At 47.8% G+C, this 141,022-nt stretch overlaps 5 protein-coding genes, 2 non-coding genes and 3 pseudogenes across 15 annotated transcripts; 4 read left to right on the top strand and 6 right to left on the bottom strand.

The window, feature by feature from the left end:
- The first annotated feature begins 11,078 nt into the window (after positions 1–11,078).
- LOC130036718 (60S ribosomal protein L5-like) lies at positions 11,079–12,077 on the top strand (annotated as a pseudogene).
- An 8,701-nt stretch (positions 12,078–20,778) lies between these two features.
- LOC130036795 (U6 spliceosomal RNA) lies at positions 20,779–20,885 on the top strand. Its single transcript, XR_008794457.1, has one exon. It is a non-coding gene; the product is annotated as a U6 spliceosomal RNA (small nuclear RNA).
- Positions 20,886–34,453: 13,568 nt separating this feature from the next.
- TFE3 (transcription factor binding to IGHM enhancer 3) lies at positions 34,454–47,296 on the bottom strand. 5 transcript variants are annotated; one of them, XM_056128672.1, is made up of 11 exons: positions 46,895–47,295; positions 44,649–44,762; positions 43,064–43,367; positions 42,273–42,518; positions 41,886–41,990; positions 39,469–39,586; positions 38,909–38,980; positions 38,300–38,356; positions 38,064–38,139; positions 36,904–37,051; positions 34,454–36,293 (listed from the first exon to the last, which is right to left on the bottom strand). In XM_056128672.1, exons 1-11 carry the CDS (start codon positions 47,008–47,010, stop codon positions 35,853–35,855), a joined length of 1,797 nt encoding a protein of 598 aa, XP_055984647.1. In that variant the 5' UTR covers positions 47,011–47,295; the 3' UTR covers positions 34,454–35,852. The 5 variants fall into 5 exon arrangements, with proteins under 5 accessions (XP_055984647.1, XP_055984651.1, XP_055984649.1 ...); XM_056128676.1 differs by having other exon boundaries at positions 43,064–43,302; positions 46,895–46,921; XM_056128674.1 differs by lacking the exon at positions 41,886–41,990 and having other exon boundaries at positions 46,895–47,296.
- A 3,585-nt stretch (positions 47,297–50,881) lies between these two features.
- On the bottom strand, positions 50,882–51,235 carry LOC130036761 (V-type proton ATPase subunit G 1-like; annotated as a pseudogene).
- A 12,721-nt stretch (positions 51,236–63,956) lies between these two features.
- LOC130036784 (U6 spliceosomal RNA) lies at positions 63,957–64,064 on the bottom strand. The gene has a single exon (XR_008794451.1). It is a non-coding gene; the product is annotated as a U6 spliceosomal RNA (small nuclear RNA).
- A 12,274-nt stretch (positions 64,065–76,338) lies between these two features.
- CCDC120 (coiled-coil domain containing 120) lies at positions 76,339–88,896 on the top strand. 3 transcript variants are annotated; one of them, XM_056128628.1, is made up of 11 exons: positions 76,339–76,372; positions 79,830–79,929; positions 80,065–80,155; positions 80,274–80,407; positions 81,856–81,996; positions 82,500–82,794; positions 83,104–83,166; positions 83,403–83,577; positions 83,687–83,785; positions 86,403–87,332; positions 87,758–88,896. In XM_056128628.1, exons 3-11 carry the CDS (start codon positions 80,107–80,109, stop codon positions 87,870–87,872), a joined length of 2,001 nt encoding a protein of 666 aa, XP_055984603.1. In that variant the 5' UTR covers positions 76,339–76,372; positions 79,830–79,929; positions 80,065–80,106; the 3' UTR covers positions 87,873–88,896. The 3 variants fall into 3 exon arrangements, with proteins under 3 accessions (XP_055984603.1, XP_055984604.1, XP_055984602.1); XM_056128629.1 differs by lacking the exon at positions 76,339–76,372 and adding an exon at positions 76,810–76,935 and having other exon boundaries at positions 79,830–79,872; XM_056128627.1 differs by lacking the exon at positions 76,339–76,372 and adding an exon at positions 76,811–76,935.
- Positions 88,897–89,632: 736 nt separating this feature from the next.
- On the bottom strand, positions 89,633–92,711 carry PRAF2 (PRA1 domain family member 2). The gene is made up of 3 exons (XM_056128622.1): positions 92,424–92,711; positions 90,819–91,036; positions 89,633–90,447 (listed from the first exon to the last, which is right to left on the bottom strand). Exons 1-3 carry the CDS (start codon positions 92,600–92,602, stop codon positions 90,308–90,310), a joined length of 537 nt encoding a protein of 178 aa, XP_055984597.1. The 5' UTR covers positions 92,603–92,711; the 3' UTR covers positions 89,633–90,307.
- A 326-nt stretch (positions 92,712–93,037) lies between these two features.
- On the bottom strand, positions 93,038–98,353 carry WDR45 (WD repeat domain 45). Of its 3 annotated transcripts, none has more exons than XM_056128599.1 (11): positions 98,174–98,353; positions 96,781–96,852; positions 96,583–96,657; positions 96,391–96,495; positions 95,272–95,380; positions 95,045–95,139; positions 94,621–94,700; positions 94,298–94,506; positions 94,110–94,211; positions 93,882–94,027; positions 93,038–93,659 (listed from the first exon to the last, which is right to left on the bottom strand). In XM_056128599.1, the coding sequence occupies exons 2-11, from the start codon at positions 96,833–96,835 to the stop codon at positions 93,550–93,552; spliced, it is 1,086 nt and encodes a 361-aa protein (XP_055984574.1). In that variant the 5' UTR covers positions 96,836–96,852; positions 98,174–98,353; the 3' UTR covers positions 93,038–93,549. The 3 variants fall into 3 exon arrangements, with proteins under 3 accessions (XP_055984574.1, XP_055984573.1, XP_055984575.1); XM_056128598.1 differs by having other exon boundaries at positions 98,061–98,189; XM_056128600.1 differs by having other exon boundaries at positions 93,042–93,659; positions 95,272–95,377; positions 98,061–98,189.
- An 18,529-nt stretch (positions 98,354–116,882) lies between these two features.
- On the bottom strand, positions 116,883–133,151 carry GPKOW (G-patch domain and KOW motifs). The gene is made up of 12 exons (XM_056128649.1): positions 133,068–133,151; positions 128,436–128,955; positions 127,084–127,238; positions 126,866–126,990; positions 124,823–124,932; positions 123,712–123,925; positions 123,222–123,351; positions 122,314–122,416; positions 121,993–122,119; positions 121,834–121,903; positions 118,752–118,837; positions 116,883–118,263 (listed from the first exon to the last, which is right to left on the bottom strand). Exons 2-12 carry the CDS (start codon positions 128,609–128,611, stop codon positions 118,129–118,131), a joined length of 1,431 nt encoding a protein of 476 aa, XP_055984624.1. The 5' UTR covers positions 128,612–128,955; positions 133,068–133,151; the 3' UTR covers positions 116,883–118,128.
- An 86-nt stretch (positions 133,152–133,237) lies between these two features.
- On the top strand, positions 133,238–133,695 carry LOC130036749 (peptidyl-prolyl cis-trans isomerase FKBP11-like; annotated as a pseudogene).
- Positions 133,696–141,022: the final 7,327 nt, after the last annotated feature.

Here is a 141,022-nt window from a genome sequence, read left to right as displayed (position 1 = left end):
AGATAATACTTTTTGTTTGTTTGGGGACCAGCCACATCCATTAGTGCTCAGAGATTACTTCTGGCTCTACACTCAGGGATCACTCATAGCAGGATTCAGCAGACTTTAGGAAGTGCCTGGTATCAAACCAAAGTTGGCCACATGCAACACAAACATCCTACCTGCTATACTATCTCTCTGGCCCCAGTGCACAGGTCTTGCATGCAGTATGATCTCTAGCATGACATGGTCCCCCAACTATCAATATTACCAGGTGCAACCCTGCAGACCAGAAGACTACTGGGGTGGCCTAGCTAATTCCTAGAACTGCAGAATCCAAGTGTCTCACATCTTTGGGCCTTCTCATTGATTATGCACCCGTTGGTTGGCTGAGACTTGCTGAGAAGGGCCTGGGCTTCCTCAGCACTGCTGGGGAGACTCCCCTCAAATTCACATGAATGCAAACAGATTCAAAGAAATTAATGAGGGACATGTACACTCCATTCTGGAGATCCCCATATCCCAGCACAGGATGAGGAATGGTTCTATCTTGGCTTTATGGGACTGTCTCTCTCCTCCCATTCTAGTTCCTTAACAAAATGATTGCTACCACAAATACATGGAGGACAATGTAAACTCTCGCAAAAGAATATCAACTAATAAATATAATCCTATTCAGTTTGACTTCATTGATTGTGAAGCTCTGTAAGTAGAATACATAGTTGGGTTTAAAATCTCCCATCTTGGGGCAGGAGAGATAGGACAGTAGGTAAGGCCATTGCCTTGCATGCCCAGCCAGGTTCAATTCCTAGCAGCCTCTATGGTCCCATGAACCTTACCATGGGTGATCTCTGAACACAGATCCCTGGCTCAGGAGTAAGCCCTGAGCATAGCCAGATGTGGATCAACAACCCCTTCAAATAAATTAAATAAAATCTACCATCTTGGAGAAGCAGATATAGAGACAGTACAAGGTTTAAAGAACTTGCCTTGCATATCACTAACCCACATTGGATCTCAGGCACTACATATGGTCCCCAGAGCCTGCCAGGAGTGATTTCTGAGCACATAGACAAGAGTAAGCCCTGAGCACTGCTGGATGTGTCCATCATCCTTACCCACTCCACCCCAACCAAAGCATCTACCATCTTGAACTGGTACATAAACCCATACAGGGGTTATGGATCCTTGCACATTCGGTCCCCTGAGCAGTAACATATATGGTCCTAAAATAAGACAAAAATATTAAAATAATACCAGAGAAATAATAGAGCAGAAGGGTACTTGCTTTGCATGTGGCCTACCTGGGTTTGATCCCCAACACTCCATGTGGTCCCCTGAGCTCCACAAGGTGTGACCCCTGAATTCAAAGTCAGGAGTAAGTACAGTCAAGTGTGACCCAAAGAAAACATGGAAAAATAAAATAAAACCGACTGTCATAGGGATGGTGTGATGGCTCAAATGGCTGGAGTACTTGTTTTGCACATAATTTCCCTGGTACAAAATGGTCCCCCAGCACCTCTAAGAGCATCCCTCAGTGTCACTTCCTGAAAAATACATCAAGTTCTATAGGCCCAGGACTCCTCTGTACCAATAATGGCTCTAAATCTCCAACAGAGTCCCACCATCCTTGCTGGGTCAGTTTGGCGCTGAATCTTGGAGTCCATACACCATCTGCCTATTGGTCTCTGAATAGCCTCTCTCCTCCCTAGAGTTGAGAGCAATTTTCCCTTCTCCCTGGGTCTGTGATAGCTCTTACGCTGGCCACTGAAAGCAGCTGAACTCCTGGCACATCCTGCATGACCATGGCTTGTTCCCTAACACAGTTCTGGTGGTGAGAAGTCCAGGGACGCATCATAAGACTGGATCTGGAGAAAATCAATCTGGAGCCCGTCATGTGCATGGGCATTTGATGTGTGCATGAAGTCAGCCTCTGCAACCTGGACAACTTCCTGGGCATGTCAAGCAGCTACACTGAGACTGGATCCTATGAGGGACAAAGTGGCCTAGCCAGACCCCAAGGGGATGTCATGTCTCCAAGTAACATTGGCAGGACGAACAGATCACGTGGATTGGGGGCAAGAAGGGAGGATATCAGGCCATCTGCTTTCCCCTGTCCCTCATTGACTAAGTTCTTACTGAGGAGCAGACTGGGCAAGTACTACTTCAAGTAGAATCCAAGGCCCTGTAAATTATTGCGGGAAATATTCCCTTTAACAATAACCCCAAGGTTGGGATAGTTCCCAGGGCAAAACAGTTTTGGTCTTTTAGAAATTGATGGCAAACAAAAATGTGATGTGCTCAGGGAAGTATAGAATAGGTAATAGGATCAGCAAAAATGCATCCGTAAAAGAATAGTATAGGGTCTTTTAAATGCAGGGTCAACATAGGCAAGAATAGAATAGAAAATTGTCATGTCCTGGCTCTGCACTCAGGAATTAGTCCTGGAAGTGCTCAGGGGGCCATATGGGATGCCAAGGATCAAACTCTGGTTGGGCATAAGCAAGGCAAGTGTTCTATCCACCGTAGTATCACTCCAGCCCAGGAAATTGTCAGGCCTTTATACTTTAAGGATGCTTCTGTTTATCCTAGAATGGGTGACTGGGTGAAGAAATTATGGTATTTATACACAATGAAATACTACTTCGCTATAAGAAAAGATGAAGTCGTGCAATTTGCTGCTACATGAATAGAACTTGGAGGATTTCATGCTGGGGGAAATTAGTCAGAAGGAGAGGAGCGATAGTACAGCAGGTAGGGTGTTTGCCTTGCTGACCCGGCTGACCCAGGTTTGAGCCCTGGAGTCCCATATGGTCAACTGAGCACTGCCAGGAGTAATTCCTGAGTGCAAAACCAGGAATAAACCATGAGCATTGCCAGGTATGGCCCAAAAGCCAAAAAAAGGAGAGGAACAGGCACAGAATGATCTCTTTTATTGGTGGGATATAAAGAAACATAGTAATGGAACAAGGGAGCAGCAACAAATGGCCAAAGGCAACAGAACCTGAAAGCTGATCTATAGAACTGAGCTTACCAAGTGGGGAGAAAACATATGAGAGTTGAGGAGGGGAGCAATGGGACAATGGTAGAGGGAAGTGGACACTCTGATGGAGTGCGTGGAATTCTAGCATTGCATGAAAACCAATCTTAGTGAATCAAATAAAATAAAATTTATAAGTTATCCCAGTGCTTCATGCACTATTTGAACAAAAATGCTATGCCAAGCTCCAAAGTGTGATTCTATAGATATTTCCAGAAGGAAAATCATTTACAGCAGAGGTGAAACCCATTTTTGAGAGACCTTGTTTTACTGGCCAGACCACAGGAACACACAAGAAGTCCAGCCTTCCCACAGCACCAGGCATGCTATGACTCGTTGGTATTTTGGTGCTCAGGAATGAGTAGAAACTATCAATAACATATATCAATAACATTCAGAAATTAAATTAGAAAATCTAAATATAGGGGCCAGGGAGATAGATAGTACAACAGGTAAAGTCTTTGTCTTGCAAACAAGGGACTGACCCGACTTTGATCCTTGGCATCCCATATGGTTCCCTGTGTCCTGCCAGAAGTGATTCCTGAGAACAGAGCCAGAATCAAACTCTGAACACAGTCAAGAGTGACCAAAAAAAGCAAAAACCAAATCTGGGACTGTTGAGATAGCACAGCAGGGAAGGCACTTATCTTGCACATGACTGACCTGGGTTTGATCTTCAGCATCACATACAGTAGCTGGAGCACTGCCAGGAGTGATCACTAAATGTAGAGCCAGGAGTAACCTGGGAACACTGCCCAATATGGCAAAAAAAAAAAAACAAACAGATTTCCCTTACTAAAGACTGTACTTGAAAGGACACCAATCTTTTGCATTTTAGCAATCATTCCAGAATTTTCTCTGGAATGATTCAGGTTCAAAGATGGCCTCAGTTATTGAAACTTCATCTTAATGCTGCATCTTTCATGTCCCTTCCTGCAGATGGTCCTTGATTTTTTTTTGCCAAGACTCCATAAATCTTCAGATACTGTCTTTTCCAGTTATATTCATTTGCTAACTCCAGAAATACCTGCAGGTAATCTAACTGGTCTGCAGTTGAACTGAGATTACTAACACTGGCTATCCAAAACAAGAGGCTGGAAGCATGGCAAGAAAATAAATCTTACTTGCGTTTTATCTATGATGTCAGATTTGAAAAGAGAAGGTTTAAGAAGGAGAAAAATGATGCTGCATGCTGCAGAGAGCCATCAATGAAGCTTTAACAGCAGGAAACAAATTCTTGTCATGAACAATTTCCAGATGTTCATTATCCAGGGCTTTTAGGGGGTTTCTGGAGAATTATCACAACCTAATAACATTACTACCTCTAGAATCAGCTTCTGTAATAGTCATGAGCTAGTGAGATCTGTTAAATGGATTTCCTGCCTCTGATCCATTTTGTTGAAAACAACTTTTTGGAGGGCTGGAGACAGAGTACACCCAGTAGGACACTTACTTTGCGTGTACCTGACCCGGGTTCAATCCCTGATATCACATATGGTCCCACAAGCACTATCAGGGATGGTTTTTGAGTGTAGAGCCAGGAGCAACCCCTGAGCATCGCTGGGTATTATGATCCCCAAAACCGAAATCAAAAGAACAAAAGTTTTTGAAAAGAGAATTATACAAAATGATCTCATATGTGAAATTTAAAGATACACAACAAGGTAGCAACAAAGGGTCAAAAGCAACACAAGGAGGTTATAGAGATACTACAGTGGGCAAGGTTCTTGTCTTGTATACAGAAGATCCAGGTTCAATCCAGAGCATCCCATGTTGTGATCCCCCAAACTGCCAGGTATGATCTCTGAACACAGAAACAGAAGTAAGCCTTGAACACCGCTGGGTGTGTGGCTCCCAAAGAAAACCAAAACCAACCATCCAACAAAAAACAAAGGCAACACAATAAGAGAAATGATTCATACAACTTAGTTGGTGGGGGTGGAGGTTGAGAAGGAGGTATGTTGGGCTCGTTGGAGAAGGTAGGTGGGTACATTGGTGATGGGTGTGGTGTTGGAATTATGTGCATGAGAAACCATCAGCTGTATTGCAAATCACAGAATCTCAATCAATTTAATCAAGAAAACAGGGCCAGAGTGATAGTATAGTGAGTAGGGCAGTTTCCTTGCACACAGCACCCCCAGCTTTGATCCCCAGCATCCCAGATGGTCCCCCAAGCTCACCAGAAGTATTCTTGAGCTCAAAGCCTGGAGTGGCCCAATTATGGGTGTGGCCCCAAAACAAAAATTTAAAGTTAAAAAATAAATTAAAAAGAAAGAAAACATAATTTATTCTTTTTATTTTGGATAGTACCCTCCTGTATGGCATGAAACAAAACAAAAAAAAAAACAGAACTTTCTGATCAAAGATAACACCATGTATTCTCTTATTTCACTTTATACTCAACTTAAATCTCTAGAGGTTAAAATGATTTTATTGTTTCTTGAGGGGGGTCGTATTTGGGGGCCACACCCAGTGGTGCTCAGAGATCACTCCTGGCGGAAGACATGTTTTGCCACAGATCGAACCCTAACCCACGTTGGCTGCATACAAATAAAGCATCTTAACACTTGGACAATCACTGCTACCCTGAACTGGACTTCAATTTCAAATCACATGGGGGAATAATCTACCCAGTTGGTTAAAGTCCACACCCTCTGACAATGGCTTTGAAAGACCTGGGTCTCCTTATGTACAGTAAAGATGGTTGCCTCTTGGGGTGGGTAGAAATGATAGTACAGTGAGCAAAGCACTTGCCTTCCACCTGGCTGACCCAGGTTCAATCCCTGGCATCCCATATGGTCCTTCAAGCCTGCTAGGGACCATAAGTCTTAGGCTCTGTACTAGCTCTCTGGCCCTGGTGCTGTATTTTCAAAAGAAAATGAAATAAACAAGACCTGTAGCACTGTAGCACTGTCCTCCCGTTGTTCATTGATTTGCTTGAGTGGGCAGCAGTAACATCTCCATTGTGGGACTTGTTGTTACTATGTTTGGCATATCTAATACGCCATGGGGAGCTTGCCAGGCTCTGCCGTGCGGGCGGGATACTCTTGGTAGCTTGCCCGGCTCTCCATAAGGGACGGAGGAATCAAACACGGGTTGGCCACGTGCAAGGCAAACGTCCTACCCACTGTGCTATTGCTCCAGCCCTAAACAAGAGCAAATTCTGAAAATATGTGTCCTACGTATGTTGGATAACATTGGTTTGTCCTTTCCATCTTGCCACAGGAGCTTAGGTTTATTGGGTTACTCTCATCACAGTGCTCCCATTCCTCTGTGTTTATTTGTAACTTCTTTTTTGTGCTCTGTGGACTTGTAAATATTGTTTTTCTCTTCTCCTTAAGTCCTTTGCATAGTTAATTCAGAGTGGAGAGAGCCCAGGCTGTGAGATGGAGCTCCGAGAGATGAGCGGGAGAGACAGAAGGAGATGGGAATGAGGGGCAGTGAGACTAGAACGGAGAGCTTAGTGAGATCAGAACAGGCACATAGGGAGAATGGAATAAATGGCTACTGATCACCAACCAGTCTGGCTCTCATTTCCTCCTTCGGCCCATGGTTTTGGCCATCCCGAGTGGGGAATTGGCGGGAGTCCACCAAACGCAGGCGGCAAGAGAGAGCTGGGAGTTCCCTAGCCACTTGGAGACTACACAACCATAATTGGAACTCTTTTTATTTTTGGCTTTTTTGGGCCATAATCAGGGGTGCTTGGGGATTACTCCTGACTCTGCACTCAGGAATTACTCCTGGCAGTGCTCAGGGGACCAGAGTATAAGGCAAATACCCTACCTACAGTACTATTGCTCTGGTCCCCTTAAACTCTTTATTAGAAGAATTTTATGCTAACCCCTTTAAAATGTATGCTTTAATTATTTGGGTTTTTTGGGGGTGTCCATTCTTGTCAGTGCTCAGGGGTTACTCCTGGCCCTGTGCTTGGAAGGACCAGCTGACAGTCTTGTACGCCAAGCATAATACACTTCAACCTGTTAAATTATTTCTGCAACCATGTTGTAATTTTAAAATTTTAACAGCTTTATCGCGATGTTATTCACTATACCACGCTTATGTAAAGCATGCAATTCAGGAAGTGGAGAGATCGTATAGTACTGGGGTTAAGGCACTTGTCTTGCATGCTACCAACCAGGTTCAACAACCAACAGAAGTGAGTTCCAAGCAGACACCCAGGATTTAGCCCCTGAGCACCTCCGGGTGTGACTCCAAAACCAAATAGAATAAAATAAGGTAAACAAAATAAAGTGTATGATTCAGTGTTTATTTGGTATATTTAGATAGTTGTGCAACCATCACCACAACTGGAGGATTTTTTTGTCTGCCTACAAGAAACTTCCTGTGTCCATTTACAAGCACTCCCCATTCTTCTCCAACTCTATTTTTTTGTGGGCCACATCCCGTGATATTCAGGAGTTACTCCTGGATCTGTGCTCAGGAATTACTTCTGGCAGTGCTCAGAGACTCTCCAACTCTAGAGAGTTGATACTTTCCCATCTATTTCTACGGAGTCATCTACTCTGCATTTAAGTCATAAAAATGGAATCACACAACATTAATCTTGTTTGGCTAGCTTCTTTCACTTGACATGTTTCCAAGGGTCAATCCTGTGGTAGAATGTATTTGTACTTCATTCCTTTTTATGAGTGGATAACACCGCTTTTTTATAGTTGGGTCACATTTTACTTACTTATCTATCTTGGAAAGTTTTTGTTCTTGAGTTTTTGTTTTTAGTTTTTCTTGGTTTTTTTTTGGGGGGGGGCAGGGGATCCACACCCAGTGGCACACAGAGCTTACTCCTGCTCTGCACTCCTGGCAGTGCTCTGAGAACCATATGGGGTTCTGGGGATCGAATCTGGGTCAACCAAAAGCTAGGCAAACACCATACCTACTGTAAAATCTCTCTGGGCCAAGACTTTAATTTTTATACCTCATTAAATTTTTTTGGAGGGGAGTCTTCTCCCAGATGTCCTCAGGGTTTACTCCTGGCTCTGTACTCAGGGATTAATCCTGGTGGGGTTCATGGGGCAATCTGTAGTACTGGGAATTGAACCCAGGTCAACTGTGTGCAGGGCAAATGCCATAACCTCTGTACTATTGTTCTAGCCCCAAATTTTTATATCTTATTTTAATTGTGAAGATAGAATATAATTTTCTTAATTTTTCTGCTATGTACTTTTCCCATAATAAATGATATTGTCAATTGGTCATATATCTTCTATTTATGTGCTATCTACTTTTTTCCCTATTTCTTTTATTTAGCTTCTATTTTAGAAAAGGATCAGGTTTGGGGCCATACAGTGGGTAGGGTGCAAACCTTTCATGCAGTCCTTCAGGGTTCAATCCCTGGCACCACATAAATTCCCCTGAGCCCATCGGGAGTGATTCCTGAGCACAGAACCAGGGATAACCTTTAGTACTGCTAGATGTGGCCCAAAAACAAAAAGAAAAGAAAAAGAAAAAAAAGGAAAAGCAGCGGATTAAAAGTGGAGTTTATCCATGGTGGTGGAAAATGGGCACTGGTGGAGGGATGGGTATCTAATCATTGTATAATCAAACCCAAGCACAAAAAATTGTCAATCTACAACTGTACCTCATGGTGTTTCACTAATAAAAAAAATTTTTTAAAAAGTGGAGTTAAGTTGTAAATATTTGATGCTGTTGTATTACTATAAAATGAATGCTTGGAGGAAAAACAGGAATTCTTTTAAAGAAATGCACCAGTCACCATGAATCATGCTGGAGCGATAGCACAAGCGGGTAGGGCATTTGCCTTGCATGCGGCCGACCAGGGTTCGATTCCTCCATCCCTCTTGGAGAGCCCAGCAAGCTACCGAGAGTATCCTGCCCACACCGCAGAGCCTGGCAAGCTCCCCGTGGCATGTTGATATGCCAAAAACAGTAACAAGTTTCACAATGGAGATGTTACTGGTGCTCACTTGAGCAAATTGATGAACAACGGGAGGACAATTCTACAGTGCTACACCATGAATCAAGTAGTCTCTGAATTAAAAAAAGATTTGGGGGCCATACCTGACAGTGCTCAGGGCTCAGATTTACCTCTGTGCTCAAGAGATCACTCCTGGCAGTGCTTGGGTACTGGGAATGAATTCCAGGTTGGCTGCATGCAAGGCAGTACCTTACCAGTTATACTATCTCTAGGGCCCCAGAATTAAAAAAAAATAACAGGCTGGAGAGATAGCACAGCGGGTAGGGCGTTTGCCTTGCATACGGCCGACCCGGGTTCGATTCCCAGCATTCCATATGGTCCCCTAAGCACCACCAGGAGTAACTCTTGAGTGTATCGCCAGGTGTGACCCAAAAAGCAAAAAAAATTAAATAAATGAAAAAAATAACAAAAACTATCTTTTAAAAATCTTTGATCATTCGGTAAAATATACTGTATAAAATCTTTATCTCATCCTTAGTTAAGTTCAGGTTCATTGAAAATCATTTTTGTTTTTACAAAAATCTGGCAGTCAAAATACAGGATTAAATGTGTTTCAAAAAGTATCATATTGGGGCTGGAGAGACTGTACAATGGGTAGAGTGTTTGCCTTGCATGCGGCTGACCTAGATTCTATCCCCAACATCCCATATGGTCCCCTGAGCCCTGACAGGAGTGATGCCTGCGCACAAAGTCAGGAGGAAGTCCTGAGCACTGCTGGATGTGACCTCCAAACAAACAACAAACAAACAAACAAACAAACAAATAAGGCATCATCTAATCTCTTGGCAATTTTATTTTGTTTTGTTTTGTTTTGTTTGGGAGCCACACCCAGGGCTTACTACTGGCTCTGCACTCAGGAATTACTCCTGGTTGGCTCCAGGGACTATATGGGGTGCTGGGAATCAAACCCAGGTTAGCTGTGTGCAAGGCCAAAGCCCTACCTTCTGTACTTTTGCTCTGGCCTCTTAAACTCAGGTTATTAGTTACTGAAATTTCTAACATGCTCCTTTCTTAATTTTTCTCTTGGAATTCAAAGAAGATTCTTGGGCTAACTAAACTTGATAAGTTAATTCTGGTCTCATTTCAATGTAAGAAATTTGATCATTTTGCTGCAGCAGTATACCCGAAACATGGAAATAGCCTAAAGTGTCCATTGATGGATGAATGGCTAAAAATGGTAAGGTATTAATATATCCAACAGAGCATTATTTCATGATGAAAATGAAGGAAATCCTGTTCTTTACAACCCAGATGGACCTTGAGGGTATTATGCAAAGTGAAATACATTAGAGAGAGAAGACAAACACTATAAGATCTCATTCATATGTGGAAGTTAAAAAAAGCTGAACTCAGAGAAACAAAACAAGGGACTAGACAGTATTGAACGATGACAAACTCTTGGCCTTGAACTACCAAATAGAGATTATCAAGAGGTGGGGGAGGTGGTGGGAGAGAATGAAGAGACAGACTAGGAGTGATACACAAACAGGGGAGTGGAGGGTGTCCATTGCCAATCAGATTGACACCTTTGACTTCCACAGGGAATGAGAGAAACACATAAGGACACAGACAAACACACATGAAATATTCAAGCATTAGAGTTGCCTGGGTGATCTCACAGGCTAGTCATTTATGCCATATAATATCGCTCCCCCACCCCCAGAGTTCCCAACATTGTTTTAAGTTGACAGAGACATTAAGGACAGTTAGTAAGTACATTGATATTCAATAGGTAAATAAAGATCAGAGGCTGGCTGGAGTATTTCAAAAGGCGAATCAGCTGGCATCTAAATGATCCTGCACTGTTTATACAGTTCTATTCTGGATGCACAATGCACGATGCACAAAGAGTTGGCAAACTCTTTGCATTCTAAGACCTAAGGACTTTTTCCTAGGGGCATACTCCATTTTTGAGTTTGTTGTTGTTGGTAGGGGAACGAATTCCCACAGAAGGTGTGGGGTGCTTTGAAGGGTGGTAGTTGAAGGTGCAGTATCTTTGTGCTTCAAACCATAACCCAGTTTTCCTCCCAACCTAACCTCCCACACACAAGGACTGCTTAGCCTGTAAGTCAGTGTCAAGCAGCAGACTGCAGCCTCTTCTGCATTATGGGGATTGTAAAAGTTGTACCAAGAATAAGACATACTTCAAGAGACACTAAGTGAAATTTAGAAGATGGCAAGAAGGCAAGACTGATTACTATGCTCAGTAACATTTGGTAATCTAGGATAAAAATAAATACAGCACACAAAAACATAGAATGATAGTCCATGTCACCAACAGATACATTATTTGCCAGATTTTTTATTCTCATATAGAAGGAGATATGATAGTTTGTGCAACAGATGCTCATGAACTTCCAAAGTATGGTGTGAAGGTTGGCCTGACAAATTATGCTGTAGCTTATTGTATTGGCCTGCTGCTAGACCACAAGCTTCTTAATTGATTTGGCATGGACAAGATATATCAAGGCCAAGTGGAAATCACTGGAAGTGAATATCATATGGAAAGCATTGATGGACAACCTGTGTTTCGCCTGCAATTTGGATGCAGGACTTTCCAGAACTGTTACTGGAAACAAAGTTTTGTGGGCCCAGAAAAGATTCACGAATGGGGCTTGTCTATTCCTCACTGTATCAAATGATTTCCAGGTTATAAATAAAAAATAAGGAAGTTAACACTAGAATATATTGGAAACACATTATGAGACAGGACATTGCAGACTATATATGTTATCTAATGGAAGATGCATATGAGGAGCAGTTTTCTCAATATATAAAGAGCTACAAAGAAAAACAAAAAAGAAAAAAAGAAAAGAAAGAAATAAAAAAAACAAGAAAAGAAAAAGAAAAAAAGGAAGAAAAAAAAGAAAAAGGAGAAAAAAGTAAAGAAAAAAGAGCAACATAACTTCAGACATGATGGAGGAGATGTAGAAGAAAGTTTGTATGGCTATATGGGACAAGCCTGTCTATGAGAATTGTCAGAGAGAATTTCAGAAGAAGAGCTGGAACCATCCCAAAATGTCTCTTGTCCAGAAGAAAGATTGGGTAGCCCGGAAGAAAGCAAGTTTTATTTCAGAACTCAGGAGCAGGCTTGATCACACTTGATCACTTGACTTCCCGTTAATCATCGATTTGCTCGAGCAGGTATCAGTAATGTCTCCATTCGTCCCTGTCGCGTGCTAGTGTAGCCCAATGGCGTCTCTTTGTTCTAGGAACACGAAGAGCCTCAAACCGATTGTTCAGGGTCTTGACGAAGAAGTCTGACCATCTGGTAGGTGGGCGGCCACGCGGTCCTTTGACATTCCGTGAAATCCATTTGGTAACGGCTCTAGTCCAGCGGTCATCTCCAAATCTCATTACGTGTCCAGCCCATCTGATTTTCGACGCCTTGGCAAACGAGACAGCGCCCCTGATTCTTGACCATCGATGGAGGTCGGAACTCCAGATTCTTTCTCTCATTTGAGTGAAACGTGATACTCCAAACATAGCTTTTTGGATTCCTCTTTGGGCGACCCGAATAGAGTTCTCATCCTGTTTTCGTAGGGCCCAGGTCTCTGAGGCATATGTAAATGCAGGAAGAACAGTGGAATTGAAGAGATGTGCCCAGAGCCAGAGGTTCTTCGTCCTCTTAGCTATTTCTTCGACGCTTTTGAAGACGTTCCAAGCTGCTCTCTTCCTCCTGCACAACTCAGGTGCCAGGTCATTCATCATGTTGACTTCTCAACCTAAGTACACATAACTGTTGCAATCGGAGATGATCGTTCCATTGAGAGTGAATGGAACGTCAGGAACAAGACTGTTTCTCATAAATATTGTCTTCGTGAGATTCAGCTGGAGTCCGACCTTTCCACACTCACAGTCGAAGTCGGCCAGCATTTGTGCCACTTGACTAATGTTTGGTGTTATTAAAACGATGTCATCAGCAAAGCGGAGGTGGTGTAGATGCCGACCGTCTATATTCACTCCCATTCCTTCCCATTCCAGTCGTCGCATGATGTTCTCGAGGGTGGCACTGAAGAGTTTCAGTGAAATGGTATCATCCTGCTGAACCCCTCTCTTGACATTGATGATCACTTCTTTGTAAAATGGTGAGATCCTGGTAGTGAATCCATAATACAACTCATGGAGGATCCTGATGTATTGAGTATGAATACCCTGATTGGCTAGGGCTTCGATGACTGCTTCCTTCTCAACAGAATCAAAGGCCTTCTTTAGATCAATGAACGTTAGACAGAGCAACATCTTGAACTCCTGAGAAACCTCAATGAGCTTGGTTATCGTGTGGATATGGTTAATGGTGCTGAATCCTTTGTGGAACCTGGCTTGCTCGCATGGTTGTCCTTCATCTAGTGTTCTGTCAATCCTATTCAGGATGACTCGAGTGAACAGCTTGTAGATGACAAACAATAGGAAGATCAGGCGATAGTTGCCAATGTCGTGGGTGTCTCCCTTCTTGAACGGTAGTACGGTCCTGCTGGTTTTCCACTGGGACGGAACCTTGCATTCAGACAGGTAGCATGTGAAGAGCCGAGCCAGTGTATTGATGAGTACTGACGGCAGGTTCTTCAGGTGTTCAGGTCTGACCTTGTCTGGGCCGGGTGCTGTTTGCTTCTTTACCCACGAAATGGCATGTCAGATTTCGGAAGGGAGAACGTTGGGAACGACATATCCATCCTGCAGAATTTGGTATGTGGGCAGGTGGATGTGGCTATCAAAGAGATCTGAATAGAAATCATGGATAATATTCTCCATTAACCTTCTGGAAGATATGATAGACCGATCAGGATGTTGGAGGGCAGTCATCTTGGTCTTGTAGTTGGCGAAGGACAGGCGGGCGTTATGAATGCTTTTCCCGGCTTCTGCCACATCTACCAGCACTGCTGCTCTTCTCTCTTTGAGGTCTTCCTTTATCGCATCTCTGCACTGCTTTGTGAACTCGGACATTCGCTTGCGGTTGCCTGAGGCATGTGCCAAACGACGTTGGTGAATAAGCTCAAGAGTTTTTGAAGACAAGCGTTTTTTTGTGGCTATCTCTCTCTTGGCGTTCCTCGCACAATCATCGCACAATCATGGAGGTGCTGGACCAGTTGATCATATTCCTTGTCAATGTTGTCAATGACGGCATCTTCCCATGTTACAGCAATAGTGCCAAAGAGCTCCCAGTTGGTGGTCATTCTGGGAGTTATCTTCTTAAACTTTGCAGCCCTTTCTCCCATGGTTTGAACCATGGGAACACCTACAAGGGCAATTTGAGGCTGCCCCAAAAGTCTCTATCCCTCTCGGAGAGCCTGGCAAGCTACAGAGAGTATTCTGCCTGCATGGCAGAGCCTGGCAACCTATCCGTGGCATATTCAATATGCTAAAACCAGTAAATACAATGGGTCTCATTCCCCTGACCCTGAAGGAGTCACCAATAAGGCAGCGTTGAAAAGGATGTGGAAGGAGAGGCTGATGAAAGCTCAAGGCCAAACTAGACTGCCAAAACAAAGAAAGACAAAAATGATTGTCTGTACTTTCAATGCATGTATGCTGGCATCAGATGCATCCATCAAGGACCTGATGATACAAGCACGAAAGATCAAGTACGACATCATTGGTCTGACCGAGACAAGAAGGCATCAATCACATCATGCCGTTTTCGACACTGGAGAAGAACTGTTCCTCGGAACATGCGACAAAAGAGGCGTCGAAGGCATAGGTGTCCTTGTCAACATGAACTTGGCCATGAGCATAGATTCATTCGAATGCCTAACAACCCGAATCCGATGATTACACTTGAATAGATGTGGCACACTGCCGGCAGTTTCTATCTTTGTTGTCTACGCACCAACATCCAATTATGATGAAGGAGAAATTGAGAAATTCTACATGGAGCTGGAGAAGTTCTATAAAGAAGAACACAACTTCTACAAGATCATTTTCGGTGATTTTAATGCCAAGATAGGACCAAGAAGATCAGCCAAAGAACTCCACATTGGGACCCATGGCCAAGAATGGAACAAACAGGGTGAGAGACTGTCTGAGTTCATCATGTCGACCAAGACCATCTATGGTAACTCACAGTTCCAGAAGGCCGAATCTAAACGATGGACATGGGAGTCTCCCGCTGGACGGTTCCACAACGAAATTGACCACATCATATTCAATCAACGGTTTTGCCTGACCGATGTCACTGTTGTCCCAAAATTCCAAATGGGATTGGACCACTGTCTCCTTCGTGCAAAACTCTACTTGACAGGAGCAGGTTACTGAGAGCTAAAATCAAAGCATAATTTTAATGGAGATTTTTCAAAGACCTCTTAGCCAAGCAGTGAAAAATACCCATAAACCACAATGCTAACACTTGGAACTGTGTGACCTGAACTACACTAATTAAATTTTAAAATTTAATTCAAAGCAAAAACTGAACTCTTAGAAATGAATAGTAGAATGCTGGTTCCCTGGGAGTAGAGGCAGAAGATGGGAGGAGAAGGAGGTATTCAACAGAGTGTATGAACTGCCAAATTATAAGCAGAATATCTTCAAGATACCTCATGGACAGTGAGAACCGTTCACCATACAATATTGCTTATTTGAAAGTTATTGAGAATATATCTAAACGTTCTCATCACAAGATAAAATGTTATTACTCTACATTCACTTCTGGTGGGAATGTAAACTGGTACAGTATTTTTAGAAAAATATATAGACATTCCTTAAAAATCAAGGAATTGGGCTTCTATTTGACCCAACAACCCAACTTCTTGGAATATACCCCAAGGGCTAAAAACAAAATGGCGAAAAGACTGTGTTTCTTTTTTTTATTAGTGAAACACCATGAAGTACAGTTGTAGACTTACACACTTTCGTGCTTGAGTTTCAGCTTTACAATGATCAAGTACCCATCCCTCCACCAGTGCCTATTCTCCACCACCAATGAACCCAGTAGCCCTCCCACCCCCACCCCACCCCACTCCTGCCCCACCTCTGTGGCAGGAAATTCCCTTTTGTTCCCTCTCTCTCTTTTCTTTAGAGTGTTGAGGTTTGCAATTAGAGGTATTGAGTGGCCATCGTGTTTGGTCTATAAGGACTGTGTTTCTTGAAGCATTACCCATAATAGTCAAAATCTGGAAACAACTCAAATGTTTGAATTGACTGGATAAAGAAACTATGGCACATATTCACAATGGAATATTACTCTGCCATAAGAAAGGATAAAGTTATGCAGTTTACTACTACATAGAGAGACCTGGAAAGTATCATGCTGAGTGAAGTTAGTCAGAGGAAGAGAAACCACACAGTATGGTCTCATATGTGGTATATAAGGAAACATAATGGGGGAATAATAAATGCCCATAGACAATAGAGATAAAGATCATGAGATATGGTATTCAGTAGGAATCATGCCCCCTAAGGGAGCTGGAGCGATAGCACAGCGGGTAGGGCGTCTGCCTTGCACGCAGCCAACATGGCCGACCCGAGTTCGATTCCTCCGCCCCTCTCCGAGAGCCCGGCAAGCTACCGAGAGTATTCGATATGCCAGACACAGTAACAACAAAGTCTCCAATGGAGATGTTACTGGGCCCCGCTCGAGCAAGGAAGCTGGAGGATGGGATAGGGAGGGGGCAACAACTATGATGAAGGAAAGATAAACAGGGAGGAGGAGGTGGTGCTGAAAGTTGGTCAAGTGGTATATATGAAATCCTCTCACCAACAATTTAAGTGGAAAAACATATGTATTAAAAATTACCCCTTCATTTGTGAGATATAAAAAAATAATATGAGAATAATACCCGAAGACATTAGAAATGAGGGCCAAGAGGATTGGTCCATCGTAGGAAGCTTGCCACAAGTGAGGGCAGGAGTGCAGAGAAGGGACCACTATGAAAATTATAGTGGGAAATGATCTTTCTGGATAAGAGCTGTGTGCTGAGAGGAGGAAAATACACATACAAAATAAGGTTTCAGTAACAGTATTGCAAACCCAGTGCCTAAAAGGAGAAAAAGGAGTGAAGGAACAGGAATTGGAATATTATGATAAAACCCAAACATGAATAACTAAGTGTCTCGGGGTGATTCAATTAAAGAAAAGAAAAGAAAAAAGAAACAAATAACAAACTCAGGGGCTAGAACGATAGCACAATGGGTAGGGCATTTGCCTTGCATGCAGCCAACCCAGGTTCGATTCCCCGCATCCCATATGGTCCCCTGAGCACCGCCAGCGATAATTCCTGAGTGCAGACCCAGGAGTAACCCCTGTGCATCGCCGGGTGTGACCCAAAATGAAAAAAAAAATCACAAACTCAAGTGTCTCCTTTAGAGGCAGACTGGTGTGTAGGAGGCAAGTGGCCAGAGTGGGAAAAGTTAGTGGAAATAAAGTGGACACCAGTGAAGGAATTGGTGTTGAAACAATGTAAACATGTTGAAACAATCATAAATAACTTTGTAATCTCACTGTGACTAAAAATTTTTTTCAAAAACAAGTTATCACTCCTTGTGGTGATATATGTTAATTAGGCTTATTGTGGTCAGAATTTCACAACATATAAAAATGTCCATAATTATGCTGTCCACCCAAAATAATATAACTTTCTGTGTCAGCTATAGCTCAACTAAAACTGAAAGCTTCTCATATGGTATTAGTATCAATCCCATTTTCTATTCATACATTTTCTTCTGAGAAATTGATAGAGATGCTTTGATTTAAAGGGGGGTGGTCTTGAGGATTGAACTCGGGACCTCATCTATGGGAGGTATGTGCTTTATGACTGACCTGTATCCCCTGGCCCACTCAATTTCTTTATTTTATTTTTATTTTTATTTACTTATTTATTTTTCAATGAATCAAGTAACAAACTCAGGGGCTAGAGCGATAGCACAACGGGTAGGGCATTTGCTATCGCTCTAGCCCCTGAGCTAGATTTCTGAGGCATGAGATACAGTTACAGTCTTACAAACTTTCATGCTTAGGTTTTAGTCATACAATGATCAAGTACCCATCGCTCCACCAGTGCCCACTTTCCACTACCAATGTTCCCAGTATCCCTCCCACTACCATCACCACCATCCTCCGCCTCAGGCGTATTTCCTTTCACTGTCTCCTTTTGGGTGTTATGGTTTTCGATACAGGTGGCCATCATGTTTAGTATATATAGACTACTTTCAGCACACATCTCCCATCCCAAGCGAGCCCTCCAAGCATCCTTTATTTGGTGGTCACTTCTCTATCTGAGCTGCCTTTTCTCCAGGCATGTGAGGTCAGCTTCCAAGCCGTGGAACAATCATCTTGGTCCTTATCTCTACTATCCTTGGGTGTTAGTCTCCCATTATGTTACTTTATATTCCACAAATGAATGCAGTCCTTCTATGTCTGTCCCTCTCTTTCTGACTCATTTCATTTAGCATGATTCTCTCCATGTTCATCCACTGTAGCACTGTAGCACTGTAGCACTGCCCTCCCGTTGTTCATCGATTCGCTTAAGCGGGTACCAGTAACGTCTCACAACAAATTGTGAGTCTGTTTTTGACATATCGAATACGTCATGGGTAGCTTGCCAGACTTTGCCATGCTGGCTAGATACTATCAGTAGCTTGCCGGGCTCTCCAAGAGGGGCAGAAGAATCGAACTCAGATCAGTCACGTGCAAGGCAAACACCCTACCCGCGGTTCTATCACTCCAGCCCATGCTCATCCAATTATATGCAAACTTCATGACTTTTTCTTTTCTAACAGCTCCATAGTATATCTTTTCTAACAGCTGCATAGTATTCCATTGTGTAGCTGTACCAAGGTTTCTTTAACCTGTCATCTGTTCTCGGGCACTCGGGTTTTTTCCATAGTCTGGCTATTGCAAACAGTGCTGCAATAAACATACAAGTGCAGATGTCATTTTTACTATACCTTTTTGCCTCTCCTGGATATATTCCCAGAAGTGGTATTGCTCGGTCAAATGGGAGCTCAATTTCTAATTTTTTGAGAAACGTTCATACTGTTTTCCAAAAGGGCTGAACCAGTTGGCATTCCCACCAGCAGTGAAGTAGAGTCCCTTTCTCCCCACATTCACGCCAACACCGGTTGCTTTTGTTCTTTTGGATGTGTGCCAGTCTCTGTGGTGTGAGATGATATTCCATTGTTGTTTTGATCTGCATGTCCCTGATGATTAGTGATGAAGAGCATTTTTTATGTGCCTTTTGGCCATTCGAATTTCTTCTTTGAGAATAATTTCTGTTCATTTCATCACCCCATTTTTTATGGGATTGGATGTTTTCTTGGAGAGTTCAACCAGTGCCTTGTATATCCTTAATATTAACCCCTTATCAGATGGGTATTGGGTGAATATACTTTCCCATTCTGTAGACTGTCTTTGTATTCTTGTCACTGTTTTTTTTTTTTTTTGAGGTACAGAAGTGTCTTACTTTAAGATAGTCCCATTTGTTTATCTCTGTTGCCACTTGCTTGGTCAGTGGCATGTCATCTTTGAAGATACCTTTAGCTTCAATGTAGTGGAGGGTTTTGCTGACCTTTCTTTCAGTGTACCTGATGGATTCTGGTCTGATGTTGAGGTCTTTGATCCATTTTGATCTGACTTTTGTGCGCGGTGCTATGTAGAGGTCTGAGCCCATTTTTTTGCATGTAGCTCTCCAGTTTAGCCAGCACCATTTGTTAAAGAGGCTTTCCTTACTCCACTTCCCATTTCTTGCTCTCTTATCAAAGACTAGATGATCATATATTTGAGGGTGTGTGTAAGGATATTCAAACCTGTTCCACTGGTCTGCAGCTCTGACTTTATTTCAATACCATGATGTTTTAATTATTACTGCTTTTTAGTAGAGTTTGAGGTTGAGGAAGATGATGTCTCCCATCTTTTCCCCAAGAATTGCTTTAGCTATTCGTGGGGGTTTGTTGTTCTATATGAATTTCAGGAGTGTTTGATCAATTTCTTTGAAGAATTTTATGGGTATCCTTATAGGGATCACATTGAACCTGTATAATGCTTTGGGGAGTATTACCATTTTGACAATGTTAATTCTCTCAATCCATGAATAGGGGATATGATTCCATTTCCTCATGTCCTCTTTTATTTTTTGAAGTAGAGTTTTGTAGTTTCCTTTGTACAGGTCCTTTACCTCCTTAGTTAAGCTGATTATGAGGTACTTGATTTTCTGAGGCATGATTATGAACAGGATTGCTTCTTTCATGTCACTTTCTTCTCTCATTATTTGCATATAGGAAAGCCATGGACTTTTGGGTATTGATTTTATAGCCTGTGGCTTTACTATGCAAGTCTATTTTTTCTAGGATCTTCTTGGTAGAGGCTTTAGGGTTTTCTAAATATAGTATCATATCATCTGCAAATAGTGAGAGCTTGATTTCTTCCTTTCCTACCTGGATGCCCTTAACATCTTTTTCTTGCCTAACCGCTATTGCAAGTACTTCCAGTACTATATTGAATAGAAGTGTTGAGAATGTGGCCCACTCCATTTCTAAAAGTCACTTTAAATATTCCTTCAGTCTTTTTATTACATTATTATTTTCCTTTCTTTTTCACTGAGTAAAATTCTACCATATGAATATCCAGATTAAATTTGACTTTAATATAAGAAACAGCATTATGGGACTGGAAAGATAGTACATGATCTTCAATGCTTACTTTGCACTAAGTCAACCTATATTTGATCTCTGGTACCACATACAGACCCCCAAGCACTGCCAGGAGTGATCCCTGAGCCCAGAGCCAGCAATAAACCCTGAGAACTTCTGGGTATGGCTCCAAAACAAAAAACAAAACAGAAAAGGTAGCATTATGAGATACATAAAAAAAGAAACAGTGCTCGCTTCGGCAGCACATACACTAAAATTGGAACAATACAGAGAAGATTAGCATGACCCCTGTACAAGGATGACACACAAATTCGTGAATTGTTCCATATTTTTGTATAATTGAAACACAAGCACAAAAAATTGTAAGTCTACAACTGTACCTCATGGTGTCTCACTAATTTAAAAAAAAAGAAACAATTCCCTGGAGCTGCAGAAATAATACAGCATGTAGAGCACTTGCCTTCCACTCAGCTGACCCAAGTTAAATCCCTGCACCTCAATCCAGTTTTGTATGAGTATATTTTCTTCTGAAACATTGATAGAGATACTTTGATTTGAAGCGGGTGGTCTTGAGAATTGAATTTGGGGCCTCATACATGAGAGATAGCATCGCCAGGTAGGGACCCAACGAACCCCCCACAAATTCTCATTTAACATTCAATAAAACAAGCTTGGACTAGCACCATGCAGTTTGGTAATACTGTTAGAATTCTAACTCAGGAATTCTATTTTGTTGCTGTTTTGTTGTGGGGCCATACCTGGTGATGCTTAGGAGTTAATCCTGCCTCTAGACTCAGGAATTACTCCTGTCGGTGCTTGGGGGTCCATATGGGATGCTGACGCCCTACCCACTGAACTATCTCTCTGGCCCTACCTTGGGAATTCTAACTCTATGACGCTAACTGAAATTTTTAGCACTTTGTCCTTACAAAGGCTGGAGCGGTAGCACAGCAGTAGGGCATTTGCCTTGTGCACAGCCAGCCCGGCCGAGCCTGGTTCGATTCCTCCACCCCTCTCTGAGAGCCCGGAAGCTACCGAGAGTATCTCGCCCGCGCGGCAAAGCCTGGCAAGCTACCCGTGATGTATTCAATATGCCAAACACAGTAACAACAAGTCTCAAAAATAGAGATGTTACTGGGCCCACTTGAGCAAGTCGATGAACAACGGGAGGAGAGTGTTGAGAGTTGAGAGTCCTTCCAAATTCATTCTTTCAATGGCCCATATCCATGACATTTTAGGAAACACATAACTCTAATCACATTAATTGATTTTATTTACTTTTTTAGTCTTACTTAATTTTTTGGCTTTGAGGCCACACCCAGCAGTGCTCAAAGCTTACCATTGACTCTGTGCTCATGAATCACTCCTGGAGGTGCTTGGGGAAATATACTGGGTTCCAGAAGTAAAACCCAGGTCGGCCACATGAAAAGCAAATGTCTTACTTGCTGTACTATCTCTCTGGTCCACATCTTAATTCATTTTATTTGCTTTTGTTTTGCTTTGGGGTCACATCCGGCAATACTCAGAGCTTCTGTCTCTGCATTCAGGAATCATGGCTAGCAAGGTATGGAATGCTTGGGATGGAACCTGGGTTGGCCGTGTGCAAGGTAAATCCCTACCCACTACATTAATTCATTTTAAAGTATTAAGCTTAATAGGCAAGATGGAGTTTACATTTATCACTAATATCTTTTTTTCTTTTTGGGTCCCACCTGGAAATGCTCAGGGGTTACTCCTGGTTCTGCACTCAGGAATCACTCCTGGCGGTGCTTGGGGGACCATATGGGATGCTGGGAATCGAACCGGGGTCAGCTGCGTGCAAGGCAAACACCTTACCCACTGTACTATTGCTCCAGCCCCTTATCACTAATATCTTATGTGCCAATATCTATTTGGTAAATTTTCAGTTTGCAAAATTAAAGTAACATGTGACAATTTAATTTAAAATGTATATTTTTTTCACTGAAGTAATACTGCATTATAACATATGTTTCAAGTGTGTCATTGAAAATCAACGTGCATATCTAGTATATTAAGCTCACCACTAAAAGTATAATTCTGTCCTTCACCCATTTACTGAAGCACTTTCCACCTCTCCCCATGCCTTCTGTTAGCCACTAAAGATAAAGGAAGCAAAACTCTTTTTTCAGTTTTTGGGTCACACCTGGAGGAAGCTCAGGGCTTATTCCTGGCTATTTCTCAGGGATCACTCCTGGAAGGTTCTGGGGATCAGATGTGAACTTGGGTCAGCCACGTGCAAGACAAACACCTTACCTGTGTTGTACTAATGCTCTGGCCCAAGAAAGAAAAAAAATAATTAAGAATACAAAAAATAAGGTCTGGAGCGATAGTACAGCGGCTAGGGTGTTTGCCTTGTACACCACTGACACAGGTTTGATCCTTGCCATACCATATGGTCCCCCGCACACTGCCAAAAGTAATTCCTGATTGCAGAGCCAAGAATAAACCTAATCATCGCCAGGTGTGACTCCCCCCCAAAAAAATGTTAGGGGCTGAAGTGATATTACAGCAGGTAGGACATTTGCCTTGCATGCGGGTTTGATTCCTGGCATCCCATAGGGTCCCCCAAGCACCACCAGGATTAATTCCTGAGTGCAGAGCCAGGAGTATTCCCTAAGCAACTCCAGGTTTGGCCCAAAAATGAAAAAAAGGTGTACTTATTCCTAGCCAGCTAAGTATTTTATACTTACTTTTATTAATTTGTATTGATATTATACTGAATGATTATATTTATTTATATTGTATTAATTTATGTTTAATCAAGTGATGTTTCTACATTATAGAGGGTTTTTTTTTGCTTTTTGGGTCACACCCAGTGATGCCCAGGGGTTACTCCTGGCTCTGTGCTCAGGAATTACTCCTGGCGGTACTTGGGGAACCACATGGGATGCCGGGGATTGAACCCAGATCAGCCGCTTGCAAGTCAAATGCACTATCACTCCGGCCCCACATTATAGAGATTTTATTACAATCCTATATATACTGATTTAGATGTCTAAACATTATCTATAACATAATATTTTATAACATAAAGTCAATATTCTCTTTTTAGGATAAAATGAACTTTTACACTTTCATTGGCCAGTTCAGATTTTCCCTTAAATTGCTTTTAATTCTACTCTCCTTGTGCTTCCTAAACTGTATAGTTAAGGGCTGAAGTGATAGCACAGTGGGTAGGGCATTTGCCTTGCATGCAGTTGACCTGGGTTCAATCCTCTACATCCCATTTGGTCCCCTGAGCACTGCTAGGAGTGATTCCTGAGTGCAGAGCCAGGAGTAATCCCTGGGAATCTCTAGGTGTGGCCCCCCCAAACAAAAAAAATGTATAGTTAAGATATAGTACCATAGAATTATTCATAGCATATTTTTAAAAATTATATCTATGTAAAAGCAGTTTCAAAAACATTATCAGCTTATTGATTTGCAAATTTGTGGAATTTCAAGAGGTTAACTTTTTTCATCTATATGTGTTGGGGTTTCAGCAGCCAGCCTGACACTTTGACTAAATCCCCTTCCCCTGAAAGCAAGAGTCGGTCCTGTTTACAGGGGCCCATGGGCTTGCTCCAGCACTCCACACGCATAGGCACTCTGGTTGAGGATGAGGGATGTAACAGTTATCATTCGCCTGAGCTGATATACCCAGCCCAGAGAGCTGGAGATGTAAATCATTAACTAACATCTGTACTGAGCCTTAGGAGGTAAATGGAATACATACGGATTGCCCCCTGAAATGTATGTATAAAACCCCCAGTGTGAGAGTTAATAAGGATTGCTGATTGACCACCAGCTTTCCCCCCTCCGCATGGTTCTTTCTCTGAGGCGGCTGGAGTTCACGGTTCGCGGAGGGTCAGGGCAGAGGCTTCTCTCCTACCCACTCCCTCTCTTATAGTGAGTAAGTTCGGTGACGCTGGGGGATTGTACTCCAGTATGACTGGCCAGGACCCCGACATATATGTGTGGAGGTATTAGCACCTCTACAATAAATTTTTTTCTTTTGTTTTTTTGGGTCACACGCAGCATTGCATAGGGGTTACTCCTGGCTCTGTACTCAAGAATTACTCTTGGCAGTGCTCAGGGGAACATATGGATGCTGGGGATCGAACCGGGGTCAGCCTTGTGTAAGGCAAACACCCTACCCGCTGTACTATAGCTCCAGTCCTACAATAATTTTTAAATATATATTTCACATATGGGATATAAAGAAGCACTGTAGCACTGTCCTCCCATTGTTCATCGATTTGCTCGAGCAGGCCCAGTAACGTCTCCATCATGAGACTTGTTGTTACTGTGTTTGGCATATCGAATACGTCACGGGTAGCTTGCCAGGCTTTGCCGTGCGGGGGAGATACTCTCAGTAGCTTGCCAGGCTCTCCTAGAGGGGCAGAGGAATAGAACTCGGGTTTGGTCGGGTCGGCCATGTGCAAGGCAAACACCCTACCTGCTGTGCTGGCCAACCTGAGTTCGATTCCTCCGCCCCTCTCGGAGAGCCCGGCAAGCTACCGAGAGTATCTTGCCCGCAGGGCAAAGCCTGGCAAGCTACCCATGATGTATTCGATATGCCAAACACAATAACAACAAGTCTCACAATGGTGATGTTACTGGGCCCACTCGAGCAAAGATTAATAAAGAAGCATAGTAAGGAGAAAGCAAATGGTCAAAATCTTCAGAACTGGAGATTTTTTCTATATTACTGTGTTTACATGGAAGGGTATGGTGGGCCCTTAGTAGAGGGGAGGGGGCACTCTGGTGATGGGTGTGTTGAGGTAATAGTGTATGCATGAAAAGAATAATGAACAACATTGTAATGGTAAAAATATTAAAATTAATTGAAAAAGGGGCTGGAGAGATAGCTCAGCGGGTAGGGCGTTTGCCTTGCACGCAGACAACCCAGGTTCAATTCCCAGCATCCCATATAGTCCCCTGAGCACCGCCAGGGGTAATTCCTGAGTGCAGAGCCAGGAGTAACCCCTGTGCATTGCCGGGTGTGACCCAAAAAGAAAAAAATATTAATTGAAAAAAATTAAAACATTTAAGGTGCCAGGAAAATGACTCAGCCATAGAGCAAAAACTTTGCATGTGTGAGACTGGTTGGCTTTCCAGCAACACCAACAAAAATGATAATTTAGGGGCTAAAGGAACAGTACAGCAGCTAGGGCCCTTGCACAAGGCCTACCCTGCATTCCATCCCCAGCACTGCATCCTGAGCACCACCAGGAATTACTCCTGAGTGTAGAGTTAGTAGTAAGATCAGAGCACCACCAGGTATAGTACCAAAACAAACAAACAAAAAAACTAACCAAAAAATAAGAAACTGGAGCAATAGGACAGTGGGCACAGCATTTGCCTTGCACACAGTGGAACAGGGTTTGATATCCCCAGCATCCCATATAATGTTCCCCCCCCCGTACCCTGAGGCTTCCAGGAGTAAGCCCTGATCACCACCGGGTATGGCCCCGAAACAAAACAAATAAAAATGATAATATAACTACACGCCATACATGGATGAGGACAATTCCTGGCTACCCCTAAATTTAATAACAGCAAACTATTAGTAATTTAAGTGTAGAAAATTTGAACATTTCCTGGTAAAACAATTATTTATTATTGGCTTTTTGGGTCACACCTGGTGATGCACAGGGGTTACTCCTGACTTTGCACTCAGGAATTACTCCTGACGGTGCTCAGGGGACCATATGGGATCCTGGGAACTGAACTCAAGTTGGCTGCATGCAAGGCAAACACCCTCCCCTCTGTACTATAGCTCCAGTCCCCTGGTAAAATTTTAAATGTCTTGGTTAAAACTCCTAGCTTCTTCAGGGACTGAAATATAGCTCAAAAGGTTGAAGTGTAAAGGACTAGAAAAATAGTACAGCATTTGGAAGGCGCTTGCCTTGCATACAGCTGACCCAGATCCAATCCCAAGCACCTCATATTGTCCCCTGAACTTGCAAGGAGTGATCTTTGAGTGCAGCACTGTAGCACTGCAGCACTGTCCTCCCGTTGTTCATCGATTTGTTCGAGTGGGCCCAGTAACGTCTCCATCGTGAGACTTGTTGTTACTGTGTTTGGCATGTTGAATACATCACGGGCAACTTGCTAGACTTTGCTGTGAGGGCGAGATACTCTCGGTAGCTTGCTGGGCTCTCCAGAAGGGGCAGAGGAATCGAACTCGTATCGTCAGCTGCATGGGCCGCGTTCAAAGTAAATGCCTACCCACTGTGCTAAAACCCTGAGCACAACCAAATCTGGCCCAATCACAGGCCCACCCCCGACCCTTCCCAAAAAAAGGCTGAAGTATATGCTGTGCACGAAGGAATCTCAGATTTAGTCCCCAAACAACACCTGAATTGACCTTTGGACACCAAGTTGGGAGTAATTATGAAGCACCACCAGTGTGGCCTAAACACCCTCCTCCAAGTAGTTTGTTCATAAAGTGCTCGGTATTTGATCTGATTTCAATTGTGAAAAGTCAGATATATTAATAAAATTTGTATAATTTACCTGATTCTATGTTTCTCTTGGTTTGGGGGCCACACCTAATGGTGCTCAGGGGTTACTCCTGGCTCTGCACTCAGGAATTACTCCTGGTGTACTCAGGGGACCATATGGGATGCTGGGAATCAAACCCAGGATGGTCACATGCAAGGCAAGCACCCTACCAGCTATACTATCTAGCTCTCCAAGCATGTATTTTTAAATAAAATGGAATGTTCCCCTTTGAGCTGCAATACTGTAGATTGCAAACTTAAACAATGGAAAAAGCTTGCCAACTTCCCTCAGGATGAAACAGTGACCTTCAAAAGAAATTTCAGGAGGGCGGTTTTATTTTTATGTCATTGAGCCTCCCATCCCCTCATCTTGCCTGAGTCTCAGGGAAGTGCATATGCAGGCTTGAATTCTGTTATTATGTAAAAATGCCGATATTTTGTGCATCTGGGATAGTTTTGTGGTTATTTTTTTAGTGTTGCATTGAAATATTATTTCTCATGATCACTGATTTGGCATCCCTTTCAATTTTGCACTGAAAGCAAGCACCTTAATTGCATTACACTAGCCCAACTCTGCTTGAGTGCTGTTTTTTCCATTTCTCTGATTTTCAAATCCTTGTCTTTGATGGGAGCTTTTAGATCATTATATTTTATGGACTAAATGGTTGGTTGATGTAGTCAGATCAAACTCTAGTGCTTTTTTTATGTTTTCCGTCTCTTCACTCTGGATTATTTTTATTAAATTTTGGGAGGGGGAACACACTGGGTGATGGTCAGGAATTACTCCTCACTCTGCACTCAGGAATTACTCCTGGTAGTGCTCAAGAGACCATATGGAATTCTGGGGATTGAACCTGGGTCAGGGGTGTGCAAGACAAGAGCCATATCCACTGAACTATCTTTCCAGCCCCCATTTTTATTAATTTTTGAGGAATTTGGGGCTACACCTGGCAGTGCTTAGGGCTTCCTCCTTAATCTGTGCTCAGGGATCACTCCTAATGGGCTCTGATTGTCATCTGTGGCATGGAGGATCAAATTAGGGTTAGCTACATGTAAGGCAAGCACCTTACCTGCCTTTCATTCTGGATTTTGATCCTCTGTTACTCCTTTACTATTATCTCTTGAATTTGCTCGAGTGAGCCCAGTAACGTCTCCATTGGAGACTTTGTTGTTACTGTGTTTGTCATGTCCAATACGTCACGGGGAGCTTGCCAGGCTCTGCCGTGCGGGCGAGATACTCTCGGTAGCTTGCCGGGCTCTCCGAGAGGGGCGGAGGAATCGAACTCGGGTCGGCCATGTTGACTGTGTGCAAGGCAAACGCCCTACCACTGTGATGAGAGTATCTCGCCCGCACTATCTCACACGCACGGCAGAGCCTGGTAAGCTACCCGTGATGTATTTGATATGCCAAACACAATAACAACAAAGTCTCCAATGGAGACGTTACTGGGCCCGCTCGAGCAAATCTCTTGAATTAACAAAATATATTCTAATGTTCAACTGTTACCCTATTGTTTTTACAACTGTACTTATTTCTTTTTTTTTTCTTTTATTTTGGTGTTGGGTGCTCAGTGTTCAGCTCACACCCAAAGGTACTCATACCCAGTAGTGCTCAGGGAGAGATAGACCAGCAGATGGGGAGCTTGCCTTGTATGCAATCAACCTGTGTTTATTAATCTCTGGCATCCCATATAGTCCCCCAAGCAAGGAGTGCAGAGCCAGGGGAAAGCCCTGAGCACCGCTGGATATGGCCTCCAATCCCCCCTACCCCCCCAAAAAAAGTGTTGTCTGCTAGATTTCTCTATAGAAAAGCTATTTTTGTGTTTACCACTTGCTTCAAAGCAACTGGGTGTTCGCTTTGAAGTTTTGTCGACTGGCCAGAAATACACCTAAGTAGTCAGACCTTGGTGCCCCCAGCAATACTGGGCCCTGGGCTGCATCGCATGACTAGTCCTCACATTCATTGAACTCAGGGTTGACTGAGTGGCTTTTGCTTCTTTTGAGCACTACTTGAGAGAACAAGCAAAATTTGTGCCTGCTAATTTTAGCATTGAGTGGATTCAGTCCAAGCACATCTTATTGTGGCATTGTAATGGTAATTTCCAACTTCCCTCATTTCTCCTATATTTATTATTTAGCGTTGTGACATAGAGAAGTTGTTCCATCTCAATCATTTATTTATTCAATTATATCACTTATCATATAGGTATAAATTCATTACTTCTTTATTGAACTATAATCCAAGATTCTCTTTTTTCTCTTTGGGCCCCACCCAGCAGTGTTTGAGGCTTACTCCTGACTCTGTGCTTAGGGATCACTCCTGACAGGACTCAGGGAACCATATGGGGTGCTGGAAATAGATCCAGAGTCTGCCACGTGCAAGACAAGCATCTAAAATTCTGTATTATTTTTCAATTTTAGGTTGCTCAGATTATTTCAGCTTTGGCTGAAGAAGGAACTCTTTCAGATTGGCTCTGTTATGCCCGAGTTCATTACAATTCAGTGAGATAGCCGAGATGCAGAAGGGGAGTAAGACAAGTTTATTTCATCATGATGGATTCAGGGATTGCAGTGGATTGTGGGACTGTAACCCATTAGACAAATGATTCAAAAACTGGGGTTTCATTTATATTCTGAAAATACATTCCCAAATACTCTGAAACTTGCATACAGCCGACCTGGATTCAATCCTCAGCATCTCATATGGTCTCCTGAGCCCACCAGGAATGATTCCTGAGTGCAGAGCCAGGAGTAAGTCCTGTGTACCACTGGATGTGGCCCCAAAACCAAAAAATAAAAAAGTGAAACAAGATATTTCAGCCATACATGAATAAGGCTTTAATTTCAGTTCCAGTCATACTTCACAGAGGAGAAAATTCTCTTTGCGTAACTCAGGGCATGCTATTCACCATCCCTTATCAGCAGAGGCTGTTGTAAATCCCAGGGTCTGTTAGAGATTCACCCCAGGGTCTCTTAGGGATTTACACAGCCAGCACAGATGACTGCTCTTAAATTTGTTGGGTTGAACTCTTAAAAACTTAACCCTTCCCTGATCCAGATATGCGGAGGTTTTTTCTTAAACTATGTAATATTATAGTAGATAATAACAAATAACTTAAATCAGTATATAAAAGCTTCTGTATCCTGACATCTTCCTATCTTCTTGTTTTGGTCCTTGGTTTCTAAATACTGTGCTCCAAAAATAAAGCTAGGGCTGTTTGAAGAATGACTGATTTTTAAGGATGGGGTAGGGAAAGACAGGCAAGTCTCATATCATGCCAGAAAACAAGGAAGTGCTTATTTCCTTGAAGTTGTCTTGACCCCCAAATCCACCTGGCTCTGTACTTGGAGGTCACTCCTGGTGGTACTCAGCAGACCATGTGGTGCCAGGAATTGAACCCACAGCTCCTATGTGCAAAACATGCACTATAGCCCATTGAGCTAGCTCTCTGATCCTCCCATCTTTTTTTCTTTAAGGTGCTTCCTTATTTTCTGGCATGACATGAGGCCCTCCTGTCTTTCCCTAGCCCGGCTTCAAATCAACCATTTCTCAAAGTGCCCTGACTTTCTTTTTTGGAGAATGGTACTTAGAAACCAGAAACTAAGATGAATAAGATGTGGCACAAAGAACTGGAGCACAGATTTGGCCTGCAGGAGTCCTGAATTTCATCCCCAACACTGCCTGGAGTTGCCAGGAGCATTATGTCAGAGAGAAACCCCCAAGCACTACCATGTGTGAGCCCCCACCCCTGCACCTACCCCAAGAAAGAACCCAAGATCTGGGGACTGGAGGTGCTCATTGCTTTTGGAGTAACAGCAGATCTGTGCCTTCCCAGTGGATACCGAGAGAAAGTCTGAGCAAAGATGGAGATGGACACTGAGTAGGAACAACGCATCTGTAGTAGGGCGCTTTGAAGACTGCCTGACAGTGAACCCTCCATACTGATATTCATGGAATTTTGCAATCCTCTCCCCTTGAGTAACTTCTGAGTCTCATCAGTGGAATTCCTTGACATTGAGGGTATGAACCATCCATGATTAGATTATAAGAGAATGCAGTGTGCCTAACAGAAAGGCACACAGAGCAAGGTCTGAGGGATCCCATGGCTTACTTACTTACTACTATCCACAGTAAGCGCAACAGGATAAACAGAACTAAAGTCAAAAACAAGCCTGAACCCAGACTGGAGAATAGCCAGGAGTGCTCAGAACATAGCCTTGCCCAGTCCTGCTTTGCAAAGGATCCTCTGTTCCCCAAAGGCACCTGTGGGAGAAACTAGAGGAACGAACCCGGTGAAACTAGGCAGGCTTCACAAAAACTGGGACTTAATGAGTGATGGTTTAAGCCACTAAAATTGTGGTGATTTATGACCCAAACCAAGCATAAATACAGTATCCTCCCTGGTACCACAGAAGATTCCCTGAAACTGCCAGGTGTTATCCTTGAGCACAGAGCCAGGAGTAAGCCTTGATAATGCCAGGTGTGAACCCCCCCAAACAACAATAAAATGGACAATCTTATAACTTGGAGCCTCAAACAGAAAGGCATTTGTGGGTGGAAAAGCCAGTAAAATCCAAATAAAGACCTAAATTAAGCCCCTGGTACTGTGCCAATGCTATTTTCACATTAATCAATGTGCTTTGGTTACATAAAAATGCTGACATTAGGGGAAGCTGGACGATGGGTATGGGAACACTAATGTCTGTGCAACTTTTGTAACTCTATAGTTGTTTCAGAATAAAACCTTTCCAGAGGGCTGGAGAGGAGCTGGAGTGATAGTACAGGGGGTAAGGCACTTGCCTGCACTAGGCCAACCTGGGTTTGATCCCTACCTCCCCATATGGTTCCTCTGAGCACCACCAGCAGTGACCCCTGATCACAGAACTAGGAGGAATCCCCAAGCAACCCCAGGGATAGTGCAAAGACCCCAAACAACAACACAATATATTTGTGTTTATTTGTCTTTTCTTAAATTGTCCCCAAATATCAACACCTGTTTTAAAGTGGAGTTGTTTGCCTGGCCCTGCTTGGTTTATGAGTTTGCCCTTTCCCCATAGGAAAGCCTCCCCCACCTCAGTATCTGCCAGGAGTCGCCCTCACATGCCATGGGGCCTTGTGAGTCTTGAAGCATACGAGCCCACTCATACATGGCTGTTTCCCATCCAAGGTGGGTTCTGAATTCATAGTCAGACAATTGCAAGTGTTGTTGAGTTGAACTGATGAGCGTGAATAGAAGGTTGAGCCCTCTGCCTAATGTCATTTTTCGAAAGCTCATTCAGCTCTTTAGCTGTTTCTCCATTTGCCGGCTGTTTGTCCTCAGACTGGTTTTGGTTTTGTGGGAGGCCACACCCAGCAGTGTTCAGGGCTTACTCATGGAACTGAATTCAGGAATCACTTCTGGTGGGGCTTTTGGTATCCTATGGGGTGCCAGGTATTGAACGTGGTTGGCTATATGCAAGGTAAGTGCCTTACCCATTATAAGAAAGCCTTATCTCTCTGGTCTTTTTCTTCAGACCCTTCCTTAAATTCTATTTCTGTTTCATCAAAGTTGGGATGAAAATAAGAATCAGCATTTTCTGGGTTAATATTCTTTTGTTTGGGGGGCCACATTGGAGATTGAATGCAGGACCTCTTTTTTGCTTACACAGCATGCGGCCCATGGGACTCGAGCAATAGTACAGTGGGTAGGGATCTTGCCTTGCACACAGACAATTTGGGTTTAATCCCTGGCATCCCAAATTGCTCCTGGGCCTACCAGGAGTGATTCCTGAGTGCAGAGCCAGGACTAAGCACTGAGCAGAGCCAGGTGTAGGTTAAAAAACAAAACAAAGAAAAAGCATTTGGCCCAGCCGTTGATATTTATTCTTCAGAATAAAAAATTCAGGGACCAGTGGTGGTGGAGAATGGGCACTGGTGGAGGGATGAGTATTCGATCATTGTATAACTAAAACCCAAGCACAAAAATTTGTAAGTCTACAACTGTACCTCATGGTGTTATACTAATAAAAATTTAAGGAAAAAAATTCAGGGACCAATGAAGACATGCTGCATAATTAAGAATTGCCTTGGGGGGCTGGAGTGAGCACAGCAGGTAGGGCGTTTGCCTTGTATGCGACTGACCCAGGTTCAATTCCCAGCATCCCATATGGTCCCCCAAGCACCGCCAGGAGTAATTCCTGAGTGCATGAGCCAGGAGTAGCCCCTGTGCATCGCCGGGTGTGACCCAAAAACAAAAACAAAAATAAAAGAATTGCTTGGGGATGGAGTTCAGGCAGGACTACATATAGGCTCTCTCCTGCTCTTAGATTCAAGGCACTGCATAATTCTGAGCACCAGTGAGAGGAAAGCCTTGAACATAGCTGAAGATGGCCCAAATTTTTAAGAGTTCCCTCCTTGAACCAGAGAGATAGCTCAATGGGCTGGCACAGATGCTGCAGCTGTAGGAGCCTGGGCTTCAATATCCAATAGCATAAACTCAGAAGTCACCCCAAGCACCAAGACAGGAGTAGACCACAGCACTGCTGGTTATGACTCAAAAAACAAAAAAGGGACTGCTTGCTTCTTGCTTGCAGGTTTTCTCCATCACCCTCCCATCTAAAATTTTACACCCATTTTATTTTTATTTTGTTATTTTTTGTGGGGGGTGATTACACGTGGTGATGCTCAGAGGTTACTCCTACCTCTATGCTCAGAGACCACTCCTGGCGGTGCTCGGGGGACCATATGGGATGCCAGGGATTGAACTCAGGTCAGCTGGGTGCAAAACAAGTGTCCTACCCACTGTACTATCTCTCTAGCCCCCTATTTTCTTTCCTTTCTTTTTTTGGGGTCACACTGGTGATATTCAAGCAATGCTTAGGGTTACTTCTGGGTCAGTACTCAGGAATTATTCCTGGTGGTGCTCAGGGGACCATATTGGATACCGGAGATCGAACCCAAGTTGGTTGCATGCGAGGCGAACACATTACCCACCCTACTATCACTGTCCCATGCCATTTTCTTTTTTAATAGATTTTTTTTTGTTTTGGGCACATCCAGTGATGCTTAAGATTTTACACCTGACTCTGTGCTGGGAATAGAACCCAGGTCAGTTGCATGCAAGGCAAGCACCCTACCCACTGTACTCTCTCCAATCCATTAGGGTTTTGTTTTTATCATACCCACTGGGCTTGGGGTTTATTCCTGGCTCTGCACTCAGGGATAACTCTTGGCAGAGTTCAGGAGACCGTATGAGGTGCTGAGGATTGAACCTGGGTCAGCTGCATGCAAGAGGCACCTTATCAACTTAAGGGGGCTCAGGCCCACTTAAATAGGTTTCTTCCAAGATCCTTTATCCTTCCTGGCCTCATTGCTCATGTTCACTGCAGTCCAAAGCAAAGACAGGAGACTCATTGTCAAAGTTAAAAGCGCACCAAACACGCCTAGCATTTATTATTTAATCACAAACCTACAGACTCCTCAGCATACCCTCCTTGGGGCTTGTGCCCAACATCCAAAGATGACAACTTTGGGTGTTTGCGATTGGAGGGCTGGGGACAGACAAGGATAAAACTCAATTACTCTGAAATGGAGAGGATTTCTCCACATGGAGAATTGGGTGAAGACCAAAGGTGGGCTATGACCTAGCTTCTGAATGGGGGTGTCATTAAAAATCAGATAGACAAAAGTGGGGGACATATGCTTTGCAACCCTCCCTCCATGCCTCTGCCTTTCACTTTTCTCCGGTCCAGAAAAATCTGGCCCCCAAAAGGCTCTCAACTGGTGCTTTTACACACTGAACAAAAAGACTGGTTCTTGGAGTCTAGACCCAGTACCCTATAATCGCCATCTCCCCAAAAGTGCCCTTCAAGGAAGGAGGCGGGACTCTGCTCAAGTCCTAGCATTTATTGTTTAATCACAATAATAAATGCTAGGACTTGAGCAGACTTGGGGGTAGGGCCTGACTCCTCCTCCTGATCTAGGTCTGGAATGTGAACCCACCAAACATTAGGACTATCCCCCTTCTCCAAAGGCAATAGGCTCAGAGCCCTCCTAGGTTAAGTCAAGTTGGTCCCAGGTTAAGGCGGGGGAGCTTAAGTCTACTCCTCCATGCAGTGTGGAATGCTTGGATGGGATGTGGCTACGGGACAAGGGCTGTGATCTCTACTTGGTGGCCATTTCTGACTGACTCGTCTGAGCCGAAATACCTGCGCTGAGTTGATCCTATAGGGAAGGTGGGGCGGGGCTCCTCCTTTGCTAGGAGGCCCAGACTGAATTCCTAGGTGATGGGGTGAGCTCTCCCCCTCACTTCCCAGCCTTGCCTGGGCAGGTCAGGTTTCATGGGGGAAGAGACAGGACTTAAACCCCCAAGGTAACTCCTCTTTCTTGCCAGGATGGATACAACCAGAGTCCAAGAGGGACTGGCCACATCCTGACATATCTCTATCCCAGGACACTTAGTGAGGACAGTTCCTAAGGGACAGCAGCAGACCTCTGCCTGTCTCCTTCCCTCACTTGGGCAAGGGTGGGTCCCATGGGGCAGCGTGGGGCAAAGCTGTGATCTCTAGGGCTGGGTATACCCAGACCTCAGCAATGCCTGCAAGGTGCTTTCTGGGAGGAAAGGTGGGGGCCTCACCAGGCTCCTCCTTTTTGTCTAGTGAAGGGGGCGTAGCCTCATCTCATCTTGTCTCATCTCCTGCCACCGGGAACTGTAGGGCTCCGTGGAAGGGTGGGGTAGGGGGAAAGGCAGGACCTCATTCACAGGGGCCTCCTTTCCTGGGTCGGGGAGTCCCAGGGGAAGGGTGAGGCCGATCAGGATTCCTCCTCCATGCTAAAGCTGCTGCGGCGGCTGCTAGCCTTGGAGACCGCGGGGGAGACAGAGGAGAGCAAAGGATCAGAGGCAGCCCGGAGCGGGGACAGTGCATCAGCTGAGAGTCCCCCCACCACCCCCTCCTCCTCCTCCATCAGAATGTCCTCTAGCCCCAGATGAAAGGGATCCCCCAGATCCCCCAGATGGTCACTGGGAAAGTGAAGGTCCAGAAGGGCATCTGAGGGTGGTGCTGGGGGCTGCTGATGAGCTGTGCTCGAGGCCAGCCCTCCAGCTGCATGGAAGGTTCCAAGGCTGGGTCGACTCTCCTCCTCAACGTCCAGTTCTGGCTTCAGGCTGTCCGCTGCCGAAGTGGTGGCCAGGGAGAGCAGCCCCGGGTTGGGTGGTACTGGCAGACCATGGATCTGAGCCTGCAGCTCGAGCTCCTGCAAGAAGGAGGATGATGGGGAAGGGCAATAAGATGAACTTCCAAATTCCCCAGAGGCACAAGAGTAGAATGGTTCCAAGGACAGGATCCTTGCACTTTGAATTCAGTTTCTACCTCTCACTAGTCATAACATTAAGAAAAGTTGCATGGCAAGAGCCTAGCACATGGCCAACTTGGGTTCTATTTCTGACATACCATATGGTCCCCTGAACCCCACCAGGAGTGATTCCTGAAAGCAGAGCCATGAGTGAGCTTGAGCACCACTGGGTGTGGCCCAACTACCCAAAATATGTTGCTCATCATCTCTGAGCCTCAAAGTTCCAATCTGTAAAAATGGGTATGATGTGGCTCCTGTCTGATAGGATTGTCACAAGGACTTCCACACTAAATAGACATAAGACTGTCACATATATGGTGTGAGGGCGACACTATGTCCATTAGCCAATCTTCATTGTTAACTCTTGTCTCTGTTAGGATTCCTGTTTCTCTTCACCATTATCATAACTGTGAACCAAGAAACCTGGAGATCTCCCAAGCAAGTCAGGAGGGGAAGTGCCTCTGCTTGCCCCCCTCTGCACATGCCCTGCCCAAGCCACCTCCTTCCATACCTGAATTCGGAGCTGTAGGCTGCGGTTGGCTTGCTCCAGGGATCTCTGCCGGCTCTCCAAATCTTTGGAGCGCTGTTGCTCCTTCTGCAGTTTGCGGATGTAATCCACTGACGCCTTCAGGATGGTGCCCTTATTCCAGCGCATCTCCCTTCATGCCAAGAGTAGAAAAAAAAGGAGTGACAGTACAATGGGGTACCTGAATTCAATTTCTAGCATCCCAAAGGCCAGCTAGGAGTGAGCCAGGAGTAAGCCCTGAGCACTGCTGGATGTGGCTCAAAATCCAAAAAAGGGGAGCACTACATATAGAATCTCTTAGGAGCTAAGGAAGGGGGAACGGTAACAGATGAAGTATCCACACCACATGCCTTAGACCTTGAGGTCAGAGGGGAACGTCGAAGGTCTGGAATGTTCTGATGAAAAGCCCCTACTCAATGCCTTCAAACAGTGCCACACCATGCCATTAATGCAGGAAGCCCTCTCTGTCCTCATCCCTTGCAGCTCCTTTACGACATCTCCCTCTCCTCCCACTACAGCCATGCTGGCTTCTCCAAATTCCCCAGGCATGGAGAGGCATTCCCTCCTCAGTGACTGCAGCCCCACCAGTCCTTTGTTTCAGTCAAGCTGCCCCAGGCACCCAGATGACTCTAGGCTCACCCGTTTCCTCCCAAGAATCTGGGCCCATGTCTTTTTCCTGGAGTATAAACCCTGCCAAACATCCTCTCCTTGCTCTCCCAGTTCTTCCATTCCACTGCACTCTGTCGTCCACATGCATTTTACTTAGTCCTCTTATCTGCCCACTCATAAAAAAATGACCCATGCGTTCAGGGAAATTGGTGTGTTTTCCCCCCTAGGGGATCCTTCAGGCCTCGCTCAAAGCAGAAACCCTGATTCAGTTCTTGAATAAATCAGTGCAGTACAAAAGGAACAGAAAATGAAGTACTGTTAGCCTGGGGCAGGGGAAGCTGATGTACCCAAGGCCTGTAATGGTGTGGACCTAGAATTGGAGGGAAAGCATGGGGAGGGACTATTAGTCTGCTTGGGTGGGTGGGAAAGCGGGGGAGGGGGGGTGTAGAAGGGCAGAAATGCCTGGAAGCAGCTTCTACCCTTGAGGAGGGAGAAACAGGGCCCTCTGCCCAAACCCTTATCCATCCCAGACTCACGGGTCACTGGACTTGGGGATGAGGGTGCCCAGCTCCTTGATCCGGTCGTTAATGTTGAATCGCCTGCGACGCTCAACTTAGGAGGCAAGGAAAGGGAAGAAAGAGTGGGAGAGTCAGTGGTGGACTCCAGTGGGAAGAGGAGAAACCGGAGAGCAGGGGACCTAAGGCAGGGAAGAGGGTCCCAGATGGAAGGCTGGGGCAGAGCGAGGCAGGGTGTTCCAGCCCTGTTCACTCACTCAGGTTGTGATTGTCTTTCTTTTGACGTTCTTTCAAAAGCGCCTTCGCCTCGGTCTCTGAAAGAAAGTGGGTGTGGTAAGAAAGGTGGCACAGTCAGGGTCTCGAACACACACAAAAAGACACAGGGCCTTGACAGGAGCTGCTGAGGTGAGCTTCAGAGGTGCAGGCAGGGGAAATGACTTTTTAAGAAAGTGCCAGGGTAGGGAGTGTGGAGAGATAGTATAGGGGATAAGGCCTTACTAAACACATTGACCCCAGTTTGATCTTTGGCACCACATTTGATCCCCCAAATCTTGTCAGGTGTAGACCCAACACAAACCAGTTGCCACCACCCCCCCCCCCCAACCAAGAAAGAGTGACACAGGGGCCAGAGAGTGAGTTGTGAGGGCTTGATCACAAGATTTTCTGGTAGGAAACCCAAGTTCAATCCCTGGCACTGCACATTTCCCCAAATACCATAAGGAGTGATCCCTAAGCATTGATCCAAGAGGACCATCCCCCAACCCAGAACCTTAGGGTGTGCCCCACCCCCCAAATCAAAACCTACAAGTTTCTTTTAAAAAGCAACACTGGGGCCAGAGCAATAGTACAGCAGGTAGGGTGCTTGCCTTGCATGCGGCGGACCCGGGTTCGATCCTTGGCACCACATATGGTCCCATGAGCCCCGCCAGGAGTGTTCCCTGAGCACAGAGCCAGGAGTAAGCCCTGAGCACAGCCATGTATGGCCCAAAAACCAAAAGCAAAAACAGCAACACTCTGACATTTCTCTATAAAGTCCCAGTTATAGGGGCAGGAGATACTACAGCAGGTAAGGTGCTTGCTTTGAATGCAGCTGACCTGAGTTCTATCCCCAGCACCCACAGGGTCCCCTGATCCCTGCCAGGAGTGATCCCTGAACACAGAGTCAGAAGCCCTGAGCACTGGGCCGGGCATGGCCTCCAAACAAAAACAAAACAACAAAATCTCGGTGACAAGCTATTTCTAAAACCTAATATGAGAGGCTGTGGGGTAAAAATATGCCCAGGAGCCTTTAGTAAACAGAGCTAACTGCCTCCTACTCAGTCTGCTTCACCATCCCCCACCCACTGCCAGCCACCACCCCCCAGACCTCAAAGATGTAGCATTCACCAGGGGCTACGGGCACAGGCGCCCAGAGACTGGTGCTTACCCGAGATCTCTCGCTTGATGTTCGGCAGCTCAGCTGGACAGGAGTTGCTCACGGTAATGGCCGGTGTGCTCACGCCCTGACCACTATAGACATCAAGTAGACTTCCGGACACAGGCAGCTGAGGACAGAGAAATGCTGCCGGGCAACAGACCCCAGGCTCGGCTTCCTGATCTGCTGTACTCCTTCCCCCACCAAAGAGAGGCTTTCTGATGCCCAGGAACCATTCATTCTCTCCTAAGGCAATTTCACACAATGAATCTGCCAGAGGAAGACAGAATCCAGGGACCTACTCTGCCTTGCTGACGGACTGGAACCTGTAGGAACCTGTTGGGCATGCTTGCTCAGCCCTTCAATCCTTCAGCAACCTCTGAAGCCCCTCTCTCCAACCTGAAGCAGTCTCTCTGCAGAAATACTGGCCAACTGGCATTTCTCGGGGCTTGCTCAGCTCTAATGTAACACGCTGGCCCCTTAGTCCTTCTGAGAGCAGGACATTCCAATCTAGAATTCTTGGAACACATCAGCCCACTCTGCTCAGACCTTGAGAAATTGTCATGGCAACATTCCACCCCAAATCTAGCCTTTTGGAGAGTTCCGGCCAGATAACCAGGTTTTTGTTTGTTTGTTTTTGTCCCCTCCCCCTTTCTTTTGCTTTTTAAACCACACCCAGTGGTTCTCAGAGATCATTCCTGGCATTGCCCAGGGCACCCTGTGCAGTGTTAGGGATCGAACAAAGGCAAGCTACCTGCAAGGCATGAACTTTACCTGTGGTGCTATCTCTCCAGCTCAATATAGTATTTTGACTTGATTGAACAACAACTTCTAACTGGCTTCAGCTCTCTACACTAAGCACCCCTCCAAAGAATCCTTCTGCATAATCTAATCTCAAGTTTTTGGTCAATTTTGGATGCTCTTGCCTGAGAGCACTGTTTGCCACACAAGATTTTTCCTGTTTTGCATTCTCCTGGATATAACTGAGAACACCAAACGAATTTATAACCACCTTTGGATCAGCCTTTGTTGTTAAGAAATAACAGAAAGCAACATAAATCATAAATAACACAAAATTCAAGAGATTAGTCATTTAACAACTTCACTAATGAATTTCAAACCAATGAATATTCCAATGATCAATACTTTAGACATCTAAGCATTCAAATTTTCATTTAGTTCATCGTAGCAATTTACTTTCGAGCAACAAGTTATTTCTACAAATTATCACTGAATCACACTACGTTTTGATTATTCAAAGAGGATATCATGAAAGTAAAAACTGTGGTTAAGCTGATAAAATGTTATCTCATAGAATGCTTCCTAAAAATGGTTAGTCTGTAATATCTAAATATTAAACACGTTTGTCTTCCAATATCACCAGGTACTATAACAAAAGAAACCCATTCCCTTTTTTGCACTGTATGACACACTTCAGTGCCAGCAGTCCACTGGCAAGATCCCAGCAATGGTTCAGGGCCACAGCTTCCTCTGGCATGGAGCACTATGAGAGGCCCAGGGGGACGTGGATCAGCTTTTATCTCTTGAAACATCCGTCTCTCTGCTGGCCCCATCTCCTATAAAGGCCCCAATCTCTAGTTATGTTTCAATCAATTGGGGTTTTTTTTTTGGTTTGGGGGTCACATCCAGCAGTGCCCTGGGCTTAATCCTGGCTCTGCACTCAGGCATTACTCCTAGCAGCCTCAGAGTGCTGGGGATTGAATCTGGGTTGACACTGTGCGAGGCAAGAACCTTACCAACTGTACTATCTCTCTGGCCCCTCAATCTTTAAGTTTGACCAAATTTTATACATGGTCCTATCTGCTAGAGAGGCTAGAACAAAGCAAAGGTACAACCAGTTAGTATGTACCAAAGCAAATGAGCAAACTTAAACTGTCCCAGAAACACTATGTTCCAATTTATTGGTTCACTCCTTGCTCTAGTAGGTTTTACACACATTCTACAGGGGGGGCAAGCCTTCTGGCAAAATACACAGCAAGAGAATGATACACTTCAACTATTTCAAGGTCCAACTGCACCAAGTTTTCAGACATTTGGTATGTTCCCATTACTTTATGCTCTTCCATATCTCAATGACCAGGCTCTCTTGGTATAATGCAGTTGCCAGATGAGTCCTGCCTCATGCTCCCTCCGAGGGTAAAGCAACAGCGCCTCAATATGCCATAATGGCATTGTGAGATTCCACTCTGAAGACAGAACCATCTGCAAGGTCCACTTGCACATAAAGCCCCAGACCAAGTACCGGGTGACAAAGGCATACCCAAATCTCCATCACCCAGCCTCCCTTCTCTTGGCCCAACTCAGAGGAATAAATTTTCCATCCCCACCCCTGCCAACATGAAATGAGGGCTCAGTGATTATGGGGCTGCCCAATTCATTCAGACCCACCACTCATCCCAGGGCCTTACTGTGCTGGGCAGCTGAAGTCCTGTGGTGCCCCCTGGCAGATAGCTGAGCATCTCATCATTATAACTGGACTCCAAGCTGATGATCTCGTCAATGACATCATCAATCTGCAGGAAGCAGGTAAGAAAGAAGATGATGGGCTCGGGTGGGCGGAAGGGAGGTGGGCAGTACAGCAGGGAGGGCGCTTGCCTTGCCTGTGGCTAACACAGGTTTGATCCCCAGCTCCGCACAGGATCTTCCAAGCCTCACCAGGAGTAATCCCTGAGCGTAGAGCCGAGTCAGCTCTGAGCACTGCCAGGTGTGCCCCCCGAAACAAAATCCAAAAAAACCCAAGAAGTAGGCCATGGGAGGAGAGCTGATGGGAAGGGGGGTTCTCTGCAGTCACTTACTTCCTTCTCTGAGCTGGACCCAATGGTGAGCAGGGCCATCGGACTGTTGGGAGCGCTGCCGGTAGGGCCAGTGGTGTGGGCAGCCTCGGGAGCTGGAAGGGGTGGGGCATTCGCAGCCCCTGGTGGTGGGGTAAGGGCCTGGGAAGCCAGCTTGGGTCCCAAGGTGGTGGACAGGTACTGTTTCACCTGCTGCCGGCGTGCCTGCTGTAGGTGGTAGCGTGTTGGATTTTCCAGATGGGTTTGAACCTACAAAAGAAAGGAGGAGGGTATCCAGGATAACGGGGATCAACACAGTGCAGTGACTTCTGCTGCTGTACTCAGGCCAGCACAAACTGCCCCAGAATCTGAAGCTCCTCCCTACTCCCCCCTCATGCTGATAAGCCACCCCAAGAAATCCCTCCCAGGCTCTCAAAATGGCCCAATGCGAACAGAATTCCTCCTGATTTCTGGAGCACCCTGTCACTCAACCCACTCCCTGTCCCTCGCCTATCATACCCCCTGAACAGGCCTGGGAGGAGCATAAGGCAGGCGCCCAGGCTTGCCCAATGGTCTAGGAGCTCCCCACATGCCCCAAGGCCACAGAGCTCTTCCTACACAGCCACTTGCCTCAGGCTCCACCTGGGGCACACAGGACTAAGCCACTCTGAGGCACTCCCCTTTCACCCCCACAACTCCACACAAACATCCAGGAAGTGTAAAACTCAACAAGAACCCTCATGCACGTAATTCTCCTGTGCTCTCACTCCAAGCCACCAGGAACCCCTTCCCAGGACCTCTGGGTGAGGCCTTACCTTGAGCACCTCCCTCGGCACCTGAGCAGGAGGAGGACGGCCCAAAGTATGGCCCCCAGCAGAGACGCCAACCACAGAGATGGCAGGAGATGCAGGTGCAGGGCTGGGGAAGGAAGAGGCTGCGGCCTGTTCCCGGCGCTCACGCCTCTCCTGCTCCTGCGCCTGGGCCCGCATTAGCTGCTGCCGCAGCAAGACCCGTGATGAAGAAGAGCTCGACATGGCAGGGGTCCTGGAGCCCCCTGCAGAAGATGATGCAGAGAGTGTAGCTGGGGTGGCTGGTGTGGCCTGGAGTGAGATTGGGAGGCTGTGGAATGGGAAATATGGGGCCACAGGTAAGCTAACGATCCGGTCCCAGGCCTAACAGGATCACAGTGATTGGTGGAGGAGACACCGGCACCAGGCCCTGTTTTCAGAAGCCACGGTCTGATGGTCTGTCGGGAGAGACACAGGAATCAGGCCTTAGCTGCTTTTAGCCCTCAAGGAGTTACAAGGCGTGCTTGGAGTGGTCCCAACCTTCCCAGTCACAGTCTGCTAGAGAAGACACTACAACGCAAGCCTGCCCCAGGCCTTCGTGTCTAATGGAGGATTTTTGTCTTTGATTTTTTTGCATGAACCCGTGATTTGAGCCTGTTCATATACTGAGCAGAGGTGCCATTGCTCAGCTCTCAGAGAGGAGTTTCCCCCTAATTAAAGGGGAAAATGGGGGAAGGGCGTAGAGAAAATGGGCGGGAGAAAGGTCAGGGGACTGGCATGGAAACTTTGCAGGCTAGCGGCCTGGGTTCCATCCCCAGCACCACCTGAGGAAAACCAGAAGCAACCCTTGAGCACTGAGCTAGGAAGAGCCTCTGCGCACTGCTGGATGAGCCCCCCCAAATAGACACGCAAATACACAAACACAAAAAATAAGGAGGCAAGGAAGGAAGCTAGGGTAGAGACCGAGGGCTCCTTGGCTTGATTTCGGAAGGCTGGGGATCCTCCCTAAGCTGCTGCAGGTGGAGAGCAGGGTCTAAGGCATACATGCCAGGCCTTCCTGCTCCCCTGCCTGTGCCTCTGGTCCGAGGAGCTAGTCAGTCTTGAAAATCTCAGAGATTTCACAACCCTCTCTTCCTGCCCCTCTTCCAGATCCCCTCCCCTCTTCTTAAGAGCCCAGGCCGATGACTCAGCACATTTAGACTAACAAGCTTGGGAAAGAAGCAACCAGCAGGGGTTTCTCCAGGGCTGGAGGTGGATGAGTCGAGGGGGAGGGGGATGAGCAGGGGCTGTGGGCAGAGCTCCGCCTACGGGGGAGGTGTGGGCTTGATCGGGCCACGCCCCACCCCGAGCAATACTAGTTTATGAATGGGAGTGCGGGCTGGCAGAGGGGAGCCTGCTCGGGGGTGGGGTCTCTTGGGAGCTTCTGGAATCCTAGCTTAGCCACCTGCTTTTCGGTGTGACATGCTTTTGCGAGCCCCTAATTTGACTAGGTGGAAAATACAGGCTGGGGGAGAACAAGCTGGGGCTGGCACTGAAGGACTTAATCAGGGCTTGACCAGGGGTTGCTGCAGCCTGAAGCAAAGAGAGGGGAAGCATCATCGCAGAGACATACCTGGAGCGGAGGGGTAAAGGTTGGCTTTTGAGCTCGTAGAAGCTCTCAGGATCGAGGACGTTTTCTAATTCGATGTCAGCAACAATGCCGGATTCAGGAAGTAAAGAGTTCAGGCTGAGAGGGTGGGGGAGGTAGGGATGATGGTCAGGGACTGTAAAGAGCCCTCATTCCCCTGGGGGGGCACACCAGAAGAGAAGGCAACAGGAAATGCGTGCATCCCTCTCTGAGGAGAACACCCCCAAGACATCCCGAGGTTTCTCCCCACTGCACAGCCTCCCTCCTCCTCTCTTTTAGCTTTCGTGTTGCCCCTTAGTCCCTTAAGATTCAAAATAATGAGTACTTGGTGCCCAACTCCTCCCCTCTAGCCCTCACGTGTCACAACCTGGATTTGAGGAAAATAGGAAAGGATTTCGAAATGACGTTTCACTTCGCAGAATTCCTGACTAGGCAAAGTTCTCCCTGCCCCACACACTACCCCTCAGCAGTTTTCCTGGCAGCAGAACCAGAACCCACCATAGAAACAGGGGGGTCGAGATAACCTTGGGCCTAACTGTCCATTGTAATACAAACTGTATGCATCACAAAGACAACTGGGGCTGATGATTCACTTCACTGAAGAATTCAACACCCAACAAAACATCCCCCACCCCCCATCCAACCCCAGCAGAGTTCTTTGGGATGTTCACATCCACCCAAATAGAAAATGGAAATCTCGAAGGTTGGCTGAAACAAGATGGGACGATCCACCTAAATTAAAACTCCCAATCCACAGAGGAGCCAAAGAAAACACATGCATACCCCCAATACCATCATAAAGCTACTGGGATGATCTCGGTTGTTAGGAAGGTGGCAGAAGAAGCTGAAGAATCGCTTTCTGGAAAGGCTCCGATTCAGCCCAGAAAGCTGGGTGCCTGACCCGAACCTAGGGTGGCAAGGATATTAACATGCTGTGGATGGATACAGAAGCCTTGAATCTAGTCAGATTTCAAATCCTGGGAGATGGTGGGTGACTTCTCTTGACAAGAATTTTCTCCCCTAAGGAGATGTCTTCCTTCCTTTCCTCACCCCTCAGATGGGGCCCTAAAACCACCCAGGAAGTCAGGAAGAGGAAGCTCTGGGAGCTGCTGAGCTCAGCACAATCCCACTCTGACAGTGGGCAAAGCCCCCTTCCAGGCGCCCTCACCCACTGAGCAGAAGATGGAAGAGAGGGTGCTGGGGTGGGCAGGGTGAGACGAAGGATGGCCAGAGCCTGGCCCAGGAAGTGAGGATGTGAAGTCAGACAGGACCCACCCAGGCAGGGATGGGGCAACTGGTTCTCATTTGGTCTCTGGGGAAAGAGTTAAGATTATCTTCAGGGCCTGAGAGACAGACAGGGAGATGGAGATATAAAAGAACTGTGTACATGTATGTGTGTATCCGTGTGTGCACGGGGTGGGCAGGGCTGACTGAAAGGCTAAGGCAGGTGACAGCAGGAACAAGACCCTCTTCTGAGTTCCCAAGATCCTAAGGCTTCTTCGCTGAGCTCAGACGTAGTACCATCTCCATGGCTTGCCTGTCTGTCTTTCATTCAAGCCCTGATTTGGGCATGGGGAAAGAAAGGCTTTTCCACTCACTAAACCTGGGATCTGGCCCCGCCAAGTGGATGCACTGGGTGAAGGGATTATTCTTTCTGGTTCTGACAAATGCTGCTTCTCTTACTTACAAGGCTAGACATACACAGCCTAAGGTAGAAACCCCTATATCCCTCCGGACTCATGTAAATACAGCCTCCAAGAAACCAGACACTGTGAGTGACCAAGCTCCCCAGGCAGCACGCGAGATCTCTTTTCTGACAGGGGTAGGGAAAACCTGGGATTCTCTTTAAATCTGTACTTCATTTTCACACTGCCCCTTAATTCATTGCTCCACTTGCCTAACTAAAGGACCCCAGTTTAGTCTCCCATCCCTCCAATTCAGCTACCCTAGACCACTTTTTAGGATTCAACAGAACTGACCTCCAGAGATCAAGTCAAGGGTCCCCCAAATTGGAACCAGGCCTTTCTTAATGCACTTTAAAGTCTGCTTTAGCCTCAGTCCAAGCAGAACATCGCCAGATTCCTTAGGTACCCCCCACCTCCATGATCGGCAACCCGGCGTCCTCCAATCCTAGGCCGAGGGCCTCTGATCTCAGTCCTGGGACACTCTACCCCTAGATCGGGCCCCCTGGGAACCCCAGTCACCACAACCCACCCCGGGCAGCCCCGCACCTGAGCAGCTGGGCCGGGTCGGCTGGACTGCGCTCCTCCAGCAGCACGAACACGGCTCGAGGGCCCTCCGCGCCGGACTCTACGCCGTCCCGAGCTGGCTCAGCTGCATGAGACATGACGCCCGGCCCCGGGCTCGCCCTGCCAGGCCGGTAGGGCCTCGGCCCGGTCCCCCTAACAAAATAAGAGTCCCCCGTCTCTCTCTCTCTCTCTCTCTCTCTCTCTCTCTCGCTCTCGCTCTCGCTCTTTCTCCCCCCCCCCCCCGACTCAAGCTCGCCACCGCCTCCTCCTCCGCTAAACCCTGGAGCGAGCTCTGCGCGGGCGGGCGGCGTCGGGGAGATGGGATGGGCCGTGAGTCATTCCCCCGTCCTGAACGAACCTACACCCCACCCCAATCTAACCCCGGACGACCGCCCTCCCCGCCCCCCCCCGTCCTCCTCTCCCCTCCTCCCTGGGCTGGGGAAACGCCACAGGAAGTGACCGCACGGAGGATGGACAGCTGTCGGGCCACGCCTTCCAAATGTAGCAACCAATAGTGAAGGGGTGGTTTAAGACCCAACCCTAAACTACGCCTCCCAAGTCAAGGAAAACCTGCGTTGGGCCGTCCCTCTTTCGGAGAAGGGGCACCTAGACCACGCCTTCCCAGACAGGGGTGCAAATCAGCGAGAGGTAATTTGGTTGGTCCACGCCCTCCCCGCAAATTATCCCTCTGCAAGATATTAAGCCTCGCCTTAGGTCCTCTGCGCCTGCGCACCGATGGCCCGTCAGAGCGTGGAGGGGCTCCAGGCCACTCTTGGAGCTGCTAAACGGCGCCACCTCTTGGCCAATATTTATAATACCTGCTCCCCAAACCGAGTTCCCGTGCTTAAGCTGTGCCTCTTCCCCAGTGTCTCAACTCTGAGGTTCTAGATAGAGGCACTTTTCTTGAAGTGGAAACCAGAACCCCATTCCTTTCGGTACACACAGTATAGCTGCCTAACTGGTCTTCTAGGGAATGTACAACCGGCTGTATATGTCTTTTTAAAACGATTTTCATACCAAGTTATTATGGTACACAGTGGTGTTTAGTAAATCCTTGATAGATGGAAAATGGAAATTAGGATCTGAGCCCTTGGATAAATGACTTAAAAATCACAAAGAGGGGCTGGAGCAATAGCACAACGGGTCGGACGTTTGCCTTGTACGCAGCCGACCTGGGTTCTATTCCCAGCATCCCATATGGTCCCCTGAGCACCTCCAGGGGTAATTCCTGAGTGCAGAGCCAGGAGTAACCCCTGTGCATCGCTGAGTGTGACCCAAAAAGCACTGTAGCACTGTCCTCCCGTTGTTCATCGATTTGCTTGGGCGGGGCTCAGTAACATCGTGAGACTTGTTGTTACTGTGTTCAGCATATTGGATATGTTACTTTTAATATTCAAACACCAATCCCATTACACCTTCCCACCACCATATTTTGGATGTTTCCATCTTGAACCTCAACCTCTGCCCCAAAACAGAACCGAAATAATTTATTTTGTATTCTTTGTTGTGAAAAACCGCTGAAAATGCTCCAAAAAGGTTTCCTTAGAGGAAAGAGTGTGAAGATTGTTATATTTCACCAAGGGGCCATTAAGCCCTTCTATAAGAGATCACTAACATGTTGATCCATGATCAACAAGGTTGAGCCGTGTGTGTATGTGTGTGTGTGTGTGTGTGTGTGTATATATATATATATATATATATATATGTAAAAAAATTCCCTCTAATATTGGTTGCCTCCAACTTTAAACCTCATTAAGTGTGGTGCTGTACTCTTGGAGTATGGGTGGTGTGAGGTATGAGTTGTCGCGTGGCCACAAATGCGGCTACGTGGTCCAGAAATACATTCACTTCTGGATGAGGCTCCACCTAGCATGTGGAGAGCAGCGGTGAGCATGGTGGCAGTTGAGTACTAGAAGTTTTCAGCTGCCAGGTTGGGTCCCTTGGGGCAGGGAGAGGTCTCACCTGCCCCCCTTCAGAGTGCCCCCAATGAAACAGCATGGTGTGGAATCCAGCGGCATGGTTATGTTATATGTCATAAGGACAATGCAACTTGGATCCCTGATGACAAGATTATCTGGCTCAACCAGAGGTGGCTTATGGACATGACTGCTGAGTTGTCCGAAGCAGGGAGATACCAGCGGAGGATCCCTGTTCCCAGTTCCATAGAACACAGAGTTTTCAGTCACAAAGTTCTGCATACCTATGTTTTGCTAGTGGGTTCTGGGACATTTAACAAACTGTTCAAAATTGATTGACTTACTCATGTATGCTCTGCTTTTTTTGGGAGGGGGGGAACACCTTGAGATGCTCAATGGCTATTCATGGCTCTGAACTTAGAAATCACTCCTGGCTATGGTCCAGGAACCATAAGTAATCCCAGGAATCAAAACCCTGTATGTTCCGCTTTAACAAACATACTGAGCATCTCTTTGTGCCAAGTACACGCAGACCTGCAGCACAGTAAAAACCCCATGCCATCATTTCAAGTGTAGGGTCAGTTCACAGCATATCCGATGAACAACTTTCCCTTCCTCCTTCCAGACATCGAGGATCTTGCCCATCAACTGAACTTCCTTGAGCTCTCATTTGCTTTGAGCTACATCCCTGACTTCTCCAAATTAATCTTTTATTTTTTTAACATGGGAAGGTTTATTAAATAGCTGAACAATCAAATAAGCAATATGAGATATAAATTTGCATCCTCAGTAACAGAGCCCGAGCCGCAAGGTCACACACCACTGCAGACTGGGAGTGTTCTAGCAGTCAACCCTGTCAGGCAGGACAGAGGGGAAAGCAGGACTGGACACTAATCCTAACAAGCGGTTTCAATGGCGTGGCAAGGCTGTTCCAGTTCATCAGCAGCAGTCACTGTGCATCGCATACACACCCCAGCTGTGGTCCAACATCAAACCATCTGGAAGCACAGAATGTAAGATTTTAAAGTCGTCTGATTTCCTAACAGTTCCACAAAAAATTCTGTCTGTCCTTTCAACAGTTTCTACTTGCTGGGAATGACTTTGCAGCCATAGGCTTTCTGCTACAAGGTCTTTAGCTGTGCAGTCCTGCCATGAGGCCACCAAGGCACTATTACACATGCCATAGAGCCCAGCAGGATGGAGAAGAGCTGCACAATTGCCTATGGCGGCTCAGCACAGGCAGCGGGCTGCAGGCTGACCAAACAGCCCCTATGTGAAACCCTCAGACTCCCTCCTCACTGAAACACTTCCATCCCTACCTCTAGGCGTGGGTGCCCACAGGTATGTGACATGTATGCTCAATCTCCGTGAGGTTCCCAGAACATCGGGCCAGTGACTGAGTTCTCGAGAAGGGTAAGTGGGAGGGGAGAAACATGCACCAAACAAAGTCTTGACTTCACAGTCTTTACTTTTAAACGAGTATCAGAACACCAAGTAATAAGATGGGGCAAGTCCTCGAATTCTACCACTTAGTGATTTCAATGAGGGGAAACTAAAAGCAGCCCAGACACCGCTGCTGTGAGTCACATGCTGGCCCTGGGCAGGGCTAGTTAAGGCCGGCTGCTGCTTTACATGGGGAAAAAGAACTATTTACTACTTTTTCATACATGAAGCCTCTGACCTTTAAGAAAGTTTTAGGGAGAAAAAAATTGATCCCTTTCTTAAAAAAAATACAAATCTTTTTTTTTTCAGTACATCTAAGAAAGACGCTCAGTATTGAGACATATATTTATACATCGCTTGAGCTAAAAGGCATAGAAAAGCAAAGTATTTTAAATTTCTAAGAAAAATGAGGTAAAAAGATGAAATCTTTGGATAAGCTAGAGTTTGTACAAAGAAACTAGATTTGCTATTCTTCAGAAAAGGGAAGGGACCTATCACCACATAAATAACTGAATGCCTTTTCACACAATTAGAACTCAAGCTTCACTAAAGCACCATGTCCCAGGAAAGTGTGTCAATCCATGGGCCCAGGTGTGGCTTTCTTCTCCGCCTAGCCATCGATGCAACAGTTTTCCTGGATTTGCGGCTGGATGTTGCAGATGAAGGCCAGGAGGTTATCCAGAACCTCGTCCCTGTTCTGCAAGAAATAGGTTTGGAGGACGGTCATCTTCTCTTGGGTCTCCTTCTCCACTTCCGTGCTGCAACTGCCGTGGAATCCCAGCGCAGCAGCTTCTTTGGCCTTGAACTCCTCCCTCTGCAGGCGGTACTGCTCGATTTCTGCCTGAGCTTCTTCTTTGGCCTGCTTCAGTCTCCGATTCTTTCGCTTGCGGGCCTCCAACACCTTTTTAGCGGCCCGCTTCTCGGCCTACAGCAGCTGCTGGATGCCTTGCGACTGTCTGGCCATGGCGCCAGCGACTGCAAGCCCAGGGCTGGCCGCTGCAACAGGCCAAGGGCCACCGTGGGTCAGCTCTCCAAATTAATCTTTAAAAACCTATCTAAGACCAGTGAGATATGACAGGGGTTACAGTGCATGTGTACCTCTGACCCTGATCCCATCCCCATCCAAGCACCACCAGGAGTAGAGCTGGGACACCACCAGGTGTGGCCCCAAGTCCCGCTCCCAAATAAGAAAATAAATAACAAATCCAGTAAAAATTCCAAAACAGAACCGGTAGGTCTGATGTTCAAATCCCTATAATACCTTTAATTGATAAGAACATGTTATTTGGGGGCTGGAGAGACAGCACAGTGGGTAAAGCGCTTGCTCTGCACATGGCCAACCTGAGTTGGGTCCCTGGCTCCACATATGGTCCCCTAACCACCGCCAGGAGTGATCCCTGAGTACAGAGTCAGGTGTAAGCCCTGAGCACAGCTGGGTAGGGCCCAAAACCCAAAAATAATTTCATTTGGGTTCAGAGAAATAGTATAAGGGTTAAGGTGCTTGCCTTGCATGCTGCCAACCAGGTTTGATTCCCAGCATCACATATGGTTGCTTGAGCACTGCAAGGAGTAATACCTGAACCAAGAGCAAGGATAAGCTCTGAGCACTGCCAGGTGTGACTCCAAAAACAAAAAATTAAAATGAACCAAAATGACAAAATTAATTTCGAAGAAAATAAAAGGTAAAGGTAAAGGCCCTCCCGTTGATCGTCGATTTGCTCGAGCGGGCCCAGTAGCGTCTCCATTGGAGACTTTGTTGTTACTGTGTCTGGCATATCGAATACTCTCGGTAGCTTGCCGGGCTCTCCGAGAGGGGCGGAGGAATCGAACTTGGGTCGGCCATGTTGGCTGCTTGTAAGGCGAACGCCCTACCACTGTGCTATATCTAATTTCAATGAAAGTGACTCAAGTACTGCAGGACATATCCTCTGCCTCCCCAAATCCTCTAAATTCAAAATAGATTGCAAAGCAAAATAATTAAAACTTTTTTATATGGAACTAAGAACATAAATGGGATCAGTGGTACAGAAAAAAAAGAATCTACAAACTGATCTTCGTATTTGTGGGAATTCATACTTAATAAAAATTATACTTTGAGGGGCCAGAATGATAGTACAGTGGGTAAGGCGTTTGCTTTGCATGCAGCTGACTGGGATTCGATCCCCAGCATCCCATATGTTCCCTGAGCACCACCAGGAATAATTCCTGAGTGCAAAGCCAGGAGTAACCCCTGAGTATCACCAGGTGTCATCCCCCAAAAATTATACTTTGAGGGACAGAGAAATACTATAGTGGTTAAGGCTTGCACATTACTGACCCTGGCTTGATCTCCATATGGTCCCCCAAGCCCAGCCAGGAGTAATCACTGAGCATAGAGCCAGGAGGAAGCCCTGAGCACTACTGGTATTACCCAACCCCCTTTCCTGTCTTGGGGAAAGAAAAAGAAAAATTAAATCCAGATCAGTTAAAGCCCTCACTATAAAAAAAATAATAAAACCAGGGGCCCAGGATATTGTTCAAATGGCTAGTGAGACAGTACATAAGTAAGGCATTTGCCTTGCAGGCAGGCTGACTCCAACACTATGTAGGGTCTCTCAAGCTCTGCAGGAGTTATACTAGAGCACAGAGCCAGTAGGGAGCCCTGAGTACTGCCAGATTTCTAAATCCAAATGAATGGGCTCCTTTGATATCTATCTAACATAAGGGGTCAGTCACAAAGAATAAGATAAACACACAAGGACTGTCCAAGATTTAGAGTCACCTGGGCAGTTATTTACCCAATACAATATCTCTCCTCTACCCAGGCTCTCAAATGTGAGCTATTGTTTAAGGTTACATTAGGAAATACATCAAAATTCAATAGGTACATGAAGAGCAGAGACTAACCCGTTTCACTTAGCCAGTCAACAGGCACCCTTAAAATTAAAGTCAAGTCATGACAATTTCCTATTCTATTTTTGCCTGTGCTGCACTCTACATTTAAAAGACTTTAAATTGTCTGATTCTACTCTTTTTTGGAAGCATTTTGCTGCCCATTTATATTCTTTATATTCTAAGACGCGAGCTGTTTTGCACAGGGAACTATTCCGATCTCGCAGATCTCTTGTGGTCGAAACACATCTTGCCCCCTCAAAAATCGGGGCTAGAACAGATGCTTTGCACACAGGACATTCCAGTTTAATCTGAGCACTGGCTGGAGCTTCCCCAAGCACCTAGATGGAAGTAGCTCTCAGCACTACTAAGATGTGACCTCCAAAAAAAATACCCCCCCCAAAAAAAACTCTCAAAACATTTTTGGAGAATATGTTTGAGTTTACCTTTTAAAGCTTTGGGGTTCACACCTGAGATGCTCAAGGCTTACTCCTGGCTCTGCAGCCAGGGATAACTCCTGGTGGGGCTTGGGGGATCATATACAGTTGGTCACTCACAAGGAAATAGCCCTGCCCGCTGTATGATTGCTAGGGTCCCAGAGTTTACCTTTTTTACTTTGGGCATTTTGAATGACCATGCCCAGCCTTGCTAAGGACTTAATCCTGACTTTTCACTCAGATATCACTCCTGGCAGCCTCGGGAGACCATATGGGGTGCCAAGCATTGAACCCAGAACAAGCACCCTACCCACTGTATTATTGCTCTGAGTCCCCCATCCTCTATATTTAAAGGACAAAAATAAAGCAAAAGTCATAAGTAAAAGTAACAATAAACTTTACTCATTCTTGGCACTTTATCTATCTGCATTGATTAATTTTAATTTTCAGTAGAGCTCTGAGGGGGATTCTATTTATTATTCCAAAGAGTTGGGAACCCATAGACAAAACAGTTACCCCTGACCACCCCAGTTTATAAAAGTTGAGATTGGAACCTGAGTACTCTTTAGACTAGGGGCCAGATTCAGAGTACAGCAGGTAGGGCATTTGTCTCGCAAGCAGCCAACCGAGGTTTGATCCCCAGCATCCTATATGGTCCCCTGAGCCTGCCAAAAGTGATCACTGAGTGCAGAGCCAGCAATAAACCCTGAGCACCACAGAGTGTGACCCAAGAAACCAACCAAACAAAATTAGATTAGGAACAGGAGAGATAGTATAGCAAGTAGGGCACTTTTCTTGCATGCCACCAATACAGGTTCAGTCTCTGGAACCCTATGTGGTTCCATGAGTAATTCCTGAATGCAGAGCCATGAGTAATCTCTGAGCACTTCTAGATATGATCCCAAAACAAAAAATAAAGTAGCAGACTAAAATATGATACAAAGTTAAAAGACTTTGCGTCCAGAGCAATGGTGCAGTGTGTAGAGCACTTACCTTGTATGCAGACAACTTGGGTTTGATCCCTAGTACCACATATGGTCCCCCAAGACCTTCCAGGAGAGATCCCTGAGCACAGAGCCAGTAGTGAGTCTTGAGCAATATCAGTTGTGACTCAAAAGCGAAGGGGAAAAAAGGTTTCAATAGGCAGAGAGAAAGGCTTACAGCATTAAACCCACAAACGCGAATACACACTTCAGTCCTATAAACATCAACTTCATAATATGCCAAATATTTTCATAACAAGTACTTCATTATTCCACATGCTGTATACGAGATGCACATTCCAATTTCTCTCTCTTAATCTCTTGCTCACACTCACAACTTTTCCAACACTGCTCTGTCTCTGTCCAACACGCAAAGCTAGGGATTCATTGCAAGACAAATCTAAGGGTGGGATAAAACGTGGGAGGGTAAAGGGAGGAAAAGAGGCTGATTGAATGGTGAAGTTCGTGATGTTTAGGGATAAATGTGAATGATAAGTGACTGAGGCTTTGTCTGAGGTCAGGGTTGATTACAATGCAGTATTCAGACATCTAAGTGATCACAGAAAGGACTTCAGAAGCAATGGTGCTGCTAGTGGTCAGTTTGCAGGTGGGATGTTGAAAGGCAAATTGGGAGTGCAGTTGGGGGTTTAGCTGTTTTGGGGGTAGACTATAGTTCTTACTGTACTTGGACTATAGAAAAATAGTGAAAATTTGGAGACAAATTGGGTCTTTCTGGAGAAAGTTTAAGAAATAGAGCTATTAACCCTAGCCAAAATGGGTATAGAGGGGACTTTCCTCAACATAGTTAAAGCCATCTACCACAAGCCTACAGCAAGCATCATCCTCAATGGGGAAATAATTGAGAGCCTTCCCTCTAAGATCAGGGACGAGACAAAGATGCCCACTCCCTCCACTGCTGTTCAATATAGTACTGGAAGTACTTGTAATAGCGATTAGGCAAGAAAAAGATATTAAGGGCATTCAGGTAGGAAAGGAAGAAATCAAGCTCTCACTATTCGCAGATGATATGATACTATACTTAGAGAACCCTATAACCTCCACAAGAAACTCCTAGAAACAATAGACTTGCATAGTAAAGTTGCAGGCTATAAAATCAATACCCAAAAGTCCATGGCTTTCCTATACGCAAACAGTGAGAGAGAAGAAAGTGACATGAAAAAAACAATCCCGTTCACAATTGTGCCCCAGAAAATCAAGTACCTAGGAATCAGCTTAACTAAGGAAGTAAAGGACCTGTACAAAGAAAACTACAAAACGCTACTTCAGGAAATAAGAGAGGACATGAGGAAATGGAAAGATATTCCCTGCTCATGAGTCAGGAGACTTAACATTGTCAAAATGGCAATATTTCCCAAAGCATTGTACAAATTCAATGCAATCCCTATAAGGATACCCATGACATTCTTCAAAGAAATGGAGCAAACATAAAGCAATTCTTGGGAAAAAGAAAATGGGAGGAATCAATCTCCCTAACTTCAAACTATACTACAGAGCAGTAATAATTAAAACAGCATGGTACTGGAACAAAGACAGAGCTGCAGATCAATGGAACAGGGTTGAATACACTGACATCTCCCCTCAATCATATGACCATCTAATCTTTGATAAAGGTGCAAGAAATGTGAAGTGGAGTAAGGAAAGCCTCTTTAACAAATTGTGCTGGCAAAACTGGATGGCTACATGCAAAAAATGGGCTCAGAACTCTGCCTAACACCAGGCACAAAAGTAAGATCAAAATGGATTAAAGACCTCAACATCAGACCAGAAACCATAAGGTACATTGAAGACAAAGTTGACAAAACCCTCCATGACATTGAAGCTAACGGTATCTTCAAAGATGTCACAGCACTGGCCGAGCAAGTGAAAACAGAGATAGACAAATGGGACTATCTTAAACTAAGAAGCTTCTGCACCTCAAAGAAACAGTAACCAAAATACAAAGACAGTCTACAAAATGGGAAATGATATTCGCCGAATACACATCTGACAAGGGGTTGACATCAAGGATATATAAAGTACTGGTTGAACTCCACAAGAAGAAAACATCCAACCCCATCCAAAAATGGGGCAATGAAATGAACAGAAATTTTATCAAAGAAGAAATCCGAATGGCAAAAAAACACATGAGAAAATGCTCTACATCATTAATCATCAGGGAGATGCAGATCAAAACCACAACGAGATACCATCTCACACCTCAGAGACTGACCCACATCCGAAAGAACAAAAGCAACTGTTGCTGGCACGGATGTAGCGAGAAAGGGACCCTCATACACTGTTGGTGGGAATGCCGACTGGTTCAGCCCTTTTGGAAAACAGTATGGACGATTCTCAAAAAATTAGAAACTGAGCTCCCATTTGACCCAGCAATACCACTCCTGGGAATATATTCCAGAGAGGCAAAAATGTATAGTCGAAGTGACATCTGCACTTGTTTGTTCATTGCAGCACTCTTTACAATAGCCAGAATCTGGAAAAAAACTGAGTGCCCAAGAACAGATGACTGGTTAAAGAAACTTTGGTACATCTACACAATGGAATACTATGTAGCTGTTAGAAAAGATGAAGTCATGAAATTTACATACAAGTGGTACTACATGGAAAGTATCATGCTAAGCGAAATGAGTCAGAAAGAGAGGGATAGACATAGAAAGATTGCATTCATCTGGGGGATATAAAGTAACAAAATAGGAGATTAATACCCAAGAATAGCCTAGATCAGCACCAGGAGGATTACTCTATAGCTTAGAGGCCAGCCGGGCATTCTAGGGGAAAGGGCAGCTCAGATAGAGAAGGGAGCACCAAACAAAGGGTGTTTGGAGGATCCTCCCAGGAGGGGAGATGCATGTTGAAAGTAGACTATGGACTGAACATGATTGCCACTCAATGCCTCTTTTGCAGACCACAACACCCAAAAGGAGAGAGAGAACAAGGGGGAGTGCCCTGCCACAGAGGCAGGGTGGGATGGGGGGGATGGGGGTGGGAGGGATACTGGGATCCATGGTGGTGGAAAATGGGCACTGGTGGAGGGATGGGTATTTGATCATTGTATAATCGAAACCCAAGCACAAAAATTTGTAAATCTACAACTGTACCTCATGGTGTTTCACTAATAAAAATTTTTTAAAAATAGAGCTATTGGGGCTAGAGAGATAATACAGCAAGTAAGGTGCTTACCGTGCACAGACAGAACTGGTTTTGATCCCCAGCTTCCCCTATAGTCCCCTGAACACTATCAGAGATGGCTTCTGAATGCAGATCCTGGAGTAAACCCTGAGCACCTTTGGGTGTTGTCCCCAAACAAAAACAAAAAAGAAATAGAGCTATTAATTTGTATGGTAAAGTAAAGGTCCTCCCGTTGATCATCGATTTGCTCGAGCGGGCCCAGTAACGTCTCCATTGGAGACTTTGTTGTTACTGTGTTTGGCATATCGAATACGTCACGGGGAGCTTGCCGGGCCCTGCCATGCGGGCGAGATACTCTCGGTAGCTTGCCGGGCTCTCCGAGAGGGGTGGAGTAATTGAACTCGGATCGGCCATGTTGGCTGCGTGCAAGGCAAATGCCCTACCGCTGTGCTATCGCTCCCAACTATTGACCCTATCCTATGGTCCACATTCATATCCTACTTCTGGAAACCCGTAAAAGTTATCATGACATATATTATATGGCAAAAAAATAATTGCATGTGTGATTAAATGAATATTTTTCATTGAATAACCATATGACACACAGTTACATAGTTGTTCACAATTGGCTTTCAGTAATACAATGTTTGAATGAATAATTTTTAATTTGTATTTTGGGCCACACCTGGTGGTACTCAGGGCTTACTCCTGGCTCTGTGCCCAGGAATCATTCCTTGCAGGGCTTGGGGACCATGCGAGAGGCCAGGGATTGAATCCAGCTGGCCGCAAGCAGGGCAAGTGCCCTCACCACTGTATTCTCTCTCTTCAGCCCCTAAATAAATAATTTTGAGATGAGAGCTTATCCTGGGTTATCTGAATGGAACTTAATGATACTCACAAATTTCCTTATTAGAAGGTGACAGAGGCATATTTGACAGAAAAGATAAACCAAGGCAACCAGAAAGGTAGAGTTGGAGAGGTGTGGCTAAAAGCCAAGTGTCTGGTTGACATCACCAGAATTTGAAAGAGACAACAAACAGATTTTCCCCTAAAGTCTCCAAAGAGATGACAAGCCCTGTTGATGCTTTGATTTGGGGCTTAGTGCTACTGAATTTGAATGTCTGGCCTTCAGAACTGTGAAAGAACAGAACTCTTGTGTTTTAAGCTCTTGAGTCTACGGCTGTTACTTATAGCATCCACAGGAAACTGATCTGGCACTAGATGTAGAAGATTGCTGTGTCTTATTTGTCCTGGGCTGCCTATACAGAAAATAACAGTTCTAGATGCTAGAAATCTAAGCTGAAGGTGCATGCTGTTAGGTTTCTGATGATGACTGTATTCCAGATTTTCTGATATCTGTTCCTCAATTTATTCCCAGATGGCCTTTCCTTTGGGTATATGCAGTTATGTTGTCTCCTGTAAATTCACCAGTCCTTGAGGGTTGGACCACAGTCTTTATGAGCTCATTTACCTTAATTACTTCCTATGTCCAAGTAAGTCACTTTGGGGGTAGAGATTCAACATAGTCATGGGAAAGAGGCACAGTTAATCCCATAAACATGTTGCAACAAATACCTAAAAGTGTTGAAGTGAATTGGGAATTTGATAATAGGAGATGCTAAAAGAACATTGAGATATAAGAGAGAAAAAGTTTATAATGCCTAGGACAAAACAGAAATATAAGAATTAAATGCACTGCTAGGGAAGGCTCAGGGGGAAAGAGGAATGGTCATGAAAACTACATAGATAGAATACATATACTGGGGAAGAAGGGATAGTATAGTGGGGAAGGTGTTTGCCTTGCACATAGCCAACCCGGGTTCACCCCCTGGCACCATATGTAGTGCCCCAACCACTTCCAGGAGTAATTCCTGAGTGCAGAGCCAGGAGCAACCCTTGAACATCACTGGGTGTGACCCCCCCGAAAAAAGCATACATATATTATTCTAAATAGAATGATGATAGATACGTGAATGTTCAAAATGCTGCTGGCGAGGGCTTAGAAGGAAAAGAGAAATGTATTATTGGAAAGTGAATAAAAATATATATTTATTGTGCCAAAGAGATAGTACAATGGTAAGGTGCTTGCCTTGTACATGGCAACCCAGGTTCAATCCCCAGAATTGCAATGCTCCCCTGAGCACTTCCAGGAGTGATTCCTGAGAGAACCAGGAGCAAACCTTGAGCACCACAGTGTGGTCCCCCACTTCCCCCTCAAAAAAAAAAGCAAACTTTTTTTTTAGGTCACACCCGGCAATGCACAGGGGTTACTCCTGGATCTACCCTCAGGAATTACTCCTGGCGGTGCTCAGGGGACCATATGGGATGCTGGGAATCGAACCTGGGTGGGCCGCGTGCAAGGCAAACACCCTATCTGCTGTGCTATTGCTCCAGCCCCCCTAGAGTAAAATGTAAATAGAAAGAAATCTAGGGGTAAATTGTGAAGCAAGAAGGATCCAGAATTGTGAAGCAGAAGTAATAGTGAAATTGGTGGGCCCCTACGGGTGACTTATGTGAGGCAGAGAGGAAAGACTGCCACTTTCTCCTGATCCACCTCTGCCACCCCGGGGACTGGCTGGGAAGGCTAGGATCTGATAAAGTAGCCAGTTCGAGACCTTACCCAGGACTTCATTGTCCTTGTCTTTTTCACAGAAAAGAATTTTAGGAATAGAGGAGCACTGAAGTAAAAAAAAAATTTTATTTGGAGGCTTTTTGATGAAGGGGATGGAGGGAGAGAGAGGGAGAGAGAGCATTATGCTCAAGAGAAAACGCAGGTTTCTCCAAAGGAGAAGAGAACCACAGTACACATCTCAAGAGGTGAGATGAAGGTGATACATGTGCTTGGGCACCACACCTACTTGACTACGTGGACATAAGCAGAACATGGGTTTGGGTAACATATAGGCATGCTTCCTTTGTTGAAGTTGGCTTTTATAGGGTTTTTCCCAAGCTTCCCCACATGGGAATTTCTAGCTAGGTAAGATTCCATTGCTTGTGTGGCTGCCAAGTGGGAAGAGTTAGGAGTGGTTGATGGTCTTCTTTGAAATTCCTTTCCTTGGCCTTTGTTCCTGCAGGAGCTTCCCTTGGAGGGGAGATCCAGCCTTCTCTGGGTCTCTGGTGCCATATAAAGCCTTAGTTCCTGAGATCATAAGATGGGCTCTTTGTAGCCTTGGGGCTATTAATTTTATTACTTCCTAGGAATCCCATTGCCATGGGGACTCTTCTACCTACCTACATCAATAGTATAGTGGGTAGGGTATTCGCCTGCATGTAGCTGACTGGATTCAATCACTGGCATCCCTTATGGTCCCCTCAGCACTGCCAGGATGAATTCCTGAGCACAGAGCCAGGCATAACCCCTGAACATTGCCGGTGTGGCCCAAAAACCAAAACAACAACAACAAACTCCAGAATTGAATGATTTGGGAAATTTTCAGGCTGTCCAAATTGCAAGAAGGAATTCCAAACTACAATATACATATTTTTAAATTTCCCCTCAAGAGCCCTAAGCTAAGGCAGCAGGAATGGTCTATATAATCAGCTTTTCAAGGCAACTCTCTGCATCCCAATTTGCATTCACCAATACATCTAATTCACGGGTATGTTGTTTCTTTTGTTTATTTGTTTTGTTTGTTTTAGGGTCACACCCTACAATACTCAGGGGTTACTCCTGGCTCAACTCTGCACTCAGACATTACTCCTGACAGTGCTCAGGGAACCTATGGCATGCTGGGGATTGAACCAGGGTCTACTGCATCCATAGCAAGTGCCTTACCCGCTGTACTATTCCTGTTGCCCCATGCAAAGTGTAGTATATATAAAATTTTTACACACATATAGTTTATTGTTGGGAATGTAAATCTGCAGAGAAATCCAAGTGGTGACTGGGGGCCTTTTGCTTGCACTGGAAAAATTAGGTCTGTGATTCCTGGATCCTCTCAATGTCTCAACAGAAGTTAATCATAGAGATGGGATTAGCTACAAACATTTGTAGATCCTTTTGTTTAGGGCCAGAGCAATAGTAGAATAGTAGAATGGTAAGGTGCTTGCCTTGTACAAGGCCAACCTGGGTTTGATCTCCAGCATCCGATATGGTCCCCCAAGTACCGCCAGGTGCAGAGCCAGGACTAAGACAGGCAAACAAAACAAAACAAAAAGATCATCTTTGGGGCTAAAGTGATATTACAGCAGGTAAGCTGTTTGTTTTGCACAAAGCCAACCCAAATTCGGTCCCCAGCACTCCATATACCCTCCCCTGCGCCCTCCAGGAGAAAGTCCTGAGGACATCCAGGTGTGCCCTCTCAACCAGCAACAACAACAAAAAGATCCCTTTATCTCAGAGTGTTAGTGCCTGTAACTTCCATGGGAGAGCCACAGATTTTTTAGACTCTTATATTCACAGACACACTCTCTGACTAGATTGAAAGAAACACGGACACAAGGAAATGAAGAAAAATTGTTGAACCTCACAAATTATCCTAGAAGGATACAAACTTAAACAACACCACTGCAAACATGTGCTCCCCTTCAAGAGAAAGTAGAAATGATTCAGGAAGCAGAGCATTGAGGGAGCATCTCAAGCCACAGTGAATAATTCTAAGCTTTGAAAGAATAGAATAGGCCCAGCTGGATTCCAAAGTTTCCTGGTAACAATCAAACCTTTCCCTTTCTCCCTTTTTCAGTATAGGAATGTTGAAAATTCTTAATCTCTGTCCAAGCCACCATGGTCTTCTGGGAAAAGAAAACTTGTTTTCTAATTTCACAGGTCCAGGGATGTAGAGGAATTTTGCTTCAGGGGAAAAGTCTCACTTTACCCGATTTAGATGAAGAGATTTCAAATTTTGTTTTGTTTTGTTTTGCTTTGGAGCCACACTTGACAATGCTTCAGGGGTTACTTCTGGTTCTACACTCAAGAATCACTCCTGGAGGTGCTGGGGACCCTAGGGGATGCTGGGGATTACCCTACCAGCTGTAATTTGTCTCTGGCCACAGAAGGGATTTCAAACTTCTGAGCTGAGGGTATTACAGTGAGGGTTTTTCCCTTTTCTGGGCCACACCCAGCGATGCTCAGGGGATACTTGTGACTCTGCACTCAGGAATCACTCCTGGCACTGCACAGGGAACATCTGGGATGCCAGGGATCAAACCCCAGCCGGCCATGTGCTAGGGAAGGACCTACCCACTAATATTGATCCAGCCCCACAGTGAGAGTTTTGAACTTGAATTGATGGTGAAATGGGATCAAACTTCTGGGCACAGAACCTACAATATGACTTAGGGAGAATATGCTTTGTGTACGGCATACTTCAGCTTGATCCCCAATACCACATGAATCCCCCAACCCAGAGCATCCAGGAGTAGCCCCTGAGCAACACTGGATGTAGCAAAAAAAATTGGTGAGGGCTATTAGGATAAAGTTCCTGTATTTTGCATCTTGAGTGGATGTTGTAGGCTGATAACATCCCCATCCTGCAAATGGTATGAATGTTCTCAGTCCTGGAACCTTGACTATATTTGAGATGGAGGAAGGAAGGAAGGAAGGAAGGAAGGAAGGAAGGAAGGAAGGAAGGAAGAAGGAAAGGAAGGAATTTCTTAAGTGTGATTAAAATAAGACTTGAAGAGATTGTCTTGCATTACCCAAGGGGCTCTAATTATAATCATAATTGTCCTTATTAGAGGGAGCCAAATATTTTAGTGATGTGGCCACAGCTATCACTCCATGTTGGCAGCCACCTAAAACTGGAAGAGACTACAAGTAACTGCTCCCCTTAAAGACTGTGAAGCTAATATGGCTTTGCAGGCATTTGGATTTGGTCTCCTATTCCCCAGAACTGCGTTTGAATACATTTTATAAAAAAATTTGGGCCTCGGCTAGTGATGCTCAGAGGTTACTCCTGCACTCAGAAGTCACTTCTGGCAGTGCTCTGGGGACCATATGGATGTTTGGGATCAAACCTAGGTCAATCGTGTGTAAGGCAAGCTCCCTAGTGTTGTACTGTCTCCAGCTCTTCGAAATCATTTCTTATGTTTTGTCACCAGGTTTATGATAATTTGCTTTTTTCGAATGTAGAAGCATATCTGACTATGATCAGAGTGTACTCTAGGCTCTGTACTCAGGTGTAGGATAACACTGTTCTATCCTTCCTGCATAGCTTCAAGTAGTTTAGGTTTATTGGGTTGCTCCCCTCACAGTGCTCCCATTCCTCTGTGTTTATTTGTAACTTCTTTCTTTGTGCTCTGCTGACTTGAAAATTTTGCATGTCATCCTTGCGCAGGGGCCATCCTAATCTTGCGCAGGGGCCATGCTAATCTTCTCTGTATCGTTCCAATTTTAGTATATGTGCTGCCAAAGTGTTTTTCTCTTCTCCCTGAGTCCTTTGCATAGTTTATTCAGAGCAGTGTCCTTTTTGTATGGAGACAAGAAGACGGAATAGGCTATGATTTTGTAACTTAACTCTCAGTGATATTTTCCTCCTGGGTATCTGTTCTCTTGACCTAAGCCTCAGCTGCCCTTACTTCCTAGTGCCCCGCAAAGCAGGGTCCCGACGAGGGACTGGATGGAACCAGGGCAAGCGGTAAGTTATGTGCTACCCTGGCATCGAGATGGGCCTGGCCAAAGTGCCATAATGCTTAACTATAAGTTTAGACCTTGGTCATGGACAAATGCTGTTATGATCCAAAAAGTAATAACTATATTTGGACCCTGCTAGGATTAGGAATGATTAATCTGGCCTGAGTGCTGTAGTCTGAGTCTGTGGCAAGATGTCCTCAGAAGAGCTACCCTACAAGCCTCAATGTTATCTCTCACTGTGTCCATACAAAAATAACTAGTATTTCGACACCAGACCCACCATTATTTGAGATTTTACCCCAACACTCAGATCTGCTGAAAAGGCAACAATAGACAATTTGTGTTCTATTGCTGGTTATGAATAACATATGATGTCGTGTGGCTGCAGTAGGGCCATGTGGTTTTGAAGTTCTGAAATTTTAACACTTAAATCTGGAGGGATTTCTGCCAAAAGCCACTGGGTTTAGAGATCTGCTCCTGAGTCTCTGGGATCATGGCTGTTGAGCAGCTTGATGAGGAGCCAGAGAGGCCGTTCGTGGGCGATGACTTGGGGTCTCTTTGGGGTGGGCAAGACAGGCCCGGCTCCCCTCCCCCCCTCCCGTGAGGCCCAACAAGTTTCGTCACTGCGGACCCAAGCCTGACTGTCCAATGGCCTCTGGAAGATGACAGCCACCAAGTCGCCAAGAGGGAGCAGGCAGAGGGACAGCACCCATTCCTCCCTGGGGTGGCCAGGCAACAGTAACCTACTGCGGGGTCCGACACATTTCTGCCAAAAGCCACTGGGTTTTGAGATTTGTTTCTGAGTCTCTGGGATCAAGGCCGTTGAGCTGCTTGATGAGGAGCCAGAGAGGCCGTTCGTGGGCAATAACTTGGGGTCTCATTGGGGTGGGGAGGACAGGCCCGGCTCCACCCCTCCCACCCCCCCATCCCGTGAGGCCCAACAAGTTTCATCACTGCGGGCTCAAGCCTGACTGTCCAATGGCCTCTGGAGGATGACAGCCACCAAGTCACCAAGAGGGAGCAGACGGAGGGACAACACCCTTTCCTCCCTGGGGTGGCCTGGCGACAGTAACGTACTGTGGAGTCCGGATGCATTTCTGCCAAACACCGCTGGGTTTTGAGATTTATTTCTGAGTCTCTGGGATTATGGCCATTAAGCAGCTTGATCAGGAGCCAGAGAGGCCATTCCTGGGCGATGACTTGGGGTCTCGTTGGGGTGGGGAGGACAAGCCCGGCTCCACCCCCATCCCGTGAGGCCCTATGTGTCTCGTCACTGGGGGCCCAAATGTGACTATCCAGTGGCCTCAGACGGATGGTGGCCACTGGGCCACCAGGGGGAACAGGCCAAGGCACAAAACCTATTCCCACCTGGGTTGGCCCTGCACCGGTAGCCTACTGCAGAGACCAGACCCATTTCTACCTAAAGCCACTGGGTTCTGAGATTCGTTTCTGAGTCTCTGGGATCATGTCTATTAAGCAGTTCAATTAGGAACCAAAGAGGCCTTGCCTCCAATTATATAGCTGAGCCGGAGGTGGTTTGTGGGTGTGTTTCCCACATACCTAACTTTTGGCCGTATACTTTCTTGGTAAACTTTGCCCCAAGTTTTTGGGGTCTGGCCAAAGGCACAGCAGCAATGTTGGGGTATCTGGAAGTCTGAAGGCGCCATGAGGCTGCTGATGCACTCGCCTCACAGGTACAGATTGACCTGCTGGCGGCACCATACCCCCAGGAAGGGCTTTCTTGTGTTGATTTGGCTACCAGACTGGGTGCAGTGTCATCCCAGAGTGCTGAAAAGTTGGAGAGACTAGAGAGCAGGGAAAGAGTGAGAAAGAGCAGAGCAGTATGATGGAGCTCGGGGAGATGAGCAGGAGAGACAAAAGGAGACGGGAATGAGAAGAGGGTGAGACTAGAATGGGAGGCTCAGAGAGACTGGGGCAGGCGCATGGGGAGAATGGAATAAACAGCAAATGATCAACCAACCGGCTCGGCCCTCGTTTCCTTCTTTGTCTGTCCCATGGCCCGGGACCCCCTGGCTGGGGAAGTGGCCTGCCCCCCACATGCGGGCGATTAGGGTCAGGCCTTTCAGGTCACTGTTGGCCCTGATCCGGGATCCTGTGTGGTGCTAGGGATCAAATCTTTTTATTTTTTTCTTCTTTTTTTGTAGGAGTACTGCTATTTTTTCAGCCACTGATTAGCTGATTGAATTGTGCATGAACTCCACCTTACTTTTTTTTCTTTTTCCATTTTTTATAATTTTATTTATTGAATCACCATGAGAGCAGTTACAAAGCTTTTGGGTCTAAGTCTCAGTCATACAATGAAACACCCGTACCTTCACCAGTGCCCATTCTCCACCACCAAAAATCCCAGTATACCCCCATCCCACACCCTCCCCCTGCCTGTGGGGCAGATGATTTCTACATTACTCTCTCTCTACTTTGATCACATTCACTATTTCGACACCAGACCCACCATTATTTAAGATTTTACCCCAACACTCAGATCTGCTGAAAAGGCAACAATAGACAATTTGTGTTCTATTGCTGGTTATGAATAACATATGATGTCGTGTGGCTGCAGTAGGGCCATGTGGTTTTGAAGTTCTGAAATTTTAACACTTAAATCTGGAGGGATTTCTGCCAAAAGCTGCTGGGTTTCGAGATTTGTTTCTGAGTCTCTGGGATCAAGGCCGTTGAGCAGCTTGATGAGGAGCCAGAGAGGCCGTTTGTGGGTGATGACTTGGGGTCTCGTTAGGGTGGGGAGGACAGGCCCGGCTCCACCTCCCCACCATCCCGTGAGACCCAACAAGTTTCGTCACTGCGGGCCCAAGCCCAACCGTCCAATGGCCTCTGGAGGATGACAGCCTCAAAGTCTCCAAGAGGGAGCAGGCGGAGGGACAACACCCTTTCCTCCCTGGGGTGACCCGGCGACAATAACGTACTGTGGAGTCCGGATGCATTTCTGCCAAACACCGCTGGGTTTTGAGATTTGTTTCTGAGTCTCTGGGATCATGGCCGTTAAGCAGCTTGATCAGGAGCCAGAGAGGCCATTTGTGGGCGACGACTTGGGGTCTCGTTGGGGTGGGGAGGACAAGCCCGGCTCCACCCTCATCCCGTGAGGCCCTGTGTGTCTCGTCACTGGGGGCCCAAATGTGACTATCCAGTGGCCTCAGACGGATGGCAGCCACTGGGCCGCCAGGGGGAATAGGCCAAGGCACGAAACCTATTCCCACCTGGGTTGGCCCAGCACCGGCAGCCTACCGCAGAGACCAGACGCATTTCTACCTAAAGCCACTGGGTTCCGAGATTCGCCTCTGAGTCTCTGGGATCATGGTCACCAAGCAGTTCAATCAGGATCCAAAGAGGCCTTGCCTCCAATTATATAGCTGAGCCGGAGGTGGTTTGTGGGTGTGTTTCCCACATACCTAACTTTTGGCCGTTTACTTTCTTGGTAAACTTTGCCCCAAGTTTTTGGGGTCTGGCCAAAGGCACAGCAGCAATTTTGGGGTATCTGGAAGTCTGAAGGCGCCATGAGGCTGCTGATGCACTCGCCTCACAGGTAGAGATTGACCTGCTGGCGGCACCATTCCCCCGGTAGGGATCAAATCTTAGTTGTCTGACTGCAAGACAAGGGCCTTATCCGCTGTCCTATCTCTCCAGCAATTGGTTACAACAGTCACAAAAAGTTAACTTGAGTCACTTGGAGGATAGATTTGAGGACTGCTGATGGAATTCAGATGTATGCTTGGTTGTTATTGAAGACAGTTTGAATATAGTTAGGATATAACTATATTGGAAAGTGTTTGGGTATAGTTGAGGCCATAAAATATAAGATTTAGTTGGGATTGGGTGGGTCATTAGATGGTGGTCTAGAAGTATTTATGGAGGTAGTAGGAAGATAAGTGGTGCTTATTGTTAGTATTTGGGTTGATTTGAGGGAAGCACTAAGTATAGTTGGGAGTTCTTGGAAAGTAGTTTTATACAGATATAGTTGGGAAAAATTGGGAGATGTGAGAGTAGTAATTTAAGATAAGATTGGGTACAATGGTAATTAAAAGAGGTTTTTTTTAATGTGGTTTGGGATTTAGAGGCTGCAGTTTCAAAACCAAGGGAAGGTAGGCATGCATATGCTGCCCAAGCCCATGTGCTGCCTGTACTCATGTGTTGCTGCCAAGCCCATCATATGCACCCCAGCACAGGTGTCACCTGCATGTCCCCTCTTGAGCTATACTTTATACTATACTTTATACTTTCATATCTAATACTGGGATGTATATTGGAGCTCTCTCCACTCTGGAGAAACCCTTGAGTGCATTCTCTCTTTCCCATTTCCCTTTTCTCAAAACTTCCAAATGAAATCTGTTTTTGATTTAAAAAATAAGCAAAGGTGGTAAAGGGATATTAAGAAGAAGAATTGGGCCAGTGAGATAGTACAGGGGTTAAGGAGTTTGACTTGTGTGTGACTGACTCCAGTTTAATCCCTATAGGCTCCCTAAAGCCCACCACAATTGATTCCCCGAACAAAGAGCCTGGAGTAAACTCTGAATACCATCAGGTGCGTGGCCATACAAGAAGATGAAGAAGTAGAAAATAAAAGAAGAAAGGGAAGAAGAGTTGCTGGGAACTCCTGGAAGGGGAATTTCATGGGTGAAGTTTGTGATTCTTGCAGAGAACTTTGGGGTTCAAATAAGGTATTATTCTTCGCGAATATTCGTGGGAATTAGAGGGAAGTTTGAGAGCAGAATAGTAGCTGGTAGAAGATAGTTTTGAATTGATTGTGAGGCTCTAGTAGGGGAGTTTAATTATGATATCTGAGGATCAATAAAGAGGTTTGGGGACATTGTTGAAGGCTGAGTGCAGAGCCAGGAATAACCCCTGAGCATGGCTGGATGTGGTCCAAAACCAAAAACGAAACAACAAAAAAAGAATAGTTGGAAGTATAGGGATAGTGGTACAAACTGCTGGAAAGTCAATGAAAGGTGTAGTGGTGAGTCCATGGACCATGGTTTAGAGGTAGAGCAGGTGACTGCTGGGATTAATTTGGGGGTGCAGGTGGGGGCTCATTGCTAAGATATTGAGAATGTTTGAGGGTGTTGAGAATTCTTGGAGAGCCATTTGGGGATCAACAGAGTACAGTTAGGATGGTACATAGGGAATGGGTTGAGGTCCATGGAGGGTGTTATGAATGCATGTTGGAGTTAGGTGGAGGGAGATTTAGAAGTGTTCTTTGACTTTTAAAATTTTTTATTTATTTATTTTTTTCTTTTTGGGTCACACCCGGTGATGCACAGGGGTTACTCCTGGCTCAGCACTCAGGAATTACTCCTGGCGGTGCTGAGGGGACCATATGGGATGCTGGGAATCCAACCCGGGTGGGCCGCATGCAAGGCAAACACCCTATCTGCTGTGGTATTGCTCCAGCTCCCTGACTTTTTTTTTAGAACTAGGCACTGGAGTGGGCTGGAGCGATAGCACAGCGGTAGGGCGTTCGCCTTACAAGCGGCCAATATGGCCGACCTGAGTTCGATTCCTCCACCCCTCTCGGAGAGCCCGGCAAGCTACCGAGAGTATTCTATATGCCAGACACAGTAACAACAAAGTCTCCAATGGAGACGTTACTGGGCCTGCTCGAGCAAATTGACGATCAACGGGAGGGCCTTTTTACCTTAGGCACTGGAGTGATAGTGCATGGGGTGAGGTGCTTGCCTTGCATGTGCAGCAGAGCTAGATTTAATCCCTGGCACCCCATAGGGTCCCCAGAGCCCTATCAGAAGTGGTCCCTGATCCTACAGCCAGGAGTAAAACCTAAGCACCGCTGGGTGTGTCTCCAAACCAAACAATAACATTAGTTTGAGGACTGATTACAGATGCTCACAGATGCTCTGGGGTAGTGGAGAGTATTATCACAGTTTGGCCGCTCATGAAGCAGATTGGATCAATGGACAATAGTTTGAGAGTGGAATGCAATTTGGGGGAGGAAGGAAGGCGAGTTGCAGGTTGCACTTCAGGGTAAGTGGAGACTAATTGGAGCTCGTGGTTTAGGGTGCAGTCAGGGGACGGCATGGAGGATATGGTGGGAGATGAAGTGGCAGCTGAGAGTGAGTGGTAAGAGGTCCTGCTGGGGGGGTTCGTGTGGGCGGAATGGGTGAGGGGCGTCTGAGCACGGAGGGGGCGTGGCCTCGTTGAAAGTGCTGCCGCCCGAAGAAAGCCTGTGCGCACGCGCCCCCAGCTCGTTAGCTCCAGGCGCTCCTAGGGCAGGAAAATCGAAGACTGGCGCTGGCGCCTGCGCACTTGGTCTCCGCCGCTGCTGTGATCGCGCCCCGCCTCTCGTTCCCGCCCCCCCACCCCCGCCAGGCTCGCGCGCCGCGGCCGAGGTGGCAGTGCTGCTGGGCGCGGACCGACTCGACTTATTGAACGGCGGGGGAGGGGTCGCCGCCGGTGCACCCCCCGCGGCCGGGCTGGCGCGCCTCTCCTAGCGCCCCCGACCGTCCGTTCCCCACCGGCCACCAGTCGCGCAGCTGAACGCGGCCCACGGCGGGGCGCGGAAGGGGAGTGAGCGCGAGCCTGTGGGGCGGACCTGGGGGCGAGGGAGGGCAGGCCGCGCCCACCTGCCCTCGCGGTCTACACCGACCCCGCCTGCACCACGGGGCGAGAACCCTAGGTGAGTAAAAGCGGTGGTGGAGAAAGGGTGGAGCCGGGCAGGGAGAGGGCCCCGAAATGCCGCCTACCAGGGATAGACCCGACCCGCGCATGCACTGCGACCTCTGACCTCGCGACCATTGCCCGACCTGGCCAAAGCGTCTCGAACCCGCAAGTTCCGGTCGGTGTTGGTCTCCAACCTTTCGTCTGACCCCTGACCTAACCATATTCCAGCCTCATGGGGTCCACCACCTCGGTTTTGTCCCCTTCTTTTTAGCTCGGGGCCCACCCTCACTTCTGTGTGCAGGATCCTTGCCAGACCCCAAGTTCTTACCCGACCCTTTTCCATCTCTGAAGCTCATCTTGTCTGGTCCTGTCAGCGCCCGTACCCCTTCATCCCCCTCTCATCCCTCCCTGTATCTGCCCTGGTGCTTCATCTGTCTGTTCTCTAAGCTATCGTCCAATCCCTGAACCTTGGGAAGGTTCATGATCTGCCCCCTTCACCCCAATCCCATCCAAGTCTTTCCAGATTCCTTGCCTCCTATTTTCTTCCTGCCCCTTCCCTTGTACTCACACCCCTTGGCCCTCCTGACTCATGATTAATGGTTCACCACCTCTACACTGCCCTCCTGCATCCTTCTTGTGCTTCCCCTTGTCTTCTCTTAGGCCATTACCGTCCTGGTTCCTATTCGCCATCTTTCTCTCTTGATCTTCTGTTCCTTACCTCCATCCCACATTGCCGTTTTCCCAATCCCTTCATTTATCTGCTGCTGTGGCTTGGCCCCAGTCATTTCGTCTTCCTGTTCTGTCCTATTAGGAATATTCTGTCCTAACCCTGACTTGTACCCTGCTCTATTGCACCCTGCTGTCCTCATTTGTCTGTGGCCCTTGTCCTGACCCTCACATTCTGTCCCATCCCCTGTGCTGTGTCCTGGCTCATTCTCTTCCCCGCCTCTTGACGTTCATCCTACAAAGACTTTGATGTTGTCTTGTTCCTGCACAACTCTGTGTCTTCTCTGTCCCATCATTCTATCCCAATCCCACAGAACCTTGCTTCTCTTAACAATCTTCCTTCTTCCTACACTCACTTTCCATTTCCTTTGTGCCAAGAGTCCTCGCCCCACGCTTGATGATTTCTCTGTTCCCTGTAACATTCATCCCAAATGCTTCTCTAGCCTTCTGAGCAAGAGCAAGCAGCCATGTGACCCCTGTGTACCTGATGGGTTTTTGTATGAATTCCCTCCCACCCCCACTCAGCGACCTCATACAGTTTCCATTTAGTGCCCTGCCCCAGGAGGCCTTGGAACTATTTCTATACCCCCAACCCTCACCAAGTGGGAAAGAAAACCCTAAATTATTCATTGATTCTCTGAGAGCCCATGAGGACAGGGTCATATTTCCAGCCTTGCTTGCTGGGATAGAGACTACCCCCATGGTGGAGGAAAGGGACTCAGGAACATTCGTGAATGTTCTTAGTCACTGGTGAGTGTCTCCAGGGTATGTGATCCTGACTTTCCTGGCTTGAGAAAAGTCCATTCTAGTCCAGAAGCTTCAGAAGTTGATAGGCATGGAATGGGGGCAGGGGTTTATCCCAGTTATGTCAGCAGTAATCTGGGTACTAAGACCAAGCCATCTTTGTGGGGCGGGTTTGTGGCTGAGGATAGAGAGTAACCAAGGGGCTTGAATCAGGCCTATCTAGTAGCAATCATAGCAACAATAATAGTAGGAGGCTCACTTAACTGATTCTGAGGACAAAAACAGTAAATTTGGAGAATATGGAAGTTATATGTTATTTGGTTCTGTTTTGTGCCAGCACTGCTCAGTGGGATTAGTGAGAGTCTGAATAATGAGCCTCCAGACCCATCTCCTTTATTTAAAACATTTATCCAAACCTTTGACTAAGAACCCAAGTTTTCCTGCTGTCCCAATCTATTATTTGGTGCCTGAGTTCTGAGAGGAAGCTTTTAGCAGTACACAGTGAAAAATAGCAAGTTACCTCAAGGTAATTTGGTTCTGTATTTTACATACTGAGTAGAGAGAGCGCAGATAATGAGGGATAGGGCTTTCACTCAAAAATATGTGGGGGGGGGGCTGGAGAGCTAGCACAGCGGGTAGGGTGTTTGCCTTGCACGCAGCCAATTCCCAGCATCAATTCCCAGCACCCCATATAGTCCCCCATACACCGTCAGGAGTAATTCCTGAGTGCAGAGCCAGGAGTAACTCCTGAGCATCGCCTGGTGGGACCCAAAATGCAAAAAAAAATGTCCAGGGTCTGGAGAGATAGTATATAGGATGCTTGTCTTGCATGCGGCCCACCAGGTTCCATACTCAGCACCACATAGGGTCCCTTGAGTACTGCTGGGTGTGACCCAAAAAAACAAAAAAAAAAGATGTGCTCAAATCTATTTTCCTAAGTTCTAGTGGCATAGGTTGGAATAGGGGGGACTGCAGGGTCCAGGTGATAATACAGTGGGTAGGGCGTTTGTTTTCAATGAGACTGACCCAGGTTCTATCCCTGAAGCCCCATATGGTCAGTGCCCTGTGCCCCACCAGGAATGATCCATGAATGGTGGGTGTGGTTCCCTCACCCCCCAAAAAATATATATATCTGTATTTCATTGTTTCCTAATGTGGGCAATCTTTTGGGGGCTGTGGTGAGCGGGAAGGGCACTGGAATAATGTAGTAATAATGCCTTTCAGTTTGTTTTGTTAAAGAAGATAGATTTGCATGGGGCAGACAGTTCATAGGGTAAGGATCTTGCCTTGTGGCTAACCACAGTTAGATCCCTGGTACTGCAAGGGTCCCCTGAGCACTGCTAGAAATGATCCCTGAGTAAACACAGAGCACATATGGGTGTGCCTCGCCCAATAAAGGAAAAAAATTTCAGGGAGATACTGAGTTTTTTTTTCTGAAAAGGGGGAAGTAGGCCAAATAAGTTTGAGAACCTCTTGGTTCTTTTGTCCCTGCATTTTGGCAGGGAGTGGGGGGTGGGCCACATCTGGTAGTGCTCAGGACTTACTCCTGGCTCTGTGCTCAGGAGTCTCTCCTGTCGGGGATTGGGGGACCACAGGCAAGAGGTTGGCTCTCTAAACCTCTCTATTCTCTGTTATCTCTCTGCCTCTGATCCTTGCAATTTGCCTGGTGAATAGAAAGCTGAGATGAATTCAAGCCTCTTCAGTATTTGGATAGTGTGAGTTCAGGTCATTCATCTGAATATATTTGGTTCCTGCATTTTTGATTCTGGGTAGGGAAAAGAGAGACAACGGGAAATTGCTCTGTTTCAGATTTGTCTGGTTTACTGAATAGGGATGCTTTAGAGGCTAAAGGATATCAGCTCTGTCTCTGTTTTTGTTTTAATTTTTGTTTTGTTTCGGAGCCACACCCAGCTGTTCTCAGGGATTACTCCTGGCTCTCTGCTCAGAAATCACTGCTGCAAGGCTCAGGGGACCATATGGAGTGCCAGTCATCAAATTCGTGTTGAAAACTTGCAAAACAAGTACCTTACCCACTGTACTAGCTCTTCGGCCCGCTCATTTTATTTTTGGTTTTTAGTCACATGCGCAGTGCTGGAGGAGCCTGTGGTGCCGGGAATCAAAGCTGGGCTCCTACGTGCAAAACGTGCACTCCAGCGCATTGAGCCATCTCTCCAGTCCGACCAGCTCTGTATTAAATGTGGATTTGAGTACATTGAGTTCCTGACTTGGACTTGCTAGAGCTCATGCATGTTCTCTGCAAAAGAGAAAACAGCTGTTTCAAATATACCATCGTTTAAGGCTGAGGGTTGCCACCTCTCTCAGGAAAGAGAACTATGTGCTTCCTGAGTTTACCTTGGCAGGGACACTTGCCATGCCAGTCAGTACGTGTTGAACATTGACTGCGGGTCAGGCACTGTCCTAGGCAAGCTTGAAACATGTGACATCACACCAGCCTAGGAGGTCTATGCTGTTCTCATTTTTCCCATTTTTCAGATAAGAACACTGAGGCAGTTATTAAGTGCCTTATTCAAGCAGTGCTACAACCAGTACTAGTAAAGCTCGGCCGGTTGGATCCCAGCCAGCCCCTCCATGACACCACAAGAGGCTCTGGCTCTAGCTGGGGGCGGGGTGGGGGACACAAGAAAATGGCCATCTTCCAGGCTGTTAAAAGCTATGGATCGGGGCCATGCTATGTGTAAGGGCCTTTGTCCCTTCTTTCTGCTGTTACCTGCTTTCCTCTCTCTGACTCTCCTCCATGCCCTTTAGCCCACCTCTGTGTGAGTCTATTCTTGTTTAGAGCAGTTGTTAATGGCATGAGAAGCACTTCTTTGCAGTTTGGGACACTCCTTTTTGTTGTTGTTCTTTTGGGTCACACCCATCAGTACTCAGGGATTACTCCTGGCTCTGTGCTCAGAGGATCACTCCTTTTCTTTGGCGGAGGAGGGCACACCTGGCGATGCTCACAGGTTCAGGAATCACTGCTGTTAGTATGCAGAGGGACCATATGGGATCACCCTACCTGCTGTACTGTTGCTCCGCCCCCATATACTTTGTGACTTTCTTGGCACTTACCTGGGCCTCTCTTGGCTTAGACCCAACTTTTACTATTTACAGATGAGGAAACCTCAGCCTTGAGACTTAACCTCTGCTGCCCCCCAGATTCTCTTCTGATCCATAATCAGACACGTTACCCGTTGTGTTCCTGACCCCGCATGCACGTCCCCCAGATTCTCTTGTCCCTCTCAGCTCAAAACATTACAAAACATTGATCTTTTCCATCAAGAGGCTGGAAAGGTCATGGCTGAGAAGATATTCCCCCCAACCCCCCAGCTGCCCACCTTGTGACTGCCCGCCTCCAGCAGCCCCCGGGTGGGTGGTAAAGGGGGAGAGAGGATGATGAAAAGGGCCTTTGTGTCCCTTGCCAGAAATCTCACACCCAGGAAGAAAGGTGGAGGAGCCCTCAATAGTATGTCTATGGGGAGCTGCTGATTCTCAATGAGTGGGCCCACCAAGCTAGTGGGGAGGGAGCTGGCCTCCCACCGCCCTTTCTGACCCAGCGGGCTGGCCTTGGACTCACGGGTCAGCAGACTATCTGCTCCAAACTGTCTGCTCCAGAGTGGAGCACAAGATATGTGGCATTGTGGGAAGGCAGAGCCCCAAGCGCAGGGGCTGTTCCGGAGCAATTAGTATTTTGCAGGGCCTCAGCAGCCCCCTCATGTCCTGGTCAGACACGGAGCCAGTTCCTGGGCAGAAGCCGCTGGCTGGAATGAATAGGGGAGGCCCAGGCTGCATGTGAAGAAGCTTGAGCCACTTTTCAAAGCCTCACTTCCTTCATTGCAGGGAAGCCTCCGTTTGCCTCCAACCCAAGACCCAGCCATCCTTTCAGAATCCCCCACCCCCCTATTAGGTCTCCTTGAAGCCCCAGCGTCCACATGGACTTGCTGACATGAAGAGCTGGGTCTGCCCCATCCTCCCAGGTTTGTCAGGGGTGGGGGCATGGGGGGAGGTGGCCCTGCGGGTTTTGAGTTTGGTTGTGGGGGTGGGGTAGGGGGCTGGGGTGCTTTCCTCAGGATCCACAGAGATGGAAGGGTTCGGAGACCTGGTCTGTCTCCTTTGGGGAAAGCCCCCTGTTCTGTCTCTGTCTTGAGAAACTGACAAGGAAATTGCCCTCCCAACTACTCTCATCCCCGTTTTTTTGCCCTGGGAGGAAAGGATCAGGGCCTCAGGAATGTGGGGTGCGCTGCCAAGAGTCACAGAAGGCCTCCTGTGTGTTTAAGAATGCCCTTGCCCTCCTGCCCCAGCTCCCAGATAAGATCCCTGGGTGGGCAGGGTTTGATCTGGGGAGGGGGCAGGAGAGGCCCCTCCTTTCCTCTGACCCAGATACCGCTCTCCCTTCCCAGTTCTTTGCTAGGGGCCTGGGCTTGGGGCGGGGAGGTTCTGGCTGTCTCCTGGGTCAAGCTGGACAGCCCAAGAGGACCTAGCCCTGGAACTGCTTGTCAGGATGGTGGAGCCCTGGCGGCAGGCAAGCAAGGGTTAAAAGGTATGGGTTGGGCCACTGGCTGGTGGGAGGCGGCCTCGGCCTTGGAGGCTGCTCCCTGCGTGTGAGTGTGTGTCTGTGTGCGGCACTATCCTGAAGCCGGTCCTGCTGCAGACCACTGTCCCAAAGCCGGCCTGAGCCCCCCACGGCTCCTCCTCGCCGGCATTGGTGAGAACCGGGATGAGGAGGGTCTGGGGCATACTCGGGTTGCTGCTGAATGGGGGGGGGCAGGTTTCAAGGAAGCTAGCTCAGTTTGGGAGGTTTGGGAATACGGGGGAGGGAAGCCTTCACTTAGAGGGGTGTATTCCCAAAGGCTCTAGTTCATTTCCTGGACCCAAAGGGAGCAGGGAAGAGTTGGGGCAGAAAAGAAGCTTTGGTTCCCCTGTTCCCTTCTCTACTCTGCCACTTCCTTTCCCCCTTCCTTCTCTGTGGGAGTTGCCTCTACCCTCCCGCCCGCCACCTGGGGTAGCCCAGCACCCTCCCCTTCACCCAGGAAAGCCCTGACTGTTGAGTAACTGCTTCCCAGCACCTGCCTTCCCAACTTGCGTCTGTTTACCTGGAGGGGGGTGACGGGGTAAGGGGGTGACGACCAGTCCCAGGCAATGGGAGTGGGTATTGGTTCGGATGGTGGCAGGATGTAGAAATGGGGTCCCACTGAGGGTGTTGGGGTGCCACCCAGGTGAGGTGTCTTCGTTGTAAACAGTCATTAGGGCTGGCCAGGAATTTCTTTCTCTGTGGTGTCAGAAGGGCAGACTTGAAAAACCTGCTAGGCCCGCCTGGGTGGCCTGGGGGGGGGCCTGCACTTCTGTGCCCCTCCTGTGTCACTCAGACCACAGGGACACCCAGAAGGGAGACCCAGGGACTGGCAGGGTGGGGGTGAGATCTCCTTGGATGGCATATCTGGGGAGGAGGGGCTACCCCAGTTTCCGGGGAAATGTTCAGAGGGCAAGTGAGGCCAGCAGAGGGGGCCCTAGGAGGCTTAGGAGCCCAGTGTGGGGGTGTGGGGCGTGGACCTTGGGTCTAGGGCCTGCCCAGTGACCCTGTGTGACTCAGGCCTGAGTTATGTCCCCCGAGGTAAGAATGACAGGGTGGAGTTGGGGTTCCCGGACCCTGTGTGTGTTGACATCCAGGTGTTATGAACTTTGGTTCAAGAGATACCAGGGTAGAATGGAGGAACCAAGTGATAGTGGGGAGTGGGCCCCTCAAGGAGGACTTGGGGTTCTGTGAGGCAGTGAAAGAAGGTTGAAGGGATCCCTGGGAAAATTCTTCAAACCCAATTGTGGTCGGGTGGAAGACAGCCCAGGAGTCAGGGCACAGGGGCAGCTGAGCTGGGGCCTCAAGGCTCCTCTGTCATCCCAGGCAGCCAGGGATGCCACCTGCTTATTGGTGTGCACAAAAGCTGTTAAGATGGCCCCTGATGTGGAGGCAGGCAGGAGGGAGGACTGCCAAGAAACGGGGCACCACACATGTTAGCTGACTGGTACCAGCCCAACAAAATATCATCAGCAGGGAAGGGAGTGGGACCCCCATCTCAGTGGCCTGACTCCATGACTGCCAGAGTGTGACCAGCTGGGGATAGGATCTCGGTGACCTCAGGAGGTCCCAGTCACCTGCCCCTGGATGGCTGGCAGGCCAGGTGGTGGGAGGTGATGTCAGCAGACTGCCCAGCTGGAGACCCAGCAGGATGTGGGAGGGAGTGAGGGAGTGAACCAAGTCCAGGGCAGGACTGGCGGCCAGCCACAGCCAGCTCCAGGGCCAGTAAGGACATCGGGGCCCAGAAGGAGGCAGGCACAGGCAGCTGGGAAACTGAGGTGAGTCTCAGCTCAACTTGGTGTGGCTTGGTTTGCCTCGACTCATAGGTACAGAGAGGTGATTTCCCGCTGCTGCCCACAGAACAGGCAGCCCGGGGCCAAGCACATGCCACCTGCCACTGCAGAGTGGGGACGGGGTGTGGACGGACAGGGGGATCAGAACCCCTTGGAGCTCAGTCCCATCCCCAGCTCGACTACTTGGCCAATTAGGGTTCACTTGTTCGTCTGCGGGCATTGTGGGGCCCTGGCCACACACTAAGGGTCTCTCCGTGCTGGAGCCACAGATGTCAGTGAGACCAATGCTTCAGGCCCTCATGAATGTTCCCAGGAGACGTAATCTCTGGGCCACCACTGTGGGGGCCACCTCTGTTTGTTTGTTTGGTTTTTTTTTTTTTTTTTTTGCTTTTTGGGTCACACCCAGTGATGATCAGGGGTTATTCCTGGCTCTGCACTCAGGAATTACTCCTGGCGGTGCTTGGGGGACCATATGGGGCGCCAGGGATCGAACTCAGGTCGGCTGCATGCAAGGCAAACACCCTACCTACTGTGCTATTGCTCTGGCCCCCAGTGGGGGCCACCGCTGGAAGTGATTTGGAAGTCCTGGATGGGAGTGAGCCAAGGCTGGAGTGGGGAGGAGAGGTCAGAAGGAGTGCACTAGGGCACCGCCACCTGGGTGCTAGTGAGGACTTGAGGTGCTGGAAGGGAGAATGGAACAGGTGGCTGGGGCTACATGCTTAGCCTCACTCCCCTTTTCCCTAACATGAGGCGTAGCAACATGGTAGTAACATCAGTGTTGCATAGTACAATGGATAGGGCACTAGCCTTGCACGCAACTGACCTGAGTTCAATCCCTGGTACCCCATATGGTTTGTTGAGCCCTGCCAGAGGTGATCCCTAAGTACAGAGCAAAGAGTAAACCTTGAACTCAGCTAGGAATGCCCCCCCCCAAAAAAACAAAACAAAAACTTAAGGTCGTTGTGGGAATTAAATAGGGCACTGAAGTCACTGCTCGAGACCCATGGACACTCTCTAAATGCCCATTGTTGTCACTGATGGTTGAATCTGTACCTTTCACTCTCTCCCCAGGCCAGACTCCTGACTGTGGCCCGCGGGCCTCTAAGAAGGCTTTGTAAGTCCTCTCTGCTCCCCATTTGCTGTGTTCCCACTCAATGGGAAGGGAACCAAGGTATTGGGACCATGTGGGTCCAGACACTATTAGCAATCCTCAGAGGGGGTGGGGCAGCTGGGGTGGGGGTGTGGAAGTGCTGTGGGAGGGGTCTCACGATATACTTCTTTCATGGCTCCTTTATCTCGCTGTCAGGCCTGGTCCAGCCATCAGCTCCAGCCACTTGCAAGCACCAGGATGGAAGTCAAAGGTCAGCTGATCAGCTCTCCCACCTTCAATGCCCCAGGTCGGTGGCTGTCCTCCCCCACCCCGCTCTGAGTCACCCTCACCGCCTTGGGAATGGTTGCTCCCTGGCCCTGCAGCTGCCCTGGCTGTGTATTGATCCCAGCTCCTTCTGTGCCCAGCCACCCTGTTTGGAGATGCCGTACCCCAGGTGAAGTCAGAGAGGCTGCGGGGGCTGCTCGACCGGCAGCGGGCCCTGCAGGAGGCCCTGAGCCTGAAACTACAGGAGCTCCGCAAAGTGTGTCTCCAGGAAGCGGTGAGGGTCTGGTTCCAGGACTATTGTGGGCTTAGGAGATGTGAGGAGGCAGGTCACCCCCCAGATAGGCACTCAGCCATTCTCCTGAACTGCACACTCTCTAAGTTCAGCTTAGAGGGCTGGAGAAATAGTATAGCGGATAAGCTGCTTGCCTTGCATACAACTGACCCGGGTTGGTTTGATCCTCAGCATCCCCTATGTTCTCCTGAACACCACCAGGAGAGATGGTGGAGCACAGAGCCTGGAGTAAGCCCTGGGCACCACCAAGTGTTCTACCCCTCTCCCAATTAAGTTTAGCTCAGCACTGAGAATCAATTAGAGTAGCAAAGATTAAGCAACCTTTGGAAAGCCACAATAATCTCAAAAGCAAAGAGTCGATTCCAGGGACTGGAGAGATAGTACAGCAGGTAAGGCACTTGCCTCACATGCAGTTGACCAGGGTTCTAGCTCTGGCATCCCATATGGTCCCCCAAGCACCACCAGGAATGATTCCTGAGTGCAGAACCAGGAGTAAGCGCTGAGCAACACTGAGTGTGCCCCCCCCCAAGTTGTTTTTGTTTTTAAAGATGGTTCCAGATTTTGGTGGCAGAATTTGACTGGAACTAACATTGTGGGGGCTGGGGAGTGATGTATCCTTTTGAGTTCCCCCTTAGTGTGAACAGCCGCCCAGCTTGCCTAAGCAATAGCACAGCGGGTAGGGCGTCTGCCTTGCACGCAGCCAACATGGCCGACCCGAGTTCGATTCCTCCGCCCCTCTTGGAGAGCCCGGCAAGCTACCGAGAGTATTCGACATGCCAGACACAGTTAACAACAAAGTCTCCAATGGAGACGTTACTGGGCCCGCTCGAGCAAATCGATGATCAACGGGAGGGCCTTTACTTTACTTTACTTTTACTAGAGCAGTGGTCTTCAACCACCTGTCCACATACTGGTGTGAGTCCACAGGTATAGAAAGGTTGAAGAGAGTTGGCTTAAGAGTGTGCAGTCCCAGGCTCTAACAGGAATGTAATGCATGGCAACTGTTTACCTTTATTAAAACAAGAAAGGAATTCTGGGCCTGAAACATAGTACAGCAGGTAAGGGGCTTTCCTTGCATGCAACCAAACTGGGTTCTATCTCGGGCACCCAGTATGGTCTCCTCCAGCTCCACTAGGAGTGACCCCTGAGCACATAGCCAGGAGTAAGCCCTGGGCACAACCAGGTGTGACTCCAAAACCAAGGGAAAAAAAAGAAGGAATCCTCGATTCCAGAGCAGATCTCTCTGTGTCCCCTGCCACCAGCCAGGAATTTGTCTTATGTCAGTGCTAGAGTCTGCCCAGGACATCTGCCCACAGAGGTACTGGAAGAGTGAGAGACATCATAAGCATGGGATGCTGGGCATCTGGGAGTCATTACTGATTTGCTGCAACCCCCCTCAACAAATCCTTGGTCATCTCCAACCCCGGCAGGAGCTGACTGGCCAGCTGCCCCCTGAATGCCCACTGGAGCCTGGTGAGCGACCCCAGCTGGTCCGCAGGCGGCCACCAGCAGCTCGAGCATACCCTCCCCCGCATCCCAACACAGCACACCACTCCTTGTGCCCTGCTGAGGTGAGCAGATTGATGGGGAGAATAAGATGGAAGTTGGACAGGTATGGAGGAGAAAGCATCCGGTCCAAGGCTGCTGGAGGGAATGTTACTCATTCTGAGTGCAGGGCTGCCTATGTCAGCCTGGCTTCAGTATGGGGACAGCTCATGTCCAGGTCTGGCCCAGGCACTGGCCTCCGCTGAGTGTAGCTCATTCCCTGTGGAAATTGTACCTTGGATTGAGCTAATGTCATAGGTGGAAGCAACTGGTTTCCTGGTCTGGGGAGGAGACCAGTTCCCAACTAGGCAAATGTGCCAGTCACCTTCAGGACACTGAATAAGCCCCACCCCAAATCAAGAGAGGTGCTGTCACCAGTGGGAACCAGTCCCCCACCACATACTCAAGGCTGATTGCTGCAAAGAGCAGGCCCTGCTGCAGTGTACACAGGCTCTGCCGCGGCCTGCCTACAGTGCTTGGTCATTTCTAACTCTTGCTTCCATCCTGTCCTTGGGCTGGCCCCCCACAGGAGCTGGCTCTTGAGGCACTGGAGCGCGAGGTGTCCGTGCAGCAGCAGATTGCAGCCGCGGCCCGCCGCCTGGCGTTGGCCCCAGAACTGAGTGCTGAGCAGCGGCGGCGGCGGCGGCAGGTCCAGGCAGATGCTTTGCGGAGGCTACATGAGCTAGAGGAGCAGCTTGGGGACTTCCGGGCCCGCCTCGGTCTCCCAGTGCTGCCGCCACCACCCCAGCCACTACCCCTGGCCACTGGGGGAGGCATCGCCTCAGGGGTCTGCCTGGGGACACGCCTTGCTCAGCTCAGCCAAGGTGAGCCTGGCCCAGCATTCCATGGGCATCCATGCCTGGAGGGGGAAACAGCCGGTGAGATGTGGGAGGTAGGTGGGCTTTGCGGGCCCCAGCAGTCAGGAGAGTTGGGAGAAGCTGGCTCCATGGGCAAGTGAGGGTGAGGCACAAACCTCCCCTGCAGGTCTTGGACTCATTTACTCAGGTAAAGGTGCATTCTTGTTGGGGTTGGGGAGAGTGGAGTGGGGAGAACCTGGGCAGCAGTGGAAGGCGAAGGGGATGGCCGCCATGCCTGGCACTGATAGGTGAGGCTCTCCCTCTTCTTACCTGTAGAGGACGTAGTTCTGCACTCGGAGAGCAGCTCCCTCTCAGAGTCCGGGGCCAGCCATGATAATGGTGAGGCTCCATCCCCCAAACCCTCTTGTCCTTCCTGCCCTGCTCACCCCTCCCTTTTCAGCCCCCTCCTTAGCCACACCTCCAGCACCTCTGCTCCAATGCCAGGGCCCACCTCCTCCCTTGGCTCCCCAGCCCCCTGTCCCACCAGGCCTCTCTGGCCGCTGCCCTTTACTTTGCCTGCAGCCAGAGGGGTCGCCTCTCCATTGCATTCTCCCCCCTTTCTCCCTGCCACCCAGAAGAGCCCCGTGGCTGCTTCCCTGTGGCTGAGCGCCCCTCACCACCCAAGGCCTGGGACCAGCTGCGAGCAGTATCTGGGGGCAGCCCTGAGCGCCGAGCCCCATGGAAACCACCCCCGCCAGATCTTTATGGTGATCTGAAGAGCCGGCGGAACTCTGTGGCCAGCCCCACCAGGTGAGAATGCATCCCTTCATCATTTCCCAGGAGTGGGATCCTTTGCTTGGGCCGGCTGGAGGGCCCACTCACCCTGCACCGGCCTGGACCTGCCTGTTCTCTTGCCTAGCCCCACGCGCTCGCTGCCTCGGAGTGCCTCCAGTTTTGAAGGGCGAAGTGTGCCTGCTACCCCAGTCCTCACCCGGGGCGCAGGCCCCCAGCTCTGCAAGTAAGGAGCCTGTGCACGTGGGCTTAAGGGACCTGATGTGGGAGCTGTCCATTCTAGCTGGGAGACCTGAAGGAAGAGCAGTGTCCAAATGCTGGGAGACTGGGCTTGGAAAGGTGAATAGGGGCTATAATTGAGGAGGGTGCAGGATTCAGTACAGAAGCTCCCAAGTTTGGGCTCAACATTTTTTTTGCTTTTTTGTACCACACCCAGCAGTACTCAGGGCTTACTTCTGGCTCTGCACTCAGGAAACTCAGAGATCACTCCTGGCAGTACACAGGGGCTCACATGGGATGCCGGAGACCAAACCCAGGTTGACCACATGCAAGGCAAGCACCTTACTCACTGTATTGTTGCTCCGGTGCTGAGTCTTGGCTTTTCCAATGTATTTTGGTTTGGTGGTTGTTACTTTGGGGTCACACCAAGCAGTGCTTAGGACCATGAGATGCCAAAGATGGAGTGCAGGCCTTCTACAAACAGTGCCTGCACTCAGCCCATGGAACTCCCTCCTTGGCCCTTTCCTGTGCTTTTGGGGCAGTCATTTCCCATCTCGGAATCTGGCACATTGTGAAGGGGACATAATCTCACCAGCCTCTGAAAGCTGTGGTAGGCAGCCAAGATCTGTTTTTCCTGCACTGGGTCTCCTGCTTGCTAGGAATTAGTAACTTACATGAGAGCATGGGAACAACTCACTTTTTCGTTTTGTTTTGATTTGGGGCCCCACACTAGGCAGTGCTCAGGGTTTACTCCTGGCTATGTGTTCAGGAACTCCTGGTGGGCTTTCCAGACCATATGGGATCAGGCCTGGGTTAGTCGCATGCAAGGCAAATATCCTACCTGCTTGTACTATATTTTAGGCCCAGCAACTCATTTCTTTTTTTTATTTTTATTTTTTGTGTTTTTGGGTCATATCCAGCGATGCTCAGGGGTTTCTCCTGGCTCTGTACTCAGGAATTACTCCTGGCAGTGTTCAGAGGACCATATGGGATGCTGGGAATTGAACTCGGTTTGGTCATGTGCAAGGCAGACATTCTATCCACTGTACTGTCACTCCGACCCCCACAAATCATTTCTTTATCACAGTATCCCTATGAGGTGTCTGCTGAGACTGTTCCCATTTTATAGAAACAGAAAATTGAGGTACAAACAGGTGAAAGAACTTGCTGCTATACCAAAGACCTGGTATTTAGACCCAGGTGAATGTGAGTCTAGTCTGTGCTGGTCAGAACTCTGATTGAGACCAGGCCTTCTTCAACTTTTTCCATTCATGATCCTTTCGTTTTCTTGGAAGCAGTGTTTCTGCCACACACCCAGCTGTGCTAAGGATTTATTCCTGTCTCAGGGATCACTCCTGGTTGGACTCAGGGGAAACAGTGGGGTCCTGGGGCTCAATCCCAGATTGGCCATGTACTAGGTAATTGCTTTACTCCCTTGTACTATCTCTCTGGCCCCTCGTCATCACCCTTTTTCACCCAAGACTTTTTAAAATTTTTTTTTGGCCAACCCCAGTGATACTCAGGTGTTACTCTTGACTCTGTGATAAAGAATTACTCCTGTTGGTGCTCAGGGGGCTATATGGGATGCCAGGAATCGAACCCAGGTCAACCTCAGCCTACCTGCTGTACTATATCCAGTCCCCACAAAAGACATTTTAATACAACCCTGGGTATGTAGAGACAGCCAATATACAAATCAAACATTTACTGACAGTGGACTATAAAGAAATTTATTTAAATTATGTTTTCAGAAGTTACAGGTTAAGAAGCTAGGGGATGAGGGATGATAAGAGTAAAATTAAATTTTATAAAAAGCTAGAGGGTGTGTGTATGTATGTGTGTGTGTGTGTGTGTGTGTGTGTGAGAGAGAGAGAGAGAGAGAGAGAGAGAGAGAAATCCCCAGCACCATTTATGGTTCCAGAGCACAATCAAGGATCTCACCTGGGCACCTCCCAGAGTGGCTCAAATACCCCAGCTCCCCAAAATGTGGGGGGAAGCTAAGTTCTAGAACTTCTTAAACAAGGCCCAAATAATTCCATTTCCCAGGAGTCAGAGGCTTGCCTCCTGTGACTTGTGGTTCTTGGCATCAAAGTTTGGTGTGGCTCCTCATCCCCACAGTGAGACAAAAGTTCAGGCAGGGTCTAGAGTTCCAGTTCTAAAGATTTCTGTGACCTTCATCATCGGGGAAGGGGAGAGCCAGGGGAAACACTCTCGCAGAGGATGAGGGGACAGTCACAGCTCTCCAGCATTTTCTCGTCTGTCTCTCTGGGAGTAAGCCTTAGGAACCCCGTGTAATTTCATTGCTGGCCCCCAAGTCCGCAACAGCTTTTTTTACTTGAATTACTTGAAGGAGGGGCTGGAGCAATAGTAGAGTGGGAAGGGCGTTTTCCTTGCACAGTGCCAACCTGGGTTCAATCCCTGGCATCTTCAAGCACCATCAGGAGTAATTCCTGAGTGCCAAATCAGGAGTAAGTGCTAAGCATCACCAGGTCTGGGCCCTAAAACAAACCAAAACCATCACTTGGAGGCCGCTTATCTACCTCCTGCAGGTACACACTCTGGGATGGGGGGTGACTGCCAGACTCTCTTGCCCTCACCACCCCTCTACCCGTCTGTGCCCTTAGACCTGAAGGCCTCCATTCTCGCCAGTGGTCTGGCAGCCAGGACTCCCAGATGGGCTTCCCTCGGGTGGACCCTGCCTCGGACCGCGCCTCACTTTTCGCAGCTCGGACTCGTCGCAGCAACAGCTCTGAAGCCCTGCTGGTGGACCGGGCCGCTGCGGGAGGAGCTGGCTCCCCACCTGCGCCTCTGGCGCCCCCTGCTGCTGGCCCCCCGGTCTGCAAGAGCAGTGAGGTGCTGTATGAGCGCCCCCAACCAATCCCTGCCTTCTCGTCCCGCACAGCTGGTCCCCTGGACCCTCCCCGGGCAGCCCGGCCTAGCTCTGCTGCCCCCGCCTCCCGCGGGGTCTCCCGGCTCCCCCCTGTGTGTGGGGACTTCCTCTTGGACTATGCCCTGGAGCGGGGCCTGCCCAGGGGTGCCAGTGGTGGCGCTGGTGGCGCTGCTGGCTGGGGGGAGTTGCTGCCTGCAAGTGAGGTCCCGGGACCCCTCTCCCGCCGGGATGGGTTCCTTGCCATGCTCCCAGGCCCCCCACCAGTATATGCTGCTGATAGCAGCAGCCCCGTCCTCCGCAGCAAGGACCCCCACTCCCGGGCCCCCCGCCCCAAGCCCTGCGGGCTGCCCCTGGAGACTGCTGAGGCTCTCGAGGTACACCCCAACTCTCTGCTATGGATGGCCCCCCACACCCGCATCCCCCCAGCTGCTGAGCGCAGTGGCCACAAGAACCTTGCCCTGGAGGGGCTGCGGGACTGGTACATCCGGAACTCGGGCCTGGCCGTAGGGCCCCAGCGCCGTCCTGTGCTCCCCCACATGGGCTCACAGCACCCACCATTCCTCCACGCCCGCTGCTATGAGGTGGGCCCGGCGCTGTATGGGGCCCCCAGCCAGGCACCGCTTCCGCACTCAAGGAGTTTCACAGCGCCCCCTGTCTCTGGCAGGTATGGGGGGTGCTTTTACTGATGGGGAGGGGACTCTGGAGGCCAATGGCGAGTGGGGGTCCTAGCCAGGAAGCAGTCAATGCCATAGCAGAGGACTCAGCCTGAGGGATCTCTCCATCACCATTGGTCGATGGGCTTGGGCTGGAGGGGTGGGGGTGCTGATTAGAGAAAAGCTAGGGTGCATGTGCTGGGAGGATGAGCCTGGAGACCAGGGTGCTGGGTAAGCAGGGCCCACTGTGCCCCTTGCCTTTCTCTTCCTCCTCCCTGTGTCCTTGGCTTACGGGCCTTGAGCTGTCCTTTACCTGCCTCTGCCTCTTTAATGAGCTTCTTCTTTCTCTCCCTCTCTCCCCCTCTCTCTCCCTCTCTCTGTGTGCGTCTTGCCCATCTTACCTTGTCCTCTGGATTCCTGCTACCACTTCTAAAAGATACTACGCGGACTTCTTGTATCCCCCGGAGTTGAGCGCTCGTTTAAGTGATCTGACGCTAGAGGGGGAGCAGTCCGCCAGTTCTGACCCCCAGACCCCGGGAACGCTGGTCTGACTCCTTTGGCTCAGCCTCTCCTGCTCCTGACCCTGAGCTCAGTCCGAGGAACACAACTGACCTCGCCGAGCACTGGGGAGGGTGGTTGGTAGCTCTCAGTCTTCACGGGGGTGCCAAGCTGATCTTCCAGGCCCTGGCCACATTGGGCCTATGAAGGAGGACCCTGTTTCTGACATCCTGATTCTCCTCACTCAGTGTGCTGGGGACAGGCGACACTCGACCCCTTGAAAAGTGGGTGGGGGGTGATGTCTTGGGGATGCCAAGCCCCTCCTTCCATTTCTGTTTACAGTTGTGATTTAGATATTCACTGTCTTTCCCACACACACCCCAACGCTAGAAGTTTTATAAAAGGGAAACTGTGAATTTTTGCTAGTTGGGTTCATTCCTATTCCCCGTCCCAGCCTTTTCTGTTCAGGATTCTCCCCACCCTGAAATGGACCACATAGGACCCCTCTTCCCTGGGGCCCGGGCAAGGGCAGCCAAGACACTGGTGCACAGAACTTCCTGCCACCCCTGCCCCCTGCCAGGCCAGTTTTTAGAGAGGTGATCTCTCTGTCAACAGGTGGAAAAATTGAAGTTGGGGTGGGGGCTCATTTCCCCCACCCTGTCCCTGTTTGCGCCCACTGCCTTTGCCCACAGGGTGACAGGGTGAAATGGTCTAGCCTTTAGTGGCTACCTCCACCCTGACCTTCCACAATTAGAAGGACCAAAGGGCAGAGCCATGGACTGTGCCCTCCTGAGACACTGGCGGTGGAACCTGGTGTCCTGTAGGTTCCAGTAAGCCTCAGGTGATGTGTGCCCACATGCCATGTCCCAACTTCCTCGGCTTTCCTTCCAGCCACCACTTTTTTTCAAGAAATCCACATGGGCTGTGATTTCTATGATAACCTGTCTGTGACTTTCTGGACCTGGGGGTCCTCCTCCCCCCTCTCCCTGGTGTTCAACTTTTCTTTTTTGTACCAATGGGGGGCCCAGAACACTGCTCACACTGGAGGGAATTTCTATAATAAATGTGTAAACTGAACCCACGTGTCACTCCTCTGCTTCACCTCAGGCCTCCACCCCACCCCTGTAATTTTTGCAGGAAAATATGATTGTGCATAGTGGAAGTAACCTGAAAACTGTTCCCCCATTTCAGCTTTCCTCACTTTATGGTTGGTGAGGGGTAGGGATTAACTTCCCTGCCAGGGTGCACTCAGATTCCCAGCCAATCCTTTAATGGGAACCCATAACAGTGCTCTCCGGAATGAGGAAAATGCTCCATGCAGATAACTACCTTGTGCATTCCTGCTGCTCCAGAGGCAAGAAGTTTGAGGGATGAACTGAGAGATCATTTCATCAGCTCACATGGTAGAGACTCAGCCCAGGGGAATCCCTAGCACAAGTGGAAGGCATAATGCCATTGTCATGGTGTAAGTGTGTGTGGGGTAATCAAAGTCACACCTCAGGCATGCAAGGCAAGTGCTTTATCATTGATTCCTTAGCTCCTGCCCCAAATTGGTTTATTTTGGTTTATTCCACTTGGTTTATTTTGGTGGTGGTTTTTTTTTAATTTGGGGGCCACACACAGCAGTGCTCAGGGCTCACTTTTGGCTCTGGGATCAGGAATCACTCCTGGAGTAGTAGCAGATCATGGATCATATGGGAAGCTGGGGATCAAACACAAGCAAGGCAGACCTTACCTACTGCGCTATCACTCCAGCTCCCAGGATGCCACTTGTGTCTACTAAAATGCACAAAGACCACCCAGGAGGCCAAACTGGCTATAACAATACAACAGCCTTTATTATTGCAGCAACACTGATATATATGCCCCTTTGCACAGGCTGACTTCCACCCCACCCACTTTTTGGCCCTCAGCACTAGGGAGGACTTTGGAGGAGAGGGGCAGGATCCCTAATTAGAGCTGAAGGGAGGCAAGTGGAACTGAAGACTACAGGGGAACCTGCAGGATACTCGAATTCTTCCCCTAGATGAGAGCTGGAAACACCTGGGTCTTGGGTTCAAGATTTGGCAATGCCCTCATCTGGGTTTAGAACTAGGATGGGAGTTCAGAAAAGCCTGGGTCCAGGGGTTCATGATTGGAGAGGACCTTTGTTCCAGACCCTAGCTTTGGGGTGGGGTGGAGTGTTGATGAGGGCCAGATTAGCCATGGATGTTCTGGTCCTAAGCCCCAGTTTGGGGTGGGGTTGGGTGTGGGCGATTTGGGAGTCCAAGGTCAGGGCTGAGGAATATTGGTCCCTTAAGATAATGGGGGGTACATATGAAGGAGATGCCAGATGGGGACCTGAGGAGAGATGACGTGCTTTATGAACTGAAGGGCTGGGGTTGGGCTTTTAATGGCTGGGAAGTGGCTCTGGGTCCCCAGTACAGGGAGGAGTAGGTTGGGGTGAGGTGGGGATGTTCTCCAGGTCTTAGATACAAATTCTAGGACCCTAGGATCCGGCTTCCTGCTCTTGTCCCAGAGCCTCTAGCAGCAGCCCCATTGGTGTCCGCTTGAGTCCGATACTCTCAATTTTGTTCTCAAGCTTGTTCTTGAGGTTGCGCAGGCGCAGTGAAGCATGGACCAGGATCACTGTGGGCAATGCAAAGGAGAATGGTCATGGGGGTAGGGTCTTGGCCTTTAGCCATGGGGGCCCGCAGAGGGGAAGTGGATCAGTGGCAGGTGAAAGGAATCGATAGAAGCCAACGACAACATAGGTAGAGGGTATTTGAGGATGTGGCCGGAGATGGGCATTTAAAACCAGGAGAGAGCAGCCAGCGGTGGTTAAGAAAGGCGTTCCCAGAAGGGACGCCGAAGCCCAGGAAGGCGCTCAGTCAAAGGGGGTGTGGCCATGCCCGGCGGGTGTCCCAGCCCCCTCTCAGCCCCGGAAAACAGGAGACACGCGCGCGTGCGCCCCCTAGCCTCGCCCTTCCCTCGGGTTTCTCTGCACAATGGAAACTCACGCAGCACTGGCCCGGCGATGCTAAGCAGGAAGGTGCACGCGCCGCCCACAGCCCAGAGGACGAGAAAGCCGATGGCCAGCACGGCGGCCAGGCAGGCGGCCGGGTGGCTGCGGCGGCAGCGACGCACAGCCGCTTGGCTTTCGGCCGCCCACACCAGCACGCCGAGGCCTATGGCCACTATCAGCGCGCTGAGCAGGGTATGCAGCGGACGCAAGTACCTGCGGAGACAAGGGAACTAAGCGCAACCGGCAGACGGTGCGAGGCACCCTCACCCCCGCCCCCGCATCCCCACTCCGGGACTACCGGACCATTGTCCACTACAGCTAACCTCAGTGTCGGTTCCCCCTTTGAAGCTCCTCCAGCCACTCTTCAGGGCTTTCAAGTTGCAGAAGCCCTCGAGAGATGGCAGGGGTGGGGGACACGTTTCTTTCTCATCAATCTTCCAGTCGCAGTTTTCTGAGACCTGCAGGTCCCCACCCCGCACCAATCCCTTCTCTCAAAGGATCAGCGCTTCTCCACGCGTTTTACCTCTGACCCCATCAACCTAACTCCTCCACTGCAACCTGACCCCAAACCGGCTCTTGGAGTCCAGCCTTTGTAGATTTCCCTTCTTGAAGTCCTTTCAGGCTCAGGGGTCCTTAGAAGCCCCTTCAGGTCCTCATTTCCCTAGAGACAGCTCCCTTTCTTTGTTGTGAGGTGGTTTTTTTTGGGGGGGGGGCTTGTTTATTTAGGGGACACATCAGGCTGTGCTCAGGGCTCTGCATTCAGGGGTCACTCTTAGTGGAGTTCCTGGGACCATATGGTGTGCTGGGGATCAAACAGGGTTGGCCTCGTGCAAGGCAAGCACTCTACCTTCTGTGCCTGCTCTCCAGCCCCGAGAGGGCCCCTTTCTAGTTGGCATAACCCCAGTCAGACTTCCATCACTCCCAAATCCCAGCCCGGCCCAAGCCTCCACCAGGGTTTCCTACGTTTCTCTACCCCTCATCTCCCTCTCAGGCACTTTACTCCTCTCACCCTCTTGGTTCAAGTTCCCCAACAGGAACTTGCCAGGGGCACGGACACGGTCATTCCAAACCCCTGACCTGGTAAATAGCCCCTCCCTAGCTCCCCAAGAGAACCCAGTGGGCTGGAATGACCACCGACTGCAGAGCCAGAAGCCCTAGAGCCGAGCCGTGATTGTCCCTACCTCCCAAAAACGTAATGGCAAAATTTTGTAAAGAAAAAGTCCACCGTCCACACCACTCAGCTGGGCGAGTTCCCTGTCTCGACACCCCATTCTTTAGGACCGCCTCTATCACTCGCAGAGCCTCACCTCAGCGGGAGCTCCCTCGCTTTCTTCAGGTTCTTACTTTCCCTTTCTATACCACACTTTCTCCATCCCCGCTTGGGGACTCCTCAGGGGCTCCCCTCCCCCGCCCTCGTTAGAGATCAGGCCTGGTTTCCCCCAAGACTCCCGCTCCATTCCCCTTAGGTTTTCCATCATGACTGAACTCGCCACTCCTAATCCCCTTCGCGTGCTTCAAACACTAGAGAGCCCACCCCTCCCAACACAGCAGCAATCCCCGGCCAACCGGCGCCTCCCTCCGCCCTCTCCGCCTCCCTCACCCGGCCAGCGCGAGACCGAAGCCAAAGCAGAGAAGGTAGTTGGCTTGGTAGTAGAGAAGATTGTTGATGACGCGGTGGCACCATCGCTGAAGGTCGCAGGGATCCGGGGCTGCCAGTCGCGCGGACCCCAGAATGAAGTCGTCTAGGGCGCGTAACGGCGGCAGCCGCACCTCAGACATCCTGCCAGCGGATGAAGCTGGACCAGCTAGCAGAGGGACTGGACTACAGCACCCGCTACACTCTGCGGCACCACGGAGGACTCTGGGAAATGAAGTTTCGCCCGCGCAGCCGCCTTCCCAAACTGTCAGGGGACCGGAAGGACGCGGGATGCACACATGACCGGAAGTTCACGCTTGGAGTCTCTACCGCGAGGCAGCGAGGGCCATCAGGCATGCAGGTCTCGGCCGATGGGTGGCGCATGCTCCCTCATCCCAGGGCGCGCGTCCTGGGAGGTTGGTGGCTCAAACAGAGAAACCAGACGCCAGAGGATGGTTGGGCCTGTCAAAACAACCCGAGCACAATCCCCCTTCCTTTTCTGTAAGGTTCCAAAAGGATCACGCCTTTCCTGAAAAAGGTTTTATTTATTTTTATTCTGGGCCCACACCCAGCTGTGCTCAGGGCTCAGTCCTGGCAGTGTTCTGAGGACTATATGCGGTGCTAGGGATCGAACCCAGGTCGACTGTGTGCAAGGCAAGCACTTCACTCTCTATACTATCCCTCCAGAACCTCCTGGAAAGTTCTTGCCAGGGCTTTTTCAGCCTTGTCTTCTCCAGCCCCCACTCTCACATGTCCAGCCATAAATACAGTTAAGGGACTTTTATTGTTTCCAGCACATTAGAGGTGTCACCTTTCAAGTTTTTAACTCCCCACAGTTCAGTAAGGGCACTCCTTTTGAGTCCCTAGCAGTCTTCTCCTGGCTTGGCCTGGTGGGCACACAATCATCAAAGGCACCCCGTTGATCAAAAGTTCTTGGGGGAAGTGAGCTGTTTCAACACTGCTCTGAGTGCCAAGTGTGGACCTTGCTAGCTGTGTGGCTTCCACAGCATGCATTCTGTTCCCTACCCGCCCCCCAAAGTAAACTTTTGCAATCTGTCACTGCAGGCCTTTAGCACAACCCATGGTGTCCTTAAAAGTCATCATCATCACAGATGTCAAGGTAAACATCAAAAGCCTCTCTGTTGCAGTTTCCATCAGGAGTGAAGACGTATTTGTGGAAAGTTCCATCTACACAGATGGCTGGAAGAGGTGAGGAAGATGGATACAGAATCAAGAGGTGGCAGGAAGAATACATCCCTCGCCTCTTTGGGTGTCCCAGATCTTAACAACTTCATCCAGGTCACTGCCCGCTGCCACCCTTCTACCAATGGAATTTAAACCATGCTGGAACACGCTTCAGGCCCTAAAATTCATTTAGAGGACTCGGGCAAGCCATCCACCCCCAGGGCTGTTCCCACTCACCAATGACAGAGTTGACGTTCTTAGAAGTATTGCGACCAAATGCACAGATGCAGGCTGATTCAGCAGGCACAGTAAAGCTCGCCAGGCTCCACTGTGAGTCCACGTACTGCCCAATCATGGGACCCACTTTGCCCACACGAGCCAGCCTGCAGGTAGTACTGACTCAGCCCAGGTGTGTGACAAGAGCAAGGGACCAGGGTCATGCAGGGTGGGGCAGGGGATACTCACGCAGAACGGCGGTTGAGGCGGGTATCCTTGAGAGCAAAGATATGAACCGTGCCCTTATCACTGGAGGCACACAGGAAGGAGGAGTCATGGCTGAAGTTGATGCTAGAAGATAGAACCACAGTGACAGCCATGAGGCGGGGTGGCATGGGGGGTCCCAGCTGAGCCCACCAATCATCCACTTTGCTTACCAGTAAAGTGTGGCAGGGTCTGTGCCTCGGCGCAGCTCCACCAGCTTCTCCTTCGACTGTGTATCGAACAGACGAATGAGGGTGCCCTTCTGGGAGGCCGAAGCCACAACAGTGCCCGGCTGGTTCAGGGATATGCAGGCCACATCACTCTGATGGGCATTGATAGTGAATGGAGCAGAGGAAGTACCAGGTTTGGTGCTTGCCAGGTCCTACCAAGAGAAGGAGCAGTTCTGGCCTTGATGGGCTATGGAGAACAAAGGCCAAACATCCACAAGGAGAGCCGGCCGACCCACCAACCCACCCTGGCCCATAAAGCTACTCACCACAAGTTGCAGGCTCCCACACTTGTGTCCGGGAAATACAAGCAGTTGCTTCTCTAGGCTGGGGCAGAGGTCACAGAGCCCTACGGGATGGGGATGAAGGGTGCGCTGGTAAAAGGCAGCATGTCAGAGTAGATGTAGCTAGGTAAGGGCCAAGTCTGGCCCTCCTGGGATATATACTACCCACACCACCAGAGCAGACCTGGTCCTTGATGCCACACCCTATCCATCAAACTGATTCTCTTCATCCCTCTGCTGCTGTGGCAGCCTCCCCAAAGGCCCAGGATCCTGAACCATAGTATCTAGGGTGTTCCCCCTCTGCTATTTGGAAGGCCCACGATTGAACTCTGGCCAAAGGTAGAGTACGAGCTCCTCAGCTCCAGACACCATCTCCTGCAGTGATACCTGCCTATTCAGGTCTGCTCACCCTTAGGGTTGTCCCGCGTGTCGAACTCAAACAGCTTTTGAGGACTATTGGGGAAGGAGTACACATAGATGCGGTTCCTTAGCACGATGACGATTCTGTGGGTAGCACACAGCACAGGATGGTCATGAGGGAAAGGCAAGGTGCCCTTGGCAGATGGGGGGACCCAAATCTGCCTGCCTGCTATAGGCACCTCCTACCCCCCACTCACCCCAGACCCTCACACTCACTTGTCATGGCGCATGCGTACAGCCAGCACAGACTTGGTGAAGGTGAACTCCAGTACCAGCTTGTCTTTGGAGTCCTTGCCCTCCCGGGCATCATTCCAGATCAGCACTGCTGGGCAGGTTGGTGCATGGTTGGGGCCAGGGGTAGGATGAAGGGGCGCCCTGGGGGCCTAAGGGCCCTTTCCCCATGATGTCAACCCAATTTTCTTATTTGAACTTTCAGCTAACACCTGATGAGCATCTCATAGGGGCCATTATGGACCTGACTCCTGAGAAAATGTTCAAAGATACGTTGTCCCCATGGACAGATGAGGAAAGTGCAGCAAGCAGGGTTTTGTCTGTTAATCTGGACAAGGACCTCACAGCCCATTCTGACCTTCAGGCCAGTATTTCTGCCTATAGGGTCCCATCCAGTCCATTACCCTAGGAGGAGATTTCTGTGCTGAAGGCTCTGACTCATCTAGTTTCAAAACTCTTCATTTTGGGAGTTTTTTTTTTTTCCAGGGCGGGAGGCAGGCTTGACTATATTCAGAGATCACTCCTGACTGTGCTCGCTCGAAGGACCACATGGGGTGCCAGAGTCAGCTGCATGCAAGACAAACATCCTACCCATTGTACTATTGCTGTACTATCACTCCAGGCCCTCAAAACTCTTCAAACAAGATGGTGCTTAAGGTTCAAGGGAACAAAGCAGTGGCGAGAAAACATTTTTTAAAAAATATTTTAATCCTATTGGTCATGTGACCTTGAATAAGTCCCATGAATAAGTCATTTAAGTTCTCTGGGCTTCTGGGTAGCTTCATCTCGACAAGTGTACTTTCTACAACTTAGTTGCTATGAGGATTAAATGAGTTAATATAAGGAAAGAACTTAGCTCAATATCAAGGCAAATTACCACTGCTCCTTAAGTAAGGATGAGGTATATGGGGGGGGGGCATTCAATAAGTGTCTGCTACATAAAGACAAAATGCCAAGCTTCTCAAGCTAGCACATCACAACTTCCTAGCAGTAGTAGTCCTCACTGTGGTGCTTGGACGGGCTCCACATATCTTCCTCTGCCAGTGCCTAGGGGAAACCAGGATTCTAAGGAGTCTGGACCAAAGGTGGGATGATGCCACTTACCTGAGATTTCAGAAAACTTGGGACTGCTACCACCGCCCACCAGGGCCAGCAGATTGGAGCGATGCAGCATCTCCACCAGGCCCATACTGCCAACCTGCTCATGGTCTGGACAAGGACCAGCTGTCAGTGGGGGTGCGAGACAATGCCATTCCCTTTCCATTTGCCCACTGCCTTCCTGCACCAAGGACTCACCCAGATGACCCTTCTCCATCAAAGGTTCTACATTATAGATTCGCACACCCGTCTCCATGGCACAGCAAAAGCAACCTGGGGATGGGAGCAATCCAGGATGCGACAAAGGATGTTGGGGGATCAACATCCACCTCAGACCCTCCCCTTCCTCCTTTGCTCCCTTCTTCCCTGGAGGGTCCAGGCCTAAGCCTCTCTCACTTTGGTCTTGGTTGAAACGCAGGCTGGTAACTCCTCGAAGTGGCTGCTGAGTCATGGTCCAGACTTGCTTCCCTGGGCACAAATGAGAGTAGGCTCGGTAAAAGCCCTAGAACTCATGTCCCCAACTGATAGTCTTTACATTTACACTGTATTAGCAACTGATCTTAGCAAGACTCCCAAGAAGACCAAAACAAGGGGAGAGTCCTGGGGTCTCCACTGTTAGCTTCCAAGACCCCAAAGAGCAGGATCAGTAACTTCATCTTTTCACAATCACCTGACCCCAGCTCAGGGACTAACCTGAACTGGATCCTTGACCTCCTCTAGTTACCTGGCCCACACTGGTTGCTTGTAATAGGCTAGAGAGTACCCCAGTGAGATTTCCTCTCTCCTCCCGGCCAATCCTGGTGTCCAACAGAGTCTGGAACCACTCCCCACCCCCTTATCATTTTCATACCTAACTCCAAGTGGACCCCCAGTTAAAAGGAGAGATGAAGGCTAAGACAAAGGGCTCTGCTCTGCCTTTTCCTCCACCCTTACTGAGTTGCTCCATTCCCTTTCTCATACCCTACTGCTGCCCCCCACATATCCCAGCACCCTATAATCGACTCATTACCTCCTTTTCTGCTGGCTGACCTCAACATGAACTGGGCCTTCCTATAGGAATTCCACGCCCCTAAGAGTCCTCCTCCAACCCCTCTCCATCCGTCATCTCCACACAGCGTACTCCTACCCTCTGAAGATCTTTGCCCACTTCCCCAAATCCCTATCTGGGACGACACAACCTCCTCCATACCACCCAGTCCTGAACCTCCTCTAAGGTTCCTGTCGTCAAGTCCCCACAGTCCCTTTAAACTCCCACCTCCCCAAGACCTTGCCCAGACACACCCCCTTTCCATGCTCCTACAGTTCAAACTCTCCAGTCATCCTTACCCACCTCCAAGAGGCTGCCTCACTTTCCTTCCGAAAAGCCATTCTTTGCAGATTCCCGCTTCCCCCAAAACCCCTTCCTTGGACCCCAATACCAAAGACCAGTATCACCCCAGCACCCTGTCTCAGAATGCCACTGACACGCACAAACACACACAAACACACACACCTCACTGGCCCTGTCCAAGCCCGTCCTCACCTTCCTTTCCAGACCAATAACCACTCAAGGCCCCTGTGCTAGGACTGCCCCTCCCTCATTCCAGGACCCATGCACAGACCTGCACCCCCTCCCCAGACCCCAGCCAATTGTAGAATCCTGGATGGCCCAGCTCCCGGCAGCAGCCTGCACCGACCTGACCTCCGCACGTCCCGGATGGCAGCCCAAGCTCTCGGTGCCGCCCGCGGCCCGGCTTTCTGACCTCCTGGGGCTTTGACGCCGGGCTCTGGTGTTTACATCAGGACTTACTTCCGGGGGAGGGCGCCAGTTACAGGAAATGATTCACCGGGGCGGAAAACTCGACCGCGGCCCCGGTCGCCAGGCTTCCCGAGCTTCGGAGCTTTGCGAGTCACAAGCAGCGTCCTGCGAGGCGGGCGGAACAAGAGAAGGAAAGTGCAACCCGGCCTCGTAGGTCTGAGAGAACCAGGGACTGAGCCAAAAAGAGCATCCCGACGCCAGGCGATAAAGGACCCGACCATGCTTCTTCTCGGAGAGCTTAGCGATTTAGCTTTCTAGGCTAACAAGATTTGGACCTCCTACGTGTGATCGAGTGGCTGTTCCCGTCACAATGAGTTGCCCTCCGGGGCGTTTAGAGAGGCCCTCGCCGAGCTTCCCAGCGACGGGAACCCGGAGAGGCCTGAAAGCTGAAGCTGTCACTCCGGCCTGGGAAAGCCAGTGATAGGGAGTTTCTTTCTTTCTCCCTCGAACTTTTGCTTGAGGGAACCAAATTAAAATCGGAGAGGGCGGTGAATGGTGGTCATAGGTATTGATGAGGTTCACCATGGAAGGGAAAGAAAATCCCAATTATTACAGACCGAAACTAGTTTTTAATCAGCATTTAAATTTGGAGATCATTGTTCGTTTACATAGAGTTCTGAGAAATAATCCCACGTCCTTTGTGTGTTGTGTGTTAGGAATAAGAATTTTATTAGAGAATAGTACACACCAGAGAAGCAGAGTGGAGGCATTATCTAAAGAGAGTAACATAGTTTCCTGTTTTTTTTAAAGGGATGTTATGATCGCTTTTTAGTTTCTATTTTATGGAAACTTTGTTTCTAAGTAAGGCACTTGATGAAAAGCTACAGTACACAGAGAGAGAGCAGGGAGGGACATACTCCATAGATAGCAACCTCTACAGACTTCTAGCATTTTCTCCTCAAAAGTTACATGAAAAATTATGTTAAAATGTTGCACTCCTGATAGTGGTGGGGCTATGATCACCAAAAGGTAACAATGAAAATTCTGTTAAATATTATGTTCTTGGTGTCTGAAGATATATGTGGCTTAGTCAGTAGAGCACACACTTTCTTTGTATGAGCCATACTTTCCACCTCCTAAAGCTCCCCAAATTACAGTCATATAATAGAATGGTGAATAAACTATAAAAAGGAGAGGCATCACATTCAGATCACATTCAGAATATTGACATTTATTCATTCCATCCTTTTCTCCCAAGTACTATTGTGGTACTTTTAAATTATATATAGGGGACTGGAGTGATAACACAGCGGGTAGGGCGTTTGCCTTGCACGCGGCCGACCCGGGTTCGATTCCCAACGTCCCATATGGTCCCCCGAGCTTGGCCAGGAGTAATTTCTGAGTGCATGAACCAGGAGTAACCCCTGTTCATCGCTGGGTGTGACCCAAAAAGCAAAATTATATATATATATAATTATATTATATTTATATAGAATCACTGTGAATTACAAAGTTACTCATACACATTTTTGTTTTTGGGAGGGCACATCCAGCACTCCTCAGGACTTATTTCTGTTCCTGACTCTACACCCAGGAATCACTCCTGGCAGGGTTTGAGGGACCATATGGGGAGCTGAGGATCAAATCCCGGGTCGGTCCTATGCAAGGCAAGTTGCTCCAGCCCTCCATTCACATATATTTAATGGCATCTGGAGAGCTCATCTTTTAAAACTGGATCCTGATATACAGTGATACAAATGTAGTGCTGTTTAGCTCTTCCTTTCTCATGGCCATCTATCTTGTGTTGTCATCATCCAGGTGGATTTGGATGCCGAATGGTCTCCTAGATGTGACTCCATTTCTGTGCTTCTCAGCCAAGCCAAGCTTTCTCTAGTCTACTTCCTCATGTTCAGGCCATAGTTAACTAAATTCACTTTGGCATCTGTCTCTCCCATGTCTCTGAAACTGGTATTAATTGGGCCACTAATAATCTTGACAAACCAGCAATCACTACTCTGTGCTCTCCTGTGATCACCCAGCACATTCCACAGTTCCCTTCACTCCTTTGGTTTTCTCCACATCTCTAATAACTGTTCTACATGGATATGTCTGATTTTTAACTATTTGGATTACCCTTCCATAGGACCTATCCCCATATTTTTTTTTGCTTTTTTGGCCACACCCGGCGATGTACAGGGGTTACTCCTGGCTCTGCACTCAGGAATTACTCCTGGCAGTGCTCAGGGGACCATATGGGATGCTGGGGATCGAACCCCGGGTCAACCGCGTGCAAGGCAAATGCCCTACCCGCTGTGTTATCGCTCCAGTCCCTCCCCTTAATTTTTAAAGCTAGTATTCTCCCCCTCCGTGACTTCACCTTGTCTCAAAGTCTTAATTCTTGCAAATGATGTGAAATTCCATTCATTTAGATCTGTAGCCTTTGCCTTTCTCCTGAATGCCAGCCTCATACATGCTAGACCTGTTGGCTATGGACATATTCATGTAGGAGCCCCATAAGGCATCTCAAACAGCCCATCCATTCAGATCCCTTTAGTTTCTTTTACTCACATGCTCTCTCTTCTCCCTCTTCTCTACCATTGGCACCACAACATCTAGTTTGCCACTCAAGTCAAAGAGAAGATATGTTATGCTTGGTTCATCTCAACTGTAATTGACAAATTCTGTTAGTCCTGCTATCAAAAGGTATCAGAAATAATGGTCATGTACTTTTAAAGACAGGATAAAATAAACTAATTTAGCCTATCACATGAAAACACAACCATTCTTTCCTGCAAAAAACAAAACCACAGAAAGAAAAAATACATGAAACAAGGTCTTCAAGTCATAGGTATCGGCAATGAAGGACAATTTGACCTGAGAAGTAGAGAATAAGGTGAGCCTTACTATTGCGCTAGCATACTTTGGGAGAGTTTACATGCTGCAACACAAGTAGAGGAGACTGAGGCCAAGTGTGTTGGCCTCTGTAAGTTGAGATAGCCCCAAAGGACAAAGGCAGGCTGGACAGATAGTTCAGCAGGCTTAGCATATGTATGCTTTGAATGTGGAAGGCCTGGGTTCCACATAGTCCTCTGAGCACCTCTGGGAGTGATCCCTGAGTACAGTACCCAGAGTAGCTCTCAGGCATCACTGGGTGTGCCCTCAAAAGGAAACAAAAAGAGAAAGGTAGCTAGGGTGTATTGTTTGTTTGTTCATTTGCTTTTTGGGTCACACCCAGTGATGCTCAGGGGTTACTCCTGGCTCTGCACTCAGGAATTACTCCTGGCAGTGCTTGGGGGTGCCAGGGATCGAACCAGTCGGCAGTGTGCAAGGTAAACTCCCTACCCACTGTGCTATAGCTCCAGCCCGGTAGGTAGCTAGGGTTTAAAGGACAGAATTTCATAAGCCTGGTGAGAATACAGTATGTGGGGTCCTTGCCATGTTGGTCCATGGCCAACCTCAGCATCCTATATACAACCTCCAAGCACTGGCAGGAGTGATCCCTGAGCACAGAGTTAGAAGTAACTTCTGAACATTGTTTGGTATGGCCCACAAACAAACAAAAATAAGTAAAGGACAAAATTTCAGGACCTAGAGAGATTGTACAGTGAATATGGTGCTTGTCTTGCACACAGCGGATAACTTGGGTTCAATCCCTGGCATCCCATATGTTCCCCACCCCAAGCCCCACCAGGAGTGATCCCTGAGCATAGAGCCATGAGTAAACTCTAAGCACTGCTGGAATTTTAGGGCCAGAGTAGCAGTACAAGAATTAAAGTGCTTGTCTTCTACCAAACATCCTGTTTCAATATTCGCCATTGTATGTGGTTCCCACAAGCATGGGCAGCCAGGGGTCATTCCTAAGCGTGAAGCCAGGACTAGACTCTGAGTATCCCCCACACACACACACACACATACACACACACACACACACACACCAGTAAAGTATCATTTGCTGATGGTAAGCATGCTGATGGCAGTCTCCTGCCCCCGTGCCTGACTGTCCTCACCGGGGTCCCTTGGAGGAGGGCAGGTTGAGTTTTCCTCCCCGCCCTGAGCAGAGTCCCGGCAGCTGAAGACCTCCAGAACCAGCCACAGCCATGCTTAAAACCACTCTCCACACGCTTGGACGAGCCTCATGCATGAAGGAACCGGCAGAGGAACCCAGGTGTATGGGACCCGGGGCTGAGATCTCCAGGGCTGCTCGGATAGGAACCGGGCCTCCTCCACCCAGTCCCCCATTTTCCAGTAGCTAGACAGTTACACCCACCAACTAACTGCCCCAGGCACCGTGTAATCCCATCAACGGCCAAGACCCAGAGACTATAAAACCAAGTTCCTGGAAGCACGCAGCTGCGACCTCTTGGTGTCTAGGTCTCGCTCTTGGAGAACCTGGCAGGCTACTGAGAGTATCCTGCCCGCATGGCAGAGTCTGGCAAGCTGCCTGTGGCCTATTCGATATGCCAAAACCCAGTAACAATGATGGGTCTCATTCCCCTGACCCTGAAAGATCCTCCAATGTGCACTTGCTAAAATCTCAGGGCTAGGAGGAATGGAGACGTTACTGGTGCCTGCTTGAGGAAATCTACGAACAACAGGATGACGGTGATACAGTGATACAGTGAAGCATGCTGATGGCATCAAGTACATTCATATTGCAGCAGGAACATCCCCACCATCCATCTCCAGAGTTGTTCTCATCTTGCAAATCCCCAGAGCTATATTCTCTTGCAAGTATGGTCTTCGAATCTCCCAATGAGATGATTTGTTTCTATTTTTTTTCCTGTCCCTAGTCTGTGGCAACTAATTCTTGTTTGAACTTTGATATTTTGTATTTTTCAAGGGAGTAACACATTGGGGTGGGGGAAGGTATTTTCCCAGCAGTGCTCTGGGACCTGGGGGCTACTCAGAAATATTCAGTCTAGCCATAGGACTTGATAATTTGATACTCAGGCTGACCCTGTGGTGCTGCTCCAGCTTGCAGTGCTGGGGGCCTCCAGGGCCAAACTCACAGTGTCCAGATGGCCATCTAGCACTGGGGGTTAAACAGGGTTTTACACATGCCATGTGTGAGCCTCTAGCCCTTTGTACTGTCTCCTGGGTCCAGGAATTTGTGCATTTCAGCTAAGTGTAGATTTATTAGCATTCAGTTGTTCATAGTATTCTTTTTTATTATTTATTTGGGGGCTTGGACCATAACCACGGTGCCCAGGAGCTACTCCTGAATATGTGCTCTGGGGTCACTCCTTGCAATACTCAGAGGTCCATATGTGCCTGGTGCAGGCAATGAAACCAGGGCTGGCAGTGTGCAACGCAAGCACCTTAAGCTGTGTAATATCCAAGAATAGCCGAGATAAGTACCAGGAGGTTTACTCCGTGGTTTGGAGGCCAGTCACACATGCTAGGGAAAAAGGCAGCTCAGATAGAGAAGGGAGCACCAAATAAAGGGCATTGGGAGGATCCTCCCAGGATGGGAGAAGCATGCTGAAAGTAGACTATAGACCGAACATGATTGGCACTCAATGCCTCTTTTGCAAACCACAGCACCCAAAAGGAGAGAGAGAACAAAAGGGAATACCCTGCTACAGAGGCAGGGTGGGATGGGGGGGATGGGGGGTGGTAGGGATACTGGGATTCGTGGTGGTGGAAAATGGGCACTGGTGGAGGAATGGGACTTAATTATTGTATAATTGAAACCCAAGCACAAAAATTTGTAAGTCTACAACTGTACCTCTTGGTTTGTCACTAATAAATTTTTTTTTAAAAAAAGCTGTGTAATATCACACTGGCCCTTCGATTTATTGGGGATGGGGTTCTCCTAAGAAGTGCCTAGGGGTTCTGGCAGGTTTGCTGTGATATTTGGTCAACTGAACCTCCTGCAGTTCAGAGTTAGGGTTTAAGCATGTGGTTCTGCTCAGACCCTACAGTCTTAGGAGTACATGTGGTGTTGTCAGCTCCCAAATACAAAGCCTTGTGCTATCTCAACACCTTACTGATATTGTCAGTATCTATAGTCATGTCACCCCTCAGTCTTAGTTATTGGAGTTGGGACTTCTCGTATACATCTTTATGTTTAGCAATTTTATTGATCTGGATTATTTTAATTCATTTCCTCCATTCTCTTTTCCACTTGCCTTTAATTCCACATTGCCCTTTGTTGTTTCCTTTCTTCTAATTACCTTAGGATTGCTTTGTCCTTCTTTGTTCTGGTCTATTTTCTTTTAATTTTTCAGCCAACCCCAGGCTGTGCTCAAGGCTTACTCCTGGCTTTGTGCTCAGGGATCACTTCTGGTGGGACTTGGGTCCCCTCTGTGGTGCCAGGAATTGAACCTAGGTCAACCGCCTACAAGGCAGGTGCCCCACCCACTGTACTATCACTTCAACCTTTTCTGGTTTCTTATAGTAATAGATAGGTCATTGATTTCAGATTTATCTAGTCTTCTTTTCATTTCATTCTTTTTTTTTTTGCTTTTTGGGCCACACCCAGCTATGCACAGGGGTTATTCCTGGCTTTGCACTCAGGAATTACTCCTGGCAGTGCTCAGGGGACCATATGGGATGCTGGGGATCAAACTGGGTCGGCCACGTGCAAGGCAAACGCCCTACCCACTGTGCTATTGCTCCAGCCCTTCTTTTCATTTCTAATGTATTAGTGCTATAAATTCACTCCCCAAATGCTCATTTAATGTTACTGTACAAATACTAATACACTGAATTTACATATTATTTTCTTTTTGGGTCACACCCGGCGATGCTCAGCAGTTACTTCTGGCTCTGCACTCAGGAATTACTCCTGGAGGTGCTCTGAGGACCATATGGGATGCTGGGAATTGAACTCGGGTCAGCTGCATGCAAGGCAAATGCCCTACCCGCTGTGCTATCGCTCCAGCCCCTGAATTTACATTTTCATTCAAAATATTTTCTAATTTCTGGGGCCCAGAGCTTAGAACAAAGTGCAGTGGGCAGGTCACTTGTCTTGCACGCAGCTAATCCAGATTTGATCCCCAGCACCCCATGTGGTCCTCAAGCCTGGTAGGAGTGATCCCTGAGCTCAATGGCAGGAGTAAGCCCTGAGCACCACCAGGTGTGGCCCCCAAATTTTCTAATTTCCATATTTGATTTTTTAATTTTTTAATTTTTTGCTTTTTGGGGTCACATCCAGCATGCAAAGGGGCTACTCCTGGCTCTGGACCCAAGAATTACACCTGGCAAAAAAATTTTTTTTAATTAAAAAAAATAAAGAATTACTCCTGGCGGTGCTCGGGGGACCATATGGGATGCTGGGAATTGAACCCGGGTCGGCTGCGTGCAAGGCAAATGCCCTACCTGCTGTGTTATAGCTCCAGCCCCCATATTTGAATTTTTGGGGGGTCACACCCGGTGATGTACAGGGGTTACTCCTGGCTCTGCAGTCATGAATCACTCCTGGAGGTCCTCGGGGGACCATATGGGATGCTGGGAATCAAACCTGGGTCGGCCGTGTGCAAGGCAAACGCCCTACCTGCTGTGCTATTGCTCCAGCCCCCCCCCCATATTTGAATTTTTAAGTGTGTTATGTGGCTTCCATGGTTTTAGAGATTTTCCAGGGATCATCCTATTACTTTTCTAATTAAATTTCATTGTAGTATGGAAAAATTTTCTTTGGGTTTATTTACCTATGAGAAAATAAATAACTTGTTTCCTTTTGCATTTGGTGAAATAGTTTCTTGGTTTTGTTTCTGGGGCCACACCCAGCAGTGCTCAGAGATTACTACTGGTTCTGCTCCTAGGAGTTCATATTGGGTTCCAGGGATTGAAATTGTGTCAGTCCCATGCAAGCAAAGCACCCTACCCACCCCAGAGCCAGATGATACTACTGGTCAATCCTATCAGTCACTGAAGGAAAAAGTTATATCAACTTTATACAAGCTTTATACAGAGTGTCTTTAAAATATGGGCTGGGGGTCCGGGAGATATAGTATAGTGGGTAAGGCACTTGCCTTAAAGCCGGCCTGAGTTTGATCCTCAGCAACCCGTATGATTCCCTGAGCACCATCAGGAGTGATTCCTGAGAAGAATTTCAGATAAGAACCCTTGACCACTAAGTCAGGTATAGTTCATAAGCACTGACAAGTAGGTGTTCTCCACAACCAAAAAAAATTAATGTGGACCAGGAATATGGCTCAGGCATAGAACACATGCCTTGCATGAGTGAGGCTCTAGATGTGGTCCCTGGAACCATAAAAATTCAACGTAACTTTCTTTTCTAATAAACAACAAAAGGTGGAGGGGAAACACCATCATCTTAATAGATGAATGAAAGAAAGTTGGTCTAATTCAGTGTGACTTTGTAGTAAAATTCTCAGGAAAACAGTGACAGAAAGTTTCACAACCTAATAAAGTGCATCTATGCAGGGACAAGGAACTGACTCAACGGACTGGATTCCTTCCTTCCTCAAAGAAAAGAAAAAGAAGAAAGAAAGAAAGAAAGAAAGAAAGAAAGAAGGAAGGAAGGAACGCGGGAGGGAGGGAGGGAGGGAGGGAGGAAGGAAGGAAGGAAGGAAGGAAGGAAAGAAGGAAGGAAGAAGAAAGAAAGGTAGGAAGGGAAGGAAGGGAAAGGAGAGAAAGAAAGAAAGAAAGAAAGAAAGAAAGAAAGAAAGAAAGAAAGAGAAAGAAGAAGAAGAAAGAAAGAAAGAAAGAAAGAAAGAAAGAAAGAAAGAAAGAAAGAAAACATGGATGAGAAGAAAAGGAACTCTAGGTTATATTTGGTTGGGAACACTTTAGGAAAACAGTACAGACAGTGGGTAAGGCAGTTGCTTTGCATGCAGCTGACCTAGTTTCAATTCCCGACACTCCATATTATCCTTCAATCCCTGCCAGGAGTGATTCTCAAGTACAGAGGCAGGAGTAAACCCTATGCACTGCTGCATGTAGCCCCAGAAAACAAAAAATAAAAATAACTAAAGAAATGTTACATATTTGACAACATAGATGGACCTGAGGACACTTTGCCACATGAAATTGATGAAGATGAAATAGACCCTGTTCCCCCTGATAATGAGAGGAATAGGCTCCAGTTCCCCCTGTTCTCATAATGATCAGAGGAATAAGGGTGGCCAAAAACAAGAGCTGCAGCTGAACTACATACGTGTGGTCGGTGTGCAGGAAGCCCTTGAGATAATCTCTCTGCTCTGTGACCTCAGAATGTGCTCAGTGTGTCCTTGAGATGGTCCTGACTCTGCTCTGAAAATAACATGCTTAGGAACTTTGACTTCTGGACTCTCCCAACAGCTTCCTGAATATGCCCCATTCTCCCATCAGATATGTCATAAATTGTCATTCCTGGTCTTTGTACATTTAGTTTATTTTTGTTAGTTTTGGGGCCACACTCAGCTGGCACAGGGCTTAATCCTGGCTGAGTTCAGGGGTCAATCCTGATGGGCTCACGGGACCACTGGAGTGCTGAGGACTGAACCTGGGTCAAGTATGTGCAAGGCAAGAGTCTTACCTCCTGCATTTTCTCTCCAACTCAGATCCCTCATTTTGTTCCAATGAATCCAGTCACAACAAAACCAGTTAACAGATAGTCCAGCAACCCACCCACCTCGTTCCTAAACTTCATTCCTACCTCCCATCCCACCCCGTCAGTCATTTACCAAGAACCTTCCTGGGTTACTTACCCATAACCCTAGTCCCTGCGAAGAGGCCAGCTGGAGAGCTCTGATATGTACCTGTTGAATCATAATGCCAAGAACTTTAAGAACAGTTGTTTTGTTTGTTTGTTTTGGTTTTGGGATCACACCCAGTGGTGCTCAGCGCTTACTCCTGGATCTGTGCTCGGGAATTCCTCCTAGAGGTGTCAGGGGAACCATATGCAGTGCAGGGAATCAAACAGCCAAGGGCAAGCCAAGAACCTTTATTTATTTATTTGTTTATTTTTTTCTACTTATGTATTTGTTTATTCACTGCTATTTTTTGGGGGGGGGTCACATCCGGCGATGCACAGGAGTTACTCCTGGCTCTGCACTGAGGAATTACTCCTGGTGGTGTTCAGGGGACCATAAGGGATGCTGGGATTCAAACCCGGGTTGGCCGCGTGGAAGGCAAACGCCCTACCCGCTGTGGTATCGCTCCAGCCCCTATTCGCTGCTATTTATTTATAGCTGGCGATGCTTAAGGGTTACTCCTGGCTATGCACCCAGGTATCACTCCTGGCAGTGCTAAGGGGGCCATATGGGATGCTGGTTTTCAAACCCAGGTCAGTGGCATGCAAGGCAAGCACCTTACTCAATGTAAGTGCTTCATTCCTCTGCACTGTAGCACTTAGCACTATCCTCCCATTGTTCATGGATTTGCTTGAGCAGGCACCAGTAACATCTCCATGGTGAGACTTGTTACTGTTTTTGGCATATCGAATAGCCACGGGGAGCTTGCCAGGCTCTGCTGTGCAGGCGGGATACTCTTGATAGCTTGCCGGGCTCTTCGAGAGGATAGAGGAATCGAACCCGGGTCGGCTACATGCAAGGCAAACACCCTACCCACTATGCTCCAGCCCTTCATTCCTCTAAGCACCTTTAAGTCCTGTACTTTCTTTCCAGTCCATGTTTCTACTGATTCATCTAACACAAGTCTAAATGGGGAACTGTTGTGGTTTGAATCAGGCAAATATATTTTTAGAAAGTAATACCAGTGGAGTGGGACAGTGGAGCACCAGATAAACTAGTTGATCTAAAATTAATATAAGTGAAACCCAAGCACAAAAATTTGTAAGTCCACAACTGTACCTCATGGTGTTTCACTAATAAAAATTTAAGAAAAAAAATAAAATAAGATTAATATAGCCTGGGGGCTGGAGCGTCCCTGAGAGGGACGGAGGAATTGAACCCAGGTCGGCCACGTGCAAGACAAGCGCCCTACCCGCTGTGCTATTGCTCCAGTCCAAAATAAATAAATGAATAAAAATTTTAAAAATTCAAAAAAATAAAATTAATATAACCTGATCATTTTAATCTCAACCATGCCAAAAGAATAGATGATGGGGATGGAGCGCTAGCACAGTGGGTAAGGCATTTGCTTTGCACGCAGTCGCGCTGGGTTTGATTCCCAGCATCCCATATGGTCCCCCGAGCACTACCAGGAGTAATTCCTGAGTGCATGAGTAGGAGTAACCCCTGTACATCGCCAGGTGTGACACTTAGAGAGAAAAAAAAGAATAGATGATGGGTGCTGGAGAAATAGTCCAGTGGGTATGATATTTGCTTTGAGTGTGGCTGACCCATGTTTGCTCCCTGGCATACCATGATCTCTGGAGCACTGCCAGAAGCAATTACTGAGTACAGAGCCAGGAGTTACCCTGAGCATCACTGGGTGTGGCCCCAAAACCAAAAAAAGTGAAGAAATAGTTGATGGGATAACTAGGGTGGGAAGTAGCAGCAGATAAAAGGAAGCCCTAGGGGCTGAAGAAATAGCACAGTGGGCAAAACTCTTGATTTACAGTGGTGACCCAGATTTGATCTGACACCCCATATGATCCACTGAGCCTGCCAGGAGTGATCCCTGAGCACAGAGCCTGAAGTAAGCCCTGAGCATTGTTTGCTAGGTGTGGCCCCAAAACACACAAACAAAAAAAACCCCAACCAGCCCCCCAAGCTTGCTCTTTCTCTTTGCACACTCAGCTATGCCCATACAGACCTCAGAATGATGTAGGGCTCATAAACTCAGACAGGCTGTGGAATCAGGCAGGGCAAGGTACTGAGCACATGAAAATGCCCATGGTAGGAGACTACAGAAATCCTGGATAACAGAATTGCTGAGGTACAGTTCTAAAGAGGCCCAGCAACAAGATTTCTGACTAGGAAAATATGTGCTGGATAGAGAAAGGCATAGAGACAAGAAGACCAGGACTTCATATACTAGAGATGGCCAGGACCTGGACCAGAGAGAGAAAAAGGGAGACAGGTGAGACAGTGACATTGTACATGTGGAGCCAGGACCCATCTGTTTAAATTGTATAATCTGGGGCCAGAGCAATAGTACAGCAGGTAGAGCACTTGCCTTGCATGTGGCCTACCTAAGGTTCAATCCCAAGCATCCCATATGGTTCCCTGATAACAGACAGGAGTAATTCCTGAGCTCAGAGTCAGGAGTAACCCCTGAGCATTGCTGTGTGTGCCCCCAAAACAAAAATAAAGTAAAAATGAACTGTATAATTAACTTCTGAAGCATCTGAGATGCATATGCAAACCTTTCACACAATTTTCAAGCCCCAGACTGGAATAGAATATTTGCTAAGTAATTATTCAATTACTTGTACTTGTCCTCCCATTGTTCATCGATTTGCTCGAGCAGGCCCAGTAACATCTCCATTGGAGACTTTTGTTTCTGTGTTTGGCATATCGAATACATCACAGGTAGCTTGCCAGGCTCTCTCTGCCGCGCGGGCGAGATACTCTCGGTAGCTTGCCAGGCTCTCCGAAAGGGGCAGAGGGGCGGAGGAATCAAACTCAGGTCGGCCATGTTGGCTGGTGCAAGGCAAACGCCCTACCGCTGTGCTATCGCTCTAGCCCTCTCAGTAATTATTCAATCAGGTTTTTAATGTCCATAACATATAAAGTACTCAGAACTCAATAAGTGGGCTGGAGAACCCATTCAGCAGATACAAAAGTACTTGCCTTGCATGTGGCTGGCTCACAGGGTTTGATCTCCGTCACCACATATGGTCCCTGAAGCACAGCCAGGAATTATCCCTGAAGACAGAGTCAGGAGAAATCTCTGAGAATACATGGCTGTGGCCCAAAATCCAAAACCAAACCAAAAACAAACATAAAACTCAATGAGAGCCAAAGAGATAACTCAATAGGCTGGTGTGTATGCTTTGTTTCTCAAAGTGAGTAATATCTGGGTCCAGAGCAATAGTGCAGCAGGTAAGGCTCTGCCTTGCATGTGGCTGAGCTGTTTTTTTTTCCTGCTTTTTTTGGGGGGGGGTCACACCTGGTGATGCACAGGGGTTACTCCTGGCTTTGTACTCAGGAGTTACCCCTGGCGGTGCTCAGGGGACAATATGGGATGCTGGGAATCGAACCCGGGTAGGCCACGTGCAAGGCAAACGCCCTACCCGCTGTGCTATCTCTCCAGCCCCTTGAGCTGAGTTTTATACCTGGAATCCCATAAGGTTTCCTGAGTAAGCCAGGTGTGATTCTTGAGCACAGAGGCAGAAATAAGCCCTGAGAACTGCTGCGTGTGACCCCAAAACAAAACAAAACAAAAGTGGTGATATTCTGGAAAGTAGTAGTAGTATCAGGAGCAACTTTGGGTAGGGGGGTGATTTTTATTTCTTTCGTTCTTTTTTTGGGGGGAGGTGCATTTCTGGCTATGCTCATGGGTTGCTTCTGGTTCTGCATCCAAGACTGCATTCGGGACTGCATGCTGGCAGTGCTCAGAGGACCATATGGGATGCCAAGAATTGAATCTGGTTGGCCTCATGCAGGGCAAGCACCCCACCCACTATACTATCTCTTTAGCTCCTTGCTTGTTTATTTAAAAGATGATTTGGGGGTTGGAGTATGGAGCTCAGGGCTACGTGTGCCTCACGTGTGTGAATACCTAGTTTCAATCCCTAGTACCAAATATTTGTGCATATATATATATATATATATGTTTATATATGTATGGGGTGTACAAACATGTGTGCATATATATATATATACATATATATCAGGACATTTTCACAAAGTTTCTAATTTTCTTAAAGTTTCCCAAAGTATATTGATTTAATGCACTTTTCTGTTTGGAGACCACACCCAGTGGTGCTCAGGGGACTGACTACTCACTGTTTTAAGTCACTCCCAGCAGTGCTGTGGGGACCACATGTATCAGAGATCAAATCTGGTGCTCCTGCAGACAAATCATTCACTGAAACACTTGAACCATCTCCCTGGCCCTAAAGCACTTTCATTTTTATTTTATTATTAAAAAATTGGAAGAGGGGCAAGAGTGATAGTAGGGTGCTTGCCTAGCATGCTGCTGACTCAGGATTTATCTCTGGGCACCCTCCCAACATCCTGAGCCACCTCGAGTAATGCCTGACCTCAGAGCCAGCAGTCAGCCCTTAAACACTGCTGGGTGTGGCCCAAAAACAAATTAAAAATTGGAGGGGAGGGCTTGGGTTTCTGGCCATACCCAGAGGTCTTCAGGGGACTATATGTGGCATTGGGTTCTGGCAGATGCAACTACAAGCAAAGCAAGCCCCTTAGCTCCACCTGCAAGTGCTATAACCATTGTATTATTTTTCTGTCCCCCATGTCGGTTTTATTATCCAGTCTTCATAATTCGTTTCTTTTTATTTTCCTTTTTGGGTCACACCCAGAAATGTTCGGGGGTTATTCCTGACTCTGTACTCAAGAATTACTCATGACAGTGCTTGGGGGACCATATGGGATGCCGGGAATCAAACTCAGGTCGGCCACATGCAAGGCAAACGCCCTACCCGATGTACTGTTACTCTGGCCCCTATAATTCATTTCTTATGATTATTATTTCATGGCACTGGCCATTAAACCCTGAGCTTCATACTTGTAAGGCATGTACTTTATGATGAAACTCCATCCCAGGGGCTGATAGCTCATTTTTTTCATCGTGATAAATAATTTCCCATTGTTTGGATGCGCCTACTGAAGTGCATCTTTGTTTGTTTCCAAGCTGGGCAATTATGAGTAAAGCTGCTGTCAACATCTGACTGCAGGTTTTTGTTCAGCAATATCTCCAGCTCCTTTGGGTTGACATCGAGGGAGGTAATTGCTGGACCCTATAGAACAATCGTTTGAGCAAAGTCTCTATCCCTGTATAGCTGCCATCTTTTATTTTGTTTTGTTTTGTTTGGGGGACATACTTGGAGGTGCTCAGGGCTTATTCCTGGTTCTGCATTCAGGAATCATATTTGGTGCTGCTTGTGGGACCCTATGGGGTGCCAGGAATCAAAACCAGGTTGGCTGTGTGCAAGGCAAGCACCCTACTCACTGTACTATTGCTACAGCCTGATCACTTCCTTCCTTATTGTTTATGGTTACTCAGCCCCGCTGCATATCAGCCGCTAATGGGCAAGGAACTTTCTTAGTTTTATACCTAAATTACCAGCACCTACTAGCTTATAGTATGAATTTGTGAGTGTGGGGGGGAGGGGTATTCTGTCATGGACCACAACTGGAGGTGCTTAGGGGCTACTTCCTGCTCAGTGATCGGGGCACTTGGTGGTACTTGGGATATTCTGTAGTACTGGGGATAAAACCTGGGTTTCCTGGTGCAAAGCATGTGCTTAGCCTGTTGAAGTGTCTCTTTGGCTTCCAGAACACAATCTTTGTTCAATGAACAGCTTACCATCTACCATATTTCCAGCATGCAAAACATAGTTGGCATACCAGACTTCAAGACATGTTTGTTGAATTGACAGGGCTCTTGGTGAGAATCCACTACCCCTCACAGAGTTTTCCAAATTGCTGGATAATTGCTCTTCAGTGTGATGCCACAAACAGAGCGATACCATTATGGGCTAAAGAGACTCTCCCTATTCATGAAGGGAATGACAGAAAAGACTGGGTGCTGGGTCTTTCAAATGGGTTAGCATATGCTTTTTATTGTTTGTTTGGGGGCCATACCCAGCGGTTCTCAGGGCTTACTCCTGACTCTATGCTCAAGGATCACTCCTAGTGGGGTTCATGTTATATAAGGTTCCAGAGATCGAACCTGGGCCGGGCATGTGCAAGGCACACGCACTACCTGCTGTACTATCTACCTGACTCCAGGCATGTTTTGTATGCAGGAGGCCTGAGTTCTATTCCCAGTACCAGGTGGTCCCAGGAACATCTTTAGGAGTGACTTTTAAACACTGTACCAGGAGTAGCACTCAGCACCACCAGGTATGTCCCCAAAACCAAAATGAGAAAAGAAGGGCTGGAATAGTAGTACACTGGGTAAGGCACTTACCTTGCACCCTACCAGGTTCAATCCTTGGCAGGTTCAATCCTTGGCATCCCATAAATTCCTCTGAGCATTGCCAGGAGTGATTCCTAGGTGCAGAGCCAGGAGTAAGCCCTGAGCATTGGCAGGTATGACCCCAAAAGAAGAGAGAGAGAAAAATAAGAACATCTAACTATATATATCTGCTACCAGGCTTGGCCCCCATGTCACTCAAATGGTTCACTTCTGCCTGGATGGCAAAGCTAGTTCTTAAATCTGCCACAAACTCACGGCTCAGAGGCACCACCCTGTCAGGGAAACTTCTGCACACTTGGCAGGATAGACACGTTTTTTTCTTCTTTTGCTGTACTGCAGATGGAAGCCAGAACCTCCCCCTGGGCATGCCACTGAGTGCCAGTCCAGCCTCTCCCCTCACCTCCTGCGCAGCTTCTGTGCAAACTATAGTGGTCCGACTTCTAGGCTAATGCAGGAGTCCTGCCAGCTTCTAGATTCATAGATGCTGCTGCTGTGCCTACTGCCAAAGGGGAAACCTGAATCGCCTACAAACGCCAGGCCAGGAAGCCAAAAGAAAGCTAGACTCAGTCTTTTTTAAAATGTGTGTATGGTTTAGGGGCAACATCTGGTAGTGCTCAGGGCTTACTCATGGATTTGTGATCAGAGATCACTCCTGGCAGGGCTCAGGGCACTTGCTGGAATGGCAGGGACCAAATCTACGTCAGCTGCATGTAAGGCAAATACACTGCCCGCTGTACCATCTCCCTGGGTCTCTCTATGAGTCTTTAGGAACAAGTTTTTGTGGACAATGGATAAGAGACAGATTGAGAAATCCTGCTCATGGTGTCCATACTTCTTGGAGATGAAGGAGCCCTGTCCTTAACCATCAGGATCAGGAGGGATCATCTCAGGGAGGCACCAAATTCTCCTTGGCTTATTAGGGGGACCAGATGCTCTGCTGAGGGCTAGGCATTCTGGATACAGCCAAAGCAGTCCTGATCTTTCTCTTTGGTTTTTGGGTACACCCATTTGTGCTCAGGGCTCTCTCCTGTCTATGCACTCAGGGCTCACTCACTCCTGGTGAGTCATGGAGGACTATGCAGTGCCAGGAAATTTAATGTGTCAGCCACATGCAATGCAAGCCCCCTACTTTACAGGGTGGATTTTGGGGTTACACCCAACGTTGCTCAGGAATCACTCCTGATGGTGTTCCGGAAAGCATATGGGATACAAGGGATCAAACCATTGTCGGCAGTGTGCAAGGCAAGCATCTTACCCACTTCACTATATCTCTGGCCTATCTTAAAGGCAGGCTTGGAAGACTTATAAACTCTCTATCAGAAAGGGGCTGAAGAGAGCCAGGAGTAAGTCCTGAGGACCTCCAGGTGTGACCCCAAAGCAACAAGAAAATGTGGTCCAAAATGCTCATCAAAATTTATTGGGTGCCCATTTTGGCAGTGCATACACAAAAAATTGGAGTGTCAGAGATTTGCACAACCCCTAAGCAAAGATGACATGTAAATTTGTGAAGTATTCCATGTTTTTATAATTTACAGTATGACAGTGCTCATTCTCATTTTCCCTATTAGAAGCAGTGTGCATCAAACTGACTAAAATTGAACATACTCTGGAAATGTTTTAAAAGCATTTATTGGAGGCAGAGTACAGCAGATACAAAGGTACTTTCCTTGCACACATCAGACCCGGGTTCAAACCCTGACACCAACGTATGGTCCTGAATCCTTCCAAAAGTGATCCCTGATCATGGTCGGGTGTGCCTCCCACCCAGAAAAAAACAACCCCAGCGTTTATTGGAGTCAGAGTGCAGGGGCAAGGTACTTGCCTTACATACCACTGACCCTGGTTCAGTCTGCAGCATTGAATATGGTCCTCTGAACACCATCAGGAGTGATTCATGAGCACGGAGCCAGGAGTAAACCCTGAGCAGAGCATAACCAGGTGTGGCCTAAATCCCACAAAAGCATTTAGATATACTACAATGTGAGAAGCCTTCATTCATCGGCTCTTCCCATTCTGTCTTGCCATATTACATCTTTTTTTAATTGATTTTGGCTTTTGGGACCACACCCAGCGATGCACAGGGGTTACTCCTGGCTCTGAACTCAGGAATAACTCGATGATGCTTGGGGAACCATATGGGATGCTGGGGATCGAACACGGGTCAGCCGCGTGCAAGGCAAATGCTGTACCCACTGTACTATCGCTCCAGGTCCATATTACATCTTTTAAAAGAAGTGTTTTGTCAAATCTGTGCACGATCTCTGAGTGAAAATGGGCTGAGAAAATTGTGTTGTATTCTACTTGCCAACAGTGGGAACCTGGGCAAGACACATTTCTTTTCTGTAAATAAAAACAAATGGTAATATTTAGTGGTAATTTTTTGTTTGCGGGCAACACCGGGTGGTGCTCTCGGCTTACTCCTGGCTCTATGCTCAGGAATCACTGCTAGCAAGTTCAGGGATCACATGGGCTGCTAGAGATCAAACCCAGTTTGACCACGTGCAAGGCAAATGCCCTACCTGCTATACTATTATTTTAGACCAAGAAATCTGTAGATGGCCGTGATCAATTAATTGCAAAACTGCTGCAGTTGGACCAACCACACACTTGGCTTGTTTATCACTAACTCTATGTTGACACTTTTTACCAGCTGGATGTGAATATAGAAATCTAGTCTATATCAAAGATTATATGGATTAGAGGTTAGATATAGATAGGTGCATATCAATGACAGATGTGAAGTCTCTGACATGTTTTTATATGATATCTGCAAGTTGTGGGAGAAAAACTCACAAAATGGGTTTAAGGTTTATTTATTTTTAAAAAATTTTTATTAGTGAAACACCATGATTTTAATAAACATTTTTGTTCTACAGACAAAAGAAATCAGTACAACTTTATCTGGAATTCTGGGGAATGGGAGGCAGTGTGTATAACCACAAAGGTAACTATAGGACTAGAGGTACTGGGGGAGGGTTTGCTCTCTGCCCACTGCATCCACAACCCTATTTGAATGATCTTAAAAACCTTCAGCCTAGAATTCATTACAAACGTAAGAGCAAATCTGTCCCTACAAGTCCACTTCACAGTGGCCAACAAAGGTGGCTAGCAGTTGGGCCGTGGTCCTCACTTGAGGGCTGTGGGTCTGAACCCTCCAGGCCTGTTCTGTGCTCCTGTTCTGTGCTTCTGTGATCCTGCAGCAGTTCCTGGCCCCAGGTCTAACTAAAATGCCACTTACTGAACCAGAAACTTAAGGAGTTTGTGTGAATGTGTGTGTGTGGCGGGGGGGGAGGTTGAGGAGGAAGAGACCCGGAAGAACAACTGTGCCTAAATGTTGGCCTTCTCTCCTTGATTTTTCTACAAGAAGCTATAAAAACTGGAACAAGTCTGAGGCTCCTCCGACTACCACCTTTTCTGTGAAAAATACTTCTTAAGGAGCAACCAGAATCATTCTGAATTGTAACAGATCAAACTTTTACTTGCAAGCCAGTTTTGCCTCAAAGGGGCACCAGAAACTCAGCAGTTTCTTTAGAAAGTATGTAGAGTCAGAGCACCCCTGCCCCACCCAACTAAATCAGTTAGGGTTCAAGATACCCTCTGGGGGTCTGCTCTGGACTAGAGTTAGAGCAGAGTCCCTGTTGTGATGTTCCTGTTCAAAGCAGGTGTCTGCGGCCTCCCGACCATACATGTCAAGAGTGTCCATTTCCAGCAGGGAACACTTTGCCTGCACTCTGGGTTCTCACCCTTGTCCTGAACCCAAGCCTGGAGAGAGCTGCAGATGAAAGGTTTCCCCTCCACTGGTGGACCATTAAGGATGACATAACTTTTAAGTCAACATGTGCAATGGGTTTTGGTAAATGTTAAATCCTGTTAAGTCCTGGGCTTGCTTCAGGTTTCCCAACTGACCCATCCCAATCCACTGAGAACCCAGTGTGTCCCCAGAGGAAAGAATAAGACTAAGACTCTTCTCCCCTGCAGGAAGGCAGCCTTTCCAGATTCCACAGGTCAACAGTCTAGGGGATGGGAGTGGGGTGACAGGGGTGTCAGTCATCCTCAGCATCACTGGGGCCCATGTACTGGCAGACAGCATCGTAGTGAAGCTCCACAAGCTGATTCTCTCTCTGTAGCTGCACCATGGCCCGACTCCGTGCTTGGTCCCGGCCTAGTAGGCGGCCCACCTACAGCAGTGATAAGGTGAGGTGTTAGCCGGCTTGGAAGCTGGAATCACATGCTGGGAGAAAAGACAGCTGAGATAGAGAAGGGAACACCAAGCAAAGGATGCTTGGAGGGCTTGCTCAGGATGGAAGACGCGTGCTGAAAGTAGACTACAGATCGAACATGATGGCCACTTAATACCTGTATTGCATTGCAAACCATAACACCCAAAAGGAGAGAGAGAGCAAAAGGGAATGTGCCTGCCACAGAGGCGGAGGTGGGGGAAGATAGGTGGGGGTGACAGGAGGGATACTGGGAACACTGGTGGTGAATGGGCACTGGTGGAGGGATGGGTACTCGACCATTGTATGATTGAAACGTAATCAAGAAAGTGTGTAAGTCTGTAATTGTATCTCACAGTGTTTCATTAAAAAATTACAGAAAAAGGTGGGGTGTTAGCATGGCCAAGCCAGCACAGCCCTCCCCCCACACTTTCAGGTCTGGGACTCACCTTTCCAGCCTGGGGTCCCAGCACCACCATCACCCGGTGGCCCTCAACCTTGGGGACCAGCGTCTCCAGCATGTCTTCTTTCAGCCCTGTAGGGGAACAAAGGTGTGAGGGGGTCTGAACCCTCCAGGGAGATCCAGCCCCAGTCGGGACCCTTCCTCTCTTCTGGATGGGGTCACAGCCCACCATGCCCATTTCACCGAGGGGGAAGTTTCAGCGGCAGTTCGTGGTGATGGCTGTCAGAAAGGGGGGAGATGACGGACAGAGATTGGGGTTAAAAAAAGACATAAAGACACCACTTATTGAAGGTAAGTCAGCAGCCTGGCCCCACACTGGGAGAGTGACTTAAGATGCCATCCTTCAGCCTGTGATGCAGCAATCCTCAGGGGGAGAAAGAAAACAGGTCACTTCCTGATTGCTTCACTGTGAAGCCTGCCTCACGAGCTGGGGGAGAAGGCAACTGGGATAGAGAAGGGATTACTAAGTCAATGATGGTTGGAGGGATCACTCAGGATGGGAGATGTGTGCTGAAAGTAGATAAAGGACCAAACATGATGGCCTCTCAGAATCTGTATTTCAAACCATATTGCCCAAATGTAGAGAGTAAGAAGGAAATTGTCTCTTACAATGGACAGGGGGATGGAGTAGGGTTGGGGTGGCAGGAGGGATACTGGGGACATTGGTGGTGGAAAATGTACACTAGTGGAGGGATGGGTATTCAATCACTGTATGACTGAAACTCAATCTTGAAATCTTTGTAACTACAATCTCATGGTGATTCAATAAAAAATATGTTTCGGGGGCTGGAGCAATAGCACAGCGGGTAGGGCGTTTGCCTTGCACACGGCCGACCCGAGTTCGATTCCCAGCATCCCATATGGTCCCCCTGAGCACCGCCAGGAGTAATTTCTGAGTGCACGAGCCAGGAGTAACCCCTGTGCATCGCCAGGTGTGACCAAAAAAGCAAATAAATAATAATAATAATAATAAGTATGTTTCTACACAGTTGTGTTTAGGACATTCAGGGAAAAAAATACTAAGGATATCACCTGAACAAATTATATGAAATTAAAACATGTATTTTATTTGTATTATGAGAATCATATTTTTTCCTCCCACAATTAGGGGATTCCTTTTCTTTTTCAATACCTGTTTACTTTCAATTTGAAAAGAAACTGTATCCTATTTGTTTAGAAAGAAAAATTTAAACACATTTATGGTTGTAGTTTTTTGACTGAATCAGTATTATAAGAAACACCGCCACTAATAAACACCATTTTGGGGCTGGAGCAATAGCACAGCAGGTAGGGCGTTTACCTTACATGTGGACGACCAGGATTCAATTCCCAGCATCCCATATGGTCCCCCAAGCACTGCCAGGAGTAATTCCTGAGTGCATGAGCCAGGAGTAACCCCTGTGCATTGTCGGGTGTGACCCAAAAAGCAAAAAAACAAAAACAAAAACCCACCATTTTGTTGGCCACCCCAAAAAACAAAAACAAACAAACAAAAAAAACACCACACACAGGTCACTTCCTATTTTCTCAGATGGAAACATGGGGTAAAGACTAACACAGGCAAGGACATGGGGTGAGGGGGTGGGGGCTGTCAGAGAGTTTTCAGGAAGTAACAAGACCAAGATGGGATCTGAACAAGTTCTCTTGTCAATAACCCAGAAGTACCAAAATGCAGGATGGCTGCACTCATTTTCTGGACATGGAAACTGAGGTCTGATAATCCTCACCTTGTGTCAGCACCAGTCCAGAGAAGCTTGGACCACTTCCAGAGAGAAGTTCCAGCAGGAACAACGGGTTACAATAAGTACATGCAGGTGGATACCCAAGGATACAAGCTCTTCCCCTTGACAATGCCATAGCAATGAAATCATCTATGTAGAAAGCCCCATATGGGGGCAGTTTGGGAGAAAGCTTATAAAACCAACTCTGCGAAGGCAAGCAGGCACCGCCCCTTCCTGGAGGCATGGCCCTCATCTCCACTTGAGATGGGTACTCTTGGCTCAGTCCTCTGGAGAAGCCTGGGATCTTTCTTAAACACATTACTCTCTCTCTCTCTCTTTCCTTCCTCATAATCTCTAAGTAAAACTACTATACTTCACAATTTACTGTCTCCTGAAATTCTTTCTTGGGAGGGAAGGCAATGAACCTGGGAAGGCTTGAGAAGGACTTAGGACTTTCTTTTCCTGCAAAAAGCAATTCTTTGCTCCAGCCTGGATTCCAATGGCTCCAAGAAATTGGGTGGCAAGGCTCATTTCCCAGACCAAGCAAAACAAGTGGAACTCTGGGACCAGAGCCATAGTACAGCAGGTAAAATGTTTGCCTTGCATGGGGATGATCATCTAGGTTGGATCTCAGCATCCTATATGGTCCCCTTAGCACTGCCAGGAGTAATTCACCTGAATGTAGAGTCAGGGGTAAGACCTGAGCATCACTGGGTATGAACCCAAAACCAAACCAGACTGAAGAACAAGTGGAACCCAGGTGAGGTGTGACAAGTGAGGCTGGTAAGACATGAGATCTATACTGTGCAGGTACAGAAAAAAAGTCATGGTGACTGATGAAATGCCTGAGGAAGCAGTAGACTTCCTTCTAAAGACTGCCATCTCTCCTCCCAACTTCATATCAGTCACCTGCAACAAGATGAATTCTTATTATAGGAGACTCTGATGTCCTTTAAGTTTCATTTTTGGTTTGGGGGCCCCACCTAGCAATACTCAGGGAACACTCCTGGAGGTGCTGCAGAGACCACAAGGGATTCTGGAGATTGAACCCGGTTTGGCGGTGTGCAAGGGAAGTGCCCTACCTATAGAGCTTTACTATAGCTCTAGCTTCTCTAATGTCCTTTGAAAAGTTGCTGGGCAAAGGACAAAAGCTCCCAGTGTTTGTCTAGGCCAAGTTGATGGTCTAACACACCCTTCTGTGTTTTGCTTTGCTTTGGTGTCTTGTGGTGCCAAGGATTGAACTCAGTCCCCTGCCTGTACTCTCTATAATGCCCAACCCCAGCACCATATAGTGCCCTTCTTGATCAGCCTCCAGAAGCATGACCCAGAGGCCCATCTCAGACTCACCTTCCAATATACGGCCTTCATCTGTTCGGCACACACAAATACCCGGACTCAGTACATCTTCAATGGTCATCTGCGTAGAGAGGGTCAGCAGACATGAGACTGTGGAAGCACTGGGGGGTGCTTTGGGAGGAAGGGGCATTGGGGTGGTTGGGTTCTGACCTTGGTATTATAATAGTGGCCACCCTTGTGCTGTTTGTCCACAAACCGCACCCGCAGGTCTCTGTGCAGCCAGTGCTGAGTCCGGGAGGCTGTTACTGCATTCCCCTTGGCTGAGGGTCTGCTCTGGCTGTGGAGAGGGTGGCAGCATTCATGTTCAGACCTGGCTTATCATCCTCACCTTTGCTGTGGCCGTGAGACCCAATCACGACACCCTTTCTAGTTCTTTCCAGGGGTTCTCCTTGCCCCAGAAGCTTTGGAGGACTTGCGGGAAGCTCTCACATCTCCGCATCCCCACTGTCTCCTCCCAGCTCAGAGACCCACCGGTCTGGAAGATGCTTCCGCTTCCTATGTGAGTCCTCCCAGAGGTCCAGGTCCTGTGAGCCTTTTCCATTCAGTTGTCTGGGGTAGCTTCTATCAGCCTGGCCTGCTCAAGGGGATAGTAAGGATAACCAGGGAGAGACTCAGTGTTTTATCATTCCCTCTTTTCAGGATATGCCTCAGCCTAGAGCACCTCCCACCCAACAAAGTCCCCCCACCCCAGGACAAGGCACATGCTCTTACCGTTCCCCTCAATCTTCTGGGACTCCTTCAGAAAGCCTTCGTTCATCACCCAGCCCACTCCAACAGTGTTAGAGTGATTTAACAGCTTAGTAGCAGCTTGGAAGCCCCCAAGGATATATCCATCCTCATTGTCCCTCAGCAAAACAGTTTTCCTTGCCAAATAAACCCAAGTACCAAGCACCACCAGGAGTAATTCCTGAGCACAGAGCCAGGAGTAACCTCTGAGCATGGCCAGGTGGAGGGTAGGGTGCTTGCCTTGCACACAGTCAAACCAGGTTCGATCGTCAGCATCCCATATGGTCCCCTGAATTCCACCAGGAGTAATTTTTGAGCGCAGAGCCAGGAGTAACTCCTGAGCATTTCCAGAGTATCATCAAAGTAAAAAAATAAAAAAAAAACCGAACCCTAATCCTAGCAGTTTGAACTGGTGTCTAAACCTGTTTCTTCCCCCTTACCATGTGGCTAGAGACCCAGGCCTTCTCAATCACATGGAAACTCAAATGGAAGCAATCACTTCTGTGCCTTCTCATCTTCTAAGGCCAGCAGTCTCAGCCCAGCAGTCAGCGGATGCTCCACAACCGGCCTTCTCTTCCCTCACAAGACAGACCCTACCAACCCCCTTGGGACGGTTGCTCCAACTCCCCCACCTAGGTCAAAGGCCTACTCACCGGAATTTGTGTTCTTGTCAAATTCCTGTTGGGAGACGGGCCGCAGGCAGTACTCACTTACAGTCACCATGTGGCTCTTTGTGGCCAGACGAACCATGGCCCGTGCGTTGTCTGGATCGAGGCCTTCCACCTAAAGTGTGTGTGGGGTAAAGTTAAACAGGGTCTGAGTGGACTCTACTCACATTCCAAGATCCTAACTGAAAACCCTATCTCTTAAACACAAAGCACATGCTGTGAGGCCTAAACTAGGATTAATCATTTAATCCTCAGGCACTGGGGCCTATAGCATTTTCTCCTACATAGCTCTATACCAAGGTTCAAAACCACCAAAATCACCCAGCAAGGAGCCCCAAGTCACTGAATGAAGCCACAAGCAGGCCTGAAAGACAAAGCCTTCTAGTCTTTGTACCCCAACCCTGAATCTTCCTCTGGCCATGGCACCATAGTGTCATGTTGCCTGTCCTGGACCCTGGCCCACTGGCTTCCTGACCTTCCCGTAGAGGCCACGATGCGGGCCAGAAAGCATGACCACAGCTCCTCCAGGCACCAGTTCCTTGGGTTGCTCTTCTTTATCCTTCTCACACTCCTCATTTGGCTTTGGTGGGCGGTGGGGGCCAGCTGGGGCCAGACTTTGGAGCTCTGCCAGGCAGGCACCCAGCCCTAAGCCCTTAGGCCGCAGGGAGTTGACACGGGGTTTTACCACTCTGCAGGACAGAATATTTCACAGAATAGAGGTTTGGTGGGAAGACTAAAATGACGTCCAATCTCCCTCCCTCCCCAAATCCTTGCTCAAAGCCCCTACCCCAATATTTTCATTCTGTTTTGAGGCCACAGCTGGCAATGCTCAGGGGTTACTAGCTCTGCACTCAGGAATTTTTTCCTGTTAGTGCTTGAGGGGGCATATGGAATGCTGGGGATCAAACCCAGGTTGGCCACTTGCAAGGCAAATGCCCCATCCACAGTATTATGTCTCGCTGCACCCTCCCAACCCGCAATCTTGACAAATACCATTCTTAAGCTCTCCACCCGCTGCACTATTGCTCTGGCCCCCCAAATGTCATTCTTGATCTCAGAGCAGAGCTGCTTCTTAGTTAAATATATGGCTACTTCACTGGGATCAACTTAACAACATGTTTCACTATTTCATAGTATATAGTATATAATATATATATATAACCACTATACCCCCTATAGTGGTACCCAAGTTAATCCAGATATAGTAATAGTTCTGCGTGGGAGATGGTATAAATATTCCTACCACGCAGGAGAAATGGACCTTAAAGTGCTCATCTCAGGGCTGGGGAAACTAACAAAACGGTAAGGTATTTGTTTTGCAGGCGGCCCACTAGGGTTTGATCCCTGCTACACCATGTGGTCCCCTGAGCACAAAACCAGGCCACGTGTGGCCCCAAAACGAAACAACAAACACATCCTCCTGTTAGTTCCTGGTGGTTAAGTGCTGGTGTCAACATGTTAAGCACTCCCGGACTGTAACATGTTCTCTTCCTGCCTGGAGGATTCTGGGTGAGTGGTAACCACGATAGGGGGACACGTGTTCACTGTCCTGTCTGCTGTCCCCTTACCCCAATCCCAGGACTCACTGATTGAAGGTGCGGCCAATACCCTCACCGGGTTTCCAGCCCATGCCCCTCAGCATGGCCAGCCCATAGGCCTCCACAGGGACTGCCTCATAATTGGCCTCCTCTGGTAGCTGTAGGTTGAGGTAGAGGAAAGGTTGTCAGACTTGGCTGCAGCTGGAGTCTCGAAAGAAAATGCTGCTGCCCACAGGGTGACCCTCCATGCTTCTTTTCTTTCTTGTCAGCCCAAGGGTGATTTTTTATTTTCTCTTGCTCCATGAACATGTTTGGTCCTTCAACACATATTCCTGAAGCTGGGTCGGGGATGGAGCTCAGCAGCAGAGCACCTGCCTCTAAGCATGTGAGGTCCTGGGTTCAGTCCCCAGCACCATGAAGGGAAAAAAAGGACGGGACTTGAGAAATAGTACAACAGGAAAGCATTTGCTTCGCACGCAGCTGATTCTGGTTCAATCCCTGGCACCACATATGATTCTCTGAGTCCCTCCAGAACTGATCCCTCAGCAAAGAGCCAGGAGGAATGCCTGAACATCTCAGGGGTGGCATCCCCAAACAAACAAGGCAACCCCAAAATATTTCTAAAGCACCTATTCTGAGCTACATTCTGTACTATGCACTAGGGATAAAGCAGTGAACCAGAAGTCAGAACAATAGTACAGTGGTTAGAGCGCTTGCCTTGCAAGTAGCCAACCCAGATTCAACCCCCAGTACCCCATATGGTCCCCCAAGGCTGCCAAGAATGATCCCTGAGCTGAAAGCTAGGAATAAGCCCTCAGCACTGCTGGGTATGACCCCAAAACAAAAAACAAAAAAAAATAAGGCAGGGGCTCACATATGGCAGTGCTCAGGGGCTATTCCTGGCTCTGTGATCACGAGTAAGCCCTAACAGTATTCAGGGAATCATAGGTAGTGCTAGGGATTTGAACATGGGTCAGCCAATGTAAGGTAAACAAGTACCTTACCTCCTGTACTATTTCTCAAGATCCTGTCCAAAGTTTTTGTTTTGTTTTTGGGCCACACTCAGCAGTGCTCAGGGTTTACTCCTGGCTCTGCACTCAGGGACCACTCCTGGAGAGCTCATATGGGGTATCAGGGAACGAATCCAGGTCAGCTACATGCAAGGCAAGCACCCTGCCTGCTTTACTCAGACCCCAAGTAGTTGCTAGTAGGAGCATTTGTATAGCTAAACCCTATGTGTCCTTCTAGATTAGACCCATCCCTCAGCTGATGATTTATGACTGTCACTCTTATCACTGTCATCCCGTTGTCCATCGATTAACTCAAGCGGATGCCAATAACATCGCTATTCCTCCCACCCCTGAGATTTTAGCAGCCTCTTCTTACTCATCTTTTCCCAATGATTGGAGGCTCTTTCAGGGTCAAGGAATTTATGACATCATCTATTATTTCCTGTATCGCCCATTCTATTCAGCTATAATAGTTTGCTAGGTTCTCTTCTGATGCACAGGACAGCTGATCCTCAGGGTGTTTTAATGTCCAGTTGCCTTACTCCTCAGAAGCCAAGTACTCTGTCACACCACTGGATTGACATTTATCTATTTGTTTTCATTTTAGGGTCATACTCAGCAGTGCTCCAGTCTTCCTCCTGGCTCTGTGCTCGGGGCTCACTCGGGGCAATGCTCATGAAAGCTTATGCAGTGCTGGAGATGGAACCCTGGGTGGTCTCATGCAAAGCAAGTGCCCTACCACTGTCTCTCCAGTCCCTCTTTTTTCCATTCTTTTGGTGGTGTGCGGGAGCTACTCCTAGCTGTACTTTCTCAGCACTAACCCTTGGCAGTGCAATGAGAACCATGAAGCAGTCATGGGTCAAAGCAAAGGGTCTTGCACATTAGAAGCACATGGGCCTAGCACTTGAACTACATTGTTGGCTCCTAGTTACATGAAGACTTCCCAAAAGAATGAAAGGCGGGAACAGGCAGAGGCCTCTAATGTATCCACAGACTTTCCCTACTGAGTTCAGGGAAGCAAGCCTGACAGACAGGCCAAAGAAAGATTTGGGGGCAGGAGAAGTATCAGGGGCCAGCTCACTGTCTCAGCCTGAGGTTCACCGTCTTTCCCATGCTCGCTGGAAGTGTATCCTTTCTGAATCACGGGGATTGCAAGAGTGGGGTCAACACCTGCATTTTCTCTTTCCTCCAGAGACTTCTTGGATTCTACAAAAGAATGAGGAGGGAAGAATTAGGTGATGCTCTATCCTTCCACCTTCATTTGTAAAGTGAGAGAGGTGGGGAAGAGAGGCTACTCACCCTCAATCAACTCCTTTACAGCCTGCGAGAGGACCCCATCCATCGCGGGGTCATCTGTATACAGCTCCTGTGTCTGGGTTGGGGGCTGTCTGCGCTGGCGGCCATTCTGGATCAAAGGGATCACCAGTTCCTTAGGGGTTTCCGAGGGCTTCACACTGAGGTGGACATAGAAGGGTGAGGCTAGGAGGGCAGCATCATCAGTGGGTTCTCAGCCATACCCCTTCATTCAGAACAAAACACAGGAGCCAAACTCATCCCCATTGCTCAGTTAAGCCCTCCATCACAGGGCTGTCTGAACAGTTATGTGTCTTCTGACAGTGCCTTCTTTTTATTTTTTGGGCCACACCTGAATCTGTGCTCAGGGATCATTCCTGGTGGGCTCAGGGAAACCATATGGGATGCCAGGGATCGAACCTGGGTCAGATGCATGCAAGGCAAGCATCCTAATAGCTGTACTATCACTCCAGTCCCTCTGAGGGTGCCTTTAGTGCACTCTCCCCTCTCCACGCACACCCCCAATTCTTAAATATCAGTGTCTGAGAGGAAGTAGTACTCAGTCCTGCACCCTCTGCTCATCTGAAGACCCACTTTATCTTTTTCCTTCTTGGGTCTCACCCCGCGATGCACAGGGGTTACTCATGGCTCATGCATTGAAGAATTACTCCTGGTGGTGCTTGGGGGACCATATGGGATACTGGGAATCAAACCGAGTGGGTCACATGCAAGGCAAACGCCCTACCTGCTGTGCTATCGCTCCAGCCCCTGAAAACCCACTTCTGAGGTGAAGAGATTGCACATGTGTAGGGCACTTACCTTGCATGCAGCCAATCAGGTTGAATTCTGACCCACATAGGGTCCCCCCACAACCGGGTGGAGAGCCCAATGACCTACTCATCCTCAGCCAAAGGGTCTCCAGCTTCGGGCTCCAGACCAGCTTCCCGGATTGTTGGTTTTACAGTGGAAGGCGCTCCCCCCCCCCCCGTCTTCGACAATTACGCCTCCCCTCAACTAGCGCCGGCGGCCCCATCTCCAATACTTCGTACTGGAGAAGCCCCCCGTTTCAGCTGAACTCTCAGGAGCTCTGTAACTCTTTCCTCCTTTCCTTCTCTCAGAAGGCACAGAACTTAGGGTTCCTTGTTCTGATGACACTGCCACACAAGAATACATCCCGTCTCCTCAGTCCTCACCGCTATCCGAGCCCCAGACCTCCCCGACAAAATCCTCGCTTCTCGCCTCCAAGCTGTGCTCCAGGCTTCCCAGAGCACTGTCATCAAGTCAGTCCACCATATTTCCATCTTCCCACCAGCACCCACCGCCCCAACTTCGGAGAGATGGCAATCCCCGAGCTTCACCTGTGCAGTTCCCGCCCTTCGACGCTCTTCAAGAAATCCTTTTCCTCCGATGCCGCCCCCGCGCCGTCTCCAGAATCTGCTAGTCGTCTCCGGGAAGACGTGCGACTGAAGCTGAATGAAACTGGTGCTGTGGAAAACGCCGCCGAAGCCAAAACACCATCTTTGGCGTCCGCCATTTTGAGTCTCTTCCCAGGCCTGCGCGCAGCTTTCTGGGAAGTTTTGTTTGGTTGAGGTTGTCGGGGGCCGGAAGAGGAGCACGTGAACTACATTTCCCATAAAACACTGCAAACTACGTCAGGCAAAGGCGGAGAAGGGACCGTGAGACGCGGTTGTGAAGCTTTTTGGACATAGGCGCGCGTGTCTCTACAAGGGTATAGGGAAATGTAGTTCTTTGAGGAGTATGCAGGGTATTAGACGGATTCCGGGTGTTTTTTTGTTGCCAGATGTGCGTTCCTTCGTTTAGGGGTTTGCAAATATTTATTATTCGTCGACGGCGCGCACCTTCAGTGCTGTACGGGTCCTGTGGGGGGGAAGTGTAAGTAAAATAAGCCATTGATGGACAGGAGAGATAGTACAAGGTTAAGTCTCTTGCCTAGCATTCATCCCATAGACCTAGCATTGGAATCCCTGGCGCCAATATGATTCCCCAGCACTGCCAAGGGTCCTCCTGAGCACTAAACCAGAGATACCTTCTGAAGCACAGCGGGGTGGGGCCACAACCCATCATAATTATCATCATAGTAATAATAACAACGATAACAATAATAATAAGCCATTAAGAAAAATAGGAAGGGAAGGGGGAATGGGACGGAAGAAAGGAAGAGAAGGGAAGGGATTCAAACAGGGGCTAGGGATGCGGCTCAAGTGATACAACACATGCCTTGTAAAAAATAAAAAATTCATTCATATCTTAGTAGTATCTCTCAGGCCCCAAATATGCACGTTAAGTGTACAGCTCTGTGGATTTTAAATTTTGTTTGGTTTGGGGGCATATTCATGGTTCTTGGGTCTGCTCTGAACTCAAGTATCACTCCTGGTGGGGCTTAGGGGACCATATGGGATACTGAGGACTGAACTCCAATCAACTGCATACAACTTACCTGCTATACATCCTATAGGGACATGTAACTATCCATTCATAATTAGATAGCTACCACAAAAAACAAGACAAATAGTGACAATAGTTATAATCAGGGCTGACTGCTTTCTTGGAAGTAGCACTGTAGCACTGTCCTCCCTTTGTTCATCAATTTGCTAGAGTGGCACCAGTAACATCTCCATTGTGAGACTTGTTACTGTTTTTGGCATATTGAATACGTCACGGGGTGCTTGCCAGGCTCTGCCATGTGGGCGGGATAGATACTCTCAGTAGCTTGCCGGGCTCTCCAAGAGGGACAAAGGAATCGAACCTGGGTTGGCCGCGTGCAAGGCAAACGCCCTACCCACCATGCTATGGTTCCAGCCCTCTTGGCAGTAGCACTGTCCTCCCATTGTTCATTGATTCACTCAAGCGGGCACCAGTAACATCTCCATTGTGAGACTTGTTACTGTTTTTGGCATATCGAATACACCATGGGGAGCTTGCCAGGCTCTGCCATGCGGGCGGGATACTTTCAGTAGCTTGCCAGGCTCTCCAAGAGGGATGGAGGAATCAAACCCGGGTCATGCAAGGCAAACGCCCTACCCACTGTGCTATCACTCCAGCCCTCTTGGAAGTATATTATTACTAATTTTGTTTGGTGGTGCCAGGGATCAATCAAGTGCCTCACACATTCAAGGAAAGGCCTTTCCACTAAGCTACTTCTATGGCCCTCAATTCTGATTTTTTTGGGGGGGCATACCTGGAAGAGCTCAGGGCTTGCTCCTGGCTCTGTGCTCAGGGGTCACTTCTGGCAGGAGTCAGGGAACTTTAAGGGGTGTGGGGGATTGAACCCGGGTTGGCTGCATGCAAGGCAAACACCCCACCTACTGTACTATCTCTCTAGCTCCTTATTTTATTGTATTTTATTTTCAGTATTTAGGCCATGCCCAGAGGTGCTCAAGTCTTACTCCTGACTCTGTGCTCAGGGATCACTCCTGGCAGGGCTTGGGGGCCCCTACATTGTTCCAGGAATGGAGCCTACGTCAGCCACAGGCAAGGCAAATTTACTACCCACTGCTCTGTCTCTCCAAGTCATAAAAATAACTTTTTAGGGGCTGGAGTGACAGCACAGTGGGTAGGGTGTTTGCCTTGCACGCGGCCGACCTGGGTTCAATTCCCAGCACCACATATGGTCCCCTGAGCACCGCCAGGAGTAATTCCTGAGTGCAGAGCCAGGAGTAACACCTGTGCGTTGCCAGGTGTGAACCCAAAAAGCAAATAAATAAATAAATAATCACTTAATCACTTAAGTGATTAAATAAATAAATAAATTTTTTTAAAAAAAGGCTTCAAGTGATAATGAGACAGAACCTTCCTGTGCAGGATGTCAAGAGTTCATAAAGGCTGTTATTTAAACAAATAGACATGAGGCCTGAGAGATAGTACAGGGATCACATTTGTCCTGCATGCAGCCAAACCAGGTTCGAATCTCCAGTACTGCATGTGGTCCCTCGAACACTGACAAGAGTGATCTTGGAGCACACAGCCAGGAATAGCCCCTGAATGCTGCAGGTTGTGACCCCCAAAACCCAAAATAAAATAAAGAATCCTGCTTTAGGAGACTCCTCTCATAATCTGGGAGCTTTCTTGCCTTACTCTCCATTCTGTTCTGTTTCCCAAAATAGCCTTTTACTGAATTAAATTATTTTACTCTCTGGTCCTTTGCATGCATCCAATCCGGGTTCTATTCCTGGTACCCCACATTATTCCCCAGGACCCACCGGGAGTGATCTTTGAGTACAGAGTCAGGAGTAAACACTGAGCACCAGCGGTGTGGCCCCCCCAAACACAAAAGCAAAACCAAAAACCCCATAAAATATTGTATTTAAAATTCAGCCCTGGGCAGTTAGTCAATAAAAAGAAATAAAAGGCATTCTAGGGAGATAGCTCAAGTGGAAAGACACATGTCTAGCATGGACAAGACCCTGAGTTCGTATTTCTGGCACCAAAATAAGAGAAACAGTGAGCAAGAGGGCTGGAGAGATAGTACAGAAAGACACATATAGTCCCTGAACATTGCCAGGAATCATTCCTGGGCACAGCACAAGGAATAGCCCCTGAGTCCCATGGAGTGTGGCCCCAACACCCAGGAAAGAAAGGAAAGGTATATAGGATTAAAAAGGAAGAATGAAATAATCTCATTGGCAGGTGACATTCGATAGAAAATCCTAAGAATATACTAGAACTAATAAAGTCTTAAAAAACTACAGGTTAGAAGATAAAATTCAAAAACCAATTCTGGGCCAGAGAGATAGTGTGAGTTCAAAGCGTGAGTGCTTTTAGTGGCCGAGAACTATTCCCCTGGCTGGCCAACAAATGATGGACAAATGAAAGAATAGGAATGAAGGAATGGGTCCACAGGCTGGTTGATAATCAGTGAAACTTTCTCCAAGTCTCACAGTATAGTAATATAGAAATCATGAAGGGTGGGGGTACATGTAATTAGTGTTGAATATTATCATAACAATATACAGATGTAAAGCCCCTCCTTCAGGGAAGTTCTAGGAGATTACCTCAGGGACAAAATCTCATCTGGGACTTCAGCACTCTAGATTACTAGGAGATCCACTCAAGGATGGAATTCCATCTAAAGGAGTATTGCTTTCTCCTTTCCTCAGCTAGTAAAGGTAAAGGTAAAGGCCCTCCCGTTGATCGTCGATTTGCTCGAGCGGACTCAGTAACGTCTCCATTGGAGACTTTGTTGTTACTGTGTTTGGCATATTGAATACTCTCGGTAGCTTGCCGGGCTCTCCGAGAGGGGCGGAGGAATCTAACTCGGGTCGGCCATGTTGGCCGCTTGTAAGGCGAACGCCCTACCCTCTGTGCTGTAATCCGTTTAAACAAATCATATTAAATTTACTTCTTACTAATATTTCTAGTCATTTTTTATGAACACAGTAAGAGATATATTAAGCTTAAAGGGTGGATCTTCCTGGGGTCATCTGCTATATATCCCAGACTACAGTCCTCAGACCAGGTAGTGTTTTCTAACCCCAGCAGGGTCCTTATTCTGTTACTTCTTTTTGGTTCATGACAGAGTTTGTTCCATGACCATACTCTTGACTTGTTATACTTCTTATGGGGGCTTAGCCTGTCCCTTTTCAATGCCAGGGGAGTTACAGCTTGCCCTGGATCCATCCAAGGGCAAGGAACCTTCCTTTTGGGCATTTAAGGAAGTAAGGGCAACTGAGGCTTAAGTCAAGTAAATATGATGGGTGCCTAAGAGTAAATATTATTCAGAGTCAATTAATTCCCATGTTACAAAAGCATACATCGACTGTCTTCCAATTTCTATACAAAAAGGACATTGCTAAACCATGAAAAGGACACAAAAGAAAGAGAAAAGCAATATAGAATTATTAGTGCCTGATGTAATTTGGTATGCTTCAGGAGCACTGTGGTGGGAGTAACTCAAACCTAAGCTTCCTGTGGGAACAGCAAAGACAAACCAGTGTTATCCAATAAGATAGTACAGAGGTTAAGGCACTTACCTTACATGTGATTGTGGCTGTGACAATAGTTCGAATCCTGCACTACATATAGTTCCCCTGAGCACTGCCAGTGTAGATCAAAACCTGAAAAAGAAAATTTAAAAAATTTGTGAGGCTGTGGGGAGCGGGGCCCCAAGGAGCCCCGGTGACGCCTGCCATGCAACCCCAGGTGCAGCCCCCAGAGCCATGTGCCGAGCCCACCGCCGTGGGAGACACGCTGCACATCCACTACACGGGCAGCTTGGTAGATGGCCGCATTATTGACACTTCCCTCATCAGAGACCCTCTGGTCATAGAACTTGGCCAGAAGTAGGTGATCCCAGGTCTGGAGCAGAGCCTTCTAGACATGTGTGTGGGAGAGAAGCGAAGGGCAATTATTCCTTCGCACCGGCCTGTGGAAAGCAGGGATTTCCACCATCAATCCCAGCAGATGCAGTGCTGCAATTTGATGTGGAGCTGATCTCACTGGCAAAAGCTGGTGAGGGGCATTCTGCCTCTGGTAGGCATGTCCATGGTGCCAGCCCTCCGGGGTCTCATTGGGTATAACCTATACAAAAAGGCCAGCAAACCCAAAGTCTCCAAAAAGAAGCTCAAGGAAGAGAAATGAAACAAAAGCAAAAGGAAATAATAAAAATTTTAAAAACAAAAAAAATTTTGAGGCAAATGAAAACACACCCTTGGATTATGACAACAGAATTGAGGTTACCCAGGCAATGAGGTGAATCGGGGAACACGGAGGGGTGGGGTAGATGATAACACTACTGTATTGCTGAAGCAATAGTTCAGTGGGTAGGGCATTTGCCCTGCATGAAGACAACTTGAGTTCAATTCCGGCAACCCATATGGGTCCCTGAGCCTACCAGGTGTGATCCCTGAGTAAGCCCCAAGGACCACTGGTGTCGCCTAAAAACCAAACTAATAATAATAACAACAACAATAAACATAGTACAGTAAACTTTTAAAAGTAAAATTTAGAAAGTTCGAAATGAATTTTACTCCTTATATAAGTAAAAGTAAAATTAATGAAATAATTCTAGGGGGTCAGAGAGATAGTACAGATTAGGTACTTGCTTGCACATGGCCAACCCTGGTTTGTTCCTGGCATCCCAAATGGTCCCCCAAGCACCACCAGGACTGATTCCTGAGTGCAGAGCCAGGAGTAACCTCTGAACATCACTGTGTGTGGCCCCCAAACCTCACTTCACTTAATCACTTAACTTCCCGTTAGTCGTCGATTTGCTCGAGCGGGCGCCAGTAACGTCTCCATTTGTCCCTGCCGTGTGCTAGTGTAGCCCAATGGCATCTGTTCGCTCTGGGAACATGAAGAGCCTCAAACCGATCATTCATGATCTTGAGGAGGAAGTCTGACCATCTGGTAGGTGGGCGGCCACGTGGTCTTTTGACATCCCGTGGAATCCAGTCGGTAACAGCTCTAGTCCAGCGGTCGTCTTTACATCTCATTACGTGACCAGCCCATCTGATTTTTGACACCTTGGCAAATGAGACAGCATCCTTGATTCTTGATCGTCGATGGATGTCGGAATTCCGGATTCTTTCTCTCATTTGAGTGAAACGTGATATTCCAAGCATAGCTCTTTCTATTCTTCTTTGGGAGACCTGAATAGCGTTCTCATCCTGTTTGCGTAGGGCCCAGGTCTCTGAGGCATATGTTAATGCAGGAAGAACAGTGGAATCAAAGAGATGTGCCCAGAGCCGGAGGTTCTTCGTCCTCTTAGCTATTTCTTCGACGTTCTTGAAGGCGTTCCAAGCCGCTCTCTTCCTCCTGCACAGCTCGGGTGCCAGGTCATTTGTCATGTTGACTTCTCGACCTAGGTACACACAGCTGTTGCATTTGGAGATGGTCGTTCCGTTGAGAGCGAATGGGGCATCAGGAACGAAGCTGTTTCTCATAAATATTGTCTTCGTAAGATTCAGCTGTAGTCCTACCTTTCCACACTCACAGTCAAAGTCGGCCAGCATTTGTGCCGTTTGGCTGATGTTTGGTGTTATTAAAACAATGTCATCAGCAAAGCGGAGGTGGTGTAGTTGCCGACCATCTATCTTCACTCCCATTCCTTCCCATTCCAGTCGTCGCATGATGTTCTCGAGGGTGGCACTGAAGAGTTTCAGTGAAATGGTATCACCCTGCCGAACACCTCTCTTGACATCAACGATCACTTCTTTGTAGAATGGTGAGATCCTGGTAGTGAATCTGCAATACAGCTCACGGATGATCTTGATGTATTGGGCTTGAATGCCCTGATTGGCTAGGGCTTCAATGACCGCTTCCATCTCAACAGAATCAAAGGCCTTCTTTAAATCATTGAACGTTAGACAGAGCGGCATCTTGAACTCCTGAGAAACCTCAATGAGCTTGGTTATCGTGTGGATATGGTCGATGGTGCTGAATCCTTTGCGGAACCCGGCTTTCTCGCATGGTTGTCCTTCATCTAGTGTTCTGCCAATCCTATTTAGGATCACTCGAGTGAACAAGTTGTAGATGACAGACAATAGGCAGATCGGGCGATAGTTGCCAATGTCATGGATGTTTCCCTTCTTGAACAGTAGTACGGTCCTGCTGGTTTTCCATTGGGACGGAACCTTGCATTCAGACAGGTAGCGAGTGAAGAGCCGAGCCAGTGTATTGATGAGTACTGACGGCAGGTTGTTCAGGTGTTCAGGTCTGACCTTGTCTGGGCTGGGTGCTGTTTGCTTCTTTACCCACGAAATGGCGTGTCAGATTTCGGAAGGGAGAACGTTGGGAACGACATATCCATCCTGTGGAATTTGGTATGTCGGCAAGTGGACATGGCTATCGAAGAGATTTGAGTAGAAGTCATGGATAATCTTCTCTATTGCCGTTCTGGAGGATGTGATGGATCCATCAGGACGTCGGAGGGCAGTCATCTTGGTCTTGTAGTTGGTGAAGGACAGGCGGGCGTTACGAATACTTTTCCCGGCTTCTGCCGCATCTACCAGCACTTCTGCTCTTCTCTCTTTGAGGTCTTCCTTGATCGCATCTCTGCACTGCTTTGCGAGCTTGGACGTTAGCTTGCGGTTGCCTGAGGCATGCGCCAAACCACGCTGGCGAATTAGCTCAAGAGTTTTCGAAGACAGGCATTTTTTTGTGGCTATCTCTCTCTTGGCATTTCTCGCACATTCATGGAGGTGCTGAACCAGTCGATCGTATTCCTCGTCAATGTTGTCAACAATGGCATCTTCCCATGTTGCCGCAATAGTGCCAAAGAGTTCCCAGTTGGTGGTCGTTCTGGGAGTTCTCTTTTTGAACTTTGCAGCCCTTTCTCCCCGCTCTGTGAAGCAGAATTTTGCACGAAGGAGACGGTGGTCCGATCCTGTTCGGAATTTTGGGACAACAGGGACATCGGTCAGGCAAAACCGTCGATTGAATATGATGTGGTCTATTTCGTTGTGGAATCGTCCACCGGGAGACTCCCATGTCCAACGTTAGGTTCTGCCTTCTGGAACTGTGAGTTACCATGAATGGTCTTGGTCGACATGATGAACTCTGACAGTCTCTCACCCTGTTCGTTCCATTCTAGGCCATGGGTCCCGATGTGAAGTTCTTCAGCTGATCTTCTCGGTCCTATCTTGGCATTAAAATCACCCACAATGATCTTGTAGAAGGTGTGGTCTTCTTTATAGAACTTCTCCAGCTCCATGTAGAACTTCTCGATTTCTCTTTCATCATAATGAGATGTTGGTGCTAGACAACGAAGATAGAAACTGCAGGCAGTGAGCCACATCTATTCAAATGTAAACGTCCGATTCGGGTTGTTAGGCATTCGAATGAATCAATGCTCTTGGCCAAGTTTGTGTTGACAAGGACACCGACGCCTCTGACACCTCTTTTATCGCATGTTCCGAGGAACAATTCTTCTCCAGTGTTGAAAACAGCATGGTGAGATTCGTGCCTTCTTGTCTCACTCAGATCAATGATGTCATACTTGATCATTCGCGCTTGTTCCATCTCTCAGGGACAGAGATTCTCTGCTTGCTCCCACCAACCACAGGTGACAAAGGGATTCTAATCAGGAGCCCCACCCTACCCTGCCCTGTCTGCTTCCACCAACCACCCAGGGATCAGATTGCGCACAGAAGACCCACCCTACCCAGATAAATACCCCACTGGCAGACTTCCACTATCGACACTTCCTCCACTACCCAGCTGTCGCCACACTCCAGGATGCTTTCTGGACCCGCGCGGCCACAAAGCGGCTGCACAACACATCATAAGACACTAAATACCCATCTTCCGAAATTGTCGTACCATATTTGATAGGGTTCAAATATGGTAACACCTACAAGGGCGATTAGAGGTCGCCCCAAAAGCCTCTATCCTTCTCGGAAAGACTGGCAAGCTACCGAGAGTATTCCACCCGCATGGAAGAGCTTGGCAAGCTATCCGTTGTGTATTCGATATGCCAAAACCAGTAACTACAACTGGTCTCATTCACCTGACCCTGAAGGCTTCACCGACATGGTAGCACTGAGAACGATGAGAAAGGAGAGGCCGATAAAATCTCAAGGCCGAACTAGGCTGCCACAACGAAGGAAGACAAAAATGATCGTCTGTACTTTCAATGCACGTACGCTAGCATCAGATACATCCATCGAGGACTTGATGGTACAAACCCCCAAACTAAAACAAAAAAAAAAGGAGTAAACAATGCCATCTGGGTTCTAGGAAAGTGGCTCAGTGGCAGATTACATGCCTTGCAATGTGAGGCCCTGAGGAACATGTGCATACACGTGTAACACACACTAACATCATACATAAATAAATCAATATGTGCTCTGAAACCTACATACTGTTGAAAGAAAATTATAAAAGACCTAACTAGGACTGGAGAGCTAGGACAGAGGGTGAGACACATGCCTGTTGGATAACATTGGTTTGTCCTTGCTCCTCCACAAGAAGCTTAGATTTATTTAGTTACTGCCATGCAGTGCTCCTGATGCACACCCAACTACACCAGGCACTAATAATCCTATATTGCTTCTCTCTTTTATGTCATTTGCATGGTTTAGCAATGTCCTTTTTGTATAGGCACAGGAAGACAGTTGATGCTATGCTTTTGTAACATGGGAGTTAATTGACTTCGAATAATATTTACTCCTAGGCATCTATAGGATAACGTTGGTTTGCCCTTCCTCCCTGGCCGCTGGGAACTTGTGTTTGTTGATTGCCCCCCAACCTGTCAATTACCTTTGTCTCCTGATCAGACCTTGACTTGTAAATATTTTCTTTCTCTTCTCCTAATGTCCTTTGCATGCTTCACTACTTCAGAGCAATTGCTTTTTGTATGGATTCAGGAAGACAGTTAAAATGACAAGCCTGCGGCTTGGGAGTTGATTGACTCCAGATAATATTACCTGGACATCTGCTCTCTCGACTTAAGCCTCAGTTGCCCTTACTTCCTAGATCCCCCAAAGCAGGGTCCTGACGAGGGACTGGATGGACCCAGGATAAGCAGTGAGCTACCCTGGCATCGAAATGGGCCTGGCCAAAGTGCCCTCATTCTTAACTTTAAGTTAAGAGTTTGGTCATGGACAAATTCTGTCATGAACCAAAAGTAATAACTAGATTTGGACCCTGCTGGGGTTATGAATGATTTATTCGGCCTGAGCACTGTAGTCTGAGTCTGTGCTAAGATGTCCCCAGAAGAGTCATCCTACAAGCTTAAAAGTGTCTATTACTGTGTCCATAGGAAGGAGAATTAAAGATGCTAATTAAGTTGCAGGTCTAAGGAGAGGAGAAACACACCTTAAGGGTTTTTTTTTTCCCTTGTGGGCTGCAGGTGGTTGGGAAGCCTGGAAAAACATTTTAATTACACTTCCCATGAGGAGGCTTGGTCGGGGAGGCGTGCTGAGAGGATAAAAAAGAGCAGCTGCGGGGAGAAAGGGATTGTTGGAGAAATGGATTGGTGGTTGGAGAGATGGATTGATCGAAGGAGTGGGGATTGAAGGAGAGACGGTGACTGAGACAGAAGAGAGACAGCAGACAGAGACAGAGGAGATGAATACAGCGGGAAGAAAGAATTGCATGGTTAGAGAGAGACAGACACACAAAGAGAGAGGGTTGGAGAGAGCTAGGAGAGATGAGAGATTGAATAAACTGGCAACTAATCAGTAACCAGCTTGGCCCTTTCTTTGTCTGTCCAAGGCAACAGCCGTCCCGGGTGGAGAAGCAACTTGAGCGCACCGAACACTGTGGCGAGAGAGCCCGAGAACATCCTTTCATGTGTAATCCCCGAGCGAGAGCGAGTGGGGATTTTTTACGCAGCCCTGCACATCACGATCACGATCATCCTGTTGTTGGTTGATTGCCTCGAGCAGGCACCAGTAATGTCTCGTTCGTCCTAGCCCTGAGGATTATAAAAAGTGCCATATTCAAGGCTCTTTCAGGGTTAAAAGAATGAGACCCATCATTGTTACTGGTATTTGGCATATTGGGTACGCTACGGGGAGTTTGCCAGACTCTGCTGTGTGGGCAGGTTACATTTGGTAGCCTGCCAGTTTGTCCAAAGTAAGAATGATATAATAAGATAAGCATTCGCAGCCTCGCGCTTCGGGGAGCTGGGTTTTATAGTCCCTGGGTCTTGGCCGTTGATGGGATTACACGGTGCCAGGGGGCCAGTTGGTGGGTGTGACCCCTGCCTACTGGAAGATGGAGGATCTGGGTGGAGGATGTTCAGCCCAGATCCGAGCAGGCTTGGAGATCTCAGCCCCGGGACCCGCATGCTTTGTTCCTCTGCCGGTACCTTCATGTGTGTGGAGAGTGGGACTCAGCATGGTGGTGGCTGATTCTGGAGGTCTTCAGCTGCCGGAGCTCTGGTCAGGGCGGGGAGGGAAAGTCAACCCGCCCCCCTGCACATGTGAGAGTTTTTTTTAAAGTCATCCACCATATTTACTTCACTTAAGCCTCATTTGCCCTTACTTCCTAACATCCCCAAAAGGAGAGTCCTGGTGAGGGACTTGGATGGACCCAGGGAAAGCTGTAAGCTACCCTGGCATCAAAAAGAGACAAGCTAAGTGTCATAAGAAGTATAAGAAGTATAATAAGTTCCTTTATTCCCCAATGCCAGCCAGCCGGGGAACAGTTCTTAGCCACCAAACACGCCCACAATTTGAATTCACACATGCCCAGCATGTGGCCAGCCTGAGTTTTGTCCCTGGTACTACATCCCTGGAGCACCACCAGGAGTAATCTCTTAAGTGCAGAACCAGAACTAAGCCCTAAGTATCGCTGAGTGTGCCCTCGGCCCCTCAAAAAATCAAAACCTAAATAAAATGAGGACATAGTCAGCGTTCACGGATCAAAAGCCTTCATATTGGGTGCAGGGGAGATAGTACTGCAGGCAGGCATTTGCCTTGCACGCAACCAACTGGATTACATCCTCGGCACCATGTATGGTCCCTAAACCCACTAGGAGAGATGGCTAAGCACAGAGCAAAAAGAACTGAGCACAGCCAGGTGTGGCCCCCAAACATAAAAAAGTGAACCATAACAGCTTAATATTGTTAGGAGGTAAATATAACCCAAATTCATAGTACAATTCCTATCAAAATCCTATCTTATGGGGGCTGGAGCGAGAGCACAGTGGGTAGGGTGTTTGCCTCGCATGTGGCCGACCCGGGTTCTAGTTCCAGCATCCCGTATGGTCCCCTGTGCACCACCAGGACTAATTCCCGAGTGCATGAGCCAGGAGTAAGCCCTGTGCATCGCCGGGTGTGACCCAAAAAGCAAAAAAGAAAAATCTTATCTTATGAACCCTGGAGATAGCTCAGAGGCTGGAATGCATAGTGCACATGTGGGAGCCCAAGGTTTAATCCCTAGCACCACATGATCCCTGAGTACTATGCTAGAAATGGTTCCTGGAAACCCCTATTTAAGTTCTGGGTGGATAGGTAAAGAGATTCTACAGAGGTTTAAG

Source organism: Sorex fumeus, unplaced genomic scaffold, assembly GCF_029834395.1.
Source record: "Sorex fumeus unplaced genomic scaffold, SorFum_2.1 ptg000065l, whole genome shotgun sequence".
Classification (NCBI taxonomy): Eukaryota; Metazoa; Chordata; class Mammalia; order Eulipotyphla; family Soricidae; genus Sorex; species Sorex fumeus.
Note: the sequence above shows the minus strand (reverse complement) of the source record. Positions and strands in the feature narration are given on the sequence as shown.

Bases quoted from the DNA above. Each gene is read 5' to 3' on its own strand.
- CCDC120 (XM_056128628.1), top strand. From the start codon at position 80,107: ATGGAAGTCAAAGGTCAGCTGATCAGCTCTCCCACCTTCAATGCCCCA. The intron at 82,795-83,103 runs GTGAGCCTGGCC...TCTTACCTGTAG, and splicing joins CCTTGCTCAGCTCAGCCAAG to AGGACGTAGTTCTGCACTCG. The intron at 83,167-83,402 runs GTGAGGCTCCAT...CCTGCCACCCAG, and splicing joins CGGGGCCAGCCATGATAATG to AAGAGCCCCGTGGCTGCTTC.
- TFE3 (XM_056128672.1), bottom strand. From the start codon at position 47,010: ATGTCTCATGCAGCTGAGCCAGCTCGGGACGGCGTAGAGTCCGGCGCG. The intron at 38,357-38,908 runs GCAAGCACCCTA...ACTTTCTTTCAG, and splicing joins CCGGGTCCGCCGCATGCAAG to AGACCGAGGCGAAGGCGCTT. The intron at 36,294-36,903 runs GTATGGAAGGAG...TCCTTCTTGCAG, and splicing joins GCCTACAGCTCCGAATTCAG to GAGCTCGAGCTGCAGGCTCA.
- WDR45 (XM_056128599.1), bottom strand. From the start codon at position 96,835: ATGACTCAGCAGCCACTTCGAGGAGTTACCAGCCTGCGTTTCAACCAA. The intron at 95,381-96,390 runs GTAAGTGGCATC...CAACCTGCCCAG, and splicing joins CAAGTTTTCTGAAATCTCAG to CAGTGCTGATCTGGAATGAT. The intron at 95,140-95,271 runs GTGAGTGTGAGG...TGCTACCCACAG, and splicing joins GTACGCATGCGCCATGACAA to AATCGTCATCGTGCTAAGGA.
- GPKOW (XM_056128649.1), bottom strand. From the start codon at position 128,611: ATGGCGGACGCCAAAGATGGTGTTTTGGCTTCGGCGGCGTTTTCCACA. The intron at 126,991-127,083 runs GTGAGTAGCCTC...ATTCTTTTGTAG, and splicing joins TGTAAAGGAGTTGATTGAGG to AATCCAAGAAGTCTCTGGAG. The intron at 118,264-118,751 runs GTGAGTCCCAGA...TCACTGCTGTAG, and splicing joins TGGGACCCCAGGCTGGAAAG to GTGGGCCGCCTACTAGGCCG.
- PRAF2 (XM_056128622.1), bottom strand. From the start codon at position 92,602: ATGTCTGAGGTGCGGCTGCCGCCGTTACGCGCCCTAGACGACTTCATT. The intron at 91,037-92,423 runs GTGAGGGAGGCG...TTGTCTCCGCAG, and splicing joins TTCGGTCTCGCGCTGGCCGG to GTACTTGCGTCCGCTGCATA. The intron at 90,448-90,818 runs GTGAGTTTCCAT...CATTGCCCACAG, and splicing joins CATCGCCGGGCCAGTGCTGC to TGATCCTGGTCCATGCTTCA.